The 126098-nt window shown below is 39.0% G+C and overlaps 7 protein-coding genes across 8 annotated transcripts in view; 3 read left to right on the top strand and 4 right to left on the bottom strand.

The window, feature by feature from the left end:
- Positions 1 to 4518: 4518 nt before the first annotated feature.
- Positions 4519 to 17250, bottom strand: usp49 (ubiquitin specific peptidase 49). 2 transcript variants are annotated; one of them, XM_056448069.1, is made up of 8 exons: positions 17192 to 17250; positions 14563 to 14646; positions 12099 to 13003; positions 9066 to 9542; positions 8321 to 8525; positions 7836 to 7944; positions 7510 to 7709; positions 4519 to 5577 (listed from the first exon to the last, which is right to left on the bottom strand). In XM_056448069.1, the coding sequence occupies exons 3-8, from the start codon at positions 12939 to 12941 to the stop codon at positions 5474 to 5476; spliced, it is 1938 nt and encodes a 645-aa protein (XP_056304044.1). In that variant the 5' UTR covers positions 12942 to 13003; positions 14563 to 14646; positions 17192 to 17250; the 3' UTR covers positions 4519 to 5473. The 2 variants fall into 2 exon arrangements, with proteins under 2 accessions (XP_056304044.1, XP_056304043.1); XM_056448068.1 differs by having other exon boundaries at positions 16863 to 17239.
- Positions 17251 to 18966: 1716 nt separating this feature from the next.
- Positions 18967 to 26588, bottom strand: med20 (mediator complex subunit 20). The gene is made up of 4 exons (XM_056448014.1): positions 26512 to 26588; positions 24388 to 24533; positions 22871 to 23124; positions 18967 to 19384 (listed from the first exon to the last, which is right to left on the bottom strand). The coding sequence occupies exons 1-4, from the start codon at positions 26523 to 26525 to the stop codon at positions 19160 to 19162; spliced, it is 639 nt and encodes a 212-aa protein (XP_056303989.1). The 5' UTR covers positions 26526 to 26588; the 3' UTR covers positions 18967 to 19159.
- Positions 26589 to 26841: 253 nt separating this feature from the next.
- bysl (bystin-like) lies at positions 26842 to 38646 on the top strand. The gene is made up of 7 exons (XM_056448338.1): positions 26842 to 27207; positions 28015 to 28156; positions 30176 to 30314; positions 31506 to 31639; positions 32976 to 33136; positions 34819 to 34921; positions 38190 to 38646. Exons 1-7 carry the CDS (start codon positions 26961 to 26963, stop codon positions 38539 to 38541), a joined length of 1278 nt encoding a protein of 425 aa, XP_056304313.1. The 5' UTR covers positions 26842 to 26960; the 3' UTR covers positions 38542 to 38646.
- Positions 38647 to 40120: 1474 nt separating this feature from the next.
- Positions 40121 to 45766, top strand: ccnd3 (cyclin D3). Its single transcript, XM_056448242.1, has 5 exons — positions 40121 to 40342; positions 41778 to 41993; positions 42156 to 42315; positions 43575 to 43717; positions 45531 to 45766. The coding sequence occupies exons 1-5, from the start codon at positions 40121 to 40123 to the stop codon at positions 45621 to 45623; spliced, it is 834 nt and encodes a 277-aa protein (XP_056304217.1). The 3' UTR covers positions 45624 to 45766.
- Positions 45767 to 48472: 2706 nt separating this feature from the next.
- Positions 48473 to 70920, bottom strand: nuak2 (NUAK family, SNF1-like kinase, 2). The gene is made up of 6 exons (XM_056447701.1): positions 70702 to 70920; positions 60286 to 60406; positions 59344 to 59495; positions 53977 to 54042; positions 52319 to 52571; positions 48473 to 50270 (listed from the first exon to the last, which is right to left on the bottom strand). Exons 1-6 carry the CDS (start codon positions 70858 to 70860, stop codon positions 49282 to 49284), a joined length of 1740 nt encoding a protein of 579 aa, XP_056303676.1. The 5' UTR covers positions 70861 to 70920; the 3' UTR covers positions 48473 to 49281.
- A 1288-nt stretch (positions 70921 to 72208) lies between these two features.
- dstyk (dual serine/threonine and tyrosine protein kinase) lies at positions 72209 to 103475 on the top strand. Its single transcript, XM_056447584.1, has 14 exons — positions 72209 to 72778; positions 79980 to 80383; positions 83048 to 83506; positions 85453 to 85648; positions 87591 to 87829; positions 90775 to 90858; positions 90941 to 91117; positions 93170 to 93299; positions 95995 to 96151; positions 97767 to 97899; positions 98798 to 98911; positions 101027 to 101141; positions 101690 to 101824; positions 103051 to 103475. The coding sequence occupies exons 1-14, from the start codon at positions 72625 to 72627 to the stop codon at positions 103218 to 103220; spliced, it is 2667 nt and encodes an 888-aa protein (XP_056303559.1). The 5' UTR covers positions 72209 to 72624; the 3' UTR covers positions 103221 to 103475.
- A 13459-nt stretch (positions 103476 to 116934) lies between these two features.
- The window catches only part of celsr2 (cadherin, EGF LAG seven-pass G-type receptor 2), a 61531-nt gene continuing 52367 nt past the window's right edge, over positions 116935 to 126098 (bottom strand). Inside the window, 7 exon segments of the mRNA XM_056448181.1 lie at positions 116935 to 117146; positions 117223 to 117339; positions 117416 to 117574; positions 121392 to 121468; positions 122151 to 122278; positions 122410 to 122520; positions 125634 to 125760. Coding sequence (XP_056304156.1) covers positions 116935 to 117146; positions 117223 to 117339; positions 117416 to 117574; positions 121392 to 121468; positions 122151 to 122278; positions 122410 to 122520; positions 125634 to 125760 — 931 coding nt within the window.

Genomic DNA, 126098 nt, shown 5'->3' with positions numbered 1-126098 from the left:
GGCTGGAGCTCTGTTTGCTGCCCAGCTGAAAAACCTACGAAATGCACAACATTGGAACTTCGATTCATCGCCATTATTGGAGCAGAAGTGCACGAGAGCTTGAAGGATGTTTAAAAACGATGTAAACATCCCTCCATTGCTTCAGTGCGGAGATACAAGGCTTGAAGAAGGTGCTCAACGTTTCTCCTCTGAATGGATTCCTCTTTCCTTTTTTACAGCAACTGATGAATGTTAAAACTGGTTCTTAGAGAGAGAGAGAGAGCGAGAGTGGTGTTCTGCGGATGCATGGCTTTAATACATTACACCGTCACATTTCAGATCCAAACATCTGAAGGAACTCTAAAACGCTGACACCAAAACTGTCCGGGAAGTGTGTTGCGTTTAGTTTTATTCCGTCTCTTGTGGAACTCAATGTCTGTTGTAAAAAAATAAATCTCTTTACTTAAATAGAAATCTGACACATGTATATGCAAATTACATATATGATATACAAGTACATGTTTGGATTTCACATATATAAAATATTTCCCAGTACTGGGTTGCAGCTGGAAGGGCATCCGCTGTTTAAAACATATGCTGGATAAGTTGGCGGTTCATTCCGCCACAATGAATATATAAAAATGAATGAATATATCAAATATATGCCATATATGCAACATATATTAAAAAAATTGCATTTATCTATCATTTTACAGCCATTGGAATTATAATTATGTCTATATATACACGTTCACATATAGCCTATATATGTGTATGTACAGTAGTCAACATTTAAAGAGGTTCAAAACCTTTCATCAAAGTAGTCCTAAAACTATTGAACAATGTCCATTCTTGTCTTTTTGACAATTTTAAAAAGATTTTGATCCACTTCAAATGTTGACGACTATATATAGGCTCTATATGTCTGTATATGTTCAAATGTGGCACATATATGAACACTTGTATAAAATTATAGCTAATATATTGCCATATATATATGTCGCTGTATTTGTAATTCCAATGGGTGAAGAAATATATGTAAACAGCCTTTTTTGTAATATTTTGAAATATTTGTGAGATGACAAACATGACTTGTATGTCATGTAATTTGCATATAGTTCCATGTGTCAGATTTTCATGAGTACAGAGGAGAATGCTAACAATGTCATTTTACTTTTGTGTATTGTCAAGTGATATTTGAGTGAAAAGGCAGAAAACGTGACGTCGGTAGTCAACAATCGATCCATTTTTGTAAACACAGTTATTAGTGTAACACGCTCCATTAGCATGGTCATAATTCTCATGTTTCTACCCGTTTGCTAAATCACAACACCACTGTATTCTTAATAAATGCATTTGGAAATATGTTTTCTTTCTCATTGTGGCAGACATATTTTGTGCATTGGTGCGACAATCTGCTGCTGTAATCCAGATGCAGGTTTTCTTTTAATCCAGATCAAATTCATTAATCCCAAAGATGGATTACACTGAGTCACATAAACCTACTTCTGGCTCAAAATGAGACTGATATATGGTGACAGTATTAAACTACACAGACTAAACAGACTCATTTTCATTTAAGGAGGTAAATCAATTTGTCATGGGTAATAAATAACATACTCTTTTAACTGTTAAAATCTGCGTAACGGCGCCACCTGGCGTTCACATGGAGGTTTTACACAATACTCGACAGCGCCTCATTATCTTTCAGACGAGCCGCAGCTTTCTTTAATTAACTTTATGCAAACACGACTGATCTCACACAATGCTCAGAGAAACGATGACAATGATGTACGCTAAGATAAGCTGTTTAATATTGTTGATGTACGCGCCATTTTGTCGTTTCATCATACTTTAGATTTACCTCAGGTAGATCTCGTCCACACGCCGTCGAAGGGAGTTTACGCGCTAAAATGGCGCGAGTTTTCAAAACGGTAAGTTCTTTTTAATTAAACTATTGTTTGAACTCAACTAATGATTTAAATGATTACATGATTTAAATAATGTAAACAAGAAACCTAGTTAATTGAAGAAATTTGTTAAAATAGTTTAGCGTCATAAGCTTGACATTTTTTATAACACTACTAAATTCGGAGGCGTTGGTGAAATGAACATTTCATTTCTTTCGTGTGAGTTCAACGTCTAAATCAACAAACCATCAGAATTTAGGGATTTTTTAGAAAATAAGATGTATTTTAAGATAAAGAGATGAACTGTTAATATTTCTCATAATTTCTGACGGTTTCTAAATGTCATTCAGTGTAACAGTAGTTTCTGTCCACAATTTCCTGTAAATATTAATAAATCAATAATCATTTGATGTCAGGCTGTAGTCAGCCTGGTGAAGGGGGGGGGGGGGGGGGGGGGGGGGGGGGTTCTTTTTCTCCAAAAGTGGATCTTTTTGCAGTTATTCACCTCATTTTCTATTGTATAGTGAGATATAAATGCTGCATTTTAAGCACTATTTTTAGCTGGATTAGCTTGTCGGGTGGTCATCATGACCACACTTTTTGATGGACCAAAAATATTTCTTACAGATTTAGAATAAAGAAATGTGAAAAATCTTTATTTTTAAAATACAACTTTATTGCCTCATAAATCATTAGAAAAATAAATAATAATAATGTAGAGATTAACGATTTTCCTAGCCTCTCTTGTAAAAAAAATACATTTGAAAATTCATGCATAAAAACAATAGCCAAATTAGTTTTCAAATTAATTTTAATACGGTGTGAATAAGAATAAGGTCCAAGATGTAGAACAAAAGTTACTTGTAAAATGTTTTCTCTATTGAACAACAATACAAGTGGGTCAGTAGTGAAAGAGGACATCGCTTATGTTTTTTTGCACAGCTGGATGTTGGACTCATGAAAAATAAATGTTTGCATTGGCCAAAACTGATTTGCTGAAGTTACTTCAAAGCAACAGCCAACAGTCTTTTTGATGGGTTATTTTCACAATTTATGTCATAACAGTCAAAATAAGACAAATAAGCCCATGTATGGGACAGATTCTAGACCACCCGAACACCCCAACCCCCCCACCCCCTGCTATTGGCCAGGATGCTATATTAAAAATCTCTTTTGAAGGATTTATTTGACCACCAAACATGCAAAAATCGTGTAAAATCTTTATATTTTGGACATTGAGTGCTTTAAGTTACTTATTCTTTTATTCTAATAAGCACAGCTCGGTATGAGCAATTACATGCAAATGTCAACATTGCCATGAAAAACGGTTCTGTTTTCACCAAAAAGGCAAAACCCTTTCTTCTTTTTTTGTGTAGGCTTGTATTTTATAGGACTTTAAAATTACTCAAAAATGTCTCTGTTAATGGTTTCAAACCATTATATTTGATTTACCAAAGTCACACAAGTGCCAGTTTCACATCTGTCGCATCCATAATGGAGCTTTTCCCTCATAAATGCAAAAATATAAAATAAAATCAATCATGTTTGTTCTATAGTGAGCAGATCTTCTCTTGATGAGCGTTATTTCTGTTGGGTTGTGCATTTAATTCACTGAATTTCTACAAAGTATGTTGTATAACTCACACTCTTTAGGTCACATTTACATTTAGTCATTTAGCAGACGCTTTTATCCAAAGCGACTTACAAATGAGGACAAGGAAGCAATTTACACAACTATAAGAGCAGCAGTGAATAAGTGCTATAGACAAGTATTATGTGTGGTCACATCCATAACGCATGTTTATTTCCCTCATTTAAAATATGAAAAATGCCTACAGATTGGTATTTTTCTGATCCCATAACGCTGTGGTCAGCCGTTTTGGAAAATATAAACAGATGTTGTAATATATAATGTTAACATTTACTCTCTCTGTTAATTTATGTTTGAGTTTTTACTGTAAATGTCACGTCCATAACGCTGGAATTGCTTATGTTGTTTCATTCTGACACATCTACTATGCTGGATAATATTTTCCCTCTTCTTTTGACAATTTAATATTGTCACTTTCACTTAATACCAAAATGGGATGCGCTTATGAGTGCAGAAAGTGTGTATGTATAGTAATAATAATGCAAGATCAGGAAAATGTCTAAAATGGTTTGATTTTAAATACTTGGCGCATCTTAAACATTTCATACTGTAATACTTAAAAAAAACATCTTAAACTTAAAAAAACTTACTTAAAATAATTAAAATATTTGATGCTTAATGTAAATATTAAAACACTTAAATATATTTAAAAAGAACACTAAACACACACTCAAGCTCAATATTTCATGTTTTTTTTTTCTTTATTCACTATCATCAGGAAGATCCCACAAGATCAATAAAGTTGATAACAGGTGCTCTCACGATACAGGACAAAGGTCAAGGGTCAGAGGTCAGCAGTCACACTCTTTCACACACATACACGCACGCTCGCGCTCACACACACACACAAAGACATTCAGCGTCATTAGATTGTTCAGTCATTTACCGCAGGCGTAAATGAAGAGGCTTCCTCTGTTTTCCTGAATTTTCATCCCGAATAGAAAGAGTAGAAAACAGTCGCAGTATCAAAGGTGAAGAATTCCTGATTCAGAGAGAGACTGTGTGTGTGTGTGTGTGTGTGTGTGTGTGTGTGTGTGTGTGTGTGTGTGTGTGTGTGTGTGAGAGAGATGATGATGATCGTATTGCTGTAGCGTTTCTCTCCAGCCAGCTGTCAGTCTCTCATCGGTGTGTGTTCCTGCTCTTCTGGACCTGCATGTGAGTGTGTGTGTTTGGTCCTGAATGCCCTGAAGTGTGCCAGCAGAGGGCGCTGCGTCTCTGAGGCTCAGAGAAAGAAAGAGAGAGAAATGTTGCGTCCCAATTCACATACTACCCGTCCTAAGTAGCATTTGAAATTAAAATTAGTGCATCCCAAACCGTAGGATGTTGAAAAGAGTTAGCTCCTGGATGCTCTATTTCTGGTAAAAATGTGAAGCGTAGAAGCATCTGTACACTAACCGCTAATATTACCCACAATACACTGCGTGTTGGACTTGAATTCGATTAGAACTACAAACTCGGGTAAAAAATGTAAACAGACTACAAAAATGGCGGACGTGAGAGACCAGCCATCAAGTAGAGAGGCTTCGGTAAAGATGTTTGTGTGACTGTTAATTAATATCCAGCCAACTGGAACCTATTTCAGTCACGTTTTCTGTGTTTTATTTCATCTACAACAACATTGTGAACTTGTGTAAAGATGTGTTTGGACTCCTGAATGTATAATTACTCAAACACCTGAGGAGATTTCTCTGCATGACAGACTGGTGAATGCCAGATTAACCTGCTGCTGAATCTACAATACTGTAAATAATTATGACAGAAATGTGGGAGACGACTGACAGGAGCAGAACACTCCGTTAACAAAGTATACCCAAAGCTCGCACGCCTTTCTGTTACACACTCAGAAGTATGTACTTTCTCTTCACAAAACAGTACAGTTTTAGGACGTAGTATAAGTGTGTGAACTGGGATGCAACAAGAGAGATTGAGAGCTCTAGGAGGAGCGCTGTGTGTAGAAGAGGATGTAAGCCTGAGTGCTGCACACCTCCTCCACGCTGCACACGTTCATCTCAGAGTCATTACAGTGAACCCAGAAGCCTGCAACACACACACATATAGGAGTTACTGCACAACAACTGCATACAAATACAATACAAGGAACATGTTAACCGGTGTAGCATTGATTAGGGTTCACTAAGGCTGCATAATATATAGTTTTAGGTCTATCGCCAAATCAGCTTCTGTCTATGGTCATGGCAAAAAAACAGATTCAGTTTACTGCGTTTTAATAACATCACACTTCTCTATAATCCTAAAAATATTTTAACAATAAAAACATCAACAGAAATAAATAATACATAAGATAAAATACGTAAATAATAATAATAATAATCTAAAACGTTTTTTAAAAATAATTATAGTCTATATATAGTTTCAGCTTCGATATCACAATGTACGCATCTACAATAGTCACGTCTATTGAGTTTATATGTTGGGATAATATTCGAGCCATAATTTTGAAAACATGAGATTAACGTTTCAGCATTGATAAAACTATTAATATATACATGCTATACATATTAATATTGCATAACCTACGATGTGAATATTGCAGTTTGCAATATCGATGCTGAAACGATAATCTCATGTTTGCGAAATTATGCCTCAATTACATATAAACTCAACATTGCGTATCTTGCGATGCGACATTCGTTTCAGCATCGATATCGCAAACTGCAACAGTCACATTTTAGCTTGTGCAATATTGCATTTATATGATGGGAATGTTTGAGCCGTAATTTCGTAAACATGAGATTATAGTTTCAGCAGCAATATCACAAACTGCACTAGTCACATCGTAGGTTATAGATTGAGTTTCTATGTAATATTTGAGCCATAATTTCGAAAACATGAGATTGTTGTTTATGAAATTATGGCTCAAACATATTCCCAACATATAAATGCAATATTGCATAACCTAAAATGCGACTATTGCAGTTTGTGATATCGACGCTGAAACGAATGTTGCGTCGCAAGATACGCAATGTTGAGTTTATATGTAATTGAGCCATAATTTCGCAAACATGACATTATTGCAGTTTGCGATGTTGCTGCTAAAACGGTAGTCACATCGTAGCTTATGCAATATTGCATTTATATGTTGGGAATATATTTGAGCCATATTTTTGAAAACATGAGATTGCAGTTTGCGATGTTGCTGCTGAAACGATAATCTCATGTTCGCAGAATTATGGCTCCAATATTACATAAAAACTCGATAATCTATAACCTACGATGTGGCTATTGCAGTTTGCGATATTGATGCTGAAACCAATAAGTCACATCCCAGGATATGCAGTGTTGAGTTTATACGTAGTATTTGAGCCATAATTTCGAAACGAACCTACATCCTAAGCTCTCAGCAGCCATATTTTAATAAAACTATAGCGCTTCATACTGAAACTTCATACAGAACTGTTTTAATCATTATTGACAACTGTGTTCAGTCAATAAATACTGATACTATTTTTATCGCCCAGCCCTGATATAAAATACATATAACTATATAATACGCAAGTCATGTACACTCACTTGAGCACTAGTAAGGGCACTGATGAGCATGTCCTCTTTGTACATCATCAAAACTAGTTTATGAACCACAGCAGAACTAACCATTCTCATTTATTAATTTGACAGATTTGTATCGCTGAATTACGTGATTTGATTCATACTCCTGCAACATTGCAACCATTAAACTTTATAACTGTTTACAAGATTGTTCCTAACCTCTCTAGCTATGTTCGTTTATAAAACAGATTCTCTTTAGAAAAACGAATCTTGTTTGTTGTCACTAGGGATGGGTACCGAACTCTGTTGAAGTTTGCAAGAAACTTGCAAAGAAGAATTTTGCAATCGAGACAGCCCTGAAAATATCTGACACCCTAATCAGGGCACTAACTAGTGATCAGGTGTGCTGATTGAGACGCACCCCGGTGTTGACTCCATATGGCGAGTGTGCTCCTCACTCACCTCCTTCAGTGTTGTAGCAGTAGGCCGTGTAGTGCCCTGAGCCAAAGCCCTTCCCATGATGCATCACGACAGCAGACAGGTCGTATGTGTAGGCCTCTCTCGCGGCGGCGTCTGAACAGCTGCAGTACGGCTGGATGTTCAACACCTGATCAAACGCCACGTGCACACCGATCTTCTCCCTGTGGTTCCTGCCCGACCACCTGCGCACACACACGGTGGAGGGTCAGGGTGAGCACTGGAGCGGACACACTCACCACAAGCAGAACACACACACAAGTAGAACATGAACATATGCGCGCACGCACACACAGCACTGCAGCACTGACCGGAAGCGTTTGAGGTGTAGCCGCAGCACCTGAGGTAATCTGCAGATCAGCAGCTGCTTACAGGCCTCTGACAGCGACAGCGGCTTGTGGGAGGATTTACGCCGCTTTCCTGAAAACACACAAGTTTAGAGAAGCGCTTAGACTGCATGAGAGAACGATTCACGAGGAGTCTCTTAGATTATTACTGTTTATAAACACACACACACACTAGACTTTTTCACCCTCCTGTTTATTTTTCTTGAATTATTTCCCAAATGATGTTGAACAGAATTTCTCACAGTATTTCCTCTAATATTTGTTCTTCTGGAGAAAGTCTTATTTGTTTTATTTCAGCTAGAATAAAAGCACTTTTAATAGTTTTAAAGCCATTTTAAGCTCAATATTATTAGCCCCTTTCAGCAATATTAGTTTTGGATTGTCTCCAGCACAATCTGTGTGCATGCTTAGTAAATGGTACTAGTGTGTGTCCGGCGGACGACGCTCACTGTTGCAGAAGTTGCAGGCGTAAATGCAGCCCTCCAGAGCTTCGGTCTCTGTGAATTTGGCCAGCATCTCGGACAGCGAGCAGCTCCTCTGGCAGGCGGCGGCGCTGGGCTTCTCCATACGGTGGTAGCGCTCTGGGAACTCTAGAGACAAATCCCAGAACGGCTCCACCGTGTTGGACTTCCGCTTGCAGGACAGACACGTCACCTGTGGGGGCAGCAGAGAGCCAGTTTAACAACATGACAATAGTACATGCAATATCTGCATCGCGGAGATGTTCACTCATTTTCCTTCGACTTTATCTTTAAATCTTTAATTTATCAGGGATCGCCACAGCGGAATGAACCGCCAACTATTCCAGCATATGTTTTATGCAGCGGATGCCCTTCCAGCCACAACCCAGTACTAGGAAACACCCATACACACACGCTCATACACTACAGCTAATTTAGTTCATCAGTTTCCCTATAGTGCATGTGTTTGGAACTGTGGGGGAAACCTGTGAGGTCACAATGCTAACCACTGAGCCACCCCACTACAAGAACAATATCATTTATAAATGTATATCTCCAAAACTTTTTGGTCATGGCACACAAAATAATTGTGATTTTTAAGATTTTTCTCATAATGGAGCAGCCCTAACTGCATTGTCCCTGTTAAATAAACCACCACCTCCTCCTCCTCCTCCTACTATTATCATTATTATTCTTATTAATGAATTTATCAAAAAGCAAAGTTTTGCATCACCTGGCTGAGCAGCTGGCCGTGGAAGATGGTGTTGAGCACTTTGAGGACCTGTTTGGAGAGTTTGCGCTGTGTGATGGGGATCAGGAAGTGTTTGCGGGGTCCGTCCGACTCCAGTTCCTGCTGCACTTTATCCAGGAGCTCGCACAGGAACTCCTGTGCATCCTGCTGGTCGTACCCGCGAAAAGCAGGGATCAGGTTCCAGACAGAGTGCAGCATGGCGAAGGGCGACACCAGCGACCAGCGGCCCGACCACATCACCCTGAAGAGCGTGTGCAGCTCGTGGCACAGCGACACCTGCTGGCGGGACGAGGAGCGCGGCTCTTTCTGCTCCGCTGACCGCAGGCTGGACGGGACGCCGCCACCGGCCGCAGACAGAGCTCCCGCCTGAGGGTGGTTGCTTTTAGCTAGGAGCTCCTCCGTCTCGCACAGGTCCAGTGTCAGGAAACACTCCCGGAACTTCTGCAAGTGGCTGAGCACCTGAAGACCACACAATTATTAGCCGTCCTGCGAATATTTCTCAAGTTATGTTTGACAGATTAAGAATATTTTACCAGTATTTCCTATATTTTATCTTCCAGGGAAATCTTTTTATACGTTTGGCTGGAATAACGCAGTTTTAATATGTTTTTTGATAGTCAATATTATTAGCCCCCCATTACAGAACAAACCACTGTTATCCAATACCTTGCCTGATTAACCTAATTAAGCCTTTCAATTGCACTTAAAGCTGAATACTAGTATCTTGTAAAATATTATGTGCCATCACAGCTATGATAAAATAAGCTAGTTATTAGTGATTCGTTTTATTTCAACTGTTTACGGCCATATTGAATAATCCCATGGTTTCCGCTACGTTCATTCTTCCATGACGGGGTGCCACAACAAGATTCATCCCGTCACGGCTACATTACAGCTTCTCATTCAAAACATTTAATTTTTTTAATAGCGGGTTATAATCGCACCAAAACGTATTAAAAGGTAAGTGAATTATAACCACGTGAACTTTTCTGTAACCGTAGTGCTGTGCCTTCGTTTGTTTAACCCTGTAAGGGAAGGCAAGTTTGCGAGTGTCTTCTTTAGATTGGCATTGTTAACTACAGATCTTGTTTCGCAACGCGCACACTGTTCAAACTTCTCTGAATGCTACAAGAACACCACAGTTCACATGACAAGAATTATCCAACCAGCTTCACACTTTGGATTATACACATTTCAGTAATAATGGTGGACCGATTACCTCAGGCAAATGCCGAGCACACAAACACTGCAGTGCATTTCCTCCTTAATGAACTTCTTCGCCAGCTTGCTTTGCATGCTCAAGTAAATGTAGGCCTGATTACGTAAGCAAATTAAAATACGTGGGAAATTACAGTGTTTGTGTGCACTGTATAATCCATACAAAGTGTAAAGCAGTGTGACGTTACAGGGCGTTTACGATTTATTAATCATGAATAATTAAAGCACTGCGTCCCTAATCATGACTATTTCAGAATACAGTGAATAATTACTGCTCGTCTACACTGAGTGGAATATTTGGTAACACTTTAGGTCACAGTATGAAATTACTAGCTAACACGGCTAGCTTATTAAACTACTAATTAGCTGTTTAATAATCGTTATTAAGGTAGTAGTTGGGTTTAGGTTTTGAGTATGTTTAGGGATGTAGAATAAGCTCATACCTTCACTGCTAATGAACAGTTAATATCTTATTAATAGGCAGGTAATACGCCAGTATTGTGACCTAAACTAAAGTGTTGCTGAATATTTAGTTTGTTGTATCTGCAATGGTTGTTCATTACAGCTGCAAAGGCTTTAAGACTAAACGGTTAATTTTCAAACATTGTCACATGTTAATCTGGTCTACGACATTGAAAACTATTTATTTATAGGTCTTTCATTCATTACCTGTACAGTAAAGCTACATTTTACAAGCTACAAAAGCACTTATTAATTTTAGGGTGCGTTCACACCTGTAGATGGATTATTTTGTTCCGAAACGGGGATTAAAATAGTTACAATGTTGCTCTTTGCTATCGGTGCGGTTCTCTTTCAGACGGCAAAGTTTCTAAACGGACCAAAATAGCTAAAACAAGTTATGTGTGAGTAAACTCTCCTCTCATTGGTCAGAGTTTCAGGGTTTATTGTACAGACTCCCGCTCAGCTGTCATGTGTCCTTATTTTAATTTATGGCAGTAAGACATTAATAAGCGAAAAAGCTGCGCTTTAATTTTAAATGCTGACACCCACAGACATCATCACCAAGTATAAATCAGAGGTAAGACTCTCATACAGAGCCGTTGGTTAGAATTATGGATGATAGGTTTTACATAAGAGAGAAATAACAGATAAACCAAGACTGCAGTTCGGTCAACGCATAAACGGTTCTCGTTAATAGTTCCGCATGCTTTCACTTTCGTATTTTACATAAAACGCACATTTACCAGTAGGAATGACATCCCGCCCTACTCTTCTCTCTGAATATAGCTGTATATGCCAATTACATCTCCATAATACACTGATTATAGCCGGGCTCAGATCGTATTGAGTTGGTTTCAATCGAGCTGAAACCACCTCATTCAGGCGATCTCGGACCGATTGTTTTGGCACGAATCCGAGCGCAATTGCTGGATTCACATATGCCTAACGAACCGCACTAACTGGGAAAACAAGCCAGGTTCCGGAACAAAAGTCTAGGTGTGAAAGCACCCTAAGGTAACTTTATTAAATGGAGTTAATTCAGTTCTAGTTTTTAAAAATATTAACTTTTAACAGCTATAATATGGCTATTTCTCACTGTTGGTTATGATGTATTAGCTAACGTTTACTAAAGAGACTTTAAAGTGTTACCTGTTGCATTAATTTAATTAGTTTAAAACATTTATTTACTCTGAACATTTAAATGAAATTTACTAGTGCAATACAAAATACCCTTATTTGCAGCTGAGGTTGATATCGTACAAATACTGTATATCACGATACAGGCGTCAGCAATTAAACTACAACAAGAAAACGTGATGCTGGCAGAAGCCTAACCTGAAGGATGGAGTTCATGTAGCACGTATTCCCGAGATTGCGCAGTCCTGTAACTCCAGGCGCTAGTTTCCTGCGCCGCGCAGATTGCGAAGCGTGATATCTGTGTAGGCGTGCAGTACGCCGGAGCGGTTTCCGCGAAAGAGTCTTTCCAGGTAGCGTCAATAACTGTTTGGGCGCCGCAGGAAGTCGCTCCGGGGGATCGCGGAACTTCCGTGGTATTAGCGCGATTGTTGGACGCGGAGCCTGGGTTAGCAATCTCGCACTTTTTCTAGGCGGCACATTGGCTAATTCTCCTAGCAGTCTTTTTTTGACTTCTTTACGCTGGCGTCGTTTTTCCTCTCGCTCCTGTTCTTGTTTTTCCTCGCGCTTCCTGTGTTCTTCCTGTTGCCGGCTAATCCAGTAGTGAAATGCGCTTTTGAGAAGAGTTTTCCGCCGGTGCCATAATGCTGTCTGCATTGCGCCGTCTCGCGTAATCTCACACACTTTCAATCCGCCATCCGTCACTGATGAACGCAGGGAACGCTGGCCGGGGCTGCGGACGGTGGACAGCGCCCCCCGCAGGAGCTTCAGGTCGCCCTCTACATTATCGTTCAACACGTAATCTCCGCACGCAAAGCAGAAGACGTCCAGCTCGCGTACGTCCATGGCTAGCGGGTGCTGCGTCTGCTGGTAGTGGCTCCGCGAGTGCTCCTCCATGTAGCGTCCGCAGGCTACGTGCGTGCACTTCAGGCAAGCCCACACGGATTCTGTGGTGCCGCAGTCCACGCAGCGCCACATCTGCGGGTTGAGGATGGAGTGGCCGTGGCCCAGGCGGAACCGCACCACGTGCTTACAGCGATCCATGGGTCCTCCCAACACGCATGTGCAGTCGCAGTCAGGAACCACACGCCATGGCCACGCTCATCCTGAGGACCAACGTCACGTTTTAGACAAAGTAATAAGTTAAAGGGAACATAACATGCGCTTTCAGGCCACTAGATCCAGAACAATATATGCGTAATGATCAGTCGCGGTTTTGTATTGTTAAATGAGCAAACATCCACATGAATTATATCTACAGTATTCAATAACGATACACAAAATACAAATACATCACTCGAGTTTGTTTTATTTTTTTTACATAGATTTTGATCAATATAATAAATCACAACATTGACTGTAGATTGAGATATTTAGTTTGTGTTTAACCTGTTCTGTTTTATTATCATCTGCACCCACCCCGATGCTAAAGCTACACCTTATCATGCGTACGCACCGGCGGAAGAGTCAATGTAGCAGGAAGTCATTCATTTTCATTGGGAGCCGGCAACAAGCTCCGGTGAAAGCTGCGCGGCTTGTTTTTAAACGTTGAGGAGAGTTGAAATCAGATCAACTTTATGGTAATGAGCTATGACACGTCATTTAAATGAGGAACATCAAAAACGTCCACATTAATTATATGAACAGTATTTACTAACAAATACACTAAATAATTTAATTATTTATTTATTTTTCATTTTGATCAATGTAAGGAACTATACCATTTTTGACTGTAGATAAGATATTTAAGTCATGCTTGTTCAACATATTGTGTTTGCGTCTACAACCAATCATAAATCAATGCCTTATTGCGAGTTAGCAGAGTTAATGTAGCCAGAAGTCTTTCATTTTCATTGGAAGCCTCCGGCTAAAGAGGTGCATTTTGGACGTTAAGGTTAAAAATCGGATCAATTTTATAGTAATGAGCTATGACACTTCATTAAATGAGCCATCCCAAAAACATCCACATTAATTATGTATGTTATTTACTAACAATACAAAAAAATAGTACATACAACATTTTTTGTAACTTTGCGCTCTGCTCTGCATCCGAACATTCGGAGTCTGGCCAAGCTGCACACCTTTAGGAATTCAAAACAACGGCCTGATGTGAAGTCCTTTAGGTTTCTTTTTGAAGCTCTGAGTAAAAACAATGCCTAAATTTTATGCACAGGTTATACAAGTGTCGTCCGAGTCTTAAATTTCTATTAACTCCTAATTTTCACTAGATTCTGATTGGCTGTCTGTGTTTTGTCGTTCATCAGCTGGAAAAAATCCTTCTGAAAGTGACGATATCGTTCCTCTATCTTTATCGCTGTAGTTGTGCAGTTATCCATGGTATTCTTTAACACCGTGAACCATTTTTACAACTAGATCTTAATCGTTATCGCACTTTGTGTGAACGGGTTTTTACAATAACCTCTTGTGTTTTATTAACGTCTACTCCCACCTCAACCCTTACAGTTGTGAAAAAACGGTATTCATTGCTGCACTGCATCACAGAAACGACACCGTTTACACTCTCTCTAGCCGCAGCTGTAACATTGATTAACATACTCGCGGTGTAAGCTCCTCCCACTTGAAGGCCTTGGATCTAGTGGTCTGAATCTAGTGTGGCCTGAAACATGCGGGTGTGCGGCTGGATGTTATTGGTTGAAGGACTTACTGTGAGAAATGGTGCGTTTTAGCATCAGAGCGGACGCGTCCTGCCGCCATTCTGAATAAAGGTCGTCATCGTGCCGATCAAACACTGTGAACGAAAAACACGTTATTCAGACTTCACAAAAGCTTTTAATAGTGCAGTCCGTAGCATGATACTGGGAAAATAAACGACATTGTAATAACGATATTTATTGTGATTATAACATTTTCCCTAGAGAAACTATATTTTTATTTAAACTATTTTATAAACTAAAATTAACTTTTTTTTTTTTATCTGAACGTTAAATAAAAAAGTGACGTCGAGGTGCAAACATTCCGAAATTTCATGAACACTATAAAAACCCATAAACAGAAATTATAACTCTCATTGGCCTATTGGGTGCTCTAGCCAATAGCAGAACAGCACCTACAGGGGAGGCGGGGATAACGATAACTCTCCATCTATTTGGTCAACTCTGAATAAACAACCTTATAATTGACATGTAATTTATTGCACCTTTCTGCGATAAGGAAACTGCGTATATCAGTATACACATATGCGTATATAGTATCGTGATCACGGTTTTCAACATAGTTTTCAGTATAGAATACGATAAGCTGATTCTGAAGGCCCGTGCACACAGAGACGCTTCTCGCGTTTTCCGTCGATGTTTAACGCCTCGTGACCAAATAAAGGTCACCAATGTGATTGTGCACACAAACGCGCAAAACGGCAAGCGTAAAACCGTCATTTTAAAGAAACTGCGCATGCTGGGTTTTTTTTTGTTTTGACGTGCTGCGTCAACCTTCATCCAATCAGATCGGCACTTTTGTTCACGTGCACGTAGCTGCTGAAGTTACAGTAAACACCACTTGGAGGCGCTCAAGTGCAACTGTCAATGCGAGCGCACATTGAAGAAGACGCCCAGAGGCGATTATAAACGTGGAGCTGCTTATCGCACTGGTGAACAATCATTATTTCTTCATCGCTAGAGCTGCAGCTGCGACTTGAACCATCCATGCTTGTTCGAGTCAGCAGTAACTTTAACAACAAGCGTGTCAACTTCCTCTCTTCTTCAGTGTTATAAGCGGGGTGTCAGAATCTTAAAGCTGTGTAGCGCCATCTAACGTCAAGGAGTGATTTTGCATACTCTTCTGCTTGACGCAAGTGAAAATCGCTTGGGTTTGAATGCGGAAAAACGTCTTGTAAAACGCTGACGATAAACGCAAACGAAAAGCGTCCTGGTGTGTATGAGCCTTTAGGCTACGATTACATCAGTGCGTTTTCGTTTTAAAAAATGCGCTATATAATAGTTACACCTAGCGTCCACACTACTGCGGCACCTTCGTTTTGCTAACACTAAAGACATTTTAGTGTGAAAGTGGTTGCGTATTAGTGTAGATCGTAGATTTTTGAATTAGAGGCGTAGCTATCTATAATCACGCTCTGATTGGTTCTTGACTATTGCGTATCTTTCCCTGATTCGTCAAGCTTCAATCACTTTACTAATATACACAACCAGTAGACGACAAATGCCGCACTTGCGTCCACGCTACTCCGGCATCTTCATTGTGAAAACACTGAAGACTAATCTGAAAATGCGGTTGTGTTTTAGTGTAGACTCATGAAATCGCAGACTTTTGAAGTGGAGGCGTGGCTATCCAAAAGTCATGCTCTGATTGGTTCTTCTGGATCTTCTCCAGTCATGACTTAAATATGCAACAAGTCGACGACAAAAAAAAGCAGACAAGTTACGGACTTCAGTGCACTCAACTCCAGCACCTTCGTGTTGAAAACATTACAGCGTTTGGTAGATGCATCAAATCGCAGACTTTTCAAGAGGAGGCGTGGCTATCCACAGTCCCGCTCTGATTGGTTCTTCTGGACTATTGAATCCTTAAATTGTCAAGCTAATATATGCACAACCAGTAGATAACAACAACAACAACGACGATACACACTTGCCTATTGTGCGTGAATGCTAACACAGTGTGTTATTAGTATCCTCAGAAAATAGCAGTGTGGACAGTGATGCTCATTCTGAAACGCACTAGTGTAAATGCACCCTACGCTTGAATTAAATGTTCTATACTTAACATACACATGATGTGTGTCTCTGAGTGTGTTGCTGTAGTTTTTGTGTAGAAGCAAGAGTTCTTTGTGTGTGTGTGTGTGTGTGTATGTAGAGTCTTGAGTGTTTGTCACACAATGCAGTGTGTGTACACTTATATGAGTGTATGTTATATGTGTGTTCCTGAGTTATGAGTGTGTGTCTGTTGTTTGAGTGTGTGTGTGTGTGTGTGCTAACCGCTAGCGCTACTCACAGAACAAAAGACGCTCCGCCGGGAGACACGCGGAACCCGCGGCAGCTGCGGATCCGGGAGGTTCCGGTACCGGCGCTCGATCGGTGTGTTTATGTGCCTGTGTGTGTGTTTATACCGGCGCGAGAGATCTGTTACTTTAAACCCTGCAGAACAAAAACCAGCAAGAGCCGCAGCCACAGAATAAACTCACACCGGAACCCGCCGACCGGCTTTTTAACGGCTCCACCGTGCGAGTCCTCCGCGTAACAGCCGGTATAACGCGCTTGACGAGTTTAATCGCGGTTAATATTAGCGTGCTTTTTTTACGCTGGCTTTCGGCTGTTATTTACCGCCATCATCCGCACGCGCGAGCTGTCACCATTTTCAACGCAACCGAACTCGCCCATCGCCGGCGTCACTGCGCTCTGATTGGCAGAGGAGACGTCAGTCTCCTGGAGAACCGGTTTTGATTGGTCGCGGTGGCGGAGTTAAGCCGGCTTTTCATCGGCTGTGCGGATGTCCGTCAGGTTTTAAAGCTCCAGAGGCGGGGTCAGATGGACAGATTAACCTTGTGCTTTTCATTATAATGCAGCCTTTTCTGTTTGTTTTTACAAAGAAGTAAAGTGTACATTATATAAGCAAGTATATAAGCCGTTAACATTTGATTCTATGGTTTCCCAACGATGGAAAAACAACTGTAAAAAGCACACAAAACAGTGTAAACAAGGCTGAAGTATGGACTTTCCCGTTTATAATAGTAAAGTAGCCTGCATACTAAAGCACCGGGTGTTACCCAGCATGCACTGCAACTGCGGTCAAATCAAATCGAGCTCTAGTTCGAGTGTAAACAATGAATCAAAGTGAGCGAAATGTGTGCTGGAGTGGTTCTATTTCACTGCATTACCACATATTGTGAATTTGTGTTATCATTATTGCGCAGTTTAATACTACGATGCCACGATACTAACAATCTGAATATTACATTATTGGTCAGCTGCTATTCTTTACATTAGATTTAATACTTTTTATTTCTTCGTGTTTGTATTGTGTAATGGTGTAGTGTGTGCGAATCGGATCATTCTAATTTTAAGCTCATGATTTATATACGACAGACAGAATGTGAGCTGGAACTCGTCCATGGTGTGTTCTCCTCATGCATATTCAAAAGAGAGCCAATCTAGCCAATCATCTGCTCCTTCATCTGTTCTGCATTTGTTAAATGCAAATGTGATGCTCCTTTACAAACACAGAAGCATAAAGACCCTGATTTACTTCCAGCAAAGGAGCTAAAAAGCTATTTTTGTTATCTTTGTATCAGCTTTTTTATAACATCCATCAATTATTAGCTGCAGAAGAAGTGCATTTCAACTAAATCAATTGTTTTGCAATTTTTTTTTTCAAAACATTAAAAATATTTCCATCTGCTGGTCAAGAACATGTAAAAGTAACCAGAACATGTCAAAATGTGCATAACATGGTACATTCACAAGACATAATACAAATTATAACACGGGAAATCTGCATATTATTGATTTAAATGAAGAAAGTGTCATTAAATTAATTAGTAGTGCTCGTTTTGTGTATTTTTAAAAGTGAAATGCAACTTTTTTCTCAGTTCTTAGTGCAAAGATTAATCGCATCCAAAATAAAAGTTAGTTTTGATATTATATTGGTGTATTACGTATATTTAGTATGTTTGATATATACACACACATACGTAGAAACAAAATTGTCACATAGATATTTAAACTTATATATAACTTGTATCGTACACATATGTATGTATGTATGTATGTATGTGTGTATATATATATATATATATATATATATATATATATATATATATATATATATATATATATATATATATATATATATATATAAATAAACAAACATTTGGTCAAATATGCATGCAGATGTGTATTTGTATGTACACATAGTAAATCTACACATTGCACACACTTTCGTTACTCCAAAACAAACTTTTATTTTGGATGCGACTTTAATCGTGATAAGTGTTTGCACCATTTTCCATGCATTGTTGTATGTTTTTATGCCAATCTTTGAACCTGAAAACACACAAGATCGAAAACTGGTACATTTTGATTAAATAAAAGGAGAAAAATTCAACGTAAATTGTTTATTTTACAAAAAACAAGTACAAACACAGAAAATAAGCAGCTACAAAAAACCCCCCGCATAAACAGATGCATTTGGCAATACTTAAAATGACAATAAATGAGAAATGTTCTCGTCACGTAGCTTATATAAAGTTCTCTCTATATAAGGACACAGTTTGCGCTAGTGTTTATTCAGGTTTAGCGTACACCACTGCCTGGCAGGACCTGCTGTTTGCGCACTTTACTGAAGAGCTCCAGGTATTGGCTCATGGTGTCCATGCAGTCCACCGGCACGTACAGTCCCTCCGCTTTATTCGTGAACACCGTCGGCAGCTCGGGCGTGTTTGAGCCTAGGAAACTCTGCATAAATTCCTTCATGAGGTTCCAGCAGTCGCCGGGAATCACACACGCACAGTACTCCACCTGCACACACACAGCGCTGTTAGCATACATCTCTCCATTTTATGTAAATTAAGAAAGTGGCACTTATTCCTATTTATCGTATTTTATTGAAAATTATTTACAATTAATTATATATACAATGTACAGTAACTATATTAGCCTCCACACAATAATGTCAACTATGTTAGTGGTCCACAATACCGCTAACAGTATTGTGCTAGTAATCAATTCACAATAGCCGTTTATAACTAACTATATTAGCATATTAGTGAACGATAGCATAACTATATCAGTAACTCTACTGGTGTCCACACTAGCAGACAATAATTAAGTATTATAATAATACTTATATTAGCATTCAGAGTAGCTAACCATAATTCTATTACTGCCCACATTAGTAAGCGATAACAATAACAATAACTATATTAATAGTTATATTAGTGTCGACTATAATACATATTAACATTTTACTAGCAAACAATTTATTTAACTATTTTGTCCACACCATTAAACAGTAACTATATTAGTTTCTATACTAGCAAATAACTATAATGGCATTTATGCTATTGAATGTTAATTATACTAATTTGCACACTAGTAAATTAAAGCTATATTAGTGTCCACACCAGCAGACAGTAACTATGATAAATATATTAACATTCACACTAGCGAATGACAACTACAACGATAAATGTGTCCAAACTTTCAAATGATAACCCTATTAGTGTGCACACTAGTGAACAATAACTAATTACTACATTAGTGTCCACACTAGTGAACAATAACTATAACATTACTATAACGATAACTACATTAGTGTCCACACTAGTGAACGATAACTATAACCAAATTAGTGTCCACACTAGTGAACAATAACTAGTATAACTACATTAGTGTCCACACTAGTGAACGATAACTATAACCAAATTAGTGTCCACACTAGTGAACAATACTATAACGATAACCACATTAGTGTCCACACTAGTGAACAATAACTATAACAATGCTATAACGATAACCACATTGTCCACACTAGTGAACGATAACGATAACCAAATTAGTGTCCACACTAGTGAACGATAACTATAAGGATAACAACATTATTGTCCACACTAGTGAACTACAACTACATTAGTGTCCACATTATTGAACAATAACTATAACAATAACTATATTAGTGTCCACACTAGTGAACGATAACTATAACGATAACTATATTAGTGTCCACACTAGTGAACGATAACTATAAGGATAACAACATTATTGTCCACACTAGTGAACGATAACTATAACGATAACTATATTAGTGTCCACACTAGTGAACGATAACTATAACGATAACTATATTAGTGTCCACACTAGTGAACGATAACTATAACGATAACTATATTAGTGTCCACACTAGTGAACGATAACTATAACGATAACTATATTAGTGTCCACACTAGTGAACGATAACTATAACGATAACTATATTAGTGTCCACACTAGTGAATGATAACTATAACAATAACTATATTAGTATCCACACTAGTGAACGATAACTATATTAGTGTCCACACTAGTGAACGATAACTATAACCAAATTAGTGTCCACACTAGTGAACAATAACTAGTATAACTACATTAGTGTCCACACTAGTGAACGATAACTATAACCAAATTAGTGTCCACACTAGTGAACAATACTATAACGATAACCACATTAGTGTCCACACTAGTGAACAATAACTATAACAATGCTATAACGATAACCACATTGTCCACACTAGTGAACGATAACGATAACCAAATTAGTGTCCACACTAGTGAACGATAACTATAAGGATAACAACATTATTGTCCACACTAGTGAACTACAACTACATTAGTGTCCACATTATTGAACAATAACTATAACAATAACTATATTAGTGTCCACACTAGTGAACGATAACTATAACGATAACTATATTAGTGTCCACACTAGTGAACGATAACTATAACGATAACTATATTAGTGTCCACACTAGTGAACGATAACTATAACGATAACTATATTAGTGTCCACACTAGTGAACGATAACTATAATGATAACTATATTAGTGTCCACACTAGTGAACGATAACTATAACGATAACTATATTAGTGTCCACACTAGTGAATGATAACTATAACAATAACTATATTAGTATCCACACTAGTGAACGATAACTATAACGATAACTATATTAGTGTCCACACTAGTGAACGATAACTATAACGATAACTATATTAGTGTCCACACTAGTGAACGATAACTATAATGATAACTATATTAGTGTCCACACTAGTGAACGATAACTATAACGATAACTATATTAGTGTCCACACTAGTGAATGATAACTATAACAATAACTATATTAGTATCCACACTAGTGAACGATAACTATATTAGTGTCCACACTAGTGAACGATAACTATAACGATAACTATGTTAGTGTCCACACTAGTGAACGATAACTATAACGATAACTATGTTAGTGTCCACACTAGTGAACGATAACTATATTAGTGTCCACACTAGTGAACGATAACGATAACTATATCAGTGTCCACACTAGTGAACGATAACGATAACTATGTTAGTGTCCACACTAGTGAACAATACTATAACAATAACTACATTAGTGTCCACACTAGTGAACGATAACTACATTAGTGTCCACACTAGTGAACGATAACTATATTAGTATCCACACTAGTGAACGATAACTATATTAGTGTCCACACTAGTGAACGATAACTATAACGATAACTATGTTAGTGTCCACACTAGTGAACGATACTATAACGATAACCACATTAGTGAACAATAACGATAACTACATTAGTGTCCACACAAGTGAACGATACTATAACGATAACCACATTAGTGAACAATAACTATAACATTACTATAACGATAACTACATTAGTGTCCACACAAGTGAACGATACTATAACGATAACCACATTAGTGAACAATAACTATAACATTACTATAACGATAACTACATTAGTGTCCACACTAGTGAACGATAACTATAACCAAATTAGTGTCCACACTAGTGAATAACGATAACTATATTAGTGTCCACACTAGTGAATAACGATAACTATATTAGTGTCCACACTAGTGAACGATAACTATATTAGTGTCCACACTAGTGAATAACGATAACTATATTAGTGTCCACACTAGTGAATAACGATAACTATATTAGTGTCCACACTAGTGAACAATAACTATAACCAAATTAGTGTCCACACTAGTGAATAACGATAACTATATTAGTGTCCACACTAGTGAACGATAACTATAACCAAGTTAGTGTCCACACTAGTGAATAACGATAACTATATTAGTGTCCACACTAGTGAGTTAGTATGTTTTTTCAGTACAAATTTTTTTTTTGTAAATTTATAATAAATGTTAGTATGAAATTCATTCACACTCATTCACAGATGTATACGTGTATTTAAGCTACTGAACACATTTTAGCACCTCAACTGAAATCCCTCGTGCACTGGAGCTCATGGTGACGGTGCCGATCTTCACCAGAAAGTCGCAGTAGCGATAGCGAGTGCCGCGACTCTCCACTTTGTGTCCTTTTGCATTCTGGAAGTGACTCTTGAGTTTGACCATGAGGACATCGAAGTTTGCATCGGCGCTGAGTCCTGGTCCACCCTCGAACAGAGCCATGCAGCTCAATGGCGCCTCCGAGTTGTGCATCACGTACAGCAGCTTTGACGGCTGACCTGCGACAGACACGTTTACATACGCAGTAATGTTTTTATGGTAATCTCAGATTATTTGTAAGCTTATTTTATATGTAATATTGGATTAAAAGTAATAACTGTTTATATATGATCTTATATTATATGTAATATCAGATTATATGTAACCTTGTTTTAAATGTAATATCGGATTATATGCAATCTATAAAATAATGTAATCTGGATTAAATGTAATCTTGTTTTATATGTAGTATCAGATTATATGCAATACATAAAATTATGTAATCTTGTTATTTGTAATCTAGTTTTATAGGTAATCTAATTTTATTTGTAATATCGGTTGAAATGTAATTTTGTTTTATATTTAATATCAGTTTAGATGCAATCTTATGTGTAATATCAGTTTATTTGTAATATCAGATTAAATGCAGTCTTGTTGTGTAATATCGGTTTATTTGTAATATCGGTTGATTTGTAATATCGGTTTAAATGTAACATCGGTTTATATGTAATATCAGATTAAATGCAGTCTTGTTGTGTAATATCGGTTGATTTGTAATATCGGTTTAAATGTAATCTTGTTTTATATGTAATATCAGATTAAATGCAACCTTGTTGTGTAATATCGGTTAATTTGTAATATCGGTATAAATGTAATCTTGTTTTATATGTAACATCGGTTTATATGTAATATCAGATTAAATGCAATCTTGTTGTGCAATATCGGTTTATTTGTAATATCGGTTTATTTGTAATATCAGATTAAATGTAATCTTGTTTCATATGTAATATCGGTTTATATGTAGCATTGATTTAAATGTTAACTTGTTTTTGTTATGTAATATCGGTTTATATATAATCTAGTTTTACATGTAATCTGGATTACATAATCAGATTGTAAAAATCAATTACTTGTATTTAGAATAAACTACTTTTTAAAAATACTCGTAATCAGATTCGTTTTTAAGGATTACATGATTACGTATTTACAAAATGACAGTAAGTAGTTAAATTCTTTTTTTCCTTCTAATTTTTCTCTTTTGTTAATATTTATATATCATTAATAAATATGCTGCTTATATACATTTCTTACATTCGTCACATTCACCATAATCCTACTTCAATATGTGACATCAACTACGGGTTAGCACAAAAGTTATCTAAATGTAATTGAAAGTAGTCATTACATTACCATAAATGTGTATATTACTGGCTACACATTTTGTCATGTAATTTGTAATCCGTAACTGATTGAGGTTTAGAAGTAATCCAAGAGTTGTTTACCGGTGGCATTTCCTGTGGCGTGATACGTCTCGCAGTCCACCCAGAAGTTCCCCTGCTTTACCGCTCCCAGCTGCTCCAGCTTCCTGTGCAGAAGATCCACCGTCTGCTGGACACTCTTACCCTCGGCCACCGGCACCTGACACACACTGACACACAAACACTGAATTTGTAACATTTAATGCATTTACAATTAAAAATAGTTACAAAATGGTTGTTGCTTAAAGCGATATCATTCTGATCTCAGTGTAAACATAATCAAAATAATAATTGTATGTATGTATGTATGTGTGTGTGTAATGTCTATCTACCGATATATAGATAGATATTACACACACAAAATAGCTGAACTGGCGCTCTAAGCAAACGACGATCACGCCGCCCTCAGCGGAAGTCACTGGTTCGTTAAGTGAAGATGGAGGTTGCGGACGCCACCCTCACTATTCTGCCACCCTAGGCAGCTGCCTAGGTTGCTTCTACAGACACGCCGGCCCTGTATCCAGGGTATATACAGGAAACTGAGAGTGAAATTCAAGACCTTTTTTTAAGACTCTGTCCAGACATTAAGATCTCATCGCCACTTTAAGTTAACCAGTAATAATGGCAACATTTTAACTTGCAGTACATTTAATAAATACTGATTGTAATAAACTAATCCTAAACAAGTATTTTTATTCAGTATGTGAAGTTAATCCAGCAGGGGGCGCTGATAGAACAGCAGGAAGGTCTAGATGAGATACAGCATCGTTTTTGTGAAACTATAACAATTAATATTTTTACATACTGTGGCAATTTATTGGGTAATTTAATAAATAAATAGTGCTCTGTACAACTGCTGTTTTACCTTAGGGTTGTGGTAGGGGTATATGTTAATAAAATACAGTTAATGGGATACTTAAGTAATATAAACAATTCTCATTAACTTCCGGCTGTAACTGTATCTGATCTAGCGACAACAGCAGGAATAACATTGTTGCCTTGGTTACTGCAGTAAACAAAGCAGCGTGACGTCAAATATAGCAGGAATTGGTGGATTTGCACAGCAACCTAATATATTCGCAGATAAAATTCAGGCAAACGTTAGCATACAACTATACATTGTATAATCAAATAACACCAAAAGTAATACCTTAAATTAGCATTTAAGACTTTTTCATACCTTTTAAGGGCCTTAAATTTCTCTAAATTCATTGATCAACTTTTAAAATCCCAAAGAACCGGAAGCTATAATCGTTATTTTTCTTTCGTATTGCAGTCCCTAGCGAAACTGAATTTTAAATGAGCAAGCAGTGGGCGTGGCTTGTTTTGATGTAGTGGGCTGAGTTGATGTAGTAGAGTAGGCGTTTCATTCAGAAAGATGGGGAAAAGGGGTTTTAGAAGAGTTACGACCTAACAGACTCCTCTCGCTCACCATTTCGGTCAAAACTGACAGATGGAGGGGCGTGGTTAAGTATGTTAGCTCCGCCCACTACATCAAAATCACGTCATCTGATCATTGAACTCAAAACAAACAGGAAGTGCATTTTCAGATTTCAATTAAAGATTACGAGGGTAAACTATGGTTTTGTTCTTAATGACACGCACAGATGAATTGCTCACCTCAATACTAGCAATGTGAGCTAACAACATCAATATGGCTAGTTTTGATTTCACTAAGACTTTAATACATTTGAAGACCCCGCGGACTCTCTGAAGATTACTTGTTAAAACTACTTAAAATAAGTGCTATAAACTTGTAAAATGTGTCTGTTTGTTTGCAGTAAATAAAGAAAATAATGTTAGATGTTTTTAATACAAACCTGAGGGTAAATCCTGTAAAATATCCTTATTTCGTCTTAAATATTAGTTAGAATGAACTCGTGCACCTAATAATAATAATAATAATAATAATAATAATAATAATAATCGACATTCATTGTGTTCTAAACTATTATAACTGTTTTGTGCTGTTCTTTTAAAAGTAATGTGATATAAAAGCATTAAATAATTCCTGAGGACTGATGAATGAAGAGCTGAAGCCCCTCTGTGCGTTTAAACAGCGCAGAATGTCCGATAATCAGGAGCACCAATTAAAGAGACACAAAAGAATATAATAATACTACTTTATAAACAAAAGTGTTTTCTCACCACGTTACACCCATTTCTTCGAGACAAACTTCCGCAAGCCGGTATTTACTTCCGGATCAATCGAGCCTGCGTGGAATACGCAAAATCAGTTAAAGTATAAAAACTTGAATTCGATTAAAAATATATATATAATTATCAACAAAATAATGTAATAAATTAATATTAGCGACGCTAAAAATGAGAGATCGGCTGAGCCTCGAGCGGAAGTAAACAGTGTGACGCAGCGCCGCTCTGAGATCAGTTGTTCTGAGCGCTCCTGCGCAGCTCTCATTCTAATAAACAGATCTCAGACCAGCACTACTGACAGATATCTGTATAAACACACACTCACAGCGCCATTGCTCTCAGACCCACGTGTGTGCAGCTCTCCGCGGCGCGTCATGTGTTCAGATGGGATTTAATACTCAGAATTCATCAGATAGATAATAATAATATTGATAATCATCATCATGCCGAAGGTGAAGAAGGCCCGGAGCGGCGGCGGCGGTGGTGCGGTGCCCCTGGCCGAGCAGATCCTCCAGCAGGACTCAGTGCGCTGCAGCGGCCGGCAGAAGCAGCGCGGCCGCGGGCAGGAGGAGCAGCAGGAGTTCGTAGATGAGAAGCTCAGCCGGAGGATCCTGGAGCAGGCCCGGAGACAGCAGGAGGAGCTGCAGGACATAGCCGAGGAGGAGCGCAGGACACCGGCGACCAGACTGGGTAATACTGCGCTGACTTACTGTCTGTCTGTCTGTCTGTCTATCTATCCGTCTATCTATCTATCTATCTATCTATCTATCTATCTATCTATCTATCTGTCTGTCTGTCTGTCTGTCTGTCTGTCCGTCAATCCGTCTATCTATCCGTCTGTCTGTCTGTCTATCCGTCTGTCTATCCGTCTGTCTATCCGTCTGTCTATCCGTCTATCTATCCGTCTGTCTGTCTGTCTGTCTGTCTATCCGTCTGTCTATCCGTCTGTCTATCTGTCTGTTTATCTGTCTGTCTCCCTCCGTCCGTCCGTCTATCTATCTGTCTCTATCTATCTATCTATCTGTCTGTCTGTCTGTTTATCTATCTATCTATCTATCTATCTATCTATCTATCTATCTATCTATCTATCTATCTATCTATCTATCTATCTATCTGGCTGGCTGTATATCTATCTGTCTATCTATCTATCTGTCTATCTATCTATCTGGCTGGCTGGCTGTATATCTATCTGTCTGTCTAATATATCTGTCTCTATAATATCCATCTATCTTTTTGCCCATCTGTCTATCCATTTGTCTGTCTATTCATCTATTTATCCTTCCTGTCATTTTACAAATATCTGATAAACTGCTCCTGTTCAGTGTTCCTCCACTAGGGGGCGATCTGAGTGAACGCGCATAACTGACGTGATCACGTGACCTCGCCAATTAGATACGCACTCTGAACCACTGATCCGAAACAAAATATATTTGTTACGTTTTTGAGGCTCATCTTGCTTCTGTCTGAACTCTTATTTAAAGTGTGTGTGTGTGTCAGGGCCGGTGTCTCAGGATGGAGACTCTGATGAGGAGTGGCCAGCTCTGGGTGAATCGGTGGACGAGGTGGAGCCAGAGGTGGAGGTGGACCCGGAGGACGAGCAGGCCATACAGATGTTCATGAGCAAGAACCCGCCACTCCGGTTAGTGTGTGTGTACATGTATACTTGTGTCGGCCTCTATGAATTTGTGTGTTGAGGTTGTGTGTGTGTGTGTGTCAAATTTTGAATATTCGTCAAATTAAAGAGAGACATTGCTGCACGATATTGGACAAATTACACATTGCGATATTTTTCTATTCTGCGATTATTTATTGCGATATGAATACAGTTTCACCAGATGAGCTGAATAACTGTTCAGAAAGAATTGATCATTAGTTGATTGGGATGATTCTGTAGGGCAGTGCATCTGCATAAAATATGCAAATGAAATAAACAGCGTTTTTAAGAGTCAAACTGTATTCAGGTATACACTAATGGATTAATCAAATGTAAAATAATACTGCGTCGTCTTTGTTGTATAAACAACTCAATAAAATTATTCGTCACTCATTTTTCAAAGTTACAAATGGTACTTTTAAAACCCTCACACAGTCACAGGCCTCAAAAAACACACGCAAAAGGATCAACTATACTCGCGATGTGACTATGGACTGATTTCACGCGGCCGCCATTTTAAACGGCGAAATCGAAGCTGCGATGGAAAGTATCGCCTGAGTCCCACAGGAATGTTGTGTACTTGGCTGTATATGTTATCAGTAAAATTACAGAGAAAATATTCTTTGGACACAAGAGAACGGAGTTAGTGGCGCCATCTAGCGGTGGTGTGTGCATCTGTCCCGACATTACTGTACAATTAGAAACCTATTAAACATTTTAAACATTTAGGGGACAAAAAACATTGTTTAGGTGACTACGGTTAAACATTTAAACTGATAAAGCGAAAAAAAGAACTTAAATATTTATATATTTTTGAATTATTTATATTAGTTATTTATTTTAGAAATATAACCAAAGATTCATCAGGTAATGGTTCTCTCTCTCTCTCTCTCTCTCTCTCTCTCTCTCTCTCTCTGTCTCTCTCTCTCTCTCTCTCTCCATCTCTATCTCTATCTCTAAAACTGTTGGTAAAGCACTGTCGACGGATATGTATCCTCCACACCCCATAATGCTGTGTTCACACCAGATGCAGAACGCGCGTAAATCACCCTATTCGCGCGTGGACATTTGAGTTTACTCACTTCATTCGCGCGTCAATCCGCTTCAGAACAGACACTGATTCTCGTCATGGGCAGTGTGTCTGTCCAGTGACTGTAGCTTTGTTGCTAAATGGCTAACATGGATTTTATTGAGAAAATAACTGTTTATGTGCTTTATGAAGGCTGAAAAACAGAGTCGATCATTCGACTAGATCCTTTCAGAGGTGCAGCAGCTCTGTGAGCTCAGAAACTCCTCCAGAAACTGAATCTGGATGATGGAAGCTTTCAGCGGTGCTTCTGACTGAGCCGAGCCCAGTTTGATAAACTGTTGTCTGTGTCGGCAGGAGGATTTTCCCCCGGGACACCAACAACAGGCACTACGTCATAATCACGCCCCCACAAGAGCAAGCTCCTGATTGGTTAACGCAGCGCGAATGTCCGTGATTCGTGCATCAAATGTGCAAAACGCTCAATTCGAGTGTATCACGCCATTCGCACTGCGCAATTCGCGTCATTCAAAAAAAGCGCAGTAGTTTTTGCGGTTGGGTCAGTTTTAGTTCGGATCGTGTTTGTTCTCATCACAAACAAACTGCTCCAGGGTTCGTTTGAAAGCTCCTTGAAGAGGTGGTCTTGGTATGGTGTTTTTGATCCGCTTTTGGTGCGCACTCGAGTGTGATTGCTGCATTCACACCTGCCCAAACGAACTGCACCAAGTGGGAAAACCAACTCTAGTGCCATTCAACCCAACTAAATGATGCAGGTGTGAAACACCCTAAGAACGCGCTGAGCGGCACTCAAACCCTAGCAGGAAATGCACATTTTTAAAAGTTCACTTCTGATTGTTACTGAAATTCAGTTTTGAGACAACACTAGTGTGTGTGTGTGTATGCATACCTGTGTGTGTGTGTGTGTGTATACTTGTTGTGTCTGGAGTTTCACTGATGTGTGTGTGTTGGTCCCACAGACGCACGCTGGCCGACATCATCATGGAAAAGATCACAGAGAAGCAGACGGAGGTGGGGACGGTGCTGTCGGAGGTGTCAGGCCACGCAATGCCGCAGATGGACCCGCGAGTGGTGGAGGTGTACAGAGGGGTCAGCAAGGTCAGCCCACCATCCCATAATATCACCATTAGGGATGCCACGGTATAGGTTGTAGGATTATAGTCAGAGGAATAATCACGGTGATCAGGATTATTAAATGCAAAACGTTAAATGCAAAACTCCGCTAGTTTAGAAAGTCACAGGAAAACTCCGGATGTTTTACTGAGTTATTCATTACAGCTCAACTAAATATTACAGCTCAAAATAATAATAAAACAAACGACAGTCCATACATTTTTGGCATTTAAACATAAATAATAATTTTTCACTGAATATATATTGCATGTTCTCCCTGTGTTGGTGTGGGTTTCCTCCGGGTGCTCCGGTTTCCCCCACAGTCCAAACACATGCGCTATAGGGGAGTTGATCAACTAAATTGGCCGTAATGTATGGGTGTTTCCCAGTGGCTGAGTTGCAGCTGGAATGGCATCCGCTGCATAAAACATATGCTGGATAAGTTGGCGCGTTATTCCGCTGTGGAGTTCTTGTCACGTGACTCGCGGTGCGCTCGCAGCATTCTTTTAACTTGGTGTGCCTGGAAAGCGTGAGCACTGCCCATATGTGTGCACAAGCCTGAAAATGGGCTGTGATGCAAGATATTTGAAAATTAATTAGTTAATAGCCTCAGCCATGGTTAAAATCAGCCGTTCACATTCAGTGTGCGTATTAGCCTCCGTGTACAAGCTCGGAACTTCAAACTAGCGCACAGTTGGCGTAACTTGTTGCAGCAGTTTTGTTCTGTGCAGAAACGCGGTGTTGAGAAGCCTTTATAAATAATTAACTGTAAATCGGTTAATCGTTGCATCCCTTTTCACCATATGATATTATTCCAGTTTTCGTTATATTTAGCATTTTTAATTTAATTTATATAGATGACGTTTTCCAACAGAAATCTCCAATCATGGTAACGATATACAGCTGAAGTCAGAATTATTCGTCCGCCTGTTACATTGTAATTCTTTTATAATTTTTCCCCTTAATTTCCACTTGACGAAGATTTTTTTTTCAACACGTTTCTAATCATAACAGTTTTAATAACTGATTTCTAATAACTGATGTCTTTTCTCTTCACCATGATGACAACACGTAATATTAGACTAGATATTCTTCAAGACTCTGGTATTCACCTTAAAGCGCAGTGTTAAACTCAAGCGTTCGGATCACTGATGCAGAGTTTGTGGTTCTCCGCAGGTTCTGTCGAAGTACCGCAGTGGGAAACTGCCCAAAGCCTTTAAGATCATCCCGGCTCTGTCCAACTGGGAGCAGGTGCTGTACCTGACGGAGCCCGAGACCTGGAGCGCCGCCGCCATGTACCAAGCCACCAGGTCAGAGGTCACACTCAGAAGTCATAGGTTATGCTAAGGGGTCATGGTCAGGATTCTGGGCTCAAGTTCAAGGGTCATGCTTGGGGGTCAAGGGTCAGCCTTCATGCTCCGGACCACACCCAGTGGTCACGTACTGAAGTCACGCTCAGGGGTTAAGGGTCATAAGTCACACTCTGCGGACAGGCTCAGAGGGCAAGAGTCTGGCATCACACTCTGTAGCATGCTTGGAGGTCATGCTCAGGGGTCAAGGGTCAGGCGTCATGCTCAGGGGTCATGATTAGAGATCATGGTCAAGGGTCAGGCATGATGCTCAGGCGTCACTCTTAGGGGTCAAGGGTCAGACGTCAAGTTCTGGTGTCACATTCATGGGTCAAGGGTGAGCTGTCAATCTGGATCACAGTCAAGGGGTCACATTTGGAGGTCATGCCCTAGAGGTTAGGGGTCACATTCAGAGGTCATGCTTGGGGGTCAGGGGTCATGTTCTGGCATCTCTCTCAGGGGTCGAGGATCAGGTGTCACAGTCTGAATTACAGTCAAGGGGTCACATTCGGAGGTGATGCTCTGGTTAGGAATCACATTCTGAGGTCACACTCAAAGGTCAAGGGTCAGGCATTTCACTCTGATGTCATTCTCAGGGGTTAGGGTCCTGGTCAGGGGACGCTGAGGTCATGCTCAGGGGGTCACACTCAGGGGTGAAAGGTCAGGCATTAAACTCAGAGATCATGTTCAGGGGTCAAGGGTCAGGCATCGCACTCAGAGGTCAAACTCAGGGGCCATGTTCAGGGGTTACAGGTCGTTCTCGGGGTTACGGTGTATGCTCAGGGTCAAGGGTCACACTCATACGTTACACTCAAGGGTCATGCTCTGAGGTCAGGGGTCATGCTCAGGGGTCAAACTCAATGGGCACGGTCAGGAGTTGTTTACCTTTAGTCATTTAGCACAGTGTTTCCCAACCCTGTTCCTGGAGGCACACCAACAGTTCATGTTTTGGATGTCTCCCTCATCTGACCCATTAACTTCAGGTTTTGGAGTCTCTTCTAATGCAGAGTTTCCCAACCCTGGTCCTGAAGGCATGCCAACAGTACACATTTTCATCCTCTCCCTAATCAAACACCCCTGAAACAACTCATCAGAACATTAGAAGAGACCTGAAGTTAATGGGTCAGACGAGGGAGACATCCAAAACATGAACTGTTGGTGTGCCTCCAGGAACAGGGTTGGGAAACACTGATTTAGCAGACGCTTTTATCCAAATAGACTGACTCGGGGTCAGGGGTCATGAGCTGCTGCTTGCTGATTGGCTGATGGTGTGTGTGTGTGTGTGTGTGTGTTGCAGGATCTTCTCCTCGAACCTGAAGGAGCGGATGGCCCAGCGATTCTACAACCTGGTGCTGCTACCCAGAATCAGAGACGACATCGCGGAGTACAAGCGGCTCAACTTCCACCTGTACAGCGCTCTGAAGAAGGCCCTGTTCAAACCCGCAGCCTGGTTCAAAGGTCAGTGTGTGTGTGTGTGTGCAGTTACTGTAAGTGAACACTAGATGGTGCTGTGTGAATCATAAAGTTCTTCTCTTTTATTTTATTGAAGAACCTTTATTTTCCACACATTTGTTTTCTCACAAAAAAACTCCATTAAAATGAAGCCGGATATTTGGTCAGTTGGGATATATGCCGAAGCATGCTAAAAGGACTTTTAATTTGCCAGTAACCTGGGTTAAGCGTTTCCAGTGAATTATATGCCAATGCAAAATTGGCGCGTTTAAGGTCTGTTTTCTTTAAAAATCAGCGATCTCCACTGGCTGAGGGATATCCGATATAAAGTGGGTCTCAGATTGTACAAGAAGCACTGCATTAAATAACATTTCCCCTGCCATGTCTTTATAATATGAGCATTTATTTTACCCCAGTATATTCGGAGGAGCTTCTGCGCTAGCCTGCCGATTCTGACGGGCGCGTGCGAGTAAACGGCTTTTTGTCTCGTTTTACGCTTGAGCAGCTAAATGAATGCCAAAGTCTGTTTAACTGATTGTATTTTAATTACATCACAACATCGATGCTGTTAAAGGAACCGTATAAAATGGAAAAAACTCACAATAACAGGTCACCGGAGGATAATCAGTATGGGAAACACACTAGCTCAGCATATACACTATTGGATTTGTTTTGAGACGCTGATCAATTTAGTTTGTTTGTTTTTAATATTCAATAGTTGAACAATAACAGAGTCATTAATAACTTTAATAATGTACACCAAAAGGCTGAGATCCATTTATATTCACAATATATCCATGTTTAAATAGTCATAACAATACAAAATTCTAGAATCAAGTCAATAGATCTTGCAAATTCTCTCTTTAAATACTAGTTCGTTTGGTTTGCTGAAGTCTACGTGTTGCGGGTCTAGACAAGTCTCACTCCAGAGAATGGTCCAAACCTTTATTTAATGATTTGCATCAACTTGAGTGTGTGATTCTAAAATTAATACAAATAAAGACTAGATATATGAATATCCAGAAAACGGCTTAATCATGAGTAAATGAACTAAAGCAAACCTATAATAACTAGCATGAAATATAAATACACTGAAGAATAGTATTAGAGCGGTACAGCTAGTGCTGTGCATGCACTGTTCACGTGAACACGGCATCCAGGTTAATCATAAACAACTCTAGTTGCACCATCACCGTCTGATTATGTTAAAATAAAGGATTATATGCATCATATACAAAACATCTGCCAAATATCTCAACGGACAACCATATTACCAATAATACCACCCTTTAGCTGAAACATATATAAACATATGCATTGGCATGTTACAGCACTGAGTATGATCACATATTGCAATTATTTTAGTGGCTTAGCGATGCGCACACACATGCACAGTTCGTGAATTCTCTGCTGATTTGGACTCTTTAACACCTGTTTTTCTGACTTTAACACCCGAAATTAGAGAAATAAGTAGGCGAGTTGAAGATTTCAAAATCTGAATCCAAAATCCTCTAATACCGTATAATAATATCTGGCTCTTTGACTGATGTTGAGGGAATTTTACAAACGTACATTTATGAATATATATCTCATAACCTCCTATTTTAAAACAATGCAATGCAAGTCTCTGAATGAAAGTGTCTGCCACACGCATGAGTGTAAATGTAAGCTTGTGCGTGTTCATTTAGGGATCCTGCTGCCGCTCTGTGAATCCGGCTCGTGTACGCTGAGGGAAGCCATCATCATCGGCAGCATCATCACCAAGTGCTCCATCCCCGTCCTGCACTCCAGGTGAGACTCCTCTCTTTACTGTTTATTACCCAGTTTCAGCATCACGGAGCATGCTCAGAAAAACACATCTCTCAAACATGTTTATTAGCTCCAGAGGGATCACAGAGCTCATCCTAGCCCGAGCTGACCCTCACTATAACATCTGAAACCTGAGCGAACAGAAACAGAGCGGCTTCCTTTCAGTACCACAGTACATTTTCAAAACATTATAGATCACACTATACACAAATCACTTATTAGTGCGATTCACACTCATTTTGTACTGTTAACTTACTTGAACGCTTAATTTAATGTGAGATCTGTGCTAATCTGTGTGTTTTTGATGGATTGTGTAGATGTGCTGACTGAGCAGCTGATCATTTGTGTTTAGTTCACTACATCCCGTAACACTTGTTTTCTTGTGTTATTGATGCACTCAGTTAACTTTATTCCTATTTTCCCTCACATGCACATTATAGTTTATTTAAGAACAGCTGTTTGTAAGTTGGTGGCTCAGTGGTTAGCTGGGTCAGTTGGTGTTTCTGTGTGGAGTTTGCATGTTCTCCCCGTGTTGGCGTGGGTTTCCTCAGGGTGCTCCGGTTTCCCTCACAGTCCAAACACATGCGGTATAGGGGAACTGATGAACTAAATAGTGTATGAGTGTGTATGGGTGTTTCCCAGTACTGGGTTGCAGCTGTAAGGGCATCAGCTGTGTAAAACGTATGCTGGAATAGTTGGCGGTTCATTCTGCTGTGGTGATTAATAAAGGGACTAAACTGAAGGAAAATAAATGAATGTTTGTAGTTTTATGCACTTTAGAAAGCGAGTGTCTTTTAATTTCAGTAAAAGATGTGATGTTTGATGTGTTTATTTGCTTATAGTGCTCGCTTGCACCCTCTTGTGGGCATAGCAGACAACATGGCACATTTTCTGTAATATTAAAGGTGCCATATGCTGCATTGGTTCAATAAATTGTTCTCTGATCTCCACATGGTATAGGGCTTAGGTAAGTTACAAAAAATCTCCAGAAATGGGATTCATGTGCTCCTTTATTTCCCATAAAATCTGGAATCAGAAGGTACACACTGGCCACTTTATTAGGTACACCTGTCCAACGTGCAGAAGAGCATCTCTGAACACACAACACGTCCGACCTTGAGGCGGATGGGCTACAGCAGCAGAAGACCACACCGGGTGCCGCTCCTGTCAGCTAAGAACTTAGGGTCCATTAGTACCAATTGAGCATCGTGTCAACGCCACAGCCAGAGAGCAGAGCAGAGGTAGTGGCATGTAAAGTGTGCAAAATGAGAATTTGTGAAATATACTTTAGATATTTTAACACACAGTTTATTTTATATTTCTATATCTATAAAGTAAGGGAATGTTTTGAGTTTCAATGCTAGGTCCCCATACCTGGAATTGCTTAGGCCCCCCAAATCACTTAGGCCCAATCCCAATTCTATTTTTGTACCCGTCCCCTTGGCCCCTAAAACCAAGTGTGAAGGAGAAGGGCTTCAAAATTTACTTCTAAGAATTGGGACGGCACCTGCTCACTTTGTCATATGTCATCACGGTCTCTTGCTTCATATGAGATCAGACGATGGCGACTGCTGTAGCTATTCTAGTTGCTTTGTTTTTTAGTATTTATCTTCAGGAGATCACTGAAGGCATATATTATGTCATCATAATGATCTAATGTGGCAATAAGATCATAACTATAGTGTGCATTTAACACAGCGGCCATATTCATCAATGTAAACACATGAAAACATCATTAACATTATAGCAGATGCTGTAGAAAGCTCATTCCCAGCCACTAGACTTTTCTGACAGGGTGTCCCAGTGTAATCGAGTGTCAGAACGTTGTGGAACTGCTGTACAGGGTTTATGATTAAGGATTAGGCAGGAGCCGGTATAAGATTCTGACGGTGTGATAACCTTGGATAAAAATATCACAGTTTCACAGTAATGTGCTCACTGCTCTAAAATATATTCTTTTCAAATGTCTGGGTAAAACACTAAAACTTTATTAAACAATATATTCAGTTTTTTTAAGATTTATAGTAATTTAGAGCAGTAAACATGGTCAGGCTGAATAACTCAAAGGAATCATTGACTTCTGCTGTCTTCATTAGTTTCAGAAACACTGATTTCTTTACAATTTAAAACCGCATCTTTGGATATTTCTGCTGAAGATACTGTTGTCCTAAAAAACAAAACAAAAAAAAGTAAGTAAATAAAACACCTACACCTACCTCAGGAACGGTATTACAGAAAATGTTGGCGGTTTTGAAACCTTGACTTATCCAAACCGCGGTATACCTTCAACACAGTAACGGAGATAAAGATTATAGATTGCGAAATTTAGTGGCTTTTATTTATTTATTTTTTTTAGAAAGCATGACGGCAAAACATGACCACGTTTATGAATGTATTAAAGCGTGTTTGTTTGTTGTAAAATTTGTAATAATGACAAAAAATACTAATTTATGGATCTCCTTACTTCCGGGTTCAGCAATGCTGCCGTTGTGGCTGGTGTATTCTGGGAAATTTTCTTACCCCTTGGTTTCAAGTGTGATCCTAAAAATCTTCGTTCGAAGGACTATTCACCCTTTCCCCTTAGCCCTACGCCTTTAGGCTAAACAGAATTGGGACACCCCTACCCCTTGACGTGAATGCACAAAATAAGGGGTAATGGGTAGAATTGGGATTGGGCCTAAGTCTGCCCCTGATTAAAGATCTGTTCAGCTCTCTGTGATCAGCTGCAGCTCGAGATTACATGCTTTTAAAACAGCATGTTTGTAATAAAGACAGTAAAATCACTAATTCATAACCGCTGGAATCACCGTAGGCACACAGAAGCTCTTCCAGGACTCTTCAAGTAGATGTGCAAAAACAGCATATAGTTAAACGCATCGCTGCATCGTCTGCTTGAATAAACTCCACCACTAATATGTCAAATAAACTTACTTGCTATATTTGACTTATAAACTGAACCTGAATCTCTGCACCCTCCATCTCTGCCTCTGTCACTGACTGCTGTTTATCTGAAGTAACACAGGAGAATCACACACACACATGTGGGAACAGTGGGCGGGGAGAACCAGCTCATTTGCCTTGTTACACTGTTTTCAGCAGGGTATAATGAATGATCTGATGGGTATTTTGAGCTTTACAAGCACATTCTGGTGATACCAAAGACTCGCGTCTTGAACAAGAGATAAAGTAGGAGCCCTTTAAGTTCTGTCGTTAAATATAACGTGATGGTGTGTTTGTGTGTTCTCTTTAGCGCTGCGATGCTGAAGCTGGCCGAGATGGAGTATAACGGAGCCAACAGTATTTTCCTGCGTCTGATGCTGGATAAGAAGTACGCTCTGCCGTTCCGCGTGCTGGACGCGTTAGTCGCGCACTTTCTGTCGTTCCGCACGGACAAACGGATCCTGCCGGTGCTGTGGCATCAGAGCCTACTGACGCTGGTGCAGCGCTATAAAGCAGACCTGTCCTCCGAGCAGAAGGAGGCGCTGTTGGAGCTGCTGAAGGTCCACACACACCCGCAGATCTCCAGCGAGATACGCAGAGAACTGCAGAGCGCCGAGCCTCGAGACCTGGAGGACGCCGTGCCCGCCATGAGCCTCGACTGATGAACTGACACGAGATATCACAACGCAATGTGTGTCGCAGTCATGTTTCTGGACTGAAATAGGTTATTCTCGTTTTACACCAGGTCAATAAATTGTATTATACTACAGTGTTGTCCAATGCTTGATTCTGATTGGCTGATGGTCACTCTTAAGACGGGGTGATTGGCTGATGGTCACTTTTAAGACCGGGGGTGTCAAACTCATTTTAGCTCAGGGGCCACATGGAGGAAAATCTATTCCCAAGTGGGTCAGACTGGTAAAATCATGGTGTATATAACTTAAACACAACAACTTCAGATTGTGTTCTTTGTTTTATTACGATAAACTTAAAGCTGGAGCCTGAGGACAACACGACCTCACTCAAATTCGTAACTTTTGGATTTAGTGGCTACTTGAAATGAATTTGTACGATCTCATTCACACAATGTAGTATGATTTGCTTATCCACCAATGACGGTTGGGTTTAAAGTTGTGTGGTTGGGTGCCACGCCTCCTTTTTTATATTGGACATTTTAATACGACTGAATTTATACGAATTAGCCACTAAACTGACCAAGTGTGAAATAGTTACGTTTCCTTGTGAGATCACCTCAGTGCATAGATGAGGTCTTTCTCTTGAGAAGATTCAGGCTTCTGGATCGGATGAAATGAACAGTTTGCAATTGGATCAGCAGTTTCTTTTATTGAGAAATTGCATCTTATTTTTATACTTCACTGAATAATCGGGTGATCGCGAAGTGTAGACCGGGATTGGGGGAATGGAGATCGTGAAGTGAATATGGGCATTAACGGAATCAGTGGATGATGAACAGCCAGTGGTGGGGGCACGGACGTGTTGGAGGGGGAGGGAGGGGGTACAGGCAGAGAGGGCACCTCAACCAATGAGGGCAGAGGGACAGTGGCTCTAGCCACCAGACCACCCCCCTGTGCAGGGCTCTGCTACTAATGTAATTAAACCTGTAAAAACACAAACACTACTGTGTTTAAAATATAATTTATTGTGCTTTCCTGTCAATTCTCTACACTGTTCTATCCATTAAAAGAACTGTAATCTCAGAGGAATTCATTACTTGGCAGAACCTCATCCCTAAATCTGTATTTTCTCTTTTTGAAATGATCCTGAAGTGAACTTGAGAATTTTGTTTGACAGTAAGATCCAGCAAACAGAATGTTTCCACGAGGTTTGGTTTCATCTAGGACCGTTGTAGTTTTGTCTTTTTATTATTATTTTTATTAAACTTTTAATTTTGTCAGAAACGAGCTGTTACATTTTTCTGAATAATATGAGGACAAACAGTGCGGAATTAATAAGACAAGACAGATGTAGTAACAAAATAAATTATGTAAATTAGTTTTAATTAAGCCGCGAAGTGACGTCACGTGGTTCGTTCAGACTCTCGTGAGCGCGGGCACGCGGCTCGCTTCTGCTCATGACGAACCTTCGCGAAATTACCGAATAAAACATGCATTTTGACCTATGAACTCCGGTTAATGTGGTGTAAATCGTTTGTAGGCGTGTTAAGAGGTAATTAGACACAACCTCGCGTCGCACTTGTGACTGATTGTAGAGTATTTAGTGATGGAGTTGTTCTGTCACGAGCGCGCCGATCTGAACTCGAGCTCCCCGGTAAAGAGCGCGCCGATTCGGGCCTTCAGAGACGCGGTTCTGACCCGGGACACCCGAGTCCTACAGAACCTGCTGAGCCTGGAGAAGCCGAACATCAGCGGAAAACACACAGCCGGCGTCGAGAGCGAAGAGCTGCTGCGCATGCGCAAGATCCTCACCGGCTGGATGCTGCAGGTAAGAACAGCGCTTAAAGGGAAAGTTCACCCAAAAATGAAAAGTATACTTTTTGTGAAGAGTAAGTACATAATTTGAGTGTGCAAACTTTTCATAAGTTCACATTGTTGTTGCAGATGAAATATAACATGGAAAACGTTATCTAAGTATGTTCCAGTTGGTCAGATATTAAGTCATTAACATCAAGCCTCTCTACGTGACAGTTGGTCTCGCGCATCCGCCATCTTTGTAGTTTGTTTACACTTTTTACCCGAGTTTGTAGTTATATTCGAATCCACGTTCAATGTGTTGTGGGTAATATTAGCGGTTTGAGTACGAAAGCTTCAACACTTCACATTTCGGCAATAGTAATAATACTATCTTCTGCACTAATGCTATTTAGAGAGGGTAGTGTGTGAATTGGGACACAGCACAAACCAATAGCCTTGACTCCTGATGACTGAGTTCTTGTGAAGGGAATCGATCGCTCGGTGTAAGAAACTGATCATTATTTACTATATTATTAGCTTTAATACACAGCCTGGTCAAACAGCTCTCGGTGAATGTGGTCCGGTTATTGCTTTAATGACACAAGCTGATGATGCAATCACCAAAATCAATCACAGGCTCTCACACATTTGTGGTCAAAGCAACAGGATCACAATCAGACTACAGTCACGCATGAGCTGAGATCTGAGACCTAGCTGTGTATTAAAGCTAATAATATAGACCGTTTTGAGGGATTAAACAATAACAATGGTCCTAACATATTTCCTGTATGACATTTTTAATTTTCAAGAGTCCGAAGAGGTCCTCATATTGATAAATAATGTTATGGCAGCTGTTTTAACGTTAAGATATGATTAAATTGCCACTTGTCACATTTATAAATAGTTTGACAACAAGCAGGAAATGGTCATGGGCCAGTGACATCACCACATCGAAATGTTCAATATCTTGCGAGGAGCGACGGTTTCATCTTCGAGGACCTGTGAGTAAATTAACAGGATGTTTTCATTTTTGGGTGAACTGTCCTGTTAATCACATGTGCTATGTTTCCATCTATTTAATTTCATGCACTTTTTGGAATATTGCATAAAAACTGCTTCGAGCACATGTCAAGATCCACTTAAATGTTGACAATGCACATTTAAAAAATTTGTGCACAACTGAGTAGGATAAACTTTTGTCCGATTAGACCCGGTACTAGTAACTAGTGTACCTAATAAAGTGGCCGGTGAGAGATTTAAATATCTATGCAAAAACATGTTTGTATAGTTTTGTTATTGTATATGTGTGTGTATTACATCTTAACATTTATTTTGGATGCCATTAGTCGCGATTTATCTTTTCCCAGCATTATTATTTACTGCCGTATTCCAGTTTTGCGCATTGCGAATGTTTGTACAGAAATGCAGCTGGTGAAGTGTGTATTCGACTCTGATTTGTCCGTTAGGTGTGTGAGGAGCAGAAGTGCGAGGAGGAGGTGTTTCCTCTGGCTGTTCATTACCTGGACAGGTACATGTCCCAGAATGCTGTGCGCCGGTGTCATCTGCAGCTGCTGGGCTCCGTCTGCATGTTTCTGTCCTCCAAACTGCGGGAGACGGTTCCTCTGAGCGCTGGAACACTGAGTGTCTACACTGACCACGCCTACAGTGTCTCTGAGATACTGGTGACAACACACACACACATATATAAACACACACGCATATAAATACACACACACACACAGAGATATATATATATATATATATGAACACACATATATATGTGTATATACACACACAGATAAATACACACACGCTCACATATATATCTTTGTGTGTGTGTTTAGCAGTGGGAGCTGCTGTTGGTGTCGCGTCTCCGCTGGGATCTGGCCTCAGTGCTGCCCTCTGATTTCCTGGAGCTGATCCTGCAGGCACTGCCAATCCCTGCGCAGAGCCACAGCAGCGTGCGCAGACACACACACTGCTACATCGCCCTCACGGCTACAGGTACACACACACACACACACACTGCTACATTGTCATACATAAACACTGCATATATATACTCACACTCAGCCACACACACACACACTTCTACATTGTCATACATAAACACTCTGCATATATATACACTCACACTCATCCACAGACACACACATACACACACTGCTACATTGCCCTCCTTTCCACAGGCGCATACACACACACGCATACTCGTACAGGTCTTTTGTGTGTGTGTGTCAGCAGGTTTGTGTTGATCCTCTCTTTGTTCGAGTATCAGCAGTGCATTATGGGCCGGGTGTGTCAGACACGCTTTTGTCCACCACTGCCGCTTGGGTTTCAGCAAAGCGTCCAGTCTGACATTCAGCTCATTACTGACCTTCTGAAAGCCCCGCCCACTGGGTTACTGTCGCTAAGCTACAAAAACATTCAGCTCACAACTGACTCTCTGAAAGCCCCGCCCACTTGATTACTGTCGCTAAGCTACAAAAACATTCAGCACACAACTGACTCTCTGAAAGCCCCGCCCACTCGGTTACTGTCGCTAAGCTACAAAAACATTCAGCACACAACTGACTCTCTGAAAGCCCCGCCCACTCGGTTACTGTCGCTAAGCTACAAAAACATTCAGCACACAACTGACTCTCTGAAAGCCCCGCCCACTCGGTTACTGTCGCTAAGCTACAAAAACTTCCAGCACAGAACTGACCTTCTGAAAGCCCCGCCCACTGGGTTACTGTCGCTAAGCTACAAAAACATTCAGCTCACAACTGACTCTCTGAAAGCCCCGCCCACTCGGTTACTGTAGTTAAGCTAAAAAAACTTCCAGCACAAAACTGACCCTCTGAAAGCCCCGCCCACTCGGTTACTGTCGCTAAGCTACAAAAACTTCCAGCACAGAACTGACCCTCTGAAAGCCCCGCCCACTCGGTTACTGTCGCTAAGCTACAAAAACTTCCAGCACAGAACTGACCCTCTGAAAGCTCCGCCCACTCGGTTACTGTCGCTAAGCTACAAAAACTTCCAGCACAGAACTGACCCTCTGAAAGCCCCGCCCACTCGGTTACTGTCGCTAAGCTACAAAAACTTCCAGCACAGAACTGACCCTCTGAAAGCCCCGCCCACTCGGTTACTGTCGCTAAGCTACAAAAACTTCCAGCACAGAACTGACCCTCTGAAAGCCCCGCCCAGAACCCCACAGGAACTAGCCTGATTGAGGATCGTTGAGAATAACTGTGTTTATCATTGATGTGTTTGTGTGTCAGACCTGAGGTTCTCGTTCTTCCGCCCGTCCGTCGTGGCCGGTTCCTGTGTGACGGCAGCGCTGCTCAGACTGAAGCTTCTGCAGGACACGGTTAGCGCCGAGCAGATGCTACAGATGCAGAGGAACATGTTGGATGTGGACATGGTAAGGTCGCAGTTGCTAACACGCATACACCATAGAAGATACATGCTTTTAATATTAACAAACATGCATGCTAATAAAAGCTGGTGATGTGCTAACATAAAACATACCGAAAATTACCTGCTAATTAACATAAAACATAAAAACATGCTAACAAAAACATCTCAAATGTGTTAAAAATGTTGAAGATGCAAGCATTGCCTTAAAACACTAACATGCTAGAAATAAGTAAAACGCACACACGTAGTGTTAAAACATATTAGGAACATTTGAAACATGTTAACAGCATACTAATTCATGCTAACATGCTAAAACATACAAAAATATGCTATAGAGGATGAATGCGTTTAATGTTAACAAACATGCAGTGCTAATAAAAGCTGGTGACCTGCTAACATAAAACATACCGAAAATGGCCCGCCAATTGATGCTAACAATGTTAAAACATATCGATGCTAAAACATGCTAGTAAAAACATTTAGGAAACTTAGAAACATGATAACAACATATTAACTTATGCTAACATTAACATGCTATTTAAAATCTGTTAGCTACATGTAAACATAGTGGTAAAAGACTACGAACACAAAACATGTTATCAACATGTTTAGGCAAGCAGTGTTACAATATATTAATATTATGCTAGCATGGTGAGGTTGCAGATGCTAATACGCCAACCCCAGAGATGATACATGTGTTAATAAACATGTGACGCTAGTAAGAGCTGGCGATCTGCTTACATAAAGCATACTGAAATTTACCTGCCAGATAAAGCTAATAGTGTTAAAACATGTTACAAAACATGCATAAAAACATGCTAACAAAAACATCTAAACTGTGTTAATGTTGAACACAATAGTCTTAAAACAATAACATGCTAGAAATAAGTGTAATATGTGAGAACAGCGTTAAAACATATTAGGAAAGTTTGAAACATGTTAACATCATGCTAAAACATACAAAAACATGCTAGCGACATTTAAAATGTGGTAGCAAGATGTAAGCACACTGTTAAAAGACCCGAACCACAAAACATGTTAGCAACATGCTAAAAAATCAAGCAGTGTTACATGCTAGCATCATTCTAACTAATGTTAGCAACACGTTAAAGCATAAAAATAGCTTAGCAACATGTTTAAAATGTGTTAGCAAAATGTTGAAAATGCAACCACAATGTTGAAACAAAAGCATGTTAAACATTAGCTAGCAGCATATAAAACCTGTTAGCAATGTTCAATGTGAATAGTGCTAACATATATTAGCGACTTTAGGAAAAAATGCTAAGCCACCTGATTGAATAGTGTGAAAACATACTAGCAATATCTGATAACTATCCTAACAACAAGCTAATTCATCCCAACAACATGCTAAAAGGTAACACCCTAACAACATTGCAAACATGCTAAACATATGCTAAAACATACAAAATATGCTAGCACAAATACATGAAATATGTAGACAATAATGATCTTTCAAGTTTAATATTAAAACATGGAAATAATCTAGCAAACAAACAAATAAAGCCTGTTAACAACATGCTAAACATGCAAACATAGTGTTAAACCGTATTAGCAACTTTTAAAACATGCTAGCAACATAAAATTCATCCCAATATCAGTTGCTATCAGAAATGAGTTATTAAATTATTATGTTTAGAAACGTGTTAGAAATATTTACGTTAAACAATATGGGGGAAAATATACAGGGGGGCTAATTCTGACTTCAACTGTGTGTGTGTGTGTGTGTGTGTGTGTGTATATATATTGCAAAAGCAGTGTTCTGTATTAAGGCCTGTGTGTGTGTGTGTGTGTCGCAGGTGTCTCTGCGTGTGTGTTTCTCAGCGCTGGAGCAGATGATCGAGCAGACGCTGCCGGCTCCACCTGTGCAGACGCAGGACGCCCCGCTGTGATGCTAACAGGTGTACGTTTCAGACTGCCCCTCACCTGCGCGACTACTCTCGCCTTTCTGTTTGAGCATGTTCACTTTCATTTTAATGTCGCAGGTGTTCTGCACCAAAGCTAATATTTACCTGGAAACCTTTGTCCAGTCAAACACACACACACACACACAGACGGGATTAATTTAACACACTCCACTGAGAGCTGAACATACGTTACTGATAGAGTGTTCTCAATATCTAATGTGTAACACATAATAAAGCCCAGATGAGGATTGAAGCGTGCTGCTTTACTCTCAGATTTACATTTGCTCTGCAGTATTTGCCTTTCAAATTCAGCGTCTGCTCTGTACAAGCTGCAGCACTGTAGAGGATGTGAACCGGACTCTGTGCTCATTCTGACTGCAGATGTAGCTTTAGCCCTTTGACTATAATGTCATTGAGTCTTCTGAATTCACTGGAGCTTTAGTCTCGTTTTAGTGACTAAAATCTCACCGGGTTAGTCGACTCATTAAGCATAGCTCTAAAATTTCGAGACACCTGGAGATCATTAAAATCAAATGACTATAGTTAATCCTGCTGTACTGAAGACGTTAAAGCTGCAGTATGTCAGTTTGACACCCAGTGGTTGAACTAGGTATTGCACTCCTGGATCAAAACACAGGAAAGGCAGGTTGCCAGATTGAGGATTAACAGGAGCGAGTGACTATCGAGCCCAATGGCTGATTTAAATTGTGTTCTATATAAAAGCAGCAGCAGCATGCGATAGAGGGAATATTCTCCATATGAACAGAAAACTGATCAGCTCATGTGCTTTATTCAGTGTGAAATGCTAATAATGTGAGTCTGAATGGCATTTCACATCACATTTACTGCCGTACTACTGAAAGCAGCAGCAGATAGTTCAGCTCAGATCTGGAGAATAAAATTAACCGTCTAAAAGCCGGCTCACACTGAGGTTTTTTATAATCCTGAAGGATTGTAGCATGTCAGACTGCATGAACACGGCTCCCATGTCACACTGTAAGATCTCAGCTGTCATAATGTCAGACTGAATGACAATGAAGACGCGCCGAACACAGGAGAACACTCTCCCGGAGTTAGACGTCATCCACCCGTGACACTTTCACTATCCCGCGTTCTGAAATGATTCCTCACAGCAAACGTAAACGATCTGTAGCGGTCGTTTTGCACACAGCGTCTCTCAATAATAATACCAGGAAGAACAACTGTTTTGGCGTTTCCCCGCGGTCGTTTCAATTGTGTCATCAAATTCTGCGCTCCTATTGGTTCTTGGATTGACGCTCATCACAGCTGTTGTCACACTGCAGGAAAGTGCCTGAAATCTTCTGACACTGCCAGAACTTCATCGGAGGGAAAATCTGATCGCGACGGGCATTAAGCGACTGTCAGTGAACATGTCAAACCCACGATCAAAGATCAGATTTTAGCCCAGGATTTCAGGATTTCCCAAATGTGTGTCAGATGACAAAATCATGGCTGAAGTCTCACAGTGTGAGCAGGGCTTTAGATTGAGCTTTAGAACTGAGACTCCGTGCAAACACAACACGCATCAGTATTCAGCATCTACATTTAATCATGTGAGAGCTTTAATGTGTATTCGTTAGATTATAAACCTCACCGTTGTGCTGGAGTGCAGTGAGTGCACTATTCTGAGCTTCTGAATAGCTGTAATTACATTTCTGTCCTGTTTCGTCTGGTGCAAACATCTAAAATGTTTATTACTGCATATCCCATCACGTAGTGTGTTGTTAGGACACGGAGTTACATTGTGACCCGCTCACCTAACATTTATGCTCGTAATATTTATATTATTTGCGAATTAATAACCTCATGTGGAACTCTGAATCTGCGTCTCATTTCAGAGTCTGCTACTGTCCACAGGAGGTCGCATTTCAGAGACGCATGCTTAGAGAGCCTTCATGACTGACTGAATGAAATACACTGTTTTACACCATTTGGCAACCCAGGCTGCTGAAATGTAATGGGCTAAACTGGCAGTGGGTGGGTTTAAGAGATTCCGGCACATAACGCACATGTTCAAAGCAGAATATCTGACTTCAGCATTGTTTTCCAGATTCAATTCAATTCCCCTTTATTTGTATAGCGCTTTTACAATGTAGATTGTGTCAAAGCAGCTTCACATGAAAGATCACAGTAAATAGGAACAGTGTAGTTCAGTTTTCAGTGTTTAAATTCAGTTGAGCTCAGTTCAGTGCGGTTTAATAATCACTACTGAGAGTCCAAATACTGATAAACAAGAATGTTCACTCAGCATGTTTCTGAAATATCTGCTGACATATTATGGTGTATTTATGCTTTAGAAGAGTTAAAAACTTACATACAGCACCTTTAATTATGCTGCTGTCCCTTTAAAAAACAAATGCACAGATGATATGCTTTACTGATACTATTTGTACGACCAAGTTATGGAGTATTTTAAGGGGAAAAACTCGTAGAGATGTCATGGCAAGGAGATTGTCACACCGATAAATGAACGCAATTAACAAATCGAAAGTGAAAGTAAGATGCGGCGAGGTGATGTTAGTGTAGTAGTGTATTGCATGCGGTCCGATTCAAAGTTGATTTGTACCATGGGCATAGTATTTTAGATTTATTATTGTTTATTTTCGTCCGGGTCTTGTAAGAAATTGACCCTCTATAAATATTTTCAGTTCATCTTTCTTTGTTGACGAACCTGTCAGTGCATCATTTTTGTCATTTGAAATTGATTTTCATTTCGTTTTTGTCTAGTTTCCATCAGTGAAATGTTGTTGACGAGTAATATTGAATGTTAACTGAATGAGCACTGACAACACACAATAACATAACAATTCCACTTCATTTTGTGCTGCTTTATTGGTCCGCTGATTCAGGGCAGATAAATCAGGCACTTTGGCAAAAACAAAAACATGCAGAAACTCAAATATGACACCAAACACACAGAAAAGCACCTCATTACCTCCAAGACATGCCATGAATCCCAGAGAACACTGTATAAACTCCAGGGGATTCACACAACCTTTGACACTGAAATACCATTCGTCCCTTTCTGAGCTATCCCCACACCCTCGAAAACAAAAAAGTAAACCACCATTACTCAACATGATTTGGAGGAGTTTGATCTTATTCTGTAGACCTCGGTGTGCTCTACAGCAGTTTAAACACTCTTATCTGAAAGAGTTCTTATCATGGAAAACAAAAGTCTGCACTGTTAAGTCATAACAGACTATTATGTCCGCGTATTGTAAAGTCAGAGATCGATCTTCAGAAGCACTTTCAGACAATCGTTAAATGTTTGCATTGGGAGAACGTTTAGTTGTAGACGGCAACTTTAAAACAAACAGAAGATCACAATGGGTGAACGTGAGATTCATCTTTGGTACTTTCTTATTTTAGTAGCCAACACCATTAAGAGTCCATTAAAACCACAGACATTTCAAAGCATAACAGTCGCCATCATTCGACAGCTGACCAGATAAAAACCACGAGAGTCGGCACAAAAACGCCACCAAAGAGTCCGCTAAACAGGGCTTCCTGTTTCCTGTCAGAACCCACTTCCTGTCGGGTCTGAAATCTTGCCAGCGCTCATCTGCCATTCCTTTGACTTGTTTCCTGGAGATCCCGCACTTCATAGTCTCTCTGCATCTCAGGTTGCGATTGCTCCCAAAGCTTTCTTGTAAGTCTGCGTGACGTTTTCACAGTCGGTGATTGAAAAAATGCTATCGGACACTCCTGCTCGGTAGGCGATCTCCATCTCCCAGTGTCCCTGAGTCCTGTCCTCCTTCAGGTCCAGGAGATTGTCTGCTGAAACACATCCTCGCATCCTCTGTTTTCCTGACGGTCGCCCCATTGGTGCAACTGGGATCTCCCGCTCGGGTAAATCCAGTCTGTCGAAGGACTCAGAGGAGAGGATGCTGTCTTCGCTAACCGCTCCACTAGGTCGAGGTCGGTTCACCACCGCAGGCAAACACGGTGCAAGCTGATCCAGCGAGCCGAATTCCTGCAGACCGCCGGAAAACTTGCTGTGGCGTTTGAGGATTCCTTTGCGGTGCGGAACAGGCGATGGATTCTCAAGGGTTTGACCAGAGTTCTGTGGGGAGAGGGAATAACAGCCGGACTCGCTTTCCGAAGGTTTCTTTAGGATGCCTTTCGGAGGTGGAGGAAGGACAGCGGCCACTAATGCATTAGGGCTCTTCTCCTCTAAGGGCATGAGTTGGGGTTCGGGTGGCGCCTTCAGTTTTAGGCTTCCCCTCTTCTTCAGGATGCCTTTAGCGGGCCGAGGAGCCTCCTGCATGCTCTGCGAGATGTTGTTTTCTTTGCGAGACCTGCGTAAGGAGCGCTGCCTCTGCACTGGCTCTCCTGTCCGCAGTAGGCAGCGCATCTTAGAGCCGCTCTCCAGCAGGGGGCGAGAGCTGCGCCGCAGCCAGTCCGCGATGCGGGTCGGTCCAGTCGTTCCACTGGTTTGGCTCGCTACAGCTGCTGGTCCTGGAGCCGGATGTGCAGTTGCAGGATCACTCTGAGCCAGTAGAGGGAGCTCAAAGCCCCAGTTGACCCACCAGTGGCCGGCAATGTCCTCCAAAGTCGCTCTGCGCTCCGGGTTCACCATTAACATCCAGCGGATCAAACCACACGCATCTGTAGGGGGAGCAAAGAAAGTTCGCATTTTTAAAGAGTTTTTTTAGGTATTTTTGTCTGTATTTAGACATTTAGATATGATCACAGCAAGCACAGTTGGAGAGAAAGTGGCGACCAAATTGGAAGGGCCCGCAAGTCGGGATTTGCTAAATGATGGCATATTAGTACTGATTTAACCTACAACAGCTCTCAGTGGATGAGCAGTCCTGCTCCTCGGGCTTTCAACCTACTCTAATCTAAGTTCATCCAAAATGAAAAATGTTATAACCCTTAGTGTTGTTTAAAGAACTTCATAACCAAGTATACTTCACTACCAAGGTCCTAAAGAAAAAATCTACACAGTACCAGGTTTTCTTAAGTACCAGTAAACACCTTGAAAACCTTAATCATCATATGATCAATCCCCTGAGAGCTTCGTTCATCTTCAGACACAAGTCAACATATTTTAGATAGCTCCTTCATCCTCCATAGAGAGCAAGGGTCCGAGATGCTCACAGTTCAGGAAACACCAGAAACAGTCAAAACATTCTTGTTGTCATTCTTGAGTATCTTCATTGGTTCAGCTGTAATCATACCAAGCTCCATGAGCAATTTTGAGTGCCAGGAAAACAGTAAATGATCTCTGTTTGCCTCTATCTTCAGCTTCAGGTCAGAGTGGCCATTAACTCTGGACAGTATGGTGTTTAGGTGTTGCGATGCTGACTCTAATGGGAATATGTTGTACTGACTGTAGTAAAAGCACACCCTGATGACCTGTTGTGGAAGAGAAGACGTATGCAAACTATATAATATATCTTTTGTCATACAGATGTGTGGTTGGAGCTTGGTATTATAACAGCTGAACACTGAAGACACTTGTTTTGTGGATGTTTTGGTCTTTTCTAGACTTTTTAATCCTTTAAATGCATGTTAACCAACTAATCAAGATTTCCAGTATGCCTAGAAACATCCAGTCAGAAGTAAAATCTCCCCCAGAGACACCTCTTGCCTACAATGAGGTGATTTGTGGTCAATTTCAGCCTGTTGGCAGTGCTCCACAGGTGTGTCCAGCACTGTGGCAGCGTGTCAAAGCTTTATGTAACTGTGCAAACATCAGATGGAGCACACACGAAGAGTCTCCTGCAGGACACAGTGAACCCTGATCCTGGAGACACACCAACTGTACACACTCTCACACTCTTCCTGATAAAACACTCCTCTTTCAGCTCACCAGCATGCCAATAAGACCCAATAGGCCAGATGAGCGAAACAAAACACAAGCTGTACTGTTGGTCTGCCTCCAGGAACAAGGTTGAGAAAAATAGCAAGATTGGCCAACTGTCCTGACTTTAATAATTGATCAACAATGCTAGAATCCCTCCTCGTTCAACATTAAAGGGGCAGTTCACACAAAAAAATTCACATTTCAGGACTTCTGCTCTCTATAGAGGATCCTGAGGGAAGAATATCTTTATTTCTGTTCTGAAGATGAACCGAGGGCTCAAGATTGGGGGTGTTGTGAATTTCTCTATCTGGCTCCCGGCACCAAAACTGTTGTGAAATTCTAAGACGAGCCAAAAACCAGGGAGAACTTTCGGGTATCTTCAAAGCAGAATCCTTTAATAAGAAGAACTCGGCGTGGCTGTGGCGTCATCGAAAGAACTCTTGACTAGTACAGCAGACACTCAGTTTACAGACATTTTTACAGACATTGATACACGTAGGTGGGGACAGTCTAAAACAGGCATGGGCAAACTCGATCCTGGAGGGCCGGTGTCCCTGCAGAGTTTTGCTCCAACACTAATCAAACACACCTGAACACCCTAATTAGTGTCTTCAAGATCACTAGAAAGCTACAAGCAGGTGTGTTTGATTAGGGTTGGTGCAAAACTATGCAGGGACACCAGCCCTCGAGGATCGAGTTTGCCCATCCCTGGTCTAACACAAAGCATGCAAATGAAGTGGTGTTGTCAGCAGGGTAAATTGCCTTTCCAGGCCCAATCTCATCAGCATACAAGTACCCAATCACGATACATTTTAGCAAAATGGCGTAACTGCTAAATGCTGACCTGATGGTTTGGAGGGTTTCTTGTAGCTCCCACTGCTGATCTGCTGCACCAGTATGCGGTGGTCGTGTCCGTCGAATGGCATGGCTCCGTGCAGCAGTGTGTAGAGCAGGACCCCCAGAGACCAGCTGTCCACCTCGGGCCCCCTGTACGGACGGCCGTTCACGATCTCCGGAGACGCGTACAGGGGACTCCCGCAGTACGTCTGCAGCAGTTTATCACCGCGGTACAAGTTGGACAGGCCGAAGTCTGCGATCTGGAACACACATGGTGCTTTCCGTCACTTTCAGCGTGCACACATTGTAAACTAAACATGTTTTAGTCTTGATTTTAGAGCAATTATCTACAAATTCTATAGACAAGCTAAATATATTGTCTTGTTTTCAGAAATTATTCAAAATCAAGTGAGTTTTTGGGGCGGCACAGTGACTCAGTGGTTAGCACTGTGGCCTCACAGCAAGAAGGTCGCTGGTTTGAGTCCCGGCTAGGTCAGTTGGTGTTTCTGTGTGGAGTTTGCATGTTCTCCCCGTGTTGGCGTGGGTTTCCTCCGGGTTTTTGGTTTCCCCCACAGTCCAAACACATGCACTATAGGGGAATTGATGAACTAAAATGGCCGGAATAGTAGGCAGTTCATTCCGTTGTGGTGACCCAATACAAATAAGGCACTAAGCTGAAGGAAAATAATAAATTAAATAATGAAGTGAGTTTTTTTTCTTAAAACAAGCTAAATAATCTGCCAATATGTACATATCCACACTTCATTACATAAGATACTATCTGTTGTAGTATTCTGTAGTATAGCTGAGTGTAATGTAGTATGGTATAGTACAGTATTCGAAGGAAAAAATTTAATGGTTTGCCCCAACACTGCATTACAGTCATTCATTCGCATAAGTGTATTTTACTCACAACATATAAAACAAACACCAATGCATCAGACTTTTCATTTCATCTAAACTGTTTAAGCTCGTCTTAAATATATATATTGAAATAGTTCATTATCATTACTTAATTAGTCACAATTTATTATTAAAGCAAAAGAATGACATTTCCAAGCACTTCTGAGCACACTAAAAACACTAGAATAGAATTCAGGCATTCACAGGGTTTTAGATTGTACGTTTGTTTCTTGGCCTCATCTTTAACTCTATCAGGGTAAACAGAAGTAGACGATGCTCTAAATCAACCGTGAACGATTCCCGAAAACAACTGAGACTTAATATTCTCATTATAAAGTCCTGTTTATGCAGCAGAAAGAAACCAGGAGCTCGTTTACATCTGGCATTGTGATGCATTTCATTAATCCAATCACAAGGAGACCGTGAATACAGCTGTAAATGAGCTGTTTTCAGCCTGTCCAGTTCCTCTGTGTAATCAGCACTTGTTGTGTGTATTGCCTCTTCTTGTTGAATCACTGAATGCCTCCTCAATTTGGACAAGTGTATGCTGAATGACATCCACCTCCAGAGATGGACGCAAAACATTCAATGCTACCTGTGTGTTGATGTTATTGAGGAAGTGATGAATTACGAGAGATGTATGACAAGAGAAACGCATCTGAACCGTTATAATACTGGATGGAAACAACGCACTGCAAATCAGAGCATAGTTTGACAGCAGATAGTTCACAAATATAAAACTCAATCACTAATGTAACTCACTTTTATATTGCCGTTGCAGTCCAGCAAGATGTTCTCCAGCTTCAGGTCACGATGGACGATCCCGTTCTGTTAGAGATAAACGAGAAAGACGATTGTTTTAAAAATAAAAACGGCACTTCATTTTTAGAAGAAAACTAAATTAGACATTCACAGATATTCAATATATTATGATAATGAACATGCAGAATATTGATATCGTGGGCTCTTGTGAACAGTTATTTAATATTGAAGCTTTTATTGAAGAATATTGAGATTGTATTCGCAGTGTTGTCTCGATTAGTTAATTATCTTAATATTTCAAACATTCACAGTTTCGCATGTTAATCTAGACATATTAGTTGAAGTTTCTCTGAATATTTCTAGAGATATATCATTAGAAAACTATAGTCTGAACATGTATTAAATATGAAAACGAAAGATAATGTTGATTGCTGTAGCGAAGTAATGCTTTAGGACTCCTTTTTGTATCCTTTTCGCAAATTATTAATAAATAACTGTTGCTCTGTAATATCTATCATCAATCAGTCACCAGATATGGAAACTAGAAATACGCTTACACTTTTAAATGATGGAGTTTATCATGATTGCTTTATATTTAGACTAATATAATAGTTTAAAAATGTAACTAAATGATCCCACAGGCTGCAGAGTGACAGTAAATGTGCTTTAATCTATTACTCTTCCTACATAACAAAACAAAGTGGTCAAATATTTATTCAGAAGTCTTAGAACCTTCGTATGATATATAGTATGTCATGATCAGATGAGGATTTAATTGCAAAAGAGCGATGTTCATGTAAGTGTCCTGGGTTAGAGGTTAAAGTGCAGTTGCTGCCTCTCATGGAAATGACTGCAGATTCAGGCTGTAATAATAAAGCCAATGAAAATTTGGAAATTGGTATCAAATCAGCCAATTTGCAAATAAATAAAATCAGAATCAGTGCATCAGTCATTGAAAGATCTTGTCCAGACTCTAAAGTTTCCCTAATACACAAACAGTCCAATCAGCCTGAGAGTATCGCAGACTTTCACTGTCCTAGAACCTTCAAATCTACAATGTACATCACCTTTCTGTTATCAGCTCTTACATTTGATTCTAGATTTCATTATGCATTTGTAATTCCACAACACACACTTTAACCCTAAACGGTTCCTTTAACCCTAGTTACGCTTCCTTCCTTTCAGTCTGTTTTTCGGATGAAATACACAGTAATGGAGTACTCGTAATTTAACACATTTAATCCCAACATCTGTTTTCTTGCTATTTGAGAATATACAGTTTACTTCCTTAGTAACACACCTCTGTAACACACACACACACACACACACTCCTCAGAGCTCCTGGGAGATCACATTAGATGAGCTTTTATATTGGTCACAATAGTGAAAAACAGCAGAGTCAGAGCTGCGCTGGAACTCAATTGTTGACTATTTTAATACTAACGCAGCCCTGATGTGGACTTGCGCATCGCAACTCTCACTCTATATAACTCAACTTGTTCATTCATTCATTCTCCTTCGGCTTAGTCCCTTATTCATCAGGGGTCACCACAGCAGAATGAACTGCCAACTATTCCAGCATATGTTTTACACAGCAGATGTCCTTTCAGCTGCAACCTAGTACTGGGAAACACCCATACACCCTCATTCACACACACTCGTACACTACGGCCAGTTTAGTTGATCAATTCCCCTATAGCGCATGTGTTTGGACTGTGGGGGAAACCAGAGCACCCGGAGGAAACCCACGCCAACTTAACTTGCATTGAAATGATACACATTTGCTGAAAACATGTCACATTTCACCTCATTCTGACCTCTAAATCACCTTGATACGTGTTTGCATTGGCTTTGTGTGTAATCTACTATTTCTAAAGGAGCTGTTGACATGGAACTGAAGCAGATTTTGGTAAAAACTCAAACAATACAAACATAAATATAAAGCAAAATAAAATAAATCTGAAAGATGAGTTGTGTGTAATAAGAATAGAATGACAGGAGAAAGAGCTGAAACACTCAAATGTGTTTAACACTATATAGGAAAGACTTTATTTGGTGCTGTCCACTTAAAGAAGCCTCTCATATGGACTTAATTCTGTATTCTCTATTGGATTCGGGTCAGGTGATTGGCTGGGCCATTCTACAGCTTTATTTTCTTTCTCTGAAAGCATCTGAGAGTCTCCTCGACTGTGTTTTGGATCATTGTCCTGCTGAAATGTCCACCCCGGGTTCATCTTCATCCTCCTGCTAATGTAGATGTTGGACTGAAGCAGCTGATGTTTATTTACACTGAGGAAGAGCAAAGGATTGCTCAAGAACCACTGAGAGATTTCAGCTGCTGTCCTTTACTGCCCAAATACCCCTCCCTTTCTTCATGTGTTCAATACTTTTTCCATTTTATTACACAGAACTTCATTGGTAAACTAATTAGTTTTGTTTTCTTTGCCTATATGGATTTCTTTGGTTGTTACCAACATCTGGGGAAAATTTCAAGTCAACAGCACCTTAAAAATATGTTTTCTGAGAAAAATGGAGACGTGTTCAATACTCGCTTCAATTAAAATGTCCCCGCTGTGCATATAAATATATATATTAGTCAGAATTATTGGCCATCCTGTATATTTTACTCCAATTTCTGTGTAATGGAGAGCAGATTTCTTCAACACATTTCGTAACATAATAGTTTTAATAACTCATCTCTAATAACAGATTTCTTCAATATTTAGTCAATATTAGACTAGATATTCTTCAAGACACTAGTATTCAGCTTAAAGTGACATTTAAAGGCTTCACTAGGGTAATTAGGGTAAAGTTAGGGTAATTAGGCAAGTCATTGCAGTGCTTCACACACATAGACTTTACTTGGGCAGGCGGCCCAGGTATATTAACGGACGCTCAAGTGTTTTTTTTCCTACCAATACCATCATATTTTTACAGTTTTTGTGATTTTTTTTTTTTTTTTTTTTTTTTTTTTTAATTTTTATTTTAATTTGTTTTATATCCGCCCCAGATAACCAAACATCTGCATGTGTGGAAAATCTTCTCTCACCTCATTTCGTACTGCTGTATGTGCGCGAGAACTGCCAACAACACTTGCTCAGACAGTCCCCTGTTCTCTGCAGAGACCCACAGAGATGCCCCTTTCTGAGGCTTAATAATGCGTTTCTAAATCTCCTAAAATGTCCCGGAGTCGACTTTTGCTTTCACTTTCAAAAGTTGTGTTTTTGCATTACTCTTATTAAAGACTACTTTCCGCTTGGAGACTGCGAGATTGAGAGAGGTAAATAATAGACTCTTCAATCTAAACAATTCAAAAAAACTTTACTGTACACTTGGAGAGGAGGAAATGACATCTAAACTGGCTGCAAAATATATGGACCGCATTAGAAATGGTGGAGAAACTCATTTGCCTTATGTAAATAATCCACTCTATAATTATTAATTTATAAATGTCAATAAATATCCATTTTAGAGATAATGTCTGTTTTTATTCATTTGCAGAGTGTAAATGGCTCCTGAATGGCATAAAAATGAGAGAAATAGTGGATTTATTTTTTATTTCAAAAGCTTTTTTTAAAGTTGAGTCCACTGAACAGCAACAGTGTATGATAGTGTCTTAATTAATAAAAGTATGGTTAAAAATCACATTATTATTGTTCACATGTAGTTAACCATTTCAGTGCCGTGGGTAAAGGATGTGCTTCAATCCGGCTACCACCACAAGTATATTTCAAACATGTGGGAAGCACTGCATTGTAGAACAGTGGTTTATTCTGGAGACAATCCAACACTAATATTGCTGAAGGAGCTAATAATATTGACCTTAAAATGACTTTAAAACTATTAATAACTGCTTTTATTCTAGCTGAAATAAAACAAAGGATGAATAATTCTGATAATTCCTGAAAGACTTCGACTCTATATATATTTGTTTTGTATATTTGTTTAAGTATCTATGTTTGTGTTCTGTATGTGTGTGTGTGTGTGTGTGTGTGTGTGTGTGTGTGTACTGACACCGTTGAGCTGTTAGAACTCTTTCTGTCTCTATCAGAGCATCATTATCCGCCACTGAGGCTCAGTTGTGTGTGTGTGCGCGTTTGCGTGCGCGTCTGAAGCTCAAGCGTGTCTCTGTGTGTGTTCAGGCATGCGGAGGCTGATGTGTGTGTTATGCAATCTCTCTCTGTCTGGCCCTCCTCAGAACACAAAGGGCTTCTGGGAGATTCTGCAGAGCATGAGAAACGTTCACATGACGTCCTGCTGATGCTCAGTGCAGATCTCTCTGAAGATGAGGAGCAACACACACACACACACACACACACTGTCTGTAGCTCTACAGAAATAACACACGTTAAACACCACACAGAAGGCTAACCCTTAATATACTAGTGTATGATGGATTGTAGGGCGTCATGGTGGCTCCGTGAGTAGCACAATCGCCTCACAGCAAGAAGGTCGCAGGTTCGAGTCTCAGCTGGGTCAGTTGGTGTTTCTGTGTGGAGTTTGCATGTTCTCCCCGTGTTGGTGTGGGTTTCCTCCGGGTGCTCCGGTTTCCCCCACAGTCCAAACACATGCGCTATAGGGGAATTGATCAACTAAATTGGCCGTAGTGTATGAGTGTGTGTGTATGGGTGTTTCCCAGTACTGGGTTGCAGCTGGAAGGGTATCCGCGGTGTTAAACATATGCTGGAATAGTTGGCAGTTCATTCTGCTGTGGTGACCCCTGATGAATAAAGGGAGTAAGTCAAAGGAGAATGAATGAATGAATCTTAGAGTTTAGTGTTCGAGTGACTGAAGATATTGTAATATATTATGCCAACACCTCCACCTTTACCTTTGATAACCTTTGAAGGAAGGTGACACAGTGGAAAACCTTTAATATACTAGTGTATGATGGATTGTAAAGATGTGTGTTTCAATATTTTTCATTTTACCATAGTAAAGTTTGCCCTTTTGTTATGACTTTTGTAATTTGTATTATATTTTAAGTCAGTTTTACTCATTTTTGTGGTTTAATTAAAACTAAACTGAATACAGAGACATTACCGACGACACTGGGTTTGGACTTTTGGTGTTTAGGTTGTTTTTTAACTAGTCTATATAGTTTATAGTCAAGTTTATTTCAGGTTTTGTTTTATATTAGTTTAAAAAAAATACAAAAATTTCCCCTTTATATATATATATATATATATTTAGTTTATAGATCAATTAGTCTATATAGATTTGAGTGAGCTTTATTATTTAGGTGATTTTGTTCTTTAATTTTAAAATTAAATATGAAAATGAGACAAGAAATTAAATGTGTGTGTGTGTGTGTGTGTGTGTGTGTGTGTGTGTGTGTGTGTGTGTGTGTGTGTGTGTGTGTCTGACCCTGTGGCAGTAGTGTACAGCAGAGACGATCTGTCTGAAGAAGTGTCTGGCCTGCGTCTCTGCCAGCGGCTGAGAGTCACAGATGTAGTCGAATAGATCTCCTCTGCTGGCCAACTCCATCACTATCACGATCTTATCCTTGTTCTCGAACACTGAACACACACACATGTTGGTTTTAGTGATTTGTGAGGACTCTCTACTGGTCTAATGTGTTTTATACAGTAAAAATGCTTCTTATATGGCCCTCCCACTAAACCAACCCTTACAACACACACACACACACACACAAACACACACACAAACACACACTCACACAGACACACCTGTGGCAGATTCTGAAAGTTTGTTAATTGTTATGTCCTCATAAACCACCTCAATGAAAACACCTAGCTCATACCCATTTCTGTCCTCGTAAACCACATAAACAAGCACACACACATATGCACACAGAGACAGACACACACTCACATATACACAGATATGCACAAACACACATAGACAGGCACACACGTGCATACGCGCACTCACAGAGACACTGACACACACACACAGATACATACATGCACACTCACACAGACACGGAAACACACACATCTTTAAACCAAGTCTGCTTGAGTGTGTGTGTTTGCGAGCACAGATATGAGTGTGTGTGTGTGAGTGTTTGCAATCGCAGATGTGAGTGTGTGTGTGTGTGTGTGTGTGTGTCAGAGAGTGTTTGCGATCGCAGATGTGTGTGAGTGTGTGTGTGTGTGTGTGTGTGTGTGTGTTTGCGAGTACAGATATGAGTGTGTGTGTGTGTGTCTGAATGTTTGCGATCGCAGATGTGTGTGTGCGTGTGGGTGTGTGTGTGTGTGTTTGCGAGTACAGATATGAGTGTGTGTGTGTGTGTCTGAATGTTTGCGATCGCAGATGTGTGTGTGTGTGTGTGTGTGTGTGTGTCACCTTCATAAATGCTGATGATGTGCGGGTGGCTGAGAGACGACATGATCTCGATCTCCCGCCGGATGTGTGTGAGCTCCTGCTCATCTCTGATCTTCTCCTTACGGATTGATTTAATGGCCACCTGATGGACAAAACACACACACACACACACACACACACACACACACACTAAATGATCTATTGATTAGCATTTTAATTAATAATGATCAGCTACTGTATTCATTCAGTTGACTAAATCCAGCAATAGCCAATGATAGTCTTCAGAGGATTTAAAATGCAGCTTATTTTATACTCTATCATATAATGTGTATTTAATAATAGTTTAATACTTATTCAACAAACCTTCTTCAATGATTTCTTTCCTAATAATATAATTATTTTATATTAGCAGCATGTATTCAATATTATATGTAGTAATTTATTAATAATATAGTCACTATTATTTATTACATTATTAATCGCAGTAAAGAAAAATGATTTTTAAATAAAAACAAGAAAAAATGTTTTAAAATAAGGAAAATATAAAGATTTACTGGGAAAAAACATGTGATTTTTGGTGGTGTGTGTGTAATATTTCATATTTTATATGTGTGTGCGTGTGTGTTAATATTAAATTAATAATTCAGATATTGCCTTGGAAATTAGTCATTTTATTAGTTGCATTAGTATCTGCCTCTGTACTCTTATAGATGTAAATTATAAATATTTCCTTAACAGTATTGTTGAGTTTGTAAACCTTTACTACACATGATTAATTGACATCTGAAATAGAATTAAAATTTCAATATTTATCTAACTTTTACATAATTATATTTGAAATTAATCGGATCGATATTTGAGTAGAAATTCTCAATGTAATCAATAGCGGAGGAATAGAGCTGTGAATCATTCATCTTACATCATCCTCCCCTAATGAAAGTGATATCTTCACACAAATCATTTACGCATAAATAACACTTCCTGCTGACTGTAAGAGTACCGTCATCGACTGACAGATAACAATCATGACACTATTATTATCCCGCACAGCAGGGATGCTGCACAATAGATATTAATAACAGAAGAGGATATACAGGAAACTCAGTGCCTATTAAGACCCTTTCCATACTTAAGACCTCATCACCAGATTCCATCACATGTGAGACATTATAGCTTATATTATATTATATTTACTCTATTCTGACGGTCATTTTACCTGACTGCCTCTATGAAAGCTTCAGAAAGCAATAATTAGACTATAGGGCTGAACGATATATATCGTTTGAGCATTAATATCGCAGTGTGTGTATCCGCAATAGTCACATTGCAGAATTAGATTATTTATTAAATATTAAAACATAAAGATATTATTATTTAATCCTATATAAAATGATGACCGTGTTATTTTATGTTTGGCTGTTCAACTTCTGTACCTAAATACTGTTAGACTCTCTAGAAAACCAAAAAGAACTGTTTACCTAGCTGTTATCTGTGCTCTGCTGTGTTTACGTATGCTCGTAATTCAGTATGGTTTATGCAGAGGCACTGCCAATCGATATGACTGATCTAATCTTTCCAAATAGATATACTCAGTTCATCTGATGAAATCAGATTTATATCGCAGAAAAACTAAATGTGGCAGCTTCAGATTTTTACAATATTGTGAAGACTTAAATGAGTTAAATAACGTCCGTTTGTCAGCGTCATTGGTGTAGTGTTTAGTGCCTCACGGCGACCCGAGTTCGATTCCCGCCTCGCAGTCCTATGCCGATCCTTTCCCCTCTCTCTGCTCCCCACACTTTCCTGTCAATACTCTCTACTGTCCTGTCCATTAAAGGTGAAAACCCCGAGAAAAATAACGTCCATTTAAAACAACTCCGCACAATCATCTGTAAAGATACACTGATTCCACATGTTAGGATGTTAGAAACCAGAAGAACAATTAGGTTAAAATTAGAGGCAACAATTGCACTTACATCCTGATCCACACAAAGATTCAACATACATTAGCAGACGCTGATCTAGACTGAATCATTTAAACACATGACGTAAACATCTACTATTGTAAAACTATGACGTGTAAAACATGCCTGCACCTCATCTAAAACAGCAGCGTCACTGCAAGATTTCAGAGGGATTTAAACTATTTGGGCAGCAGAAGTTTAAGACAGATTAATTGTGTTTATTTAAATATACAATGAAGACTAGACTGTGTTATTCAACATATAATTACTGCGTTTCTGAATCTCCATACTGTTAAACTCTACTAAATATACTATAAATATACCATAACGCCCTGTTTATTTCATCTTTATTTTATTTAGTATATTTTACACAGATGCACTCGCCTACAAAATCATCTTATTAATGTATAATTAATTTGAAAGGATTATGAATTTTTCCAGATATTTACACCAGTCATCTTGAGAAATTACGTTCACATCGAACTATATATTACAGAAAAGCTAAATATCGCAATATCAAGCTCTAGTGTGTGTGAGTGTGTGTCTGTGTGTGTGTGTGTGTGTGTGTGTGGTTTACTATATACCCATGTTCTGTACCTGTGGTGGACAGAAATGTGTATACTGACAGTGGTGTGATCTAGGCATTTTATCACTGAGGTGGTTTATGAGGACATGTCTTGTGTCCTTGTAATTTAAAATGCTTTGAAATCATAGTAATTGGGGTCTTTTGTCATTCAGAATTGTCCACAGGTTTGCAGTGAGGTCTTATTTTAGGGGTAGTGTCATATAATAAGTGTTTTTACAGTATACAATCTAATACGCCTATGGTACAAACCACTAAAACCAACCTGTGTGTGCGTGTGTGTGTGTGTTTGTCCATCTGCTGGCCCCGGTGACCCGTAGAGACGCGTCTGACGCTCTCAAACCCCCTGAGGAATGTCAAATACGCCTGACGACGCACAGATTACACACACACACACACACACAAAAGACACAAAGACAACAAACACAAGCCTTCAAATGCAAACGCCTGTTCACTGACGTCAGAACAGCACAACACCTCCACAATCAACACTGCTCCCTCAAAAATATACATATACACGTGCACACACACATATACACATGCACGCACACACACACACACCTGGGCAGTGATAGATTATATGTAATCTGGATTAAGTAATCAGATTCTAAAAATCTTAAAAGTACTTGTAATTAGAATAAACAACTTTTTAAATACTTGTAATCAGATTACAGTTACTTTTTTATGGATTACATACATACATATATATATATATATATATATATATATATATATATATATATATATATATATATATATATATATATATATATATATATATATATATATATATATATATATATATATATATATATATATATATATATATATATATATATACATATATACCTTCATTATTGTTAGTGTTTGTGATGTTTCTGCAGTTTGCTGTTTTTTATTAATCATTTAATCTGCACTTCTAGTGTTTTTAGATGAAATATTTGATGTTGCAGTATTATTGCTGTCAATTTTGTATCAGTGTTACTCTCAGCAAACACTTATCAGCGAGGTATATTAGTATGAGTATTGTGAAGTACTAACTGTTCATCACTGCACTTTACACAAGCTGTTGAGGCTCTTGTTGATGATAAACAATGAAGAGATTTTCTATCTGTCAAAATAGCACAACATTACCCTTCTTCAATATGTGACAAAACTAGTGCAAAAGTAATCTAAATGTAATCTACAAAAGTAATCTACAAAAGACCACAAAAGTAATCTAAATGTAACCTAAAAGTAATCTACAAAAGCTATCTAAAAGCAAACTACAAAAGAGCACAAGTAATCTATATGTAATCTACAAAGGAGCACAAAAGTAATCTATATGTAATGTAATCTAAATGTAATCTACAGAAGAGCACAAATGTAATGTAAAAGAAATCTACAAAAGAGCACAAAAGTAATCTAAATGTAATGTAATCTAAATGTAATCTACAGAAGAGCACAAAAGTAATCTATATGTAATCTACAAAAAAGCACAAAAGTAATCTAAATGTAATGTAATCTAAATGTAATCTACAGAAGAGCACAAAAGTAATCTATATGTAATCTACAAAAAAGCACAAAAGTAATCTAAATGTAATGTAATCTAAATGTAATCTACAGAAGAGCACTAATGTAATGTAAAAGTAGTCTACAAAATAACACAAAAGTAATGTATATGTAATTTAAAAGTTGTCTCTAAGTAAACTACGAAAGAACACAAATGTACTCTAAGTGTAATATAAAAAAGTAATCCAAAAGTACTCAGATTACATCACCATAACTAAAAATTATATTACTGACTTCACACTTAGTTTAATTTGAAATCAGCAACTGATTATAAGTAATCCACCCAGCACACATACACACACACACACACACACACACACACAAGCTCAGGAATCTCACACCCGTTCAGGCTCATCACCAGCAGAGCAAACGTTAAAGCAGAACGCCTTCAGCCTTTCAGAGCTACAAAAACAACCGACATTCCAGTGCCTTAAAGCCAAAACACTGACCTGAAGAACCTGAAAAATCACTCCTGAATTACAATACACACACACACACACACAGACCAGAGGACACTTCCCAGAAAACACCAAAGTGACTCTGTTTACAAGAGTTCACAATGAAAATCACTCTAAATTCATAAAACTAGAAGATATTTATTTTAAATAACAGCGAAGTATTGTTTCTAAACATGAGATCTCCAAAATAACACAAACAGAACCAAGATTATTCCATAAACACTACAGAAACTTGATTTGTTCTTCAATATAAACCTAAATAAAGCAAAACAAGGAAATACTTGCTAAAAACAATACAGGAACATTATTTCATATCATCAAAAGATTTTCAATATAACCCTGACCAGACAAAAACAAGACATTAATACCATAAATACCCCTTAATTAACCAAACTAAGAAGATTCTTCCTAAAAGACAACAAAGAAATATCTCTAAATAACAAAAAAAAACTGAGAATACTTGCTAAAAACAAAGAAGCTTAATTTCGAAATTAAAAAAATAATCAAAATAATAATAAATGAAAAAGATTCTTCTTAAAAATACCCAAAGAAACTCTACTTTTGCTGTTGCACTTTGATATTCAAAATAACCCTAAAGATAATGAGGAAAAAAACACATGGTAACATGACAGAAACCAAACAGTGTTAAAAATATTTTAAATATATGTATATTTATATTTTTGCCCCACAAGATTAAACAATCTCCAAAAGAACCTTAACTATAAAATCTTCATGGCAAAACAATTCAGCGTAATACAAATTTAATAAATACAATAAAAAGCATTTATCCAAGTGGAATCACATCAGATTGTTTATATATATGTATATATATATATATATATGATAAAAACATTAAAACCTTTTTCTGGCAAAACCTTACCAAATAATTGAACATTAATAATTCTACAGATAAACGTTTTACATTTGACACAGTATGAGGATTTCCAAGAGACCAAATCAAACTGGTTTCTTTAAAACAGCACATCATTTTATGCCATATGATGGAATATTTTACAATATTTCTTCAACACATTTCTAATCATAATAGTGTTAATAACTCATCTCTAATAACTGAGGTCTTTTCTCTTCACCATGATGACAGTAAATAATATTAGACTAGATATTTTACTAGCATTCAGCTTAAAGTCACATTTAAAGGCTTCACTAGGGTAATTAGGGTAAAGTTAGGGTAATTAGGCAAGTCATTGTATAACAGTGGTTTATTCTGGAGACAATCCAACACTAATATTGCTGAAGGAGCTAATAATATTGACCTTAATATGGCTTTAAAACTAATAAAAACTGCTTTTATTCTAGTTGAAATAAAACAAATAAGACTTTCTCCAGAAGAAATAATATTAGAGGAAATACTGTGAGAAATTCCTCAATCTGTTCAACATCATCTGGGAAATATCTGAAAATGGAATAAAAATATGAGAGTAGAGATTAATTGAATATTGAGATTGATATTGCTGCTGTGAAAGTGTGAATCAGCTGCATGAGTAAGAGCTCGGAGTAAACAGTGAGTGTGTCTGTGCTGTGAGTTATAAACAGCTCATCAGACTGCTGTTATCAGCGGAAGAGGAAATATGGAGGATATAAAAATAAAGGATATTTCCCTCTGATACTGAGAGAGACGACAGCACGAGGAAAACCCCTAAGAGAAACACACAATCACTGACTATAGAGAACTGAAAACACACACTTCACTATGTGTGTCACTCAAATACTGCAGAAACACAACCATGAGGAGAAACCTCCCTGCGTCTCCACAATAACAGCATTAATGACATGACCGTATTAATAGCAGTATTAATAACAGCATTAATGACTATTAATAACAACATAACCAATAATAATGGTATTAATGACATTTAAAGCAGCATTCAGCATTAATAACAGCATTAATAACAGCATTAATATCATCTAAAGCTGCACTAATGACAGCATTACGCCACAACAACATCCGTCTGTTAGTCAATATTTCTGTGTTTCTGAATCACAACTGAGATTCTGCAAATATGACATCACTTCCTGCCAGATACGATTACAATGCACACTGATTTCACACACAGACACACGCAATACACACACACAGATCTCTGTCCTTAACATACATTATATGTAGAACAAAACACACACACACACACACACATTCCACCTCGCACTTGCATGCACAAAAGCGCACACAAAATCTCACACACACACAAAAACTCGACCTCACACTCTTACGCACACACACAAACACACACAAAACACACTCAGTTACACAAATACAGTCACACACACACACACATATGTCTATGATGTCTAAGTGTTGATCAGTTGTGTGTTTACAGTTATGGAACACTGAAGATGATCAGCTCGACTCATTTATTCCAGTAATAACATGTTTTATTCTATCATAAATTCTTCCAAATATCAAACAAATACATCATGTAGAGCAGTTATAATCAGATCTGCTCTGATTATGAGTGTGTGTTCTTCAGCAAACACTGATTGTGTAACTCTCCTGATGGTGAAACATGGCTGTCGTCTACAAGGAGAAAACACGTCTGCACATGACATCTATTTACTTTCATGCAGAATTAATCCTCTGAAACACAACATTTAGACTTCAGATTTACTGTAAATGTTAAACTAGAAGCACATTTCACCCACACAACTACACACACACACACACACACACACACTCACAAACACACTCGTTTATTATCATTTTGACTGTCAGAAGTAATGACATGGAGGAGTGGTCATGAAGCTGGTGTGTGTCGTGTGTGTGTGTGTGTGTGTGTGTGTGTGTGTGTGTGTGTGTGTGTGTGTGTGTGTGTGAGTGCGTGCCATGCTGATCAAAGCCATTGTTTCTGTGGGGCGAGAGACAATAGAGGTATGCGTGAGAGAGAGAGAGAGAGAGAGAGAGTGTGTGTGTGTGTGTGTGTGTGTGAGAGAATGAGCCGCTGGCGGGAGAATCTAGATATAGAGGAGGGCGGATCCTCAGAACAGGTTTAGTGTTTACACACACTTGCACAACACACACACACACTCACAGAACACACACAAACACACTCCCATACAAAAACACACAGGCATACATACATAAAACACTCACACACACATTCATGGTTACGAAATACACACACTTTCTCACGTTCACCAATAATCACTAAAACACACTCTCACACACACATGGATACACTCCCACATTCACACTCTGTTTTACACCTTTCAACACATTAACACATTCTCTCTCACTCACACACACACTAACACACTAAAAACACACACGTGGATACATTCATATACACACACTCTCTCACACAAACACACACAGACAGTTTAAAACATTAACACACTCTCTTACACACACAGACACTAAACACACACACACACACACACACACATTGAGAAGTAGTGATGTTTAGTCTGATCTAACGATGAGTGTCTCTCTCTCACTCACTCACACTCACACACACACACACACACACACACACACACACACACACACACACACTGATAAACGTTCACAGTGTGATCATAAAATGCTGAAACCTTGCAGGAACAATGTAAAGCTCAGACGAGTGAGGAAAGGAGCTTTCATTTACACATAATGCTCCACCAACCCTTCAGAACTGTGTGCTGCGGTGTGTGTTATCCTCTGATAATGTTCAGATAAACACTATTCAGATCCGCTCAGTAGAGAACGGTAAAAACAATAGTAAATAAGATTGATCGATACACTGAAAGAACTATTCACAGCTGATTCCTTGGATTTACTCTTCTTTTTTAAGTTAAGTGATTGTAAACGATTGATTTGTGTTGAATTTAAACAAACAAATGAAGTTGAAGATTATTAAAGTTAATTTATTTGTTTAAATTCAACACAAATCAATCGTTTTCAACAGTTTAGCAGACATTTCTGTCAGTGTACTTCAGAATATTGCAGGACTAATGTGTAAATGTTTGATTTGAGAAGAACTGCAGTATTATTAAAGTAAACTGTTGATTAAGCGTAACTGAATATAATGTCTCTTCAGTTCAACAGACATGTCAAAGTGACTGAAACAGCACTTATTGTGTACTTAATAACACACACACACTGATCAAACTACACTTTAATAAATGCTGGGATGTTGTAACTTCACATTGGGTCAAATATGGGCAAATTGGGTTTAAAAGGGTCATTTCAATTGAAATAATGTGTTCTGGTCCATATTTGACCAAACATTGGTTCACAACAAAACATGTTTAGAGCAGAAGCTTGTGATTTAATCAAAGAATAAAGACTTCAGGTCACAATTAATGAGTATTTTAATGAAACTGAGACACTTAAATAGATTTTCATTCTAGTTTCATACAGGTGTTGCAAATAACCCAAGGTCAAATATGAACCAAACCAACCGTTGGGTTTAAATGGGTCATTTAAATTTAATTAACATGTTCTGGTCCATATTTGACCAAACATTGGTTTACAACAAAACATTTTAGAATAAAAACAAGTGGTTTAAGACAAAGACTAAAGACTTCAGGTGACAATTAATGAATATTTCGATCAAACTGAGACACTTAAATAGTGTTTTATTGTGATCATGTTTGCAATACGTGTTGTAAAACTCAATGTTTGCTCAATTATGAACCAAACTAACCATTGGGTTTATTCATTCATTCATTTTCCTTCGGCTTAGTCCCTTTATTTATTAGGAGTCACCACAGCGAAATGAACCGCCAATTATTCCAGCATATGTTTTACCCAGTAAACACCCATACACACACACTCATACACTACGGCCAATTTAGTTAATCAATTCCCCTATAGCGCATGTGTTTGGACTGTGGGGGAAACCGGAGCACCCGTACGAAACCCACACCAACAGGGGGAGAACATGCAAACTCGAACCAGAGACCTTCTTGCTGTGAGGCCACAGTGCTAACCACTGAGCCACTGTGCCACCCCACCATTGGGTTTAAAAGTGTGATTTAAATTTGACTGAAATTTTGAATCCAATGGATACAAGAACTTTTATAGACTTTAAATAACGGTTACAACAACCCAGCATTTTATAGAGGTTAAACAGGATGAATAACTTAATATTGTCAAATCTGTAAAAACAAGTCAAAGAATAAAGAATTCACATGACAATTAATGAGTATTTTGAAGATGACTGAGACACCTAAATAGTATTTCCATTCTAGTTTAATATAAGTGTTGTAAATAACCCAATGTTTGGTCAAATGTGGACAAAAACAACCGTTGGGTTTAAAAGTGTCATTTAAATTTAACTGAAATTTTTGAATCCAACGGTTGACAGCAACCGACCATTTTATACAATGTAAATCAGATGAATACTGTCAAATCTGTAATAACTAGTGGTTTAATAAAAAGAATAAAGATTTTACATGACAATTAATAAGTATTTTGAAAACACGTTAGTAATATTTTAATTTGTTCTTTGAAATGTGACGAGAAATATAAACGATCGTTACTGACGTTTTAGTCTTCAGGAAATCACGGAAAAATTGATTGATAGTTATTTTTTTTACTCAAATAACGTTTAATATAAACCATGAAACATATCGCGATGTGTGTGTGTGTGTGTGTGTGTGTGTGTGTATTAAGGTAAAGTTGATTTTATATTCACACATTCGTTCAGTGATAACTTGTGACATCCTCCTTATATTGTTTACCATCGTACTTTGAATACACACACATGTAAGTATGACTCGAAGCACTATCTGACTGAACAGTGTGATTAGCTGCTAATATGATTTTCAATTTGCAAATAATATTTTTGTGAAATTAGATTATTAAGGAGAGAGTCCGACTGTAAAACTAACTTCACCTCAATGTTGTGTAGGCTATGTAACGTTATTGTTTACTTCTCACCGCTGTGCCGGACCGGTCCATGGCCTTCTTGACCCGCCCATAGGTGCCCTTTCCGAGGGTCTCCAGGAAATCGTAGCGGTGTTTGAGGTTGTGTTTGTGGTGGTGTCTCTTCACCGCCTGCCGTTTTACCGGCGCCTCCAGGGCACCGACACTCTCCATGAGCCGCTACCGTCCCGAACACACCGGCGCGCAGCAGCATCTGAGAGACTTGTACAGTGGGGGCGTGGCGCTGACCGTAAGTGCCCGCCCCTCCACTTATTGTGCATCTACAGGTGGGCGTGTCTCTGACTTTTTTTTGTCTCTGACTTAATATTCCATTGAAGTGACGCGTTTATAATAATTAACAAAGATCACAAATATTGTCTGGTTTAACTGATAAGGCGCTTGTGTTGGTTTTAAGGTGTGACTGTAAAACTTTTCCCATTTCCCTATTCAGTTTCACTAATAAAAGTGAAAGCACAATAGGTGTGTATCAGGGAAATTCCCAACGCAGCTTGTTTATTTGGTAGTTTTGCTAAAAAGGCCATGGTTCATAACTTTTCTTACCATTTTATTTATAATTGATTATGAAAATAATAATTAAGAATAAAAATCACATAATTGTATGACAGATAATTGTGATTTTAATTTTATAAAGGTCTGAATGGCATTTAGAACTTTAAATATTGGCATTTAGAACTTTTCCCACTTTATAAATAATTAAAAATATATATTTTCTTCTTATTTGTTTATTTATTTCATTATTTGTTAGTAAATATTTATTTTCTTGGCTAATTTTTTTTTACTTAATATGAAGAAATTTAATTACTCATACATTGTATATTACAAATGTAACCATATAAACAGTGTTCATTTAAATGATTTAAGTGCTGATCACTGAACGGATGTAATGTAGAAGAGTTTTCCTCACTAGAGGGCGCCAGGACACTGTAAACTGTACAGATGTGCCACACTATGTACTAAGTATGCACTACGAATGTTGTTTACGCTAATGTTTTATCTCTTAGCTTTACAGAAAAATAATTATATTGTGATCAATTGAGATTTGTTTTAGCTGTACACTGTACACAGCATACAAAGGAAAATTAGCAGGCTAAACATTGCCTTGGTGTTTATGTGCCATTTCAAATGATTTAAATATGTGAGTGTGGAGCGGTGTGGACTTTATAAAAGCTCTTTCTCATCTCTGTGTACACAAAATGAATGGGATTTAATGAAAATGCTGCACGTGTATGACGTGTTGACTTTATGAGAGCAACTTGACAATCAAAACAACAATGGCGCCGAAGTGAAACTGATTATAAAAAAATATCTGTCCGTTTTTTAATTGCCAAAATTTTTACAAGAACAGGCGGTTAAAACAGTTCTTAAAACAGAGTAATAATAATAAAAAATCCAGAGAAAATGAAAAAAACAACTACGCTTTAATTAATACGCGTGCGTTTGTGACGCCAAGAGGACTACATATCCCATCGTGCACCGCTCGCAGCCTCGCCCCGCCCACCGACCGTCCCTCTCTCCAAATGCACGGGCAGCGGCGGCGGCTGGCAGCGCTAAACTCCCGTGTTTGTGCTGTAAAAGTGCACCGCTCCGAGCCGAAGCAGCGCAGATCCCGTGATTACCGATGATCTGCGGCCACCGGCGGGGAACGAGCTGCCGAACAGCCGCCGAGCAGAAACCGCGACCCGGTTCGGCCTCCGGGGTGTGTGCTGAGAAGCCGAACCGCGGCCGTCGAGCGTCAGTTAACGGTAGCTCGCGCGCTCGTGTGTGTGTTTGAGAGTGTGTGAGTGTGTGTTGAGGCGCTGACGCACACACACTCCCTCTCCGGCCTCGGTGGTGTCGGTTCGGGCCTCGGCTCGGTCGGGATCTCTGTGCTCGGGCATGTGACGTAGACTGCGGTTCCGGTTCCGGTCCAGGATCAGGATGGAGAACCCGCAGAAGCCCCGGGAGCTGACCCGAGCCTTCAACCACTACAACAAACACACCGCCTTCCTGAAGAAGAACCTGAAGGAGACCATCCTGTTCTTCAGGGAGATCCGACAGAACCACAGCAACACCTGCGCTGCGGCAGAACCAGGTGTGTGTGTGTGTGTATTTGTGTGTGTGTGCGTGCGTGCGTGCGTGCGTGCGTGCGTGTGTGTGTGTGTGTGTGTGTGTCTGTCTGTCTGTCTGTCTGTCTGTGAAAGGTAAAGTGTGTGTGTGTGTGTGTGTGTGTGTGTGTCTGTCTGTCTGTCTGTCTGTCTGTGAAAGGTAAAGTGTGTGTGTGTGTGTGTGTGTGTGTCTGTGTGTGTCTGTGTGTGTGTGAGAGAGAGAGAGAGAGAGAAACAGTTTGTCTGTCTGTGTGTGTGAGAAACTGTGAGAGCGAGACTGTTTGTGTGTCAGACAGACTGTGTGTGTGAGTGAGAGAACGTGTTTGTGTGTGAGACTCTGAGTATGTGTGAGAGACTCCATTTGTGTGTGTGAGTGTCTGGGTATGATGAATGATGCGTGTTGGAGAGAGATATTGTGTGTGTTTATATATATATGTGTGTGTGTGTGTGTGTGTGTGTGTGTGTGTGTGTGTGTGTGTGTGTGTGTGTGTTTATATATGTGTGTGTGTGTTTATATATGCGTGTGTGTGTGTGTTTATTTATATATATATATATATATATATATATGTATATGTGTGTGTGTTTATATATGTGTGTGTGTTTGTGTGTGTGTGTTTATATATGTGTGTGTGTTTGTGTGTGTGTGTGTGTTTGCATGATGGCTCAGAGCTATATTCCCCTGCAGCAGTGTTCTTGTTCTTCATTCCTTCATCAGTTTGACAGTAAAGCTTCATCATCATCATCAACATCTTCATCTTCTGTTAGATCTGCTGGTGTTTGTTGTGTCTGATGTCTGTTCTTCCCGCTCTGATTATTGATGGATTCATATTCAGACATTTCAAATATTAAGGTAAAAACTAAAGTGTTCAAGGGTCATCATCATCATCATCATCATCATCATCAATAACAGCATCAGTTTTCTCATGTCTCAATACTCACATTAATGATCTGCAGATGTTCTGTTCTGATCTCGCAGTGCTGTACTGCAGCATTAGGAGTTGATCAGCTCTGGCTTTGAGTCTCCAGATTTCTAATATCAGGATATTTACATTCACACAGAAGAAATCTTCAGATGACAGTCCACTTCTCTGATTGGCTGTGACTGAAACTCAAGGCTTTTCCAGCAGATTGTAGATCTGTAAGAAATGCAGTGTAGAGAATGAAAGCTGAATGACAGAAGCTGATGTCTGTCTTCAGTGTTGTGTGTGTGTGTGTGTGTGTGTGTGTGCTGATGAAGGATGCTTCACTGAGCGCTGTAGACTGTAGTCGTCGGTAGTAAATGAGTGTGTCGTTACTGATCATCAGGGCAAGTGGCAATTCAAAATGCTTTACATAAACGAGAATAAAAAAGAGACCAGTGTAAGAAAATAAAAATAAATGATTATAAACAGATGAAGATGTGTTAAACAGGTTATAAAGGAATGAAAAAGAGCAGAAAGACACTAGTGTGATGTGTGTGTCGCAGCACAGTGCTCATTCAGTAAAGGCACAGCTACACAGATGTGTGTTCAGTCCTGATGTGAGTGTGTCTAATGTTGGAGCACATCTGATCATTTCTGGAAGCTGATTCCAGCAGCAGGGGGCGCTGTTAGTAGCTGATTCCCCCTGCTCTGACTGAACTCTTGGAGTTTCTAGTTTATTTGATCCTGAAGATCTGAGTGATCTGTTAGGTGTGTATTCAGTAAGCATATCTGTAATGTATTGAGGTCCTAGGCCATTTAGTGATTTATAGAGCAGTAATAATACTTTAAACTCTATACTGAGTGTAACTGGGAGCCAGTGTAAAGACCTGAGGACAGGTGTGATGTGCTCTGATCTCCTGGTTCTGGTCAGAATTCTGGCCGCAGCGTTCTGGATGAGCTGCAACTGTCTGACTGTGTTTTAGGGAAGGCCAGTGAGGAGGCCATTACAGTAATCCACCCTGCTGCTGATAAAAGCATCAACAAGTTTCTCTGAGTCTTCACTGGAGACACAGCATCTGACTCCTGCAGTGTTTTAGAGATGATAGTCAGCTGATTTACTAACTGCTCTGACATGACTACTGAAACTCAGATCTGACTCCAGAGTCACACCAAGATTCTTGACCTTATTGTCTGTTGTTTGACCCTTAGTGCCGAGGTACTCATTCACCTGGAGAAGCTCATCTCTGTTCTTAAACGCAATCACTTCAGTTTCCTCTGTTTAACTGAAGAAAGTTTTGGCATATGAAAACTCGAGATAAGAAAGAAAATAAGATAAGAAAACTCCACTATAAATAATAATGAGAAACTGACGCGTCATTGCTCCGCTTGCAGATTCGTGCTACGTCACTGATTTTGCTCCCGCCCTAAAAATGAAATTAGCAGACAAAAGCTCCAAATTATCCAGTTTTCCCTACAATAAAGCTGACAGGAGCTAACGCTGTCTCAACTGATGCTCAACACACACACACACACGCACACACACACACACACACACACACACACACACACACACACACACACACACCTGTTACAATCTCAAAAAAAATACTGATGAACCTTTAACAACATAAATAATTGTTCACTTAACATATTTTTAACAAAATAATAGTGAATCTTATCATTATTTATATATATATAGTTATTTTCTTATTGGTTTTATCTTGTCCTGGTAAAGCATTATCTGACAGTTTGTACATGACTGATGTTTTCTCTCGGTAAACTGAACAGAATGATGACGGATGTCCAGCAGAAGATTTTCCATAGCAAACACATTAAAAATAGCTTGATAGAGGAACATTTAACATGACTTAAATTAGATTTTAAATCATTTAACTGATCGCGTTAATCATTAATAATCATAGACATTATCTCGAGAGCAGGGATATGTGTTGATCAATGAGCTTCACTTCTGCTGAGAAGAGATACAGCTGTGTTCACCTGTTTAGAAGAGATACAGCTGTGTTCACCTGTTGAGAAGAGATACAGCCGAGTTCACCTGTTTAGAAGAGATACAGCTGAGTTCATCTGTTTAGAAGAGATACAGCCGTGTTCACCTGTTTAGAAGAGATACAGCTGAGTTCATCTGTTGAGAAGAGATACAGCCGAGTTCACCTGTTTAGAAGAGATACAGCTGAGTTCATCTGTTTAGAAGAGATACAGCCGTGTTCACCTGTTTAGAAGAGATACAGCCGTGTTCACCTGTTTAGAAGAGATACAGCCGTGTTCACCTGTTTAGAAGAGATACAGCCATGTTCACCTGTTTAGAAGAGATACAGCTCTGTAACAGGTGAACACAGCTGTATCTCTTGTTAACCGCTGAATTTGAAATGGTCACACTCTAGAGCCCTGATGTGTGTCAGCTAATATGAGTGTGAGAGAGAGTGTGTGTGTACACGAGAGAGTGTATATTTGTGTGTGTGTGTGTGAGCAGCAGGTTTAGTGTTGAGAGCAGAAATGTCTGAAACAGGATTTAGTGCTGAAGTAAAGCAGCTTAACGGCAGTGAACAGACTCACATTCAGCTGCAACACACACACACACACACACACACACACACTGACTCTCGTATCGACACCATATATAAAACACAGATCAGACATGAGTTCTGACATCAGAAACGCAGCAGCGAGTGTGTTCTTCATGTTCAGACACACTCCTGCTCTTCCTGCTGCCAGACGAGTGTGTGTGTGTGTGTGTGTGTCATGATCGAGATTGTATTAACAGTTTACTGTGATGTTTTTGTGTGTGTGTTCAGTAGATGTGTATTGATGATTGGGTTTGTTTGAAATGTGTTTGTTGTTTGTGTGTTCTTCTTGTGAGTGTGTGTGTGTGTGTGTGTGTGTGTGTGTGTGTTCTGCTTGTGAGTGTGTTTGTGTGTGTGTAAAAATACATGCTTAGTGTGTGTTTGTGGTATGCCTGTTTGTGTGTGTGTTTGTGTTCAATAGATTGATATATTGATGATTGTGTTTGATTTATGTGTTTATTGTGTGTGTGTGTGTGTGTGTGTGTGCAGTAGCTGTTTTTTTTGTCTGTTGTGAGTGTGTGTGTTCAGTAGAAGTGTATTAGTGATTGAGATTGCTTGATATGTGTGTGTTTAGTATTTGTGCAGACGTGTGTGTGTGTGTGTGTGTGTGTGTGTGTGTGTGTGTGTGTATACAGTAGCTGTTTTTTTCGGTGTGTGTGTGTCTGTTCTGCTTGTGGTGTTCGTGTTTGTGTGTGTTTTGCTTGTGGGCATGTTTGTGATGTGCCTGTTTGTGTGTATGCCTGTGATGTGTGTGTGTGTATTGTGGCATTGTGTGTGTGTGTGTGTGTGTGTGTGTGTGTTCTGTTCATGGTGTTGTTTGTTTCTACTTGTGATACTGATGTGGGTGGGTGTGTGTGTGTTTGATATGCCTGTGTTGTGTGTTTTGCTTGTTGTGTGTGTGTGTTCTGCTCATGTTGTTGTGTCTCTACATGTGTGTGTGTGTGTGTGTGTGTGTGTGTGTATGTGTATATGTGTGTGTGTGTGTGTGTGTGTGTGTGTGTGCGTGCGCGCGCTCTGGTTTCTCAGCGAGTGTGTTTTGAGAAGCAGAATCACACACACATTAATCTGCCTTCAGTCAGTGCGGTGGGTTCAGTCTCATGACCTCTGACCTCTGACTCTGATGACCTCTGACCTTCACCCTGACCCTGGACTGGGAGGAGTGTGTAGTGTTGTGTGTGTGTGTGTGTGTGTTGCGTCTGTCTCTGTGAATCTCCTTCTTCTGCAAGTCTCATCTTGTCCCGTGTGTGTGTGTGTTCAGGCTTGTTCGGCCAATCAGAGCAGTGTCTGAGGCTCCGCCCTCTTTCTCCTGCATGTAAACACAGATCCTGCATTTTCAGTAAACACACACACACACACACACACACACACACACACTGAACACTCACAGAAGATGCTCCTCTAAGAATAAGACACTGTAGTTTGATTGACAGCCCATCTGACCAATCACAGCGCTCATCACAGCTGACATCTTCCTAAACAAACAGCTCCTTTATTAGGTGTGTGTGTGTGTGTGTGTGTGTGTGTGTGTGTGTGTGTGTGTGTGTGTGTGTGTGTGTGTGTGTGTGTGTGTGTGTGTGTTGTATAACAGAGTGACTCAGCAGCCCTGGGATTATGAGCCCTTCCTAATAATAACAAGAACTGGAGTGTGTGTGTGTGTGTGTGTGTGTGCATGTGTGTGTGTTAGGAATGGCTCTGCCATCGTTTTGGATTTGGTACGATACCAGAATGTAATTCCTCAGTATCGATACGACAGGTGACGAATAACCCTCCTCAAATGATCAATCAACTGAAGACGTTATCTAAGAAACAGTAATAGTAGAGCGATGTGGTGATGTGGCCAAATAAATGACCAGCATCACTGTTCATATCAGTCCATATCCATAATATCAGGATAATGTCAAATCTTTAGATCTTCCATTGTGAAGGATTTTCAGCATGCTAATCGCTCTGTGCAGCTGATTTAACACACTTAGTGAAATGTTTCAGCTGTCTGACAATATAAATCACACGAACAGTCTTAATTCAGCATTTACTGGTCAACAGTCAGACGTCCCCTACAGGTTATTGGAGATCAATGTTCAACATCAGAAAACAAGTAAAGCAGGTCTGGAGCAAGTAAAAGGTGAGCTAATGCTAGAGTAACGCCGAACTCTGCTTTTAGTGGTGAATTTAGGGTGAAATATCCTGTAGTATTGTATTAGTGATGCTAATGATTACTTGATCGATCAATAACTCTTTAATCAATAGAGCTTATCGATGACTGATTAAGCATAGATGTTTATAGGTTTAGTTTGCGCTGTGCGATGCGTCCACGCGTTACATTATCAAGTGTGTGCGGGTTACTTTACCGTATGGAGTCACTCTCTTGACGTCGCGTATTGTGGGGTGTATAAACCCCTGTTATGCGCACATCTCTGCTATATCCACAGGTGTTTTGATCAGTTTAATCTGACAGACAGGCATGAATACGCTTATGTAGAGTCTTATAAATCACGCATCACGGCGGGACATGCGGAGAGCGTCTCCATTCACACAACGAGTTTCTTCTCTCATCCTTCAGAGCGAGTTGGTTCTCCTGAGGTAATCTAAGAGTACCGTCAGTGCTGTGAATAGACTGTCCTGGCTCATCCGAGCTGCTTAATTAAACGAACTGAAACCGTGGACACACAGATTTAGGTGCTAAAGCATATAATATAGCGCACTTGTTTTAGCGCGCTCCACCTCTGATGTTATTCGCTCTTCTTGTTTCTGTTGTAGATGACTGACCAACGTGGTGAGACTGTGTGGTGTCTTTTCGTTTGTTTTCTCGTACGCCACGGCTCGCTGAAATGACGACATGAGACTCTGCTGGGTAATTGATGCTTGTAGATGGTCCACGTTTACCAACACTTGTTTCTAGCATAGTTTCTCCCGACACTAGCGTCTTCGAACTGTCGTTATCGTTTTATCGACAAATGATATATCGTGATAATTATCGATATCAAATTATCGCCCAGCCTTTAGTAGAAATAAACGGTAATATGTGTGTTTCATATGTTTGTTTGGTAGAGTCGCACCAGCTGCCCATAAGTGTAAGATGTTAGACTGTGTGTGTGTGTTTTTGTGTGTGTGTGTGTGTGTCTCTCTGTCTGTCTGTGTTTGTTAGATGTTAGAGTGTGTGTGTGTGTCAGGCTCAGAGATGGTCATGAGACGCAGGCCTCAGGACACACCGCGGCCCAGCTCTTGTTTTTCTCCACTCTGATCATCTCTCTCTCACACACACACACACACACACACACACACACACACACACACACACACACACACACACACACACACAGCCCTTCATCCAGGAGATTTTTCACATGTTGGACATGTTTGTTCTTTATTGCCTGACACTCCAAACACACACACACACACACACACACACACACTAGCTAATTTTCCATCCAAAGAGGTGAATTGGGTTTAAAATCTATAATCTCTAATAAAACATCAGTGAAGATCACCAGTTCACACATGCACCTACACGCTCACATACACACTCACTCACTCACTTACACACTTGATCACAGACAGATACTTGCGCATACAGACGCACGCACACAGACACTCAGACAGATACTCGCATGCACACTGAGAACACTAAATCAGTGTAGTGCAGTGTTTGTAAATGGCTCCTCTCTCTCTCTCTCTCTCTCTGTGTGTGTGTGTGCGCGCCTCAGGTCAGCTCAGCTGCATCTCGTTCCCGCGTCAGGAAGAGGAGTATCTCCAGAATGTGGTCAGCAGCGCCCCCTACATCCTCATCCTGGGCCAGGACTGCAGCGCACGCTACCAGCTGCTCAACTGCCTGCTGGGCGAGAGGCTCCTCCCCCTGGGGCCGGAGGCAGGCGGGGCCTGCGGCGCGGAGGGCGGGGCTTGCAGGAGGCGGAAGCTGTGTTTCACCCACGGCCGCCAGACGCGCCTGAGTCTGGCTCTTCCGGGACAGTACGAGCTGGTGCATCAGCTGGCGGCCCACTGCGGCCGCTGGGACACCGTACCCCGCCAGGACCTGGAGATCCAGGAGTGCGAAGATCCTGCGCAGCGATTGGCCGAGCTGGAGATCACTCTCCATCATGCACTGCTACAGGTCGGTGTGTGTGTGTGCATATGTGTGTGTGACCCTGTTTCTGTGGGTCTGCTGCACTTCACATGACCACAGAGGGGGGAAAACACCACGGTGATGATGTGAGTTTCCATGGCGATGGGGAAACTGCTCTATAAATACTTGCTGGATTGCGTCACGGCTGGCCTCTGTTCTCCTCTTCATTGGCTGGTTTGTGTTTGAACTTTAACAGAACTCAGATCCTGAAATAATGCACATCACAAACACTGCTGTTAGATCAGGTCACACTCAGAGCGCAGTCACGAGACCCTCACTCCAATCACACTCAAAACACCTTCATCACTCCTTAAACCTTCCCACACAGAGAATACTATAGTAGCTCAGTAAATACTGGACTGTGTTTCAGCTATATTGTTGTTAGGTTATTGATCTGTTGAGGTGATTCTACAGTTGCTATGGAAACACAACAACTATAGTAACTGATCTGTTGTGGGGATTCTACAGTTGCTATGGAAACACAACAACTACAGTAACTGATCTGTTGAGGTGATTCTACAGTTGCTATGGAAACACAACAACTACAGTAACTGATCTGTTGAGGTGATTCTACAGTTGCTATGGAAACACAACAACTACAGTAACTGATCTGTTGAGGTGATTCTACAGTTGCTATGGAAACACAACAACTACAGTAACTGATCTGTTGTGGGGATTCTACAGTTGCTATGGTAACACAACAACTACAGTAACTGATCTGTTGTGGTGATTCTACAGTTGCTATGGAAACACAACAACTATAGTAACTGATCTGTTGAGGTGATTCTACAGTTGCTATGGAAACACAACAACTACAGTAACTGATCTGTTGAGGTGATTCTACAGTTGCTATGGAAACACAACAACTACAGTAACTGATCTGTTGAGGTGATTCTACAGTTGCTATGGAAACACAACAACTACAGTAACTGATCTGTTGAGGTGATTCTACAGTTGCTATGGAAACACAACAACTACAGTAACTGATCTGTTGAGGTGATTCTACAGTTGCTATGGAAACACAACAACTATAGTAACTGATCTGTTGTGGGGATTCTACAGTTGCTATGGAAACACAACAACTACAGTAACTGATCTGTTGAGGTGATTCTACAGTTGCTATGGAAACACAACAACTACAGTAACTGATCTGTTGAGGTGATTCTACAGTTGCTATGGAAACACAACAACTACAGTAACTGATCTGTTGAGGTGATTCTACAGTTGCTATGGAAACACAACAACTATAGTAACTGATCTGTTGTGGGGATTCTACAGTTGCTATGGAAACACAACAACTACAGTAACTGATCTGTTGTGGGGATTCTACATTTGCTATGGTAACAGCAACTATATGTATGTGTGTGTATGCTACAGTATTTATTATAGTTTATCAGTTCACTATAGTTAATACTACAGTATGCTGGAGAGGTGTTGGTTTAGATTTAGAAGAGTCAGAGTTTCGAAAGCAGTATCAGTTCAGATTTAGACTGGTTTCAGATCAGTTTTACATCAGTTCAGACTCAAACTGCTTCAGTTCAGTTCAGAAGAGTTGTTATTGGTTTATACTGGTTTGAGATCCGTTTGGATCAGTGTCAGTCTAGAGCAGACTCTTGTCAGATAAATTTTGGATCAGGGTTCGTTTAAATTTAGACGAGTCAGTTCAGTGTCAAACTGGTTTCTGATCAGGTTTGGATCAGTTTGCTCAGATTCAGATGACTCTGTTCAGATTTAGACTGGTTTCAGATCAGTTTAGAATAACACCGGACTCCACCAGTGTGTTTGTCAGCTTCTCTGCTGTGTTTTCAAGTGTGTGGTTTGTGTATCTGTGCTGTTGTTTGTTCAGAGATGTTTGCCGTCACACTTGTCTGCCAGAATCACGTCTGCTCTCAAATGAAGCGTCTGCTTCTGCTCACGTTAGCGCTAAGGTGTTAATTAGCGCAGCTGCTTGTGCGGCGGCTGGTGAAATGTGTGCGTCAGATTCCCAGCATTCCTGCCGGCGGCTGCTCAAGCGTTTGATGTGCCTGAATCAGGGCTTTGTTGATCCGCCATCTTGGCTCAGAGACTGAGGCTGTGGTGTGGGAGACGGCGCTGACTGACTCTATTGTGCTGCTGTTCTTTATTCGCTCTGCGGCTCTGGATTAATCATACAGGCGCACTTTGACCCTCCGTGTCTAATATTTCTTCAGCTGTTTCCCAGAGGAACTCCATCACTTCTGACACACACACACACACACACACACACACACACCAGACCCTTTTTTTGTATAACTGAGTGTAAAATATAATTTTAATCATAATAATAAGTGTATTTATATTTCTAATGATTAAGTTTGATGTTTGTCCATCAGGTGAATACATTGGTGACACTTTAAATCACAATATAAATAAACCATTGACTAGAACTATTAGCTCAATTAAATACTAGTTAGCTGTAATAGTTAGTGAGGTAGTAATTGGGTTTAGGTGTTGGGTAGTATTAGTGATGTAGATTAAGATCATCCGTTATAAGTGCTAATAAACAGTTGATATCTTAATAACCGGCAGGTAAACACTGTGAATTGTGGCTTAAATAGAAGCGTTACTGATGTTTCACCTGATGTCCAGAGGTCTGAAGTAAAGCCTCATGTCTCTTGTGTTTCGTGTGTTCAGGAGGTGAAGATCATGGTTCTCCCATGTCGTAATGTGCAGCCGCTGGAGGAGGCTCTGGAGGACTGTAAGCGCGGGATCCTTCCCATCATCCTCTACGCGGTGAGCAGGGAGAGTCTGAGTGCGCAGCAGCTGGAGGATCTGCAGACGCTGCGGGAGAGTCTGCCCTTCCCCGTCTGCTTCATCCGCGTGCCGGATGGTGGTGGTGGCGGCAGCGGCGGCGCTCTGTTCGCGCAGCTAGCGGCGCTGCAGCTGATTAGCGCCTCCGCGGGGAACTGCGCCTGTGGGGCTCCAGCAGCTCAGAGCGCCGGCCGCATGCAAAGTGTGCTGTGTGACAGTCTGGAGCGGCTGCAGCGAGTCCTGGTGCCGTTCGCCCGGCAAGTGCTGCAGAACCAGCAGGTGGAGGCGGCTACGGCCCTTAACACCATACACTGCCGCTGCCTCGACCTCTTCATCATACAGGTGACTAATGCTAATTTTACATGTCACACACAGTATGATGAGCAGTGAAGTGCTGGCACAACCACTCCAGACCTCAAAATAACAACAACAAGAACTGCACGATGTTAGAAAAAACGAACAATGCGCTTATTTTTATTCTGGCGTGTGTGTACATGTTTGTGTGTGCGTGTGTGTGTGTGCGCGTGCGTGCGTGCGTGTTTGTGTGCGCGCGCGCGCGCGCGCGCGCGCGCGTGTGTGTGTGTGTGTGTGTGTGTGTATACGTGTTTGTGTGTATTTGTGTATGTATGTATGTATGTGTGTGTGTGTGTGTGTGTGTGTATGTATATATTTATATTTATGTATATATATTACTAGTGGGCCGTTATTGGCTTTAACATGCTGCGTTAATGATAAACTGGGTATTAGATGCAGATGAGGCGTAAGGACTGGTGAGAGTGTTATGGAATTTACAAAAACTTCGCATTTGACGATGTGTGTGTGTGCGCGGTCCTTTACTAACAGCCGTGTGTGTGTGTGTGTGTGGATCTTGTCAGAAAATTTGGCAAAGTCCTACGTGACGATGTTTACTGATCGCTGTGTGTACTTCAGTAATCCACATGTCTTAATTCCGTTCTGTTTAGTTCAATTACGACTTTAATCAGATTAAGGTGATCAAAAATCGCTGTTTCGTTAGCGCCAATAGCCTAATAGTTAAGTGCGACGACATATAGCACTATAGTGCTCTCGGCGACCCGAGTTCGATTCAAGGTCCTTTGCCGACCCTTCCCCTCTCTCTGCTTGTTTGGAGCTTATATAGTTAGTACATGTAGTTACTAACAGTTAGTAAACACAAGCACATCTTACTGAACATTTATTTTCATCACCAATTATCACAGTAGATCAGTTTCTCCAGCAGTCTGTGATGCATTTTGGAAACAGGAGATAAACCCCTGGTCTAATGCGCCACCTGGCTTGAGAAACCGGTTCTCAAAGACTTATTATTTGAGTAGAATTGGCAGAATTCAAATGAGCCATTTTAATCTAGATTAATTCAGAGATTAATCTAGATTAAAAAAAGTATCTATGCCCACCTGTTATATATATATACATATAAAATTTATTTATTTATTTATTTTGTGGCAAGTGCTGGAAGTTAGAATATGCTTTGTTCATATAGAAAAGATTTATTGTATGTAATCACATGCATTCGTCAGTAATACTATAATACAGTACGTCTACTGGTAACGTAAATTTAAACACACCTTTTTTGACCAATAATTTGTCTTTGTTTACAGAAATAACCCTTATGCAATATCACACTATATTCCTCCTGCCGACTATTTTAATCATTATTAATCAAACAATAAAATGCATGTTCACAGTCACTCGCTGCTGTAGCTTTAATAAGAAACAAATCAAGTATTTTCTTACAGTGAAGATGCTTTAAGCTCAGTTTATTTCGTTTCTGTTTTTAGTCAATTGTATTTTTTCCCTTTCCATAACTGTGAACCTTTTGTTAGTTTGGTTTTGTTGTTTGTTTCGTTTTGCTTCAATTTTTCATTTGTGGATTTTTTTTTTATTGTTTTTTAGTTAACGAAAAATATTTTACGTAATTTTTTACGTAAAATTTACATGCTAAATTTTTGACCAATAGTTTATTTTGCTGAGATGTATAAGATATGGGTTTCCTCCGGGTGCTCCACTGTCCAAAGACATGCGGTACAGGTGAATTGGGTAAGCTAAATTATCCGTAGTGTATGAGTGTGAATGAGTGTGTGTGGATGATTCCCAGAGATGGGTTGTGGCTGTAAGGGCATCCACTGCATAAAATGTGCTGAATAAGTTGGCGGTTCATTCCGCTGTGGCGACCCCGGATTAATAGAAGGACTAAGCTGAAAAGAAAATGAATGAATGAATATAAGATATATATATATATATATATATATAAACCTTGTTTGTGTGTGTAGGCGTTCGACATGCAGAGGGATCTTCAGATCACACCGCGGCGTCTGGAGTACACGCGGGAGAAAGAGAGCGAGCTCTTCTGCTCTCTGATGGCCATCGCCAACCGCAAGCAGGAGGAGATGAAGGAGATGATCGTGGAGACGCTGAGCAGCATGAAGGAGCAGCTGCTGGAGGACGCGCAGAACCTGGACTTCACAGGTCAGAGGTCACACATGGGGTCAGGGGTCACGCACATTTGACCAAACACCCCATACTCGCTAATGACCATTGCTAGTGGTGTAACGATCACAAATCTCCAGGTTTGGCTGGGTTGTTTTTTTTACACTTCTGTACAGAGAGGTCACGTTTTGATATGACTAGCATAATAACAAGTGTTGAATACGTTACTCATTGTCAACAAGACCACAACTCCCATGATTCCACACTCTGAGTCATTAAAATATGCCTTTGTTTGTTGTGAACACACGCCTTCTAGTGGCCAACATTACACACTGTGCCCATAAACAGAAGGAGATATCATGAGCAGGGTGTTGGTGTTGAAATTTGGTGTGCGGGAACTTTAGCTGCGTCCCAAATGGCCCAGTATAAACTCTGAACTTCTGCACACTCAACAGTATAGTAGATGCATGTAGTGTCGTCTCAAAACGGAACACTAGTGTTTTTTACTAAGCGGAAATGCACACCGTTTCCCTGATGACGTTTGCCAAACTATCGAAATTAATGACCAAACTACCAAATAATACCTGCCATGAGTATAACCACATTCACCATCGGGAGGCGCTATAATCACTCTCATAGGGGAATTTTGCTTTCACAATCCAAATTAAATAAAGTTATCCCACATGTGCTGATAGCGCCACCGCTTCCGCTCTTATTATGCACTTACACTTGGCTGTGTTACACTAAAGTGCCACACTTAGCTATGAAGGCGTTAGCATAGCTCAAAAAACATGGCTGCCTTCAATTCAAATTAAGTTTTTTTTATTTATAGCGCTTTCCAAAGGGCTGCACGGGTAATCGGAAAAAGATGGCGATCTCGATTCGACCCCCCCCCCCCCCACACACACACACACACACACATGATCTTAATTCAGCATCTCTGCCATTCAGCCAGTTATATTTTAAAGTTCTGGCGAAGCATAAATGCGGTCGCAACATGGACGCCTCCCAATAGTGTTAAAAGTGTCACATACTGTGTTTATAAAGTATAATTCACCCAATAATCATTTTAGTTGATTTTGGAGAAGCTTTCAGTATGCCATTGCTCATTTACACAGTTTTTTTTATTAGAAAAGGGATTTGTGTGTTTTTAGGCGTTCTAAGAAAGACACAATCACCCAGAAATGTCCATTCTGTCTTAAATTACTGAGTTTCACACATGGAGATATTCTGAAGAATGCTGGAAAAACTGTATTTGTTAGTTCCCACTGTGGAAGTGGATCCTCTAGCATTGAGTAAATGGAGGAAATGTACATTTCTGGGTGAACTGACCCTTTAAACACTAGCAAAGTGTTTATTTGCACTGTGATTTATTTATTCAGCGTATTGTGGTTTTACATGAGTAAATGATGCTCTGAAACCTGCGAGAGCCTCGACAGATTTAACTATGCCTTTACTAGAGAGAGTGTGTGTGTGTGTGTGTGTGTGTGTGTGTGTGTGTGTGTGTGTGTGTGTGTGTGTGTGTGTGTGTGTGTGTGTCAGGGGAATCCCGCTAATGCTGCTGGTATTGTGTGTGCATTAGTGTTAATGGGCGTCACGTGTCGGTCTTGTTACTAGAGCAGCTGATAACAAGAAACAAAAGTGTGTGTGTGTGTGTGTGTGGATCTGGGACACACACACCGTATGTGAGACACAGCATGACTGCCATAGTTTGCTAATTGAAAGTTAGCAGTTGTTGTTATAAATAGTTTATTTGTAACACACATCAGATGTTTGATGTAGCACAAAAGCCTCCACATTCTTGATTATTAAAGCTGCACTGCTGAAAAACCCCAGTAATGCAGATAAATGCAGAGCGCAGAGACGCAACACCACTGCGCTTCTGAAAGAAGAGGAATATAGCTTTTAAACGAATAGAGAAGTTGATAGTGTTGGTTTGACTAGCTGTGTGTGTGTGTGTGTGTGTGTGTGTGTGTTGTAGATATCATCATGTCGTCTAACGGTGAGCCGGTGAGCTCTAAGGACATCAAGGTGTGCATCAGCCAGATTCAGGATCTGATCGTCAACAGGCTGAATCAGGCGGTGGCCAATAAACTGACCAACTCTGTGGATTACCTGCGGGAGAGCTTCGTGGGAACACTGGAGAGATGCCTCGGCAGCCTGGAGAAGTCCACACCGGAGTCCTGCGCACACAACGTCACGTCCAACCATCTCAAACAGGTAACACACACACACACAATGTTGCATACAACACCCCAAACACACATCACATACAACACCTCAGACATGCACAGCGTCACCATCTTGAATGGCTCTTGCAGTTATATCACATTTGAGATCGGCTCTTTGGTGCTACACACACAAATGACACATACAACTCCTCAAACACACATCATAGACACAACACATACAACACCTTAAACACACATCATAGACACAACACATACAACACCTCAAACACACATCATAGACACAACACATACAACACCTCAAACACACATCATAGACACAACACATACAACTCCTGAAGCGCATGCAGGCACACAACACCTGAAATATTCAGAGTCACAAACAACACCTCAAACATGTACAGATGTCACATAAAACACCTCAAATGGATGGAATAAATTCACTGTCATAAATATTTCCTGCGTAAATAAAATTCCCACATGCGTAATTTATAAAGTTGTAAAGGAAAACGAAGCGTATTGTAATTTTACGAGGCTACAATTTCAAAATCTGCGAATAGAACAGACACAGATACGACATTTTCTGTCTGTTTGTTTATGACTGATAAATGTACGATGGGTGTACTTTACACACACGAAATACAGTTTCTCCACAGACACAAAGTCCTGATTACGAGTACGAATCAAACAGCAACACTCCACTGTCAACATGAACTCACCGCTGTCACAGGCATTAATAAACAAGCGAGAGTCATCGATCACATCGGCGCACCTGCTGGACACTCGAGCTCACACACACCGCCTTATATAACACCCCAAAAGTGCACAACGTCACATACAAAACCCAAAAAATGCTCAGTATCACATACAGCACTTAAAACACACGTCACGTACAACATGTGAAACACGTCACATACAACACTTGAAACACATGACATACAACATACTCGTCACATACAACACCTCAAACATGTCACATACAACACCTGAAACACGTGTCACATACAACACACGTCACGTACAACACCTTAAACACGCGTCACATACAACACACGACACACACAACACCTGAAACACGCGTCATGTACACCAAAAAAAACGTCACATACAACATATACATCACATACACCAACTGAAACATATGACATACAACATACTCGTTACGTACAACACCTCAAACATGCCAAATACAACACGCGTCACGTACAACACCTGAAAAACGTCACATACAACATATACATCACATACACCAACTGAAACACATGACACAACATACTCGTCACGTACAACACCTGAAACATGTCAAATACAACATACTCGTCACGTAAAACACATGAAAAACGTCACATACATCACATACACCAACATATCACATACAACATACACGTCACATACAACACCTGAAACACATGACATACAACATACTCGACACGTACAACACCTCAAACATGTCAGCTACAATATACACATCACATGCTGTACCTGAAACACACGTCGTATACAACACCTCAGACATGTCATATACAACACCTCAAACACATCACATACAACATACACGTCACATGCAACACCTGAAACACGCGTCACATACAACACACGTCATGTACAACACCTGAAACGCGTCACGTACAACACGCGTCGTGTACAACACCTGAAACACACGGCACATACAACACCTGAAACACAACACATACAACATATACATCACATACACTAACTGAAACACATGACATACAACATACTCATCACGTACAACACCTCAAACATGCCAAATACAACATACACATCACATACAACACCTGAAACACACGTCATATACAACATCTCAAACGTCACATACAACGCCTGAAACACGTCACATACAACACCTCAAATACACGTCACGTACAACACCTCACACACCTTGTATAACACCTCAAACTTGTCAACTACAATATACACATCACATGCAGTACCTGAAACACGTCGTATACACCTCAAACATGTCACATACAACACATGAAACACATGACATACAACATACTCGTCACATACTACACCTCAAACATGTCACATACAACATACACGTCACATACAACACATGAAACGCATGACATACAACATAATCGTCACACTTCACCTCAAACATGACACTGAAACGTGTCGCATACAACATACACGTGACATACAACACCTGAAACACACGTCACATACAACACCTGAAACACACGTCACATACAACACCTGAAACACACGTCACATACAACACCTGAAACACTCGTCACATACAACACCTGAAACACACGTCACATACAACACCTGAAACACACGTCACATACAACACCTGAAACGTGTCGCATACAACATACACGTGACATACAACACCTGAAACACACGTCACATACAACACCTGAAACACTCGTCACATACAACACCTGAAACGTGTCGCATACAACACCTGAAACACACGTCACATACAACACCTGAAACACTCGTCACATACAACACCTGAAACACACGTCACATACAACACCTGAAACGTGTCGCATACAACACCTGAAACACACGTCACATACAACACCTGAAACACTCGTCACATACAACACCTGAAACGTGTCGCATACAACACCTGAAACACACGTCACATACAACACCTGAAACACACGTCACATACAACACCTGAAACGTGTCGCATACAACACCTGAAACACACGTCACATACAACACCTGAAACACTCGTCACATACAACACCTGAAACACACGTCACATACAACACCTGAAACACACGTCACATACAACACCTGAAACGCATGACATATACAACATATTCGTCACATACAACACCTGAAACATACGTCACATACAACACCTGAAACGTGTCGCATACAACATACACGTGACATACAACACCTCACACACACACACGTCACATGCAACACCTTAGACATGCACAACACCTCAAATAGACACACGTGCTGTATTTTGTGGTGCTGTAGATCCTGAATGCGGCGTATCACGTGGAGGTGACGTTCCACTCCGGCTCGTCTGTCACGCGTCTCTTCTGGGAGCAGATCAAACAGGTACGTTACCCACAATGTCCTGCTCCCCCGCACCTGGTTACCCATAATGCCCTGCTGCTGAAGGCTTGTTGTTGTTCCTTAGATCATCCACCGCATCTCGTGGGTCAATCCTCCATCCATCACGGCCGAGTGGAAGCGGAAGGTCGCGCAGGACGCCATCGAGAGCCTGAGCGCCGCCAAACTGGCCAAGAGCATCTGTTCCCAGTTCAGGACGAGGCTCAACAGCTCACACGAGGCCTTCGCCGCATCACTACGACAGGTCACACACTCACATCCAGAAATATTAATAAGCACTTTGGGTCGGTACAATAGCCTAGTGGTTAGCGCGCTGACATAGCACATAGCACTACGTCATAACACTGACGTAGCACTTCAGGGCGTCCCAAGTTCGAATCCCGGCTTGAGGACGTTTCCCGTCCCTACTCCCTACTCTCTCTCCCACTTCATTTCCTGTCTGAAATACTGCCCTATCCACTTAATAAAGGCCAAAAATAAATCTTAAAAAAAATAATAATAATAATAAAAAATAAAAGCATTCTGGTCGACTGTGTTGTTTTAAAGTGCATTATAAAATAAATTGAATTGATTTAATATTAATAATAGTAATTAGGGCTGGGTAATATGACAACAATCATATATCCTGATAACGATATACAGCTGAAGTCAGAAGTATTCGCTCTCCTGAATGTTTTTCCCCAGTTTCTGTTTAACAGAGCGAAGATTATTTTCAGCACATTTCTAAACATAATAGTTTTAATAACTCATGACTAATAACTAGGGCCAGACAGAATCTGCGGACATTTTCTGCTATTTCTGCGCAGAATTTTGGTAAAAATCTGTGGATTTATGTGGAATTATTTTGGGAGTATCATAACTAAAACCCTCAATATATGAACTAAAAAGTCAAACCTGTATTTAATGTTTACAATGCGAATCCTATTAGATCCACGTATTTGTGTCTCATATAATATCTCTACTAAACGACAGGAAATATGACTTTACAAACTATATTGTTAATAAATCATATAAATATTTTCATATTAGTCAATAATATTACTGAAATTAATTTAATAACTGAATAAATATAGATTTACACACATTTACACAAGTAAATAAACAGAATCAGTGATGGGCTAAACATCTGCTGAATTCTGCACGCTCAGATTCAGTGTGGGCCTACTAATAACTGATGTCTTTTCTCTTCACCATGATGACAGCACATAATATTAGACTAGATATTCTTCAAGACACTAGTATTCAGCTTAAAGTCACATTTAAAGGCTTCACTAGGGTAATTAGGGTAAAGTTAGGGTAATTAGGCAAGTCATTGTATAACAGTGGTTTGTTCTGGAGACAATCCAACACTAATATTGCTGAAGGGGGCTAATAATATTGAGCTTAAAATGGCTTTAAAACTATTAAAAACTGCTTTTATTCTAGCCCAAATAAAACAAATAAGACTTTCTCCAGAAGAACAAATATTAGAGGAAATACTGAGAGAAATTCCTCAATCTGTTAATTATAAATAAAATAATTAATAAATAATTCTGACCGCAACTGTATATCGCGATCCAGTACCATTCCTGATCAATTAATAGCTCATAATAATTAACCGTGTATTTATTATTTTACTTTAATATAAATATATTCTGAAATGTATTCATTTATATGTGGTCGTATTTCTCACTTTATTCAGAAGTTCAGGGTAGAGTTGGGCTGATAGATGATGCCATCGTCCATCCCTCATGACTCGCAAACTTCAAGATGCTGAGCCGGCATCACGGTCCATCGCCCCGCCCCACATTTCTATTGATATATAACTTATTTACATGTCATCTTAATAGCAATAATAGTCTTTTCATGAGCTGTGTTAAATTTTACATATAGCTGCCGCTTGCACAGCATCGTGAGGATTAAATGAAGGATTATGCAGTACCTCTCACGTTTAATATGTGTAGATTCAGTGGCAAACGCTGTTACCTGTAAACCCCGTCCCACTGACTTTACAGTGAACGCTTTAGATATTTTCACAGCGGACTTGAAGCCACTGGAAGTCTTTTATCCACTCTTGGAAAAGAGTAAATGGTGGATTACTTGAGATGTGCCATAGTTAGTAACTTAATAATAATAATAATAATAATGTCTTAATAAAAAAGTTAATTTTTTTAACATATTTAAATTTATTGTTCATCATTATTTATATTTATATATGTTTTTTTAAAAGATGAAATAGTTTGTGCAGTTTTAAATTATTAATAGTAATATGTGTATTTAGTTAATTTATGAAAAAATATTTGTTGTCTGTGTGTAGCTGGAGGAGGGCCACACGGGGCGTCTGGAGCGAACCGAAGATCTGTGGTTGCGAGTTCGAAAAGATCACGCGCCGAGACTCGCACGACTGTCACTGGAGAGCCGATCGCTGAGAGACATTCTGCTACACGGTGTGTGTGTGTGTGCGTGTGTGCGTGCGTGTGTGCGTGCGTGTGTGCGTGCGTGCGTGCGTGCGTGCGTGCGTGCGTGCGTGCGTGCGTGCGTGCGTGCGTGCGTGTGTGTCATGATTCTGCCAGTTTCAGATTTTGTTGTTCGCATTATTTACTGAAGCTTTAATCACAATATAGGGTATAAACGCAACTTAAAAAGTTCCTTTAGCAGGTATAATAATCAAAAACCCTCAGTGTATTGCTTTATAGTGTATACATGTTCAGAGGAAACGAATGCTTCAAACTAATTACATGAAATACACGTCATTAATCAAACACAGACATCAGCTATAAACTGTATAAGTGCAGGATTATTGTTTATATATAATAACTTTATCTGATATAAGCTATTAGGTACATGTTAAAGTGACTAGTAACTAAAACATTTATAATAATTAAAAACCTAAACTTGTTGTAATTTGATTGTAATGCAGTAATGTGCTCCTTTTGTAAAGCTGCTTTAAAACAATTATTATCATGAAAAGCACTATACAAATAAACTTAAGTTGAATTAAATTTGCAAAATGATGGTAAAAATACAACTGATTGTTTTACCGTGTCGTCACACGGTCATGGGAGCGCCCCCTTGTGGGTGAAACATTACATCTCCTGCTGACCGCCAAGTCACAGGCTGAGTAATCTCACTTTTATAGCCAAAATAATTAGATATGGCTTCATTACCTGATGAGACACACCTGAGCTGCTCAATTCCTTGATGGAAAGATCAACTGGAAAGGAGAAATTGACACACACTTGACACTTTTACATGTACAGACTTGTTCGGAAACAAGTCTTTTTTTTTTATACTGGTAAATTAATTCTGGCGATTTTTCTGTGCAGAGAATATGTAACATTACTGGTAATGTCCCATAATGCTGCTCTGTGTGAACGCAGAAGGAAAATTGCCTGGAAGAGCACGTTCACATTACTCCAGCCAATCAGAACATTCAGACGCATTCACATCCGCACTGTTCATGACAATAAACGCCTCTCAGTCTTTCTCCAGACACATTCAGCTGCAGCCTGTTAGTCAGTCTCTGTTCCTCCTTAATGCCAGCTGTGGAAAACGATGGATAAAATGCTCAAGCTTTAACCGCTGTTAGTTTACCTGCACACTCTGCGTTCAGCTGCATGAGGCACAGGAACGGAAGGAGTGCTCCGAACAGCACTAGTAACAAATGTACATCTCGACATGCCAGAGTGTTCCTCCATATGTTTTCATCAAAGTTGTTCACAATACTCATCCATCCACAGAGTTTGTAATGTCGTCAAGTGTGTAAACGTTTAGCTGCGGTTAGCGCTTCTGCCTTTAGATGTCTCTGGGATAAAGCAGCCGCATGAATGCTAAAGCTTTAAATAAAAGTGAAACCATCAACAAAAGCCAGACCCCTTCTGTTTACAATCACAAGCGCTCATTTCTGGTTAATGTCAGATGTTACCGGTATTTTGGAATGGATGTGTGAACGGTCTTTTCCAGAAATATTCCAGAACGTCCTTGCTTGTGTGAACAGCTCTTTCTTGAACCTATTAGTACAGTGGTTCTGCATATTTACTGTGATCACTGTGTGAAAGGGGTTAATGACCCATACCAATCTACACCACCCATAACTGTCAGTACATCTGTGTGCTTTTTAAACCGTGTCTACTCTAATTAGTAGGTTCAGTGCAATTAAAGCATAAATTAACATGCGAAGTCCGAGTATAAACAGCAGAAGTGAACGAATAGATGTTCATAACCAGCAAATATTCATACACTAATATAAAAGCAGACTCTCACCTGCTGTAACGCCATAACTAATGACCCAATCTCTGAGGAATACCCACAAGATAAATGTAAACATGGCTGATTGTAGCTCTGACAGGGACATGAGGGCTTTAACTGACTGAAGAACAGCAGAATCTGGATAACCATGTACAGTTTATGATCATATCTCTGTTTTAGTGTTGATGTGTGATAAATCATATTGGTAGCTTGAAGCGGATGGAGATGTGAGCGGATTGTGCTGTGGAGATCTCAGTGTAGCCGCCATTACGGCTCATTGTTTTTATGGCCTGCCAGGTCTCCGCGATTGGAAACACTTTACAATAAAGTCTCATTAGTAAACGTTATAATCAACAAACTCAAATGTGCTCTAGTTACTGTTACTATTAGTTAAAATGCTACTGAATTATATCAGTTGGTAGTTTCATATTAATAAAACGGTTAACTTGTAACCCGATTACGACTACGATTTTAACGTTATTATACATTAACTAATAAATCAACATCAGTTAATATTATTAAAAGCTCCTGTAGATTGTATTGTGAGTGTAGTTATAGTAGCTAACATGTGTTATTGTACAATGTTAACATATATAGTAGCCCTATAAGTAGTTTTGTCTATTAAATATTTCAATCGGCCTGATTAACATGTGAAAATATCCACGTTTAAACTATTATGCTAATTAACCGATTAAGTCTCCAAGCATTTGCCGCAGTTATAAACAACCAGTGTAAATACAATCGAATATCTTTCAAAATTGTTTATTAAACATAATAATTACTCGCTGTACTTGGAGATGCCCACCAAATCAATATTGTGAATGTTCTGTATCGCCGTATATTAGATTATTGAATATTGGTGTAGGTCTCATGTGTGTTTGTGTTGTTTCTTAGGGAAGCCAAAGCTGGGTCGTGAGCTGGGTCGTGGTCAGTACGGTGTGGTGTATCTGTGTGACAGCTGGGCTGGACGTCACCCCTGCGCGCTCAAATCTGTTGTTCCGCCTGATGATAAACACTGGAATGACCTGGCGCTGGAGTTCCACTACACACGGTAACTGCGCAGCGCCCCCTGCTGCACTGGAGACCCACTGCAAACACATTATTAACCGTTCAGTATTTAGAATAATAAAAATAATATATATATTTTTTCACTTTAACAATTTATAGTGTAGTATTAGTACTTTTTATGTATACATTTAAATGTATAATGTTTACAATTGTATCTTAATAATACAATAAATATGGCTCAGTAAAAAGTTTATTATTTTTAAATGTAAATAAATCTTTGCATGAGTAAGAGCTCGTTGTTATTGATATTTTTATTTAAAAAATAAACCATCAATTTTTTTTTGTAATTTTAATTTGTTGTCATAATACGTATATTATTTGATTTACTGCTCAGTTAAGTGCTCTCAATTATCACTTTACTTAATGATTTAATTTTTAGAATAATAATAATATTTTAAATTGTTTTGCTATTTGAAATAGTTTATCTTAGTACTTTTTATTATGTATTTGAAAAGTAGAATTGTATGTTTACAATAGAAAAAAAATAAATATATATATATATATATATATATATATATATATATATATATATAATATCATTATTTCATTAATTGTTTATTATTGTTATTATTGATATATTATAAAAAGTGCACTGCTAATGAAATTAATTACTGATAGTATTGTTCATTCGTAATAGTTATACATATAGTTAGGCGTACACTAAAATGAAAATACTCTGCCGAAACCAAAAAATCTGGACACACTTGTCTGAAAATTTAAAGTATGTTATAAAAGTTGTATAACACTATTATTTTATTAAGTAGCATAGAGTAATTTTGTCCATTTAACTCTATATTAAATTAAAAAAAGACACAAGCCAATTAAATAACCACATTTGATTGACAGTAAACGAGTCGAGAGGCATCAGCATACCAGCGTTGTCATGACAACACAGTACTGCTATTAAAGCAGCAGGAACTAGTATACTATGAATAAAAATGACCTGGAAACATTATTTAAGCAGATTTTGTGTTTCCGATGAGCATTTTGGGGTTCATGAAGAGAGGAGTACACGTGTACATGAGTGGAATATCCACAGAGCGCAATATATATATGAAAAAATGTGTGTTTGTGTGTGTGTGTGTGTGTGTGTATACGTGTATGTATGTATATATATATGTATGTATGTATGTATGTATGTATGTATGTATGTATGTATGTATGTATGTATGTATGTATGTATGTATGTATGTATGTATGTATATATGTGTATGTGTGTGTGTGTGTATATATATATATATATATATATATATATATATATATATATGTATATATGTATATATATATATATATATGTGTGTATATATATGTATGTGTGTGTGTATGTATGTATGTGTGTGTGTATGTATGTATGTATATGTATGTGTATATATATATATATATATATATATATATATATATATATATATATATATATATATATATATATATATATATATATATATATATATACACATACATACATACATACATACATACATACACACATATATATATATACACACACACATATACATATACATACAAAAAAAAAGTCAGTATTGTTATGAATTGACGTTGGCATATCTGTATTGTGTGAACTGTTCTTGTATGATCAGGTCTCTGCCGAAACACGAGCGGTTAGTGAATCTTCACGGGTCGGTCATCGATCACTCCTACAGCGGTGGATCCAGTATCGCCGTTCTGCTGATCATGGAGCGCTTACACAGAGACCTCTATACGGGACTAAAGGTATGTGTGTACAGCTGAAGTCAGGATTATTCACCCTCTGTTTATTTTTTCCCCAGTTTCTGTTTAACAGAGAGCAGATTCCTTCAGCACATCTCTAATCATAATAGTGTTAATAACTCATCTCTAATAACTGATGTCTTTTCTCTTTGTCATGATGACAGTAAATAATATTAGACTAGATATTCTTCAAGACACTAGTATTCAGCTTAAAGTCACATTTAAAGGCTTCACTAGGGTAATTAGGGTAAAGTTAGGGTAATTAGGCAAGTCATTGTATAACAGTGGTTTATTCTGGAGACAATCCAAAACTAATATTGCTGAAGGGGGCTAATAATATTGACCTTAACATGGCTTTAAAACTATTAAAAACTGCTTTTATTCTAGCTGAAATAAAACTAATAAGACTTTCTCCAGAAGAACAAATATTAGAGGAAATACTGTGAGAAATTCCTGAATCTGTTCAACATCATTTGGGAAATAATATATAAGAAGAAATATTTCACGTTATGAGGAATAATTTTTCCCTCAACTGTATATGTCTCAAGTTCAAGTTGCTTTATTATTATAATATTTAATATCGCTATAACATCAAAGTAATAAAGCAAGTCTGAATTCAAGATTGTACCTTTTATCAACATGACGGCTCTTACAATGTATTAAAGCATTTCTGATGTTTGCATTAGTCAGAACATATGAAACAAATAAGACTGAAGTAAAGATAAGAGTAATAGTAAGGATCATCTTATTATCTTTTAGGAAAGCCTGTGTCATTTCCGGTCATAAACAAACTTGCTGGTTAAATAAAAGTGATTTTAGGTCCAAATTTGCCAGGGGTTTGAATGATTTTGCACTTGACTGTTTATAATAAATGATTCATAATAATCTGTCTCTCCTACAGGCGGGTCTGTCCCTGAAGGAGCGTCTTCTGATTGCTCTGGATGTGGTGGAGGGGATTCGCTTTCTGCACAGTCAGGGTCTCCTGCACCGCGACATTAAGCTGAAGAACGTCCTGGTGAGAATCTGCATCCTCTCTGACCCACACTGCATAACATTTCATAAGGCTGTGTCATGCTCCATAATTCTTCATTAGTCTTCATAACATTTCAAAACACTTTCTGAAGGCTTCATAAAGCTGCTTCATAAGATTTAAAGAGGTTTGCTTCATGCTTCGTAATCCTTCATAACACTTCATAAGGCTTCATAACACTTCATAAGTGTATGCCATCCTTCATAACATTTCATTACGCTTCATGCAGCGTTGTGCAACATTATGAAGCTTCATAAGGCTTAAAATCAATTCAAAACGCTTTCCTAAGGCTTCATAATCCTGCTTCATAACCCTTCATGGGGCTGCTTTATGCTTCATAAAGCAACATAACACATCATAAGGTTTCATAACACTTCAAAATACTTCATGAAGTATCATTTGTAACCTTTCAAAAATATTCATAAGGCTGTGTCAAGCTTCATAAGGCTTAAAAACATTTCAAAACTCTTTGCTTTCTATAATGCTTCATGAGGTTGCTTCATAAAGCTTCATAAGGCTTCATAACACTAAAATGCTTCATAAGGCATCATTTTGTGACCTTTTGAAATAAGTATTAGTCAAGGATTTAAACAGCCACATGCTGATTATTACAGTAGTGAATTAAGACTTCGTTAATCAGACTCCTAAATTCGTCGTCTTGTTGTTTTGTATTATTAATTTTGTGCAAATGATGTTTTTCTCTTTAGAATTGTGCAAATAATGATGTGATTCCCGTTTCATCCAGACGGGCAGCTGTAGTAGACCTCTCAGGAGTCCTGCAAATAAAGGATAATTAATAAAGATGTTTACTTGTTGTTTTGAGCACAGGGAACACTAGATGACTCTCTTTTATAGTCTTTAGATCCAGCAAATTTCATGTGTTTTGCCTGTAGCTTATAATCAGCCCTTGTGCTCTGTGACTCCTTTACCAGCAGGCTTCAAAACATCACTGGCTTCATACCATTTTCTTACACCACATAAGGGCTTATAGCTCTTTTTAGCGGTTCATAAGTTTATAGCACTTTATAAGTCTTTATGATACCTCAAAACACTTCATGAGGCTTTATAAAACATGGTGGCTCAAAAGAAGCATCAAGAAACCTGTACGTAGTGCTTTTAAGTTTTATGAAGCCTTATGTAGTTTTATAAAGTCTCAAAGCGTTAAGTTGTATGAAGTTGTATGAGCCATAATAAAGCCTCATGGAACACTACAAAAGCATTACTAACTCTTTAAAGCCTTCATAAATGTTGTATAAAGATTTTGTAATGGTCTATAAGTCTTTGTAGTGTTTTATAAGGCTTTAATAATGCTTCTTAAGGCCTCAGTCCATCGCAACAGTTATTGGGGCTTTATAAGGCTAGTGCTATTCATAGTGCTTCATTAGGTATTATAATGACTCGCAGTGCTTCATAACTCCTCACAAGGCTGTGTAGCACTGCATAAGACCTTATAGCATTTTGTAACATTTCTTAAGCCTTCGTAAAACTTCCTAAAGCTTTATAATGCATCATAAAGCTCTTATAATGCTTAATGATGCTTTACGAAGCCTCTGTAAAGGTTCCTAAGGCTTTGTAATGCATCATAAAGCACTTACAATGCTTAGAGATGCTTTATAACACTTCACAATTGTTCATAAAGGTTATCAGCCTTTCATAAGGGTTTCTTAATGTTTTTTTACTGCCTCAAATTGTTTGTATTAAGTCTATGAAGTACTTCCTGAGGCTTTCATAGTGCTTCATAAGATTTTATAATGTTTCGTAGTGATTCATAAGGTTTCATAATTTTTCACAGTGCTTCATAACACCTCACAAGGCTTTGTACCACTTTGTAACAGTGCATAGGATCTTCTAGCATTTTGTAATATTTCCAAAGGCTTCGTAAAGGTCCTATGAATTTGTAATGTGTCATAAAGCTCTTATAATGCTTAATGAGAATTTAGAACACCTTATAATGGTTCATAAAGCTTATCAGCTCTCCATAAGGTTTACTAAATGCTTCTTACTGCCTCAAATAGTTTGTATTATGCTATATAGTACTACTTAATGCTCCATAAAGACTTAATAAGGCTTCATGATGCCGGCCTGTGCTCCTCTGTGCAGCTGGACAAGCAGAACCGGGCGAAGATCACGGATCTGGGCTTCTGTAAACCCGAGGCCATGATGTCTGGCAGTATCGTGGGGACGCCCATTCACATGGCCCCAGAGCTCTTCACAGGTCTGAGATCAGCAGGGCATTGGATTAAGAACAGATAGTAAAAGTCAATTATGATGAAATGGTTAATATAAATTGTTGTTGTTATTATTTTTACAAATTAAATTAATGTCTGAATCTTGGACGGAAGATTCCAGTGTTTATGTTTGAATGATTTTTGAACAGTTCATGAAAATTTGCTAAACGAACTAAATAATTAAAACTCGATGTTAAGGAAGACTTATTCGTTTACAGTTAAGCTTGCAATTGATCAAGACTAAATGTACTTTTCTTCTTGAAAATGATTCATCAGTGTTTAATCTTTAATGAATAGAGCCAGAATTGTTTGTCATATTCTTGAATTTTTAATATGATTGCAGAATTGTTTAATAACTTTTATTATCAAATATTGCAAAAACTCTTTATAAATGGTTAATAAATTCAAACGATACAAGTCATCTTTATTTTTCTCAACATTAGTTTTATTTATATATATATATATCCAGTAAAATTTGGTTTATAACTATCTTTTCTTGCTCTTCCTGACTGCACACATGTGTTTGTGTTGTCAGGAAAGTACGATAACTCTGTGGATGTGTATGCATTCGGGATCCTCTTCTGGTATCTATGCTCCGGCTCCGTCAAACTCCCAGAAGCCTTTGAGAAGTGCGCCAGTAAAGACCAGCTGTGGACCAACGTCAAGAAAGGTGAAGCGCAGGGCATACTGGGAAATAACTTCTTCAGTCTTTTGTAGATTACATTTATTGTACTTTTGCTCTCTTTGTAGATTACATTTAGATTACTTTTGCGCACTTTTGTAGATTACATTTAGATTACATTTGCACTCTTTAGAGATTACTTTTGTGCTTTTGTTGATTACATTTAGATTACTTTTGCGCACTTTTGTAGATTACATTTAGATTACATTTGCACTCTTTAGAGATTACTTTTGTGCTTTTGTTGATTACATTTAGATTACTTTTGCGCACTTTTGTAGATTACATTTAGATTACATTTGCACTCTTTAGAGATTACTTTTGTGCTTTTGTTGATTACATTTAGGTTATTTTTGCACTCTTTGGAGATTACATTCAGATTACTTTTGTGCTCTTGTAGATTACATTTAGGTTACTTTTACTCTCTTTGTAGATTACATTTAGGTTACTTTTGCTCTCTTTGTAGATTACATTTAGGTTACTTTTACTCTCTTTGTAGATTACATTTAGGTTACTTTTGCGCTCGTTTGTAGATTACATTTAGATAAGTTTTGCATTCTTGTAGATTACTTTTGCACTCTTGTAGATTACATTTAGGTTACTTTTCCGCACTTTTGTAGATTACATTTAAATTACTTTTGCGCTCGTTTGTAGATTACATTTAGATAAGTTTTGCACTCTTGTAGATTACTTTTGTGTTCTTGTAGATTACATTTATATTACTTTTGTAGATTACTTTTAGATTACTTTTGCGCACTTTTGTAGATTAAATTTAGATTACTTGCGCTCTTGTAGATTACATTTATTGTACTTTTACTCTCTTTGTACATTACATTTAGGTTACTTTTGCGCACTTTTGTAGATTACATTCAGATTACTTTTGTGCTCGTTTGTATATTACATTCAGATTACTTTTACTTTTTACATTACTTTTTTGGTCTTTTGTAGATTACATTAAGGTTGTTTTTGTGCTCTGTTGTAGATTACTTTTGTAGATAACTTGCACTCTTGCAGATTGCTTTTGTAGATTACATTTAGATTACTTTTTCAGGCTTTTGTAGATTATATAAAGATTATTTTTCCACTCATGTATATTACATTGATTACTTTTGTGTTGTTTTGTAGATTACTTTTTCTGTCTTTTGTGGATTACATTTGATTACTTTTGTGCTAATGCTTGTTTGACGTCACATCGCGTGCTTGTGTGTGTGTGTCAGGCTGTCGTCCGGAGCGTCTCCCGCTCTTCGATGAGGAGTGTTGGCAGCTGATGGAGGCATGCTGGAATGGAGACCCGTCGCAGCGCCCCCTGCTGGGCATAGTTCAACCTGGTCTGCAGAGCATCATGGAGAGACTGTGTGGAGAGAAGAGCCTGGAGGACTCCAACTGACTCCACACACACACACACACACACACATATTTATACACCCACACATATATATAAGTATATATTCCTAAAGAGAAAACCTGACTGACGGCCGATGTTACTCTGCCTGCGAACAAACGTCACACATTTCCCAACGGACAGCTTTTACATGTCGAGTTTGTTTCAGATGAACCGACGCTCCTTTTTAGATGGTGTTTAAACTGGTTTACATTTATCCTCTCCTGACTTTTTCTTTTTTTAATAAAATGATTGGACCAATTCACTGGACTGGTTTATTCTGATGATCAACAGTGTTTTAACACCGATGATGATGATGGTATAATACGAGTATCACACTCTTTAGTACGGGGGCCGGGAAGTGCTAAACAATATTACAGTGGGAAAGACTTTTACAAAGCTCAACCATTTACATTATGGAAAACATTTTCACCAATCATCAGACACAACTACAGAGGAAAAACACTTTTACCAAGGATGAAACACTTTTACATTTCAGAAAAAAAGAAATGAACAAGACTCAAAACACATTTACAATGACAGAATCCTTAGGGAAAGGGAATGTCCCACACACCGGGAGTGACGCAGGGAAAAGTGTTGTCATTGGTGGTCAGCGTGGTAAATTCATGTTGTGGTGTACATGGCGTAAAGTTTATAGCAACAGAACATGGACTGCGGTCGAGGGATGTTTTGCGGTAAACACATCAGCAGATTAATGCCGTTTTGCTTTAAGTGTGGTCAGTGTTTGGAGTTTCTAAAGGACGCAGACCAGACAGAAACACCAGACATACTCCATCAATGTGTTCAATATTTTAACCAGGGCCACTCGTACACTAATCATGGACATGATGTCAAGTCTACACGGTGTAAACATCAGCTTGAGGACTCCTAACAGTAAACTAAATGAAGCCGGTGTTACAGTTTAACTGGTGTCTGTGTTAACTGGGGACCCTTTCCAGATGTAAACTCTTCACGTTTGTAGATTCGTCACTTTTTCACAGCAGCAAGACATGCTCATACTGAATAAAGATACTTATTACTTGGTGTGAGTGTAAACATTACTGATTTATATATTTGTGCAGCAGAACAGTATATAACCTAAATTAGTGTAAAGAAATAATTATAATCGACATGTCATCACCAGGATTCGAGGTTCAGCGCAGGTTTCAACCGCCCGATCTAACTGAGATATCCAGGTCTACATGTTGAGGCTGGTTTTGATATCGTCATCAGTCAACATGTGTCATGCTGTGATTGTTTCCATGTACTCGCCTTTACATGTTTCTACACTCTCACACGCTGATATTTCCTCAATAGCTCTAATATGTTTTATAGAGTTGGTCAAACCATGATTTTAATAGTTGTAGACTCGTGTTAACCTGTGTCTATAAAGTCACACACCAGCTGATATTCTCCAGGTGTGTGGTACATTCCACGTCACTCCCGGTGTGTGGTGCAATCCCTTTCCGTAAGGAATCTGTTATTGTAAAAGTGTTTCAGGACTGGTGAAAGTGTTTTGCGTCTTGTTAGTTTCTTTTTTTTCTGAAATGTAAAAGTGTTTCATCCTTGGTAAAATCATTTTTCCTCTGTAATTGTGTCTGATGATTGGTGAAAATGTTTTTCATAATGTAAATTTGTCTTGAGCTTTGTAGAAGTCTTTCACACTTTGTAATGTTGTTCAGCACTTCCCGGCCACCGTACTTTAGGCCACAGGTGTCAAACTCAGTTCCTGGAGGGCCGCAGCTCTGCAGTTCAGCTTTAACCCTAATTAAACACACCTGATCAAACTAATTGAGTCCAGGTGTGTTTGAAACCTGCAGGTGTGTGCTGAAACAGGGCTGGAACTAAACTGCAGAGCTGCGGCCCTCCAGGAGCTGAGTTTGACTGTCCTGAGTTAGGGTTTATATTGGCAGAGAAATGTTCATTGTGTCTGTCTTATTTGAAACATAAGCAATAGTTATAGATCTTAAATTATAGTTCTGGTTAGTAAGAACTATTTTTAAATACATTTATCCAAAACATAAAGAAATACTGTTATAAGTTACTATAAATATATATTTCAGTAGTGCTGAGCAATTAAATGCATTCAAAAAAAATAGTGTGTTTATATATATATAGTGTGTATGTGATGCATATTTACAAAACAATGCTGTTATGTTGATATTTACATGGATGTTTATCATATTCATTCATTCATTCTCTGTCTTTTCAGCTTAATCTCTTTACATGGTTTACGCAGCAGATGCTCCTCCAGCTGCATCACTGGGAGATATCACAGACAGATTTAAATATAAATATAATGTCTTCATTATGTGTGTAAATATACATTATTATGCGTGATTAATTTTTGCCCAGCACTGGTTATAAAATGTCATTAATTATTATCATTTTTAAAGATGTTCTTCATTAGTGAATATGAACTAACACACAATCTGAGGAAACATCAGACGCTTCGCTTTATAATCCACACAACAAACAAGTTCACAGTTTTTAACCACAGATCACAGGCATGAAGCTCCTCAACATCACAGCATCATCATCATCATCATCATCATCACTGCAGCTCAATCAGACAAATAAACTGCAGTAATATTAAATAATTGAACACCAGGTTTATGGAGATCTACCAAGGGTTTACAAAAACAGTAGATGAACACACTTAAGAAGAGAGTGCAGATCTGATTAAAGTCCACTTATTGACCAAATGCTAATATATTCCCAATGACGCCAGATCAGATCTTGATGTCACTGTTAGCGGTTTATCAGACATACTCTTACAGGCAGCATAACCCTGCTGTTCATTGAGCGCTTTATATTATTATCAGTAACACCTCGCATACTGTTTAGAGGATCGAGGTCATCTTGTCTTAAAGGGCTCCTATTTTATCAGATGGAAGATCAGTCTTTGGTGTCTCCAGAATGATTCTGTACAGTTTCAGCTCTAAACACTCTTCAGATCATCTGTTACAGCCTCCAGAATCTGCCCGTTTTGGTGTCTGAGTACAGTGTAGCTGTTTTTGTAGCCTGTGCCTTTAAATGCAAATGAGCTGCTTCTCCCCGCCCACCATTCTCACGTGTGTGTGTGTGTGTTACTTCAGATAAACCGTTTGAGTTACAGCGATTATTCTGAGAAGCATGCACTGCTTTATAAGTGTGTTAATCTTGTGTTACTCTCAAGCGGCAGCTGATCACAGAGAGCTGAACAGAGCTTTAATTCTTTAATGCTAATCCTGAGCTGTGGATATGTTTATATGTGTTACTATGAAGACATGCTAATACACGCCTGTCAATCTATATCCTGTTTTAACATCAGGAAATTAAAAATACGAGACTTGTTGTGTTTCTATCACTCCAGTATGACTGTGGACTCTGTATACCTGCACACACGTCTGTCCAAACAGCTTACAAAAGATGATGTTCATCATAGGAGCCCTTTATATACAAGAGTCTCCTACACATCTCTAGTCTTTAATATGTAGACAGTGAATGAAGCGCAGTGAATGAAGTCTCTCTCTTCTACTTTAAACAATATGGAAAATGATTTGAGCTCATATAGCGAGGGCTGCCACTTTATTCATGTTTACTCCTAGAAACTAAGCCTAGAAACAGCTCTTTATTAGAAGAGGAACATGTCAGACGACAGTAAAGGATTCTGGTTATGACAAATTGCAGATTTTTGAAGAGATAAAAAATGCAGAAGAGTGAAAAATACGATAAAGAAAAGCGGCTTTGAAGGAAACAATGTTTGTTTGTTTTGAAGTTTTGGAGAGGAAATGTTTTGGGTGAGAAAAAAAAAATTAGTTTTGAAGAACAAACATGAAGAAAAGAGTTTTAAAAAGAACAAAAGTCGAGGAAAAACATTTGCAAGAACATTTATAGAGTAACAACTGGGCAAAAAATGGCAAGAACAGGGAAATATCTGGATGCAAAAATGTTTCAAAGAGGAAAAAAAACTGCAAGTTATTGTAGAGAAAAAATCAGAGAAAAGTTTTGAAGAGTCTAAAATAAGGTGAATAAAAGGTTTAAAGAAAAAAGGATTTGAAGGGAAAAAATACAAAATTGAGGTAAAAAAACTGTTTTGAAGAAGAAAAACATTTTAGTTTTGAACAGGAAAAATTTGGGTGGAAAAAGAGAAAGAATCAGAAAAAAAAAACGAATTTAAAAAGGGTTTGAAGGAAAAATGTTGTAAAGTACAAAATTGGCCTGAAAAAAGCTTTTCTGTTTTAAAGTTTTGAACAGGAAAATTTTGGGTGAAAAAAATAAAAGTTTTTAAAAGTACACAATTCAGGAGAAATAAAGTGCAGGAAAATGTGTGGAGTAAAAAAAGTTTAGCCAAAAATTGCAAAAAAAAATGTTAATAGGACAATATTTATATGTAAAAAATGTTTTGAAGAGGGAAAAAGTGTTGATTTTAATGAGAAAAAATTCTGAGAAAAAGTTTTGAAAGATTAAAAAAATAAAAAAGGTGAAGAAAAGATTTAAATAAAAACGGATTTAAAGGGAAAAGTTGTAAAAAGTACAAAATGGTGGTGAAAAAAAGAGACTAGAAAAACATTTTAAAGAAAAAAAACCTTTTATTTTGATGCTTTGAAGAGGAAGAAATTGGGTGGAAAAAAAGAAAAAGTTTTGAAGAGGAAAGTATTTTTTTAAGTGCAAAATTGGGGTGAAAAAAATCTCAGTTTTGAAAAAAAAACTGGTTGAAGTTTTGGAAAGGAAAAATTGGGTGAATAAAAGAAGAAAAAGTTTTGAAGAACAAAAATGAGAAAAGTTTTGAAGAGGAAAAAAGTTTAGAAAGTACAACATTTGGGTGAAAAAAGAGTAAAAAATGTGGGCAAAAATTGCAAGAGAAAAGTTTCAAATAGGAAAATATTTGAGTGTTAAAAATGTTTTGAAGAGGAAAATATAGTAGAATTTTAAAGGGGAAAAATCTGAGAAAAACATTATCTGAAAAAATAAGGTACTAATATAATAAAGGTAATAATATGAAATAGGGTAAAGAAAAGGTTTAAAGAAGAAAGGATTGGAAGAAAAAAGTTTGAGGGAAAAACATTTGCAAGAAAATTTGTGGAGTAAAAAATGGCCAAGAAATTGCAAGAAAAAAAGTTTTAAAGAAGAAAATGTTTGAGTGTAAAAAATGTTTTGAAGAGGAAAAAAATGAGAAAAAAGTTTTTGAAGAATGAAAAATAAAGTGAAGAAAAATGTTTTGATGGAAAAAAATGTCAAAGGTACAAAATTAGGGAGAAAAAAGATGACATGTTTTGAAGAGAAAAAAACAGGAAAATAAAAGGTTTAAAGTAAAAAGCTTTTGAAGAGGAAATATTTGAGGAAAAACGGTTTTAAAAAATAAAAATTTACTAGGAAAAATGTTAAAGAGTAAAATAAACCGGGCAAAAACATTAGCAAAACGTTCCAGGAGAAAATACTGAGTGAAGAAGAAGAATTGGTTCTAATCAGTAAAATATTTCCATGTAAAAGGTTTTAAACAAAACAAAATTAGGGAAAAAACTGTTTTAAAGATTAAAACACTGCAGGTTTTGAAGAGAAAAAATTAGAGCAAAACATTTAGAAAGAGTAAAAAAATAAGGTAAACAAAGAATTTAACATGATGAGAAAAACTATCAGCAAGAAACATTTTAAAGAGTAAAACATGGAAAAACTGTTCTAAAGATGAAAATATGCAGGAAAAAGAGGAAAAATGGAGAAATGACCTTTTGAAGAAGTTAAAGAAGTTTTGAAAAGGACAAACATGATGAGAAAACTCTTGAAGAAGAGAAGTGGAAACAGCTGAAACAAGACAAGTTTTAGAGAATAAATTTGAGGAAAAAGTTGACAGAAAATGCTAAAAAAGATTCTGATTTGAAGACGAAAACACACTGGGTGAACAAATGATTTGAAGAGAAACAGTTTTAGATCATTTTTAAAGAGCAAGTTTATTTGAGTTTTGAAGAAGAAAAACAGTACAAAAGTACAAAATTGGGGTGAAGTTGTGAAAAGACATTGCAAGAAAATTTTTAAGTAAAATAAAAGAAGCAAAAAAAATTTTAATTGCAAGAAAAAAATACTGATTTGAAGAAGAAAACTGGGTGAAAATTAAGTTATTTAAAGAAAATTTTAAATTAAGGAAAAAAAAACCAGAAAAAATGAGAAAAATGTGTTTTTGTAAGGAAAACCTGTTTTAAGTTTTAAACAGGAAAAAAATGTGTGAAAAAACAGATTAGAAGAAAAAATGAAAAAAAATGAAGGAGTAAAAAATTGGGCAGAAAAGTTTCTATAAATTGCAAGAAATGATTTGAAGAAACAAACTGGGTGAAAAAAAAGAAAAAAAATGAGTTTTAGATCATTTTTAAAGAGCAAAGAATAAAGAAAAACTGCAGGAAAAACTGTTTTGAAGAGAGAAACACTTACAGGTTTTTGAAGAGGAAATACTTCAGAAAAAAGGTTTTAAAAAGGACAAATTTGGGGTGAAAATTCTTTAAAGAGTAAAAAATGTGCAAAAAAGACTACAGAAAGAGAAAAAATACTGATTTGACAATTTTAAAGATGAAAAATCTGCAAGAAAAAAGCTTTAAATAGGAAAACATTTCAGAACAACATTGGGGGAATTTTATTTTTGAAGAAACATTGATCAGAAGTTTTGAAGAAGAAAAACTTGAAAAAAAGAATTTAAAAAGTACAAAACTGGGAGCCAAAACGTTTTGAAGAGTAGAAAATACAGAAGATAAGAGTTTAAGAGGACAAACATGAAGAGAAAAACTACTGAAGAAGAGAAGCGGAAACACATTTAAGCAAAAAAAAGAAAACGTTTGAAGAAAATAATGAGAAAAAAGTGTTGAAGAGGAAAAACTGGAGAAAAAAGGTTGTAAAAAATGTACAAAATTAGGGTGAAAAAAGTTTAGAAGAAAACAAATAGAAAACAAAAACAGTTTTCAACAACTGCAAGAAAGAAAAACAGTTTTGAGGAAAACACTGGGTGAAAACTGGTTTAAACTGGAAAATATTTAGGAGGAAATATGATTTGAAGAAAAACAGTTTGGAGAATTTTCAAAAGAGTAAAAACTGAAGAAAAACTGAGAAAGAACAAAAGAAAAGAAAGAAAGAAAAAAAGAAAGAAAGAAAGAAAGAACAGTTTTAAAGGAGAAAAACTTGCAGGTTTTGAAGAGAAAATTAAGAAATAAGTTTTGAAGAAGAAATACTTGAGAAAAAAGGCTTTAAAAAGTATAAAATTAAGGAGAAAAAGGTTTTGAAAAGGAACACATTATCAAGAAAAACTGTAAAAAGTAAAGTAAAACAGGCAAAATAGTAAACAAAACAACTGGCAGAAGAAAAAATGGTTTTAAATATGAAAGAAAAAAGTTTTAAATAGGAAAATGTTTGGGTGTAAAATATGATTTATACAGGAATAAATTGGGAGAAAAACCAGCTGTTTTATTAAACATTAAACATGATGAGAGAAACCCTTGAAGAAGAGAAGAGAAAACACCTTTGGGTGGGAAAACGTGGACGGAAAAGCAGCAGATTAGCAGTTTTATGAGAGAGAAGTCACTCTTAATCATCTGTTAATGGAGAGAATTAAACATTGAGACAATAAAGAGACAAAACTTTACAAAATAAACGTTTTAAAGAATAATGTGGGGCCAAGAGAAGTTTAGATGAGGAAGATTTTACAAGGAAAATACACTTCTGAAGAGAAAACTGTCCAGATCACAACGAAGCTTTGAAGAAAGAAATCAGATGTTGAAGATGAGAGGAAATAAACAAACTCGAGTTTAAAGACCCATTCTCACTATAAACAGTGTCCTATTACCTGCCTATTATTGACATATCGTCTGCTATAACCTTAATCACTATTAATACACGTCAAATTAGCAGCTTGAGGCAAACGTCATGAGTTTATTAATATCGACCAAACAAAGATTTGAAGAGGAAAAAAGATTGAAATAAAGTCTGACCTGAGGCTGATGAACGCGGTGATCTGTACAGTGTTTCTGCTGGAACTCTAGAGATAATATTAATATTAATAAACAATAACAAACAGCGCTGTGTTTCTTCTTCATCTGTTGTGTTTGTGCGGTTCATCTGGCGCCCTCTGGTGGACAAACACACACGCTGCACATCAGCCGCTCTGCGCATGCTCAGATACAGTGTCCAGCGCAGTTGTCTTCAGATCTTCTGTTGTGTGAATGTGCGAGACGTTCATCAACACAATAACAGACGGCAGTTAATGCAACAGTACATTAAAATAATACGACACTGCACTGGGATTGAACTGATGAATGAGTGCTGAGGATAAATAATCACGAGATATGAAGGATTATGGATTTATGACCACTAAAATAATCATGATAATCTCATCAGTGTCGAATCAGATCAGAAATATATCTGGCATTCGCTAAAACTGAGGGAAACACTGCAGTTATGACTCTTATTGTGATGGTTTAGGGACTGACATAATGGTGTATGTGCACACAGACTTTTAATTTCAGCCAGCCTCAGCGCTTCCGGTGAACTGTCTTTCCATTAGAAAATGACCACGTTTCAGGTCTGATATTTTTAAAAGTAAGGGATCCTCATTGCCTGGTAAAAATACGATATAAAGTGGGTCTCAGCACTGCAATAAATTACATATTTCCACGTCATGTCTTTAAAATATGAGTGTATATTACTCTAGTGTTTTCAATGGAGTTTCTGCGCTAGCCTGCAGCTACTGACGCCGCTAGCGCTTACAGTCTTTCATCTCATTTTACTCAAACAACCAAATGAATGCTGAAGTCTGTTTAACTGCTTGTGTTTTAATTACATCACATCATCCATGCTGTAAAAGCAACCTAATGAAAGTGAAAACAGTCACATTGAGCTGAAACACGAGCTGTGCGTTAAGCCCATTACATGCAAAACTTGCTTCTGTTAATCATGTTTACATCTTAAAATGACTCATTTATACCCTCCAGATATAAAGAGTATTGTTTTATTTTACTTGATTTAAATAATAAAAATGGGAAATGTAATTTATTGCAGTGCTTCATGTCCGGTCTGAGACTGACTTCATAATGTATATCCAACACAATCTCACGGCAATTCGTAACTTTTTTTTTAGTGGCTAATTCTTACGAATTTGTACGATCTAATTTGTACAATTTGCTCATCCTCCAATGACGGTTGGGTTTAGGGGCGGGGTTAGGTGCCACGCCTCCTTTTTTAAATCGTACCATTTCGTACGACTGAACTCGTACGAATTCGTACGAATTAGCCACTAAACTGTCAAAACGTAAAATACTTACGTTTTCTCGTGAGATCAGACTGGTATATCCAACAAGCAGTGAAGATCGCAGATTTATAAAGAAATCAGACCTGAAACATGGCAATTTCCTAATGTTCACCAGAAGCGCTCAGGCTGGCTGACTGAAATTAAAAGCGCGTGTGCATATTGTGGTTTATAAAATAAAAGCTCAGAGAAGAACACTATAGGTCTGTATTATTTGTTTTTAAAAAAATAAATAACTAAATATAAAATAACAGACAGGATCTAAATGCTAACGTGTCACTGAGAAGCTATTATTATTATTTTAATTCATCTATGCATGACTCTTTATATGTATTATGCCTTCAAAGCAAAAGATTAGACATTTGAATGTTTTTCACTGTATCTTTAGTATTATAAGTTGAAACTACACTTAAACGAGATTAGCATCCGGCTGAAATTAATGTATTTTATTTATAAACATGTTAAATCGATATTTTAGAGTAATAATAAAAAATGTATTTCAGGATTTTTTTCAAAATTTCAAAAGTCAAAAGTTTATTTCAAAATGAAAATAAAGTGACAAATGATCTATTAAGTATTACCATCATTAAATAAAACTACAACACATTTTTAAAGCATTTATTATGAGCTGGAGGCCATTTTCCTTGAGCTTTATCTACCAAAAATAAAAAATTAAATAAAATCTTTTTCACTCAATACATTTTTCTTAACAAATGTTTTAATTATTATTTTGTTTTGTAATAATCCTGAATAGTGATGCTTGAAAACAGGGAGAATGCGAAGTGCTGAGTAATAAAAGCAGCTTTACTTGGGTGAGTGTGTTTTACAGTGCAGACACAAACAGAGAACAGTAAATCTAAAACCCGTACAGTAAACACAGCAGGACGGAGAGACTGCAGATCAGGGCTGCTATTCCCAAACAACGGCCAAAGAAAACAACATCATTCAGGAAATACACTGTATTATATATCACATAATCTATAACGTAGTGATGAAGTGAAGTGTTGCCCAAACTAATGTCGCAGATCCATCCTTTCAACCACAGTAGTTAAAATGTAAACTTGATAGATGTAAAGATAGATAGATAGATGGATGGATGGACGGATGGACGGACGGATGGATGGATATATGGATGGATAGATATACAGATGGATAGATAGATAGATGGATAGACGGATAGACGGATAGATAGATAGATAGATAGATAGATAGACAGACAGACAGACAGACAGACAGACAGACAGACAGACAGACAGACAGACAGACAGACAGACAGACAGACAGACAGACAGACAGACAGACAGACAGACAGACAGACAGACAGACAGACAGACAGACAGACAGACAGACAGACAGACAGACAGACAGACAGACAGACAGACAGATAGATAGATAGATAGATAGATAGATAGATAGATAGATAGATAGATAGATAGATAGATAGATAGATAGATAGATAGATAGATGGACGGACGGATGGATGGATATATGGATGGATAGATATACAGATGGATAGATAGATAGATGGATAGACGGATAGACAGATAGACAGATAGACAGATAGATAGATAGATAGATAGACTGCTAGATAGACTGATAGATAGATAGATAGATAGATAGATAGATAGATAGATAGATAGATAGATAGATAGATAGATAGATGTATAGATGGATGGATGGATGGATTTCAGAATGCTTCCTAGTGGATGGTGAAGTGTGTGAGGAATAGGGCATGGGGAGGATAACTGAGGAATAGCACACGGTCAGACCTCTGCTCATATACAGCTCTACGAGTTTAGCTCCAAACACATAACAGCGATATTGTTTGCGAACGTTCGTTGAAATGATGAATTCGAGAAAAACACCAGATCACTGAAATATATAGTCAACATCTGAAGCAGATCCTAAAACTATTGAATAACACTCATTTTAGTTTTAGGACAACTTCAAGAAAATCCAGTGTTGACTATATATTCATAACCACAGAAATTACGACCTCAGTTGGCTAACAGTGGTTATGGGAGACGCAGCCCAGGGCAGAACGACCAGATTCAGACGGCAGTGATGTTTGTATACAGCGATAAAACACTTGGGTGGGTTAGTGTGCGCGCATGTGTGTGTGTGTGTGTGTGTGTGTTAGAAATCTGTACAACACCATGACAAAGGTTTAAACTCCTTTACATCATTGCTAATCTAGAAAGTATAAAAGGTTTTAAACGTCAGTCTTTTTAAAAGTTTGTATAAAAAAGTTCCCAAAATGTACAAAACAGCGAGTATCAAAGGCGTGTTCTCCGAATGAAGGCGCTGCTGTGGAGACGCTCCACCCACCAGTCCAAATCCCTGATCGTTCACTCATTTACAGAGCGTCTGTGTTTCCATGCGGCCAGAGGACCAAAGAAATTAAAAAGTGCTTCGCTTCAAGTATGTAAACACAACTGTAAAAAAACGAGGGATTCTCTGGAGCGTTTGGCACGCAGAACCAGCGCAGCGGGAAATAATGTAGGAGAAATCAAACGAGCGACAGAAACTGGACGATTGTTCTTCGCCTCTTCATTCCCTGATCGCTCGTCAGCATCTGCGGAAAACACCAATCAGGAAATCAAATCACGCAAGGACGAATATATTGAGCAAATCACGACCGACGAACACATCGTCATGAACTTTCACCGATATTCTATTACATCAGCTGATACATACAGCATATTCAAAGCTACATTTAATACATTGCAGATAGCATCTGTGCAACCTTATTTTCAACGTAAAATGTGGTTATATTCTCCACCTTATTGTTAAATACAATTCTGCATATATAATATATATATAAACATTTTATTTAATAATATGGGATAATATTTTGTGATGAAAATAAAATAAATTTTATAATATTATTATTAAATAAAATTGTGCGTATATAATATATATGTATGCACAATAATATACATGCACAATTTTATTTAACAACTTGGTGGAATATAGCTTCCTTTTGCGATAAAAAAATTATAAAATTATTATTAAATAAAGTTGTGATTATATATTATATATGTACAAATTTTTTTAATAATGAGGGGAGAAATATTATTAAATAAAACTGTGCGTATATTATATTTCATTTACTACAATGGGAGAATATAGCTACATTTTCCAATGAAAATAATTAAAAATATATATTTATATTAAATAAAAGTGTGCATATATTTATTTAATAATAAGAGGGAGAATAATATAAACACACACTTTTATTTTATATATATATATATATATATATATATATATATATGCACAATTTTATTCATGGGATTATTATTTAATATGGGAGAATATAGCTACATTTTACGATGAAAATAAAGATAAAATGTTACAAAACTATTATTAAAAACATTGTGCATATATATTATATATGCATGATTTTAATAATAAGGGGAGAATATTATTTAATAAAATTGTGCGTACATAATATATATGCACAATTTTATTTAACAAAATATGGAAGAATATAGCTTCAATTTGCGATGAAAAAATAATCAAATTATAATTAAATAAAATTGTGCTTATATATTATATACACAATTTTATTTAATAATGTTCTCCCCTTATTATTACAATTCTGCATATATAATATATACAGACAATTTTTTAATAATAAGGCGAAGAATATTATTAAATAAAATTGTGCGTATATAATATATTTGCACAATTTTATATAATAATATGGGAGAATATAGCTACATTTTGCAATGAAAATACAATTGTACAGTATTAATATTAAATAGAATTGTGCTTATATATTATATATACAAAATGTTATTATTAATGACAGAATATTATTAAGTATGATTTTACATAAATAATTAAATTTTATTTAATTATATGGGAGAATATAGCTTCATTTTACGATGAAAATAAAGATAAAATGTTATAAAACTATTATTAAAAACATTGTGCATATATATATATATATATTTATAAATATATATATATATTATATATGCACAATTTTTTAATATTAAGGGGGAGAATATTGTTAAATAAAATTGTGCGTATATAATACTTACGCACAATTTTATTTAACAATATGGTGGAATATAGCTTCATTTTGCGATAAAAAAATTATAAAAATTAAAATTAAATAAAATTGTGATTATATATTATATACATACATTTTTTTAATAATGAGGGGAGAAATATTATTAAATAAAACTGTGCGTATATAATATATTTGCACAATTTTATTTAATACAATGGGAGAATATAGCTACATTTTGCATTGAAGATAAAAAAGTATAATATTAATATTAAATAGAATTGTGCATATGTATTATAGACACAAAATTTGATTAATAATAAGGGGGAGAATATAGCTACATTACGATGAAAATAAAAATGGTATAAAATTACCATTAAATAAAATTGTGCATATATACTATATATTGGCTATTAGAGCGCAAATCACAGCGTCACTCACTCAGATTCAGACGAGTCGTTGTCGAGTGTTTTCATTGGTCCGCTCACCGACGCCCCGTTCACATGACTCCTCCTCACTCCGCACCCCCTTCTGTCCTCATTGGAGGAGGGGCCTCGTGAGGAGGCGGAGTCTCCTGACAACTGGTTGTGAATGCGGTTGATGGCGTTTCTTTCGGCGATCGGCGACAGCTGCTTCTTCTTCAGGATTCCTGCAGAGTCACGCAGCATTACACACCTCATCAGTAACTAGTGGACAGAAGTACAGAACATTTCTGCAGTTCAGACCTTTGTGTGGTTGTGTGTGTGGCAGACTGGGCAGCAGCAGCAGCAGGTTCTCCGTCCCAGGATTCTCTGCTTTGTCCACAGTCTCATCTGTGGCTCCGGTCTCACTCTCACACACACCTGACGGACACACACACACACATTAAACACACACTAACACACTCCCGCTCAGTCAGCGCAGTCAGTGCGGTCGTACCGTGAGGTTTGCCGGAGCCGCTGGTTGCCAGATTCTCCCAGCATTCCTCCTGAAAGGCTCCCTCTTCTTCTTCACTGTCGGAGGAGTGTGTGGATGCATACGAGCCGCTCTGATCGTCCTCCAGCTCCGAGAGATCACTGTCCGAGTCTGAGTCTTGATCTACAGTCAAACATTAGTCAATAAAGCAGAGTTTTCATCCAATGAGAAGCACAAGAGAAGAAAACCTGCACAGATATCTCTGCACTGTTGGTGTTTGTTGCTGCGCCTCAGAAGACCAAGACCAAAAGGAATGAATTAGTAGTGTTCACAGGGTTTTTGAACCACGGACCGGACCATTTTCTTGGATCAGCAAAAAAGGGAGGAGACAAACGACAGGTCACCTGACTAAGGTGTTTCGAAAACCACAGGTCACCTGACTAAGGTGATTCGAAAACACACAGGTCATGTGACTAAGGTGTTTCGAAAACCACAGGTCATGTGACTAAGGTGATTCGAAAACACACAGGTCATGTGACTAAGGTGATTCGAAACACACAGGTCACGTGACTAAGGTGAGTCAAAACACACAGGTCACGTGACTAAGGTGAGTCAAAACACACAGGTCACGTGACTAAGGTGAGTCAAAACACACAGGTCACGAGACTAAGGTGAGTCAAAACACACAGATCACGTGACTAAGGTGATTCGAAACACACAGGTCACGTGACTAAGGTGAGTCAAAACACACAGGTCACGTGATTAAGGTGATTCAAAACACACAGGTCACGTGACTAAGGTGAGTCAAAACACACAGGTCACGTGATTAAGGTGATTTGAAACACACAGGTCACGTGACTAAGGTGAGTCAAAACACACAGGTCACGTGATTAAGGTGATTCGAAACACACAGGTCACGTGACTAAGGTGAGTCAAAACACACAGGTCACGTGACTAAGGTGAGTCAAAACACACAGGTCAGGTGACTAAGGTGATTCGAAACACACTGGTCATGTGACTAAGGTGATTCGAAACACACAGGTCACGTGACTAAGGTAAGTCAAAACACACAGGTCACGTGAATAAGGTGAGTCAAAACACACAGGTCACATGACTAAGGTGAGTCAAAACACACAGGTCATGTGACTAAGGTGATTCGAAAACACACAGGTCATGTGACTAAGGTGATTCGAAACACACAGGTCAGGTGACTAAGGTGAGTCAAAACACAGGTCATGTGACTAAGGTGATTCGAAACACACAGGTCATGTGACTAAGGTGATTCGAAACACACAGGTCATGTGACTAAGGTGAGTCAAAACACAGGTCAGGTGACTAAGGTGAGTCAAAACACACAGGTCAGGTGACTAAGGTGAGTCAAAACACACAGGTCAGGTGACTAAGGTGAGTCAAAACACACAGGTCACGTGACTAAGGTGAGTCAAAACACACAGGTCACGTGACTAAGGTGAGTCAAAACACACAGGTCACGTGACTAAGGTGAGTCAAAACACACAGGTCACGTGACTAAGGTGAGTCAAAACACACAGGTCACGTGACTAAGGTGAGTCAAAACACACAGGTCACGTGACTAAGGTGAGTCAAAACACACAGGTCACGTGACTAAGGTGAGTCAAAACACACAGGTCACGTGACTAAGGTGAGTCAAAACACACAGGTCACGTGACTAAGGTGAGTCAAAACACACAGATCATGTGACTAAGGTGATTCGAAAACACACAGGTCATGTGACTAAGGTGATTCGAAACACACAGGTCAGGTGACTAAGGTGAGTCAAAACACACAGGTCAGGTGACTAAGGTGAGTCAAAACACACAGGTCACGTGATTAAGGTGATTCAAAACACAGGTCACGTGACTAAGGTGAGTCAAAACACACAGGTCACGTGACTAAGGTGAGTCAAAACACACAGGTCACGTGATTAAGGTGAGTCAAAACACACAGGTCACGTGACTAAGGTGAGTCAAAACACACAGGTCACGTGATTAAGGTGATTCGAAACACACTGGTCATGTGACTAAGGTGATTCGAAACACACAGGTCACGTGACTAAGGTGAGTCAAAACACACAGGTCACGTGACTAAGGTGAGTCAAAACACACAGGTCACGTGACTAAGGTGAGTCAAAACACACAGGTCACGTGACTAAGGTGAGTCAAAACACACAGGTCACGTGACTAAGGTGAGTCAAAACACACAGGTCACGTGACTAAGGTGAGTCAAAACACACAGATCATGTGACTAAGGTGATTCGAAAACACACAGGTCATGTGACTAAGGTGATTCGAAACACACAGGTCAGGTGACTAAGGTGAGTCAAAACACACAGGTCACGTGATTAAGGTGATTCAAAACACAGGTCATGTGACTAAGGTGAGTCAAAACACACAGGTCACGTGACTAAGGTGAGTCAAAACACACAGGTCACGTGATTAAGGTGAGTCAAAACACACAGGTCACGTGATTAAGGTGATTCAAAACACACAGGTCACGTGATTAAGGTGATTCGAAACACACAGGTCACGTGACTAAGGTGAGTCAAAACACACAGATCACGTGATTAAGGTGATTCGAAACACAGGTCACGTGACTAAGGGGAGTCAAAACACACAGGTCACGTGACTAAGGTGATTCGAAACACACAGGTCACGTGACTAAGGGGAGTCAAAACACACTGGTCATGTGACTAAGGTGATTCGAAACACACAGGTCACGTGACTAAGGTGATTCGAAACACACAGGTCACGTGACTAAGGTGAGTCAAAACACACAGGTCACGTGACTAAGGTGATTCGAAACACACAGGTCACGTGACTAAGGTGAGTCAAAACACACAGGTCACGTGATTAAGGTGATTCGAAACACACTGGTCATGTGACTAAGGTAGGTCAAAACACACAGATCACGTGATTAAGGTGATTTGAAACACACAGGTCATGTGACTAAAGCTATTTAAAGCATTGATCATTTCGTAAGCGTTTCGAGAAGCGTATCATTGGACTGACAGGGTCAGAATATAACTCTGTCTCATATAGCCTAATGGACCGTGCGTGTGCACATAGTTACAGTGCTGCTAATGGCTTTTCGGTTTAAATCCCGACTTGTACAAATACGCTGAAATGATGATTTGATGTATATATGTATATAATAATGTTACTGATTTATGGTGTAGTCTAAATAGGTCTAGATACGCCTTCAATATAGCATCATTTTTGTTACACTGTAAAACAATAGCTATTTTTACAGTACTGTGACGGTTGGGTTTAGGGTTGGGGTAGACGTTAATAAATTTATTGAATAATATAAATACTTCCTGTTAACTTCCGGCCACAACCGTATCTGGTCTAGCAACAACAGTGTTTTATGACTGAAACAAGACATATTTATTCACAAAGGGTTCATTCGGATGTCAGACCAATGTTAAAACACGTACAGCTGCATCACCGTGGGTTCAAACCCATGATCTCCACATGCTAGTCAGGAACTCTCACCGCTTCACTAAATCACTTGAAGCTTCAACTCTCCTCAGTGGGGTTCAATAGCTCAATTTACTGAACTGTTTCTTTGCTGACGCTGTTCCAGAGCAATACATAAAAATGACCACTCGGTGTCACTGTAGAGTGGGCTTACAAACGTTTCGAAGCTTCGACACATCTGCCTCGACTGTTTCAGTGTTTCATGAAGCGTCGCTTTGCCCACCACTGACTCCAGACATCAGTGTTTCTGTCTGGACTGGACTGTTTCTCCTTTAATAACCTTAGAAAACCTTTAGGAGCCTCATGATGCTGATCATTTAATCTGGTGTTTTCTTGACGGCATCACTACCTAGTCGAAGTCGACTCGACTGTAATCACATTTAAATGAGGTGTGAAAGTGCAGAGTGTGTGTTGTGAGGGTTGAGTTAAGAGAATATACAGTCTGTACAGTGTGTGTGTGTGTGTGTGTGTGTGCGTGTGTGTGTGTGTGTTTGTGTTTTTACCATCCATCTGCTCTTTGTCTTTGAACAGTGTGTTGTGTTCACTCAGACTCAGGTGGCTGCTGTTCATGTCGTCTCCTCTGAAATAACACACACACACACACACACACACACACACACGCACGCACACACACACACACGCACACACACACACACACTTATCTTCAGTCCTTCTGTCAGTGTGTTCTGTAATTCACTTTTATACATTACACACAATGATATGAGTGTGTGTAAGAATGAGTGTGTGTGTTTGAAAAGGTGTGTGTCTTTATAAGTATGTAAGTGTGTGTATGTTAATATGTGTGTCTCTATAAGTGTGTGCGTGAGAGCGAGAGAGAGAGAGTGCATGTGTCAGAGTGTGTGAGAGTTTCTATAAGTGCATGTATGTGTCTGTGAGTGTATGGGAATGTGTGTGTGTGTGACTTTGTGTCTCTATAAGTGTGTGCGTGTGTGTGTGAGTGAGTGAGAGAAATTGTGTGTGGGAGAATGTGTGTGTCTTTAAAAGCATATGAGTGTGTCTCTATAAGTGTGTGTGTGTAGGAGTGTGTGTCTGTAATCGTATGTGAATATGTGTGTGTGTGAATGTGTGTCTCTATAAATGTGTGTGTGTGTAGGAGTGTGTGTCTGTAATCGTATGTGAATATGTGTGTGTGTGAATGTGTGTCTCTATAAATGTGTGTGTGCAAGAGTGCGTCTCTATAAGTGTGTCAGTGTATGCGAATGTGTTTGTGTGTGTATGTGTGAAAGTGTGTGTGTGTGTACCGCAGGCTGAAGGGCATGTAGTTCTGGTGTGTTTTGCTGCTCTGTGTGCCGTTCAGAGACACACTGGACTCAGTGAAGGGCAGATGATACAGACCACCGTCCACATAATCACTGCTGCAGACGAACGCCTGACACACAACAACAACAACACAACACATCATTCACATCTGTGTGTGTTTGTGTGTGTGTGTACAACAACACAATAATAAATAACAGATACAGTAGTGTGCCGTTGTGTGTTAGCATGCGCGAGACTCACAGAGGGTTTGGATTTGATCATGTGATCTGGCCGTTTCCCGCTGCAGCAGTAGCGCATGGCATCTCGAGCTTCCTGATTAAACACCACGCGGAGGAAGAAGATAAACACACCCTGAAACACACACACACACACACACACACACACACACACACACACACACACACACACACACACACACACACACACACACACACACACACACACACACACACACACACACACACACACACACATTAGGACCTGCAGGCCAACACCAGGGTAGTTGCTAAGGTGTTCTGAGTCAGTGGTACCAGTCCGTGGATCGGGCTGCACAAGAAATCCTGAATTATTTCTGTTTTCTTTCTTCTCTGAGTCTGAAAGATCGTTTATTTTGAAAGATGAGTGTATTCACTCGGTTACATCTCACTCACATGAGCGCCAAAATTAACCCAAAAGCAGCAAGATGAGCAAGAAACAGAACAGAAACAGGGGAAAAGGCCCAGTGAAGGACCCCCGAACTGCCAATAAATGGATCCACAACCCATTAGTCAACACATCAGGTGAATCCAGCATGACTGTGTGGGATCATCACCTGCTGGAGAGCCCAAATGATGGCGGCCGTCACATATCGTGTCTTCTCCATGTGCAAGTTCTCTACTTCCAATGGAGGTGCGCAGCTTGGGAATGTTGGGAATAGGGGCACTTTCATTTTGAGGGGGCACTTCCTGTCCAAGAGGAAAACGGGCAGATGCTCAAGCCCCCAACAACCCCCTCTGCACTGTGACCTCACAGCAAGAAGGTCGCTGGTTCAAGCCTCGGCTGGGTCAGTGTGTGTTTCTGTGTGGAGTTTGCATGTTCTCCCCGTGTTGGTGTGGGTTTCCTCCGGGTGCTCCGGTTTCCCCCACAGTCCAAACACATGCGCTATAGGGGAACTGATCAACTAAACTGGCCGTAGTGTATGAGTGTGTGTGTGAATGAGAGTGTATGGGTGTTTCCTAGTACTGGGTTGCAGCTGGAAGGGCATCCGCTGTGTGAAAACATATGCTGGAATAGTTGGCGGTTCATTCCGCAGTGGCAACCCCTGATGAATAAAGGGACTAAGCTGAATGAATTTAATGAAATTATCATATTTATATGCAAGTTACACTCTAAAAATGTTTGGTTGTTGTAACCCAAATGCTGGGTCAGATATGGACAAACATAACTATTGGTTTAAAAGGAGTCAAAAATTGACCCAACATTTGATTAATCCATTGTAATGCAAATATATCAAGCGATGAGATTTAGGTGCAATCTAGAAAAAGCTGGGTTGTTTCAACCCAGTGCTGGACAAACTCGACTGTCTTTAAAACGGTTAAAGGTTAAAAAAACATTTGCTTTGTCCATATTTGACTCAGTGTTGGGTTACAACAGCCCAGCGTGGTTTAGGGTGACGTCTGTTTATCAATTTAATGCTAAAATATGATTTACAACACTTACAACACAAGAGCGATGACGTTTAGGGGCAGTCTAGAAAACTCAACACTGGGTCAAATATGGACAAGCTGGGTTAAAAAGTGTCATTTAAATTGAATTGAAAAACCTAATCCAACATTTGCTTTGTCCATTTGTCTTCAGCTAAATGTAATATATCTGATATTAATGTGTGGACTGAAAATACTATTGTTTATCTTTTTGTTCATGTGGATTTAACAGGGCGGCACGGTGGCTCAGTGGTCAGCACTGTGGCCTCACAGCAAGAAGGTCGCTGGTTTGAGTTCCGGCTGGGTCAGTTGGTGTTTCTGTGTTGAGTTTGCATGTTCTCCCCGTGTTGGTGTGGGTTTCCTCCTGGTGCTCTGGTTTCCCCCACAGTCCAAACACATGCGCTATGGGTGTGTATGGATGTTTCCTAGTACTGGGTTTTGGCTGGAAGGGCATCCGCTGTATAACACATATGCTGGAATAGTTGTCGGTTCATTCCGCTGTGGCGACCCCTGATGAATAAAGGGACTAAGCCGAAAATAATATAAACGAATGGATAATTACTGGAGACAAACTCAGATCCCCCAAACACTGCAATGCTTTGTAATTTCCTCCATCGCCGAAGTGCTCTTCCAATTCACAGTTCACATCTTGCCAAGTACAGATAAGGCTCTCAGATGTTTACTTGCTCCGCCTCTTTAGTTGAGGACGCATCTATAGGTGACTTCTGCACACTTGTGAAGCACAGGTATCCCAGAATGCACTGCAGCCCAACCAGCGAAAGCTAATGGTGGAGGAGAAAACCGGCTTGCCGACTCTGACCTCCAGGCTGTCAGCGGGAGCTTCGTCATCACCTCCCCGCCGAGAGCACCTTTAATCGGCCAGTCTATCTCAGATATACCGCTGGATCTCATCTCTCCATTGTAGTTAAACATGATATTTAATCCATCTTGTGTATATATAACGGACAGTTTTTGGTTGTTTATATCTCAGGTGGATTATTTTGTCACATTTTATAATCGTCTTTATTTAACATGTTGTACGCTGTTTGTCTTTGTTCGCCAAACTGTTTAACGTTATCTTTATTTCCTATTGTTTACGCCGTATACTTGTATAATGTTCATTGTAGTTTATTAAATCTGATAAAGACACGAGTCTGTGCGTAATAACCCATTTCACTCCACATTTATGGTTATGTTTATATTTTCTCAAATCAAAAATATTCATAATATCAATATAACATTAATTATAAGGTCGTATTTTATATAATTAAAACATTTTAATGCTAACATACAGTGAAACCGATGAATCCATGCTGAGGTAAGTGACGTTATAAAGTACGCTGCCGTTCCATTTGAAGAATACCTGACTTGTGTCCACGGGAGTCGTTCTTCCAAGTGCGAACATGGCAAGTCTGAACTTCCAAGGATGCAAGACCGAACTTTGCCTACTTGGTATTGAGAAACAGCCATTATATTGTGGTTGCGAAGCAAGTGTTAGACTGGATTTACAGCAAACCACATCACTCTCTCTCGTTTACTCACAGGAGGTTTTTCACTACATGCCAAACTTGTGTTTAAGGTTAATTAATTGAACTTGTTTGCCTGATGAATGCAACTGAGGTGGATTTCGCACTTTCACAGGCCACATGTCACACATTCTACATCATTTGTACCGCATGCTGATGATTTGGTGTTCTGAGTGGTTTTTGAGCAACTGGTAGTGGTTGCTATGACATGGATTTATGGTTGCTAAGCAGCTTCAAGCTTTTTTTCATCTGGTACCTGAACGCAGCTGAATCCTGCAAACAAATAGTGGAACAGAATGATGTCACTGTTGACCGACAGCAGCGCCAGGAGACACGTCACCGTCACCAGGAACAACACCGTACACGCCGCCCGCAGACCTGCCCTGCACACACACACACACACGATTTAACAAACACACACCATAAACTCAAAGGCTAGGATGATAAATCTATTGTGCTTCATGGATTGATTCTTCAGTTGCTGAATGCATAGCCAATCGCTCTGGAATCAATTGCTGGGCATAGTTTTTACAGCAGATGGCGCTCTAGACTAGTCTGTAACATTTTATAAACGATTCATTGAAATTAAGGGTGGCACAGTGGCTCAGTGGTTAGCACTGTCGTCTCACAGCAAGAAGATCGCTGGTTTGAGCCTCGGCTGGGTCGGTTAGCGTTTCTGTGTGGAGTTTGCATGTTCTCCCCGTGTTAGTTTCCTCCGGGT

Source organism: Danio aesculapii, chromosome 22, assembly GCF_903798145.1.
Source record: "Danio aesculapii chromosome 22, fDanAes4.1, whole genome shotgun sequence".
In the NCBI taxonomy this organism is placed as follows: Eukaryota; Metazoa; Chordata; class Actinopteri; order Cypriniformes; family Danionidae; genus Danio; species Danio aesculapii.
Note: the sequence above shows the minus strand (reverse complement) of the source record. Positions and strands in the feature narration are given on the sequence as shown.

Excerpts from the sequence above, each read along its gene's own strand:
- usp49 (XM_056448069.1), bottom strand. The coding sequence starts at position 12,941 with ATGGATCGCTGTAAGCACGTGGTGCGGTTCCGCCTGGGCCACGGCCAC. Across the intron at positions 9,543-12,098 it reads ACATGAACTCCATCCTTCAG|GTGCTCAGCCACTTGCAGAA; the intron begins GTTAGGCTTCTG and ends TGTGGTCTTCAG. Across the intron at positions 7,710-7,835 it reads CTACACCTCAAACGCTTCCG|GTGGTCGGGCAGGAACCACA; the intron begins GTCAGTGCTGCA and ends GTGTGTGCGCAG.
- med20 (XM_056448014.1), bottom strand. Across the intron at positions 23,125-24,387 it reads CGCCACAGGAAATGCCACCG|GTCAGCCGTCAAAGCTGCTG; the intron begins GTAAACAACTCT and ends TGTCTGTCGCAG. Across the intron at positions 19,385-22,870 it reads CACGAGGGATTTCAGTTGAG|GTGGAGTACTGTGCGTGTGT; the intron begins GTGCTAAAATGT and ends GTGTGTGTGCAG.
- bysl (XM_056448338.1), top strand. The coding sequence starts at position 26,961 with ATGCCGAAGGTGAAGAAGGCCCGGAGCGGCGGCGGCGGTGGTGCGGTG. Across the intron at positions 31,640-32,975 it reads GCCATGTACCAAGCCACCAG|GATCTTCTCCTCGAACCTGA; the intron begins GTCAGAGGTCAC and ends TGTGTGTTGCAG. Across the intron at positions 33,137-34,818 it reads ACCCGCAGCCTGGTTCAAAG|GGATCCTGCTGCCGCTCTGT; the intron begins GTCAGTGTGTGT and ends GTGTTCATTTAG.
- ccnd3 (XM_056448242.1), top strand. The coding sequence starts at position 40,121 with ATGGAGTTGTTCTGTCACGAGCGCGCCGATCTGAACTCGAGCTCCCCG. Across the intron at positions 40,343-41,777 it reads TCACCGGCTGGATGCTGCAG|GTGTGTGAGGAGCAGAAGTG; the intron begins GTAAGAACAGCG and ends TTTGTCCGTTAG. Across the intron at positions 42,316-43,574 it reads CATCGCCCTCACGGCTACAG|ACCTGAGGTTCTCGTTCTTC; the intron begins GTACACACACAC and ends TTTGTGTGTCAG.
- nuak2 (XM_056447701.1), bottom strand. The coding sequence starts at position 70,860 with ATGGAGAGTGTCGGTGCCCTGGAGGCGCCGGTAAAACGGCAGGCGGTG. Across the intron at positions 59,496-60,285 it reads CATCATCAGCATTTATGAAG|TGTTCGAGAACAAGGATAAG; the intron begins GTGACACACACA and ends GTGTGTGTTCAG. Across the intron at positions 52,572-53,976 it reads ACTGCAACGGCAATATAAAA|ATCGCAGACTTCGGCCTGTC; the intron begins GTGAGTTACATT and ends TGTGTGTTCCAG.
- dstyk (XM_056447584.1), top strand. The coding sequence starts at position 72,625 with ATGGAGAACCCGCAGAAGCCCCGGGAGCTGACCCGAGCCTTCAACCAC. Across the intron at positions 85,649-87,590 it reads GCAGAACCTGGACTTCACAG|ATATCATCATGTCGTCTAAC; the intron begins GTCAGAGGTCAC and ends TGTGTGTTGTAG. Across the intron at positions 98,912-101,026 it reads TTAAGCTGAAGAACGTCCTG|CTGGACAAGCAGAACCGGGC; the intron begins GTGAGAATCTGC and ends TCCTCTGTGCAG.